This window comes from Nomascus leucogenys, chromosome X, assembly GCF_006542625.1.
Source record: "Nomascus leucogenys isolate Asia chromosome X, Asia_NLE_v1, whole genome shotgun sequence".
Lineage (NCBI taxonomy): Eukaryota > Metazoa > Chordata > Mammalia > Primates > Hylobatidae > Nomascus > Nomascus leucogenys.
Window position 1 is genome coordinate 134669849 of NC_044406.1, and position 136049 is coordinate 134805897.

The window sequence follows — 136049 nt, forward strand, 5'->3', positions numbered from 1 at the left end:
TCGGTGTGGTGTTAAAGTCTCTGACTATTATTGTGTGGGAGTCTAAGTCTCTTTGAAGGTCTCTAAGAACTTGCTTTCTAAATCTGGGTGCTCCTGTATTGGGTGCACATATATTTAGGATAGTTAGCTCTTCTTGTTGAATTGAACCCTTTCTCAGAGGTTTTATTCATTCCTTTTCATTCTTTTTTCTCTATTCTGGTCTGCCTGTCTTATTTCAGAAAGATAGTCTTCAAGATCTGAGACCCTTTCCTCCACTTGGTTTATTCTGCTATCAATACTTGCGATTGCATTGTGAAGTTCTTATACTGTGTTTTTAAGCTCTAACAGGTCAGTTGTGTTCCTCTCTAAACTGGCTATTTTGGCTGTCAGCTCCTGTATTATTTTATCGTGATTCTTAGCTTCTTTGCATTGTGTTACCACATGTTCATTTAGCCTCAGCAAAGTTCATTATTACCTCCCTCCTGAAGCCTATTTCTGTCATTTCAGCCATCTCAGCCTCAACCCAGTCCTGAGCCCTTGCTGGAGAGGTGTTGCAGTCATTTAGAGGAAAAGGGGCATTCTGGCTTTTTGAGTTTTCAGCATTTTCATGTTTATTTTTTCTTATTTTTGTGGGCTTATCTACCTTCAATCTTTGAGGTTGCTGACCTTTGGATGGGGTTTTTTTGGGTTTTTTTTTTTCTTGTTTTCTGTTTGTTTGTTTGTTTGAATAGTCAGGCCACTCTTCCATAGGGCTGCTATAGTTTGCTGGGGATCTGCTCCAGATGCTGGTTGTCTTAATTTTTCCCGTGCCTGGAGGTATCACCAATGAAGATTATGAAACAGCAAAGACGGCAGCCTGCCCCTTCCTCTGGAAACTTCATGCCAGGGGGTATGAAGGAGGTGGCTGGAGACCCTGGTTGGGAGGTCTCAGCCATTCAGGAGAAATGGGATCAGGCATCTGCTTAAAGAAGCAGTCTGGCTGCTTTTTGGTAGAGCAGCTCTGTTGTGTTGGAGATCCCTTCAGCCCTTGAATTGGGCTTTCCAAGGCCCACAGGTTGGAGCAGCTGAGAAGCTCAAATGGTCAAGATAGTGGCCTGCTCTGCCCTCAGCCACTCCGTCCCAGGGAGAACACTAGCCAAGGTAGCCGGTGGCCCCCACTGGGAGGACCCCCCTCCCCGCCTCACCCCGCAAGGAGGAGTGGGATCGGGATCCCGCTTAAAGAAGCAGTCTGGCCATGCCTCCACGAAACGGCTGCGTCATGGTGGGGAACCATCTCTGCCCCTGTTGGCTTGGACTCTCCAAAGCCTGCAGGCTGGAACGGCTGAGTTGTACAGCCAGCCCAGGTGGCAGCCCTCCCCTTCCCCGGGCAGTCCGTTCCATCTATTTAATAAATATTTATCAGATGTCTATTGTGTGATAAGCACTCTGATAGGCTCTAGGGATACATGTTATCTTAGTCTGTTTGTGCTGCTATAACAGAGCACCACAGACAGTAATTTATAAAGAACAGGAATTTTATTTTCTCACAGGCCAGGAAGTCCAAGATCAAGGTGCCAGCATCTGGCACAAGAACACAAAATTCTCTTCATGGTATTTACATTCTGGTGCAGCAGATATATTAGACACATAAATACAAAAATAAATACTGTTTAAAATTACAGACTTGAGTACTTTGAAGAAATATTACAGGTTTACTACTACAGTACAAAATGGGCTATTGATTTGTTGGGAGGGTGAGAGTGATAGGCAGAACATACAGAAAGTATTAAAAGTTATTTTCCAAAATTGTAAAAGTGGTTGTTATTTTAATATAATCATTAATGATTATTAGCAATTCTTCCTTTTTATCATTTTTGCTATATTTTCCAAAATTTTAGCAATTAACATATGCTGTGGTTTAAATGTGTCCCCCAAAATTTATGTGTTAGAAACTTAATCCTCAATGCAACAGTGTCAGAAGACGGGACCTAATGGAAGATATATAAGTCATGAAGGCTCTGCCTTCATGAATAGATCAATGCCATTATTAAAGAGAAAGTTTGGCTCCCTTTGGCCTCTTTGCCCTTTCACCATGTGAGTACACAGTGTTATGGAGCGTACAGCAGGGAGACCCTCAAAAGATGCCAGCACCTTGATCCTGGACTTTCTAGCCTCCAGAACTGTGAGAAAATATGTTTCTATTCTTTATAAATTACGCAGTCTGTGGTACTCTGGCACAAACAGATTAAGACAACATGTATTACTTTTATAATCTTAGAAATAAACAGTAAATGTAAAAGAAAACATAACAAAAATAAACTAGATATTTTAAATATTGCTGAATAGTTTGCCAAGGCCCCAAAAGTCATACTGTCTAACAAGGGCAAGCTGACCTTGGGTCCTTGAGTACACTCACCCTAGTGGCCTGATGAAGTGGCCGCCAACATGAAGGAACACCTAAACAATAGCTTTGTCCAAACTACTCTTCAAGTTCTCTTGTAAAGTTGATGTCAAGACATAAATACCTTCATCATTTATTTACCTCAAATGCAAAAATAAAGTCTATTTTTAATATAATAGGAACCTGTTAAAAACAAAAATTTTAAAACATAATTGAAATTGAAATACTATGACATAGGCCAAAAGGAAAATTCAGTTATACTATCTGAAATCATCTTTGGAGTAACCTCCAATTGGATGAAAAAGATACTGGGATGATTTGTGTACACCAGTATCTTCCTATGTTTATGGAACATAGATTCAAAAGAGAAATGTGACAGATGCTAGATAGAAAGGAGTCTGGTTCAAATAAGGTGTGATTCTTAAGATTAGTTAATGCCGCCAGACAAAAATATATTGTAAAAAAACAAACAAACAAAAAAACAAAAATATATTGTAGCCCAGGCAATGCAAAAGTATGGTGTAGGACCATTTATCATAATCTCAAATTGAAAAACCCACAGTGAACAAAGGACCAGAAATCAGAAGGCTTTTAATCAACTTATCTGGTTGCTGCAGTAACTAAGGGTAGGCCCAAATATTGTGGTTCTCCTGCTGGACGCACATATAGAATTGAAATTTCCTAGCCCATTTAGAAAAATTAACTTTAATCTTCCAATTTGGATTGATCAAGTCCTTGCTTTGGCCAGTGAAATGTGTGAGGAAGTGAGGAGTGGCCAGTGTCATTGTGATCATGGAAGCCTGGGTAGGGATGGAGGCTCCAGCAATGAGTCATCACAATGAGCAGTGTTCCCGTGACCTGAGTCAGGCACGTTGCATGGGCGATAAATATGTTTTGTTTTTTGTTTTTTTCTTTCTTGGCAAGCCATTGAGATTTAGGGGTTATTTGTAACTACAGCAAAACCTAAACCATACTGTTATTAATGCAAACCACCAGCTGTCCTTGATCAAATTTACTTAAACCTTTCTTTCTAGTGATAGGAAGTTTAGTAGCTGGTATCCAGCTAGTTACAAAAGACAGACTGTTCCAAGCTTCACAGGACAGTGAGAAAGAATAGCTCATAAAGAATAGCACAGGCTTTGAAGTCAGAAAAAAAATTTTTAAAAGAAAAGAAAACTGTGTTCAGGTGCTGGCTACTACTACCTCAGCGCAGGGACATGTCATTAACCTCTCTGAGCACCAATTCTTTTTCATCTGTAAACTGTATAGTATTGGCAAGTATTTATCAGGGTCATTGTAAAAATAAAATAAGACAATGCATGTAAAACATTTGGCACGTTAGTTGGAAGATAGTGAGTGGTCAATACATGACTATCAATATCATTATTATTATTATTACTTCCCGGTATGTATTTATAACCTTACTTTTTAAAATACCATAAGGCTAATAACTTGTTAACTTTATGGCTCTCCACATGGTAGGGATACACATTTTTTTGCATACAAATATATATTTCTTGGTTCCTCTGTCCCTCCTCGGTGGAAGAAAATAGTGTTGGTAGAAACAAAGTATCAGCCTCAATTTGTGCATATACTCAAGTTCATGTAAGTCATTACAATGTGTTTTTGAGAGCTGCCACTTCACTGCTCTATAAAAAGCTTCCTGGAAAAAGTATTAACAGATGGCCTCTTACTCTCGGAGACTGTTAGTAGCACACCAGATGGCAACCCAAATGAGAAGATTCAACTTAAATTCTCCAAACTGAAGGAAATGTGACACCAGCTTTTTAATAGGTGTGCAGCATTAGAGGTAGCAAAGAAATTCTCAGTTAAAATAGAAACTCATTTTCTTGCCTTATTTCAATGTGGAATCCAGCCTTCATTGTCTTATCAGTTTGCCAGATAGTTCACGTGAAACACTGGAAATAGTTTTCACAACATAAACAGAAATTTTATTTGAAATGACTGACAGATTTATGAGGTGTAAGGCTAGTCTAAAGAATGAGAATGCAAGGCAGTGCCCCAGGGATGAGTGCTCTATGCTGCGGACACTCCTTTCTCTCCAGGATCAGTCATTAGTTTGCAACATTTTGCTATTATTGTTAGAAATATTAGGTTTCAGCTCAACTGTCAAACTTTTGACAGGGAAGTAATAACTGTTTTAAGATACTTATCATCCTTCCGGAAGTCCAGCTCACCCACTGATGAATAAAAGCCTGGACTGGGTGTGGTTCCCTTCCCAGGCATTGGTACAATACAAATTCTACCAGATGCCTTTGCATTCTGAAATAATGTTGTCCCATTAGGGTTTAAGAGAGGCCAACAGTTTTCATATTAGGGTAGAGATGTGTCCTTCTGCCATATTAGATTATATGAGTCAATGAGGATGTTTTGGCCATCAGAGAACTCCTAAATATAAACATTTTAAGAGGATTATGAACCAACATTGGGGACAAAGTTGACATTCAACTATTCCATTCAACCCCCCTTGGATCTTCAGACATTTACACCAATGGGGGCACATTGTAAAGATAGTTTTTTGGCAAAATGGCTGGAAATATGGTCCAATGAGTGAATACACAACATTAAAATATGCATATATACTCCAAACCAGTCTTTTGGGAAATGTGAATCACAGCCTCCCTGACTACACAAAACTTTAACCGGGAGTTAAACCTGGGAATTTTTCAGCCTGGACCACTGCTGTCTTCTCCCATCCAAGTTCTAGCTCAGGGCTGGGGTAGACACAAACAAAACATGACTGCCACAAACCACATCAAACTTACAGGAACTCCTTCAACTTTTGTTGTGAGTTCCTGAAACAACTACAGTCAATGAAAAGCACAGATTGGGTCCATCTCTGCTCTCATGAATCCTCCATACCTGTGGAGCTAAGATTGCAGCATCTTAGAATTAGAAGAAACACACATGGCTCTAGGGCTTAAGGGAACAGGTACTGTCTAAAGAAAGAACGTATCAATCGAGCAGGCTAACCAGCATGGAAAACTGAATTCAAAGAAGCACAAGTTGTCATGTATATATCCAGCACTGTCTAAGGGAGAGAGATCCTGGATCTGGCGGCCACTGAGGAGAGGATCTTTACTCTAGGACAGGGACAGATCACTGAGTTCCCTCATTGATGGAGTAAAAAGTTCACCCTCAGGCCACTCACCTCTCCAAGTAATATTTGGCTAAATTATTCTATTTCCCATATCTCTGGATATTGAGAAGTGAACACAAAAGCATTCTGGTTATTGGAAAGAGGGAAGCCCTGTTATAAATTATTTTGCCTTATTCATCACTGTCTGGTATTTCAGTTAGCATGAGTCTATCCTCATTTCTGGCACCCCAGGACAGTTTAAGAACCAGGCCCGAGGACTGGAGTTTTTAACCTGGAATCCATGGTCCTTTAGGACAAGTCTTGGGAAGCTCAGTGGACCCCCCCTTAAACTATATGTATAAATGTGTGTAGATGAGCATATAAGCGTGTGGGAGTGTGGGGCAAACCATAGGTTCTCTCAAATTTCCAAATTGGTCCAAGACTCAAGAAAGATTAAACCCACTTCTCTAGAATGCGGTGACCTAACCAAGAAGGTTACTCAAGAAAGGTTAAACCCACATTCTCTAGAATGTGGTGATCTAACCAAGAAGCTGCTCTTAAGAAACCTTTCTTACCATCAACCATAACCCTTAGATGGCACCTATGTGCCTAAATGGCATCATAATTGCATCCCCCAAATTGCAACAATGCAATACCTAAACCAAGCCAGTCATGATAATTTCGATTGTGTCTAAACATTGGCATAAAAGATTTTACCACTTTCCTCAGTTATTCTTCCTTAAAGTCAAATAATTATCCTTTTATGTGCTACCAATTCCTCGCCTTACAGATGAGTTTGTGGTTTTTGTACTGCTAAGTCTTGGTATAATTGGCTGATATTTCAGGAACTGGAAGAGAGGTCTGGTGGCAGGCTAGTTCTGTTCAACCCAAAAATGTCTGAGTTTTATTTGCCATATGATGTATTAGGGCTCAAAAAGAGGTTACATTAATCTCATAAAATTAAATAAAAACACGATTGCCAATTAACAGCATAGGACAATGTATAAACATGCAAACAGATGTCCTCTTAGACAAAGAAAGCATTTCATTAGAGCCAAATATACTGACGGCAACATCACGTGCTTACCACGGTGGTGGATGCAAGCAACATCCCACAGAGACAGCCTTCCTCTTGGCTTCAGCATTGGCTGCCATCCAAAATTCACAGACTATAAACAATTTAAAAAAAAAAAAAAAGCTTTCCATAGAGAAAAGTTAGGGATAGAACTCACTTGGGGTCCCCAACTTTCTGAGGAAGTGCTCATGTCATAAGTCAAGGCAACATTTTCATCAGCCCAAGGTGGCAGGCAGGATAAACGACCTGGCCGTGAATGCACACGTTGAGAGGGAACAGTGAAAAGGGCCCTCAGGAAATACCTGTCGAATGCTGACTCCTACCCCAACAGGGCTGGGCTGGAGAGGAAGGCCCCATTGAAGGTGTTAAACCACAGTGGGAAGCTTAGCTCCTCCAATCCTGTCTCACTCCAGTGAAACACAAGGGCTTCATTGTTGACTTTCTGTTGAAACAACTCTCTGGTTTTACCAGCAGCCTAGTTCGGGGAATGTGCTGGCTGGACTTTTATGTTATATAGAACTAAGAAAGTTGAGGATGGCACTAAGTCAGGTCCTAGGCACTAAAGCCTAATGCTGGTCTAGTCCAGGGGATTACAATTTTCTCTGTGATTACTGCTGCTTTAGGCGAGCAGATGTCCACGTATTTTACACCCTATTTTTCTGAGTTGTTGATATTTTCTAGCTTTTGAAGATGTAAATTTGTGATGTGTGAAATGAAAAGTACAGTACCAGCTTCTTTGAAAACCTGAAAAAAAAATCATTTCAAAAATTCTTTCCTCTTGAGGTCACTGGGTTGAATCCACTTCAGTCTGGTTGTTACCAAAATGCATTACTAAGGTTTAATTTCTAAATACCAAAGTTTCAGGGCATCGAGAGAAGAGGGGAGAAAGTGGTACTGAGGCACTGAATGGAGACAGAGGGGAGAATGGGTTGACCAGAACTCTCAGCGGCTAGGCCAATTGGGTCCTAGATTCCAAAGAAAAAGGTCCATTATTGCTGGGATGCCCAGAATTATTGTCCCAAATCCACTAGAAGCTTGTGGGAATTAACACTCTTTATTCTTTTTTTAAGCTGTGAAATATCTGCAGCGTGTTCTTGGGATAAAGAAGGAGAAAGAGTCACCTCCTCCTACCCAGTGAATCACAGTCACACCCTGCGCAAGAGTCTATTCAGAGGTCTGGTCTCTGGGAGCAGAGTGGAGAGTGGAGAGTTAGAGGTAATGATGGGAACCTATTCGTAACGATAGAATTAGGGATTAAAGAAGGCTATACATAATACAGATCTCCCCATGAAACGAAGTATTTATGGAAAATTTCATGGGCACTTTTGGATCCCAAATTAGAACTTCTTCTGTGGCAGTGATGGATGGAGAAGATCAAAACCACGTGAATCTGCAGATACTGGGTATTGGGCTATAGACTTCTTCCCACACACCAACCTCCAGTGCCTCCATCAGTTACAAATGGCTACGTGTTATTAAACAGTCACTGAAACCACATATTAAATAAATACATATGCAAAGAACAAAGGGCTACTGAATATGTAAAGTGGCTGGCACAGTATAAAGAGTCAACACATGGTTGATTGATATGGCTATTATTGAATAGCCGATTGAAACTGTGAACAAGTTGTAACACTGCACTGCGCCCCCTGAGAGCAGAAACCTCTTGGTATCTCCTACAGTACAGAGCACAGTTCCTGAAAGATCGCATTAATATAGTCACTGTTCAGTGAATGTATTTCAGTGAATACACGGATTGAAAAGAAAGAATAAATAAATGAATAAAAGAAAAAACACTGCATCAGCATAACATGAAAAGAACATTCATCCCCCTTATTGAATCAATGCTGTTGATTTTACCTCCTGAAATTTTAAAAGACATTCTTCCACTTTTCTCTAACATCACTGCCACCATCCTATCATCAAGTCTAGCCTGGCCTCTTCAAAAATTTCTTAACTGGTCTCTCTTCCACCTATCTCAATTCTCCTTCCAATTTATGCTCCACTCTGAAGCTAAAGAGATATATTTAAAATTTATCTGATCATCCTGTCACCCTCATTCTTAAAACACCACAATAAGTCCATTGCACTTGGGACAAATACAAAACTCTTTATCATGGTATGACAGAATATAGATGGATGCAAATTCTTTGCAACCCCACCCCCACCCAACCTCATTGAGAGGTGGAATCTACTTTCCCTCCCCTTTTATCTGGTCTGGACTTATTGACCTGCTGAATTAATAGAATGTGGCAGAAGTGATGTTCTGGGACTTCTGAAGCTATGTCACCGTCTGCCCAGCTTTCTTAGAGAGCTCACTGTGGAGAAAGCCAGCTGTCATATAAAAAGGCCAAATGTCCTGAGATGGCCATACCACAGGGTAAAATGCAGTGTGGAGACAGAGGTCAAAGAATCCTGAAATTTCAGATATGTAAGCAAAGAAGCCAACTGAAAAGTGGTTTCTCCAGCCCTATCCCCCACAAGACGATGCCATGTGGATCACAGGCAAACCAACCAGCCACCCTTCCCAGATTTCCAACTCATAAAATGAGCAAAATAAAATGGCTGCTTTAAGCCAGTAAGTTTGGGGGGTAGTTTGTTATGCAGTAATAGATAACTAGAACAAACGTCTTAAAAGATCACACATGACCCAGCCCCTGTTCTTTTTCCCTAGACTTGTTGCATGCCATTATTCCCTCACTCCACATCCACCCATACTGATTATCCATGATATCTTCTGTCTCAAGGCTTTGCACACACAATGTCTCACTGCCACATAACCACCGTTGTCCTCTACCATTTGTCTGACTTTTTCTTCCAGGTCTTAATATTATTTCAGGGAAGCCCTCCCTAAACCCCAAGACTATGTCAGGCCTCACTGTTCTACCCCCATAATAGCACTTGCCACACTATCTTGTCATCATTTATAGGTCTGCCTTCCTCTCTCAGATGAAAGTCCTTCAAGAACAAAAATTGTCTTCTTCATTAACCCAGCATTGAGCATATTGCTTAATACACATAGCTGCTCAACAAATGTTGATTAGTTAGCTGATTTGAGGAATGAATTAACATATAGATGCATGATGTAATTCCTGGAGAAACGGAGGAACAAATGTCAGAAAATGCCAGGATCTAATCTGAGCTCAGTGATCCCTTTCTGGTGGACCTGGAGGGAATTATCAGCCTCCTCATGTGCACAGCACTTCCATGTTTGTAAGTCACTATTCCATCCATCATTTCGTTTCCTTTAAATTAGCCTCTTTGGCCTGTTTATCTCTCAAATGGAAATAATACTTACAAATTATCTGTCATATGGGAGGAATGTTATAGAATTGGTATGAGAATAAAGTAAGATTATAAAAATGAACATGATTTTCTTTACAATATTTTCTAATGGATGTGGAATATCTCCACAAATATATCCCATAGGCACCTCAAACTCAATGTATCCAAAACATCATCTTCCCACTAAACCTCCTCCTTCTTCTTTTTCCTCTATCTCAGAGATTGGCCCCACCACGTACCTAGTCACCTGAACCGAAAAGATGAGCATAATCTTAGAATCTTCTCCCTATTCTTCAGGATGGGAAAAATCGATAAACTCCATCCATAATTGAAAAACTCCAGCAGATAGCTCTCCATAATGGGATCTGTACAAAGGCATATCATCTAAGGCTGAAGTCTTTGTTGTATTTGAATCCTAAGCAAAATGGACTTTGAAGATTCACCTATCCTAAAAGTTCTCTAGACCAGGCAGAATTTGTAGTGTCTCCATGAGCCAAGTCTGGCTAGCAAGGGTTTTTTTGTTTGTTGGTTTGTTTGTTTGTTTTTGTAAATATCAGGCCAACCCCTAGAACACTAGGACTACAGAGACTTTCCAAGATCAGCCAGTGCAACCCCTTCTCCATTTTACATATGGCAAATGACGGCCAAAGAGGTGGAATGACTTGTTCAGGATCATTGCACAAGTCAGTGGCTGCCAATCCAGTGGCTTTCTTCCCATTGCACTAACATAGAAACAATAGCATTAAGTTACCACTTTAGTCATTTAAAATGGGAGTCTGGCTGAACAAGACAAGGCAAAGGTGTATTTAGCAGAAACAGGATAATAAAACATATTGAATGGGAGGAATGGATCATCTAGAAATATTATTATTCCTTCGTCCTTAAAAAGGGAATCACTGGCCATCTCTTTTAGAGAGTCAGCCACCTGAAGGCAGGCTCTCACTGGATGAGCACTGATATCCGTTCTATCTATGTGATTTTAGTGAAGACTTGGAATAACTGAGTCGTCAGTGCCAAGTCTCCCCTCTCACAAGAAGTAAACTAACTAATGTTTCCAAATGTGTAATACAATTTGGGGTCTGTTTTTCAGGTTCTGTTTCTGTGGTTGTTCTGGAATCTGATATCTGTGTGTGGGGTGGAGGTGGGCCTGAGGGGTGAACAGTTGTATACAGGGCAGGGAACCATCCTCTTCATCTGTGCGATGCTGACGTCATTTACTTAAATAAGGGCTGAGAAGTGTCCATTGTATGTTGTGACAAGGTCATTTGGAGTGGAGCAGAGTGCAGTGATGGGAGTTGATGGCAATGGTCCGAAGGCTGAGTCTCAGCTATGGGGAAGTAAAAGACCAGCATAGCTATATGAGAAACTCATTCAGCTCCTGAGGAATAAGACAACCCAGGCAGTTGCTGCTGAAGAAGGCCACACTCTACCCAGACATTGAGAATCCTTGTGGCTAAGACCGAGCGGAATACAGCATTATAATACATTTTGGACTTTAATTTCTTTGGACATAGAAATTCTAAGCTTTTGACTTTCACTTACAAGGAGAAGATATTTCAGTTTTGAACCTTAACTTCTTTAGGTCTTAACTCTAAAAAATAAGAAGATTTAATTGTGAGCTTTAATTTCCCTCCATGAATTAGATCATGGGGGAGGAGGATTACATCCAAATTCAGGACATCTCAATGTTGCCAGCACTTCATTGTTAGAGAATCTTTACTTTGCCATTTGACACCAATAAAGAATCTCTAAAGAGCTCTCCTAGATAAGATGAATGAACATAATTTGTAATGGAAAATAGGGAGTTAATTTTCATCCTTGACTATCTGGCAGTCTTGAAGTGAAGTTAATTTGCCTATTGTTCTGACCCATTCTAGAGCCTTCTGAAAGCAAAAATCTACATTGCTCCCCAAGAATCCTAGGAGGTTACTCAAAGGACCAATGGTTGGTATTGGGGGAGTGTGAGCTCAGGACTGCTGAGAGACTACTAATCTGCCCCTCCTGACTGAGGAGGACAGCTGCACCTCAGATGACCTCAACAATAACACAAACTTGTTAAGACAGCAAAAGCCAGGAAGGATTAACAGGGAATAAGAAGGAGTAAGAAACGGCGACAAGTAACTCAGTCTGTCAAGGAGATGAAACTGAGGGTTAAGGAATCGTCAAGAGGTGAGAAGGGGCAGTTATTATCCTAGTTTCTCCTGCTTTGCAATGTCTGTAACAGTCCCTCTCTCCTTCCTTCCTCCAGACACCCCATGCACTGGAATACTCTATGTAACAGACTTACTTAAGGCTTGGGGATGGTGGAGGGGAATTACTGCACAGAACAGAAAAGGGAACAATGCAGAATTGAAGATTAGACATCTCAAAGTTCCTTGGTTTCCCTACCACAATATTTGTCTTCGGGTATCTTTCTTCTTAGACTCCAATCTCCTCTGTTGTTGCTTGTGTCTGTTCTCTCTATAGAAATCATTTTCCTACCTCTCCTCTTGTACAAATTTCAGAGCCCCATCTCATCCACTCTCTATGACATTTGTCAGCAAACTTGTTCTGTTAAGGGCAAAAGAGTAAATATTTTATGTTTTGTACACCATAAGATCTTTGTCATCACTGCTGAACTCTGCTTTTATGGAGCAAAAGCAGCCAAAGATAATGCATAAATGAATCGACATGGCTGTGTTCCAATAAAGCCTCATTTACAAAAGCAAGTGGTGGGCTACATTTGGCCCTTGGGCCATAGTTTACCATCCCGTGCTCCAGGAGAAAATTGAAAATTGAAAATTCTCCTCAAGTTCTTCAGTTCCTTTATTACACGTAGTGATTGAACTCTTCTTTATCTCAACTCCTCTCATTATGTTCTTCCTTCTGGGGCCTCCCTGTGCGTACTACAGGGGAGTATAAAAAGCTTTCCCAGACCAAAGATCCTTTTATTTTTCATTGAGGTGCCATCATTCCTTAGTGTGTTGGTCAGCTTTTCTGCAGTAACAAACAACCCCAAAATCTCAGTGGCTTACAAAGCAAACATTTATTTCTCATCTACAGTATAGGTCACTGGTTTGGGTCAATTCTGCTCCATGTGTCTTCTCATTCCAGGACCCAGCCTGAATGATGCAATCTCCCTTTGGGAGATGATGATCTTATTTCTGGCAGAGGGAAAGAGAAGGAATGCTGGCAGAAATCCACAATGGCTCTTAAAGCTTCTACTGGGATGTAGTCGGTTATATCCACTCATTCTTTAGCTAAAGGAATGGACATGGCAGGTTAAACCTCCACGGGACAGGAGTCTATGGTCCTTCCATGTGAGGAGGAGTTTACTGCAGGTAACATGACAATCATAGATGATGTTTCATCCTCTTACAGGTAATTAAGAATAATACTCTGGTAGAGTGTATTATTCTCTCTTCTTAATTACCTGTAAGGGGATGAAATGCAGAAGTTGTTTCACTTGTTCCGTTTATAAAATAGTTTTTTTTTTAACATAATGTGGCACTGAGGAAAAACTCTTGTTGCCCTCATTATACCCAGTGCTTTCTGAAGCCTTTATCAGCAGCACGTTTACAGGTCCTGTGAGAGGATGGGACACTTCTGCAGATGGCTCAGTTCCTCCAACATGCATTGATTCTTATGAGCTCTACTTACAGAAAGAGATCTTATCTCTGATTGGGAGACTCTGATATACTGATGAAATCAGCCAAACCTCATTTGTGTATATTCTATGATTTTGGAACTTGTGATATAAGATACAGCCTAGCCTGGAATTTACCTCTGGAGTCTATGCCATTAAGGCTATTTACTAAATATTTCTGGTACTCCTTCTGGGAACCTGATCTCCAGAAGTTAAGTATGGATAACTGCATGACCATGTCACTCTCTGGCAGAAAATTGAAAAGGCAGCACATAATTCTCCATGTTGCTTGTTCCCACCATGGTGACTGTGAAAGCAAATTTTGACAAGAGGGCCTCTACCAGCCTGAATTCCTGAATGAGTGTGAGGAATGAAGCCCCCTGCTGATCTGCTTTGGAGAAATCATGTGAATAAGAAGTAGAACTTTGTCATGTTACACCACTAAGGTGTGTGGGGTTGTTTGTTACCACAGCATAATGTAACTGATACCGACTAATAGACTATGATGAAAGAGTTTCCCACTGAAATTAGTAGTGTAAACATAATTTCAGGGGTCAATCTACTTAAGAAAGTACTTTTCCTCACATGCTTTAAAAGCACCTATTTACTTATGAATAATTGCCGTATTGATAAAAAATCATTCTTTTCTCTTCATTAAGGCATTTAGGTTCCTAAAGATACTTTCTCATTGTAGTATGAGTCACAGTATGAATTTAGTTTACAGTATCCAGTAATTCATTATGGATTTCAAGAAAGGTTTTCTGCCATATCTCTTCAATTTTTTACTCAAATATTTATTGAGCACCTACTAAGTGTTCTGTATGTTCTAGGTACTCTGCTAGATGTTGGGGAATTATTAATAAACAAGAAATATATGGTCCTTTCCTTCAGGGAGCTGGGAAATGTTCTGAAGGAAAATAAAAGAACAGGGGGCTTTGAGAGTATATAACATAGAACCTGACATGGCTAGAGGTGACAGAGAAAGCTTCCTGGAAAATATGACATCCTCACTAAGATTGGAAAGATGAATAGAAATTAGCCTCACATGGCATTTGTCAGCAAGATCTTGATTAAATGGAATATTCATGAAATAGGGTATTTATGTTAATTTGAAATGATAGCTTTTGAAATAGTCTTTTTATTTAAATGGTTAATATCTCATTTATAAAAACTAAAATTCCAATATTTTCATGTCTGTTTTTCTCATCTTACCGTTAGAAATGAAATACTCAATAAAGAAGTTTGAGAATGCATGTTTTTCTCTATTTTGTAGACACTTTCTGTGTCCCACCCATGTCCTTTAGCCCTTGCCATTTCCATATACATTGGCCCAATTTCTGACTGTCAGTATGTGAGTCTCTGCCTAGACACTGTCTCTGACCACTAGTGTCAGCTTCACCTGCCCACATAGCATCCCTGTAGGATGAGGAATTGACCTCCACACTGTAAGCAGCTCTGGAACATTGACTGATGGAAATTAGTATATTAATGGCCCAATTTTCCTACTGTGGGCAGGGTGACTCTGAGGGATGTATTCTACTCTGGTACTGTATTCGTCCATTTTCATGCTGCTGATAAAGACATACCCGAGACTGGACAACTTACAAAAGAAAGAGGCTTATTGGACTTAGTTCCATGTGGCTGGGGAGGTCTCACAATCATGGCAGAAGGTGAAAGGCATGTCTCACATGATGGCAGACAAGAGAAGAAAAGAGAGCTTGTGCAGGGAAACTCCCCTTTTTAAAACCATCAGATCTCATGAGACTCATTCACTATCATGAGAACAGTGCAGGAAAGACCCTCCCCCGTAATTCAATCACCTCCCACTGGGTTCCTCCCATGACATGTGGGAACTGTGGGAATTATAATTCAGGATGAGATTTGGGTGGAGAAACAGCCAAACTATATCAGGTACCCAGAGGTCTCCACAAGGATTCAGCTCTAGTTGTCCACAGTGGTAACTCACTTGACAACACACCCTTTATTGTCTACTTTCCCTTCCCTTTATCATTTCTTCATTCTTCTACCAGTGTTTCCTGAGGTCACCTCTGTAAGAGTTGTTTTTATGTTTCAACTTGGCTAGGCAAACACCAGTATAGATGCTTTTGGTCAAACACCAGTCTAGATGTTGCTGTGAAAGTTTATTTTGAATGCAATTAACATTTAAATCAGTAGGCTTTCTTTGAGTAAAGCAGATTCCCCTCCATAATATGGGTGAGCCTCATCCAATCAGTCAAAGGCCTTAAGAGAAAAAGACTGAGGTCCCCCAAGAAAGTAGGAATTCTGCCTCCTAGCTGCCTTTGGACTTGAGCTGCAACATCATTCCTTCTCTGGGTTTCCAGCTGACCGGCACTTCAGATTTTTGACTTTCCAGCCCCCAAGGCCTTGCATAAGTTAATTCCTTAAAATAAATCTCACTCTCTCTCTCTCTCTCACATATACACACATGTATATACATATACGTATACATATACACACACATACACACACGTATATATACACATATACGTATGTGTGTATGTGTGTGTATATATATAGTTGTATATATACCATGTGGTGTATATGTTTGTGTGTGCATATATAGATCCACACACACAGTTTACCCTTGAATAACACGGGTTTCGAGTGCACAGGCCCACTTATATAAGGATAAATTGACACCAATAAAATTTACATCAATAAAATTTACACCAAGTGTGCCTGCCTCCCTTTCCACCTCCTCCACCTTTTCTACCTCTTTTACCCCTGAGACAGCAAAGTCAACTCCTCCTCTTCCTCCTCCTTCTCAGCCTACTCAACATGAAGACAATAAGGATGAAAATCTTTATGACAATCCACTTCCACTTAATGAATAGCAAATTAATTTTATCTTCCATATGATTTCCTTAATAACATTTTCTTTTCTCTAGCTTAGTTTGTTGTAAGAATACAGTATATAATACATATATAAAGCATGTGTTAATTGACTGTTAATGTTATCCATAAAGCTTCCAGTCAACAGTAGGCTATTGGTAGTGAAGTTGTTGAGGAGTCAAAAGTTATACATGGATTTCTGACTGTATGCAGGGTCAGTGCCCCTAACTGCATCATTGTTCAAAGGTCAACTATATATACACATATATGTGTATACGTGTATACACATATATATGTGTATACGTGTATACACATATATATGTGTATACGTGTATACACATGTGTATACGTGTATACACATATATATGTGTATATGTGTATACACATATATATGTGTATATGTGTATACACATATATATGTGTATATGTGTATACACATATATATGTGTATATGTGTATACACATATATATGTGTATATGTGTATACACATATATGTGTAATGTGTATGTGTGTATATACATGTGTGTATATGTGTATACACATATATGTGTATATGTGTATATATGTATATGTGTATACACATATATGTGTATATGTGTATATACGTATATGTGTATACACATATATGTGTATATGTGTATATGTGTATATACATATATGTGTATATACATATATGTGTATATGTGTATGTGTGTATATACATATGTGTGTATATGTGTATATACATATATGTGTATATGTATATATGTGTATATGCATATATGTGTATATGTATATATGTGTATATACATATGTGTATACATATATGTGTATGTGTATATACATATATGTGTATATGTGTGTATGCATATATGTGTATATGTGTGTATGCATATATGTGTATATGTGTGTATGCATATATGTGTATATGTGTGTATGCATATATGTGTATATGTGTGTATGCATATATGTGTATATATATACACACATATCTATGTGTGTGTGTGTATATATTTTCCTATTGGTTCTGTTTCTCTGGAGAATCCTGACTAATAAAACCTCCCAAATAAACTACTCGTGTCTGAATCCTTGTCAGGGTCTGCTGCTGGGGGAGCTGAACTAAGACATCATCTTATAGACGAAGATTCAGATTCCACAGCAGAGAACAGGTAGGTGACTTGCTGAGGTCACAAGACTACTTAGATGTAAACCTCAGACTAGAAACCCTATCTCTTGACCTGCACTGCTTCCACCTATGAAGATCAGGCCAACACTTGCCTACTGATCCCCACCCGGGTCCATGACAGCCTTTGTGGGTTGGCCTTTTCCTCTGGGCCCAGTTGCATCCTCTGAATACACTCTCAGCAGTCTTTTGCAGTCAGCAGGGCTTGGCATGCAAGAAGAAATCTATTTGCCATCCCTCTTCTGGACTGTATTCCAGTCCAGACTGAATTCAATTATGCTTTCCAAGCCTGCTCCACCTTATCATACCCCACACATACTTACATGCTGATTGAAGCCTATTCCATTTCCTGATAGAGTTCCCCTCCTTAGCCCCATCAAAAAAAAATAAATAAAACCCACACATACCAAAGGGACTGGAGCTTGAAATTAAGTATCACTCCTAGAGCCCACATCTGATGATCCATTCACAGCTGAGGATCTTGCCCCAGGCTCCTTTGAAGCCTTTCAGCCTAGTGTGTACGTGGCCAAGAGTAGGTGGTACTCTGTGTTGATGGATTAAGAAAATGAGCAAATGAATGAATGTACACCTTTAGGTAAAGTGAATTATTTTGAAGTCTCTTATTCCAGTGGCCTTTAGGGGAACTGGCCAAGAAAAGAACAAAAAAATCACAATACTGGTTATTCCTGAGTCCTCACACGTGAGCTCTGAGCTCATTCAAATATTTGCCAAAGTGCTTACAGATGCTGCAACTTCTCTTGTTACAGAATCTAACTAAAGCCATTGATTTAGGAAAGTGGATTGGCAAGATAAACTTGGCAAAGATGGCAAACCCTAGCAGGTTAGTAGCAGCAAAACTAGCTGGTGCAGGGACCTCTGGCCCAGTTAGGTTTCTTTGGACTGTCTCCTGGGACAAAGCTGTCTAAATTGGTCTGGGCAGCTCCTAGAAGAGAGAGCCTTGGACAGGGTCTGCATTTAGCCTTAGCAAAAGTGGACCCCTATCCCCATGAATGCTGCAGCTCTGCAGCATACACAGCTGCAGCCCATCAAAAGAAGGATGAAAACCAAAGGGGCCTGGGCTGCACGTTAAATGGGAAATGATGACAGAGACAGTGGAAACATTTTAGCAAACGAGTCTTGGCCTCTGCTCCCCCACCCCCACCTTTGACCCATCATCCTGTGAGAAGAGTGGCTCAGGGCCAGCTGGGGAAGCAAGGATGCTGGGAACTAGGAAATCTGAGTCCAGTTTTTCTTCTACATGAGTACAGACAGTTTGCCAAGGTCACTCAGATGGGGTCATTAACTGTGAATCAAAAGTCATCTGGGCCAGGGATGGGGGGACTGGATTCCTAGTGTCAGCATCACCGCTGATCCCTAAGTGTCTCACCCAAGGTCAAGGACTGTCCAGATGCATGACAATATTGCAGTAGCATAACCGTTCTAATACCTTGGGTTTAGTCTGAACAGTTCACATAGTCTGATCATATCCTAACAACAACTCAGTGAGATAGATAGTACTATCATGCCCTTTTATACATGAGGAAACTAATTATGGCTCAGAGAGGTTCATGCACTTACCCAAAGCCACAAAGCCAGTCAGGGATGGAGTCAGAATTCACACTCCAAATTCAGGGCACATTCTCATATGCCACCGTTTCTCTTACAAGCTTTCAAATAAACATTAAAAAGTGATGAAATACATATTTTTCACACATTTGTCAGGACCTATTCTAAGTGTTGAGAATACAGTGGTAAATAAGATGCCACAAGGTCCTTGCTCTCTGGACTTGACATTCTAGCAGGGAAGTGTACAGTGACCCGTTAACAAGAACAGAACTCAAGTTCAGAAAACTGTGGATGCGATGAAGGAAATGAAGCAAGGTAATCAGAAGGAGATGTGGCAGGTCTAAAGACTTGATGGCCAGGGAATGAGGCAGATGGTGCTTTCTACAACCCAGCATCTTTGGAGGAAATCCTTCTCCCCTAGGCTGTGTTTGTGTGAGTGTAAGGGCAGGTCCAGCTGTCCAGATCAAGGTCTGGCCGCTGAAGGTGATAACCTGTGGGGTGATCCCACATCTCCACACCTTCTGCCAGGAAGTGTTCCCCAGGCCTGATCCTCATCACCCTGGAAGTGGCTGTCAAGCTACAGGCTGCCCTGGTACCACATAAGTCTGGGATTCTCTGCCCCTGAGGATATTAGGAAATGTATATGTGTATGAGGTTGGAGGTGGAAGAGCCTTCAAATCCTAGTGTCTACAAAAAGAAGGAAAGTAAATGCATAAGATGTATATTGCCGCTCACAATGAACACAGCTCCTATGTCCAGAACAGCTGGCTTCTTACAGGACTGTAGAGTATGACAGCTGGGAAGGATGGCCCCCAAGATGCGAAGACCCAAGCCCAGAAAGGAGACTTATCCAGGGTCACCCACACGGCAGGGTCAGGATCAGGGTCACTGTCAGGTGGATCCCACCCTTCTCCACGGCTCATGAACAAGGCAAAAGAGGAGAAGGCACCCTCATGGAACAGATGCCAGACACTGCTCAATACCCGCTCACTGAGGGCTCAAAAACCCATTCAAGAGGAGCAGCTACTTTCCCCAAGCCACTGAGCAAACAGGCCCAGAGAAGGGAAGTGGCTTGCACAAGGTTGTCCAGCTCTCAAGTGGCAGAACAGGATCAATCTGGGGCCACGAGGGCTCTTCCCTTGCTGTTGCTCTTGACATCCCCCAACATTTTTTTCTGGGCTGCCTGAATCGCCAAGCAGACCCCCAAAGGGGAGCCAGAGATTGGAGGCTCTTCAGTTGCTCTTGTTTATCCACCAAGCCATAAAATAGAAATTCCAGGGATGCATGTCACCACTGACTCATGGAGATCTCCACCCAGAGGGGAGAGTCTCGTGAGGAGTTGGGGGAGGTGAACAGTAATATGTTGGGACCTCGGGAACTTAAGGAGTCCCAGGTCCGAAATGCTCGATGTGCCACCTATAATACAATGAAAATTCCCCTCTGCTGCCTTCCTCTTCCTTCTCTGGGAAGTCTACCTGCAGACCCAGCTTCACTCTGGGACCTGGGGTGATCACACCAGGGGCAAGGCCTACATCAGCGCAGCGTGTGTGTGCTCGACCTTCCAGAACCAGGCCATGATGGCCCTTGGTTGAACTCAATGGAACTGAACTCTGCCTTTCAGTGAAGCTTGGACTAATGCTACTCGAAGCTCGTGTGCCTATGTAGGTATTGGGGTGAAGGCAATAACCAAAAAGTGAAAAATGGAACATTACCTCCAGTTACTGTACAAATCTCTTCCTCTGAGACCCCTTCCCAACAGGCAGGTCTAAGAGCCTATTTGTTCTCTGTGAGAACATGTGACACATATTACCACCCACATTGGAATAGAACTCTGTGCTCAGCTTCAGTTCTGACCACCTCCCAGCTCTGAGTGCCCTCAGGGCACCAGGGTACCTCCTTGCTACCTCATTGAGTCACCCTTTCTGTGAAGGAAGGCCAGATTTTACCGATAAAAACACAGGACTCCCAATTAAATTTGAATTTGAGATAAACAATGAATAATTATGTCGTATAAATATGATCCATGTACTACGTGGGACATACTTATATTAAGCAATTATTTATTGTTCATCTGAAATTCATATTTAACTGGGCATCCTGCATTTTATCCAGCAGCTGTATTCCTGCGGCCCACGTGGTGGTTGGCACCTGCCGCCAATACAGCTTGATGGAGAAAATAGCATAATATTTTGAAGTAGTGTTTGGAGATGAATACTATAGGCTGCAAGGGTAACATTTGTGCATTTGTGTCATTTTTGGAAGACGTTTCCATCATATATAAAGCCTGTGCCTCGTGGCTTGCAAATGAGACCCAGTTCCAGAGGGGGGTGGGAATGAGAAAGCAGTTAGAAAACAACCCCAGGGGATCTGAGACCCGAGCTTCGTCTGCTGAGTATTTTATTCTCGTTAATTCATAACAGTGTCTTTAAAATCCTGGACTAGAATTTGAGAACAGTCAGTGTGTGCGACAGTCATTACTCCTTGGAGACACCCACTCCGCCAGCCGGGAGCCCTTCTGTGAGTTCTTGGTGCCACAGCGGCCTCCAGTGGTTCTCTGAGGAACCACACGCTGTCTCCACCTCCAGGCTCCAGCTTGTCCCTAAAGCCAGGGCGGAAGGCGGCGGCGCCCTGTGGCTGCCCAGGGGCCTGGGCTGTGTGGCCGGATCAGAGCTGTAAGGCACAAATCCAAGTGCGCGCCGCCGTGGAAACAAAGCCCTTCCCTGTTGCTGTGAAGCTCAGACCAGACAGGGTTCTATTTCATCTTCCACGCCAACATGTAACGTATCTGCTGACCCAATTTTACAGATGTTCTCTTCAAAACGGACTCGGCTTTGTGAATATTTTTCTCTATCAAGCTGTGGTGATAGAAATGTCAAAAAGCGGGTGGGGTGGGGGGGGGCTTGAAATAGAATGAGACACTGTTCTGCTCAGAATTGATTCTTATTCTACCAATCGGTTGGACTGGAATGAATAGTGGGAAAGGTAAAACCACTGGAATTAGGACCCCCTACCCCTGCCCAGTGCCTCTTACCGCCAACCTAGCAACAGCCTCGCTTCATTTCCTAGAAAGGGCGGCACCAGCGATCCATTATTGAAAACACGCGACTCCCATAACCTTGTTCATTTTCATATGTGTAGCTCAGGGCAAGAGGTTCTCTGCTACGGCTTCCCTTTGATTTGAAAGCAATACAAAGAATAAAGGAAAATCAAAACTGTGGCCAAAGCAACGCTGACGCTTGATCCTTCCACACACATGTGTGCCCTCCAGTTACTACAAAGGCAATTTTCCAAACGGGTGGTCACCAGCCTTCTTCCTTTCACAAAGTGATTTTCTGGCGGTTTCATAGCTTTGAGGTTGCTCCTTTGCACATCATTTCAGCTGAAATCTACTCCCTGGATCGGGAGACCCAAGAAGAGAAAGGTTGTGGAAGCAGCAGTCCTTGCAGAGGACTGGCCTTGGAGGTGGGCTGAAAATAGACTTGGTGGACTTGGATCTGAGGCTGCTTCCACTTGGCTAGCTGTGTCTCCTTGGTGGAGCTGCTTGCCTCCTCTGGGCTTTTAGCTCCCACCTCAAAATAAGGAGCTGCAGTGGTGCATGCCTGTAGTCCCAGCTACCTGGGAGGCTGAGGTAGGAGAATCGCTTGAGCCCAGGAAATCGAGGCTAGCCTGGGCAACATAGGGAGATTCTGTCTCTAAAAAAACAAAAGGAAAATAAACAAATAAGGAGGTGGATGAGTGTCCTTCCAACTCCCAGTCTCTGATTCAAGCTACGGTACCTTTGGTCTTTCTCAAACTCTTTAAAGACAATTATTTTCATTCATTCATTTAGCATACATGTAAGTGCCTAAATTTGCCAGGCCCTAGGTTAGAGGCTTTGTCTAGAAAAATGAATAAGAAATGTCCCTAGAAATAGGTCATTGCAAAGCAACGTAAGAAGTACTAGAGGGAAGATAGGAACTCAGGTTCTGTGCACTCTGCTGATGGGAGTGTGAATTTGTGCTACCTCTCTGGAGGAAATTTGGCACTAGCTTCCAGATTTTCAAATGCAGACACTTCATCAGTCAGGAGTCCTGGTTGTTTTACTGACTAATTAATGTAAGCAGAAAAAAGGTTTTTTGTTTTTTGTCTGTTTGTTTTTGAAAGGCTTGAGTAGCTCATAGAATCCCAGGGAAGGCCAAAGTCTCAAACCTAAAAAACAGGTAAGGACAAAGGTGACAAGGCAAGCTGCCATAACCACACAAAAACAGTCCGATAACCATAGAGACACTGCCAGTGCTGGACACTGGTGGTTAACATCACCACAGAGCCTTCCTCTGGGGGAAGATGAATTCACACTGGTTCCTGCTTTACCAACTCAAGGAGGAAAGCAGCTTGCTGAGGTGAGTCAAAGTCATATGCCTGCTCTCTAGCCACAAGGGAGTCATGGGAAAATGAGCTTCTGGCACTTTGCACCTCTGCACTGGCAAGAGGGCTCTCCCTGCCTGCCACTCAAAATAATTGAGTGCAGAATTTCCCAAGTAGAGAAAGGCACTTACGATGCTGGTGTCCAACATCCTGTCAAATGTCCTCTACACATGCTTTTGACCCAAGAATTCTATTTCTACAATTTTATCCTTTAGAGATACATTAATACACAAGTGCACAAAGATGGCTGCATGGTGATGTTCTCCGCATCATAGTTTGGAATAGAAATGACACTGGAAACAACCTAAAGACTCAGCAATAGGAGCTTAGGGAAATGACAGAAAACAATGCGGCCATTATGAACGCTGTACTCATTCATTCCACAAACATTTGTTGTGGGTGTTACTGTGTACTGGGCACCAGGAGGCAATGATGCAAAAATAGACACTCTCTACCCCCATGGAGCTTGCTGAGGAAACAGATACAATTGAAATAATTACACAAACCAGTGTAAAAGTACAACCAAGCTGAGGACTATGAAGAAGTGGTATGTGTGTGATGCAAGCTGCTATGCAACCTAGTCAAAGGCATCAGGAAAGGATGCCCTTGGAAAGGAAGGGTTAAGTTGGCCATGAAGATGGAGTAGGAGTTAAAACAAGGAGGTGTGGCAGGTCAGCAGGGGCCAAACCATGAATGGTCTACACAAAGGGCAGGTTCAGGTGTTTTCTGCTTGTCCTCATAGTAACGGGAAGCCATTGGGAAGGAGGGAGAGCAGGGAGGTACAAGTGGTAGGCAGAGACACAATCAGGTTTGCATTTTGCAAAGATCATATTCAGAACTGTGTGAACTTGTTTGCAGTGTAGCAAGAGTAGGAGACCAGTTAGGAAGTGGTTGCATGTCCAAGTGATAGGAGATGGCTTCAGAATGGTACCTGGTGGAGGTAGAAACCTGGATGGATACACTGATACTCAAAGTATCAGTGGACGCATGTATCAGATGGATACATGGATACACAAAGAGGTAAAATCCACAAGGCCTGGTGATGGATGTCTCTATCCCATAGAGTTTCTGGGCTATCCAGAGCACTCTAAGCAAACAGAGTCGTGAAACTCAAGGCCAGGAAAAGCAGCATCCTCACTATTATCTCTTGTGGAAACACTCACATTTATTAGATGTCATGGGAGAGGAAGGAAATTCAGAGGTTTCTAGTTTTGTCCTCCAGGAAATGGCCTCACATGTTTATATGGACATTCTTCCAATTTGTGTGTCATAGAAATTTGGAATTGGGGAAGCCCTTAGAAATCACGCAGTGTGAAAAGCAGACTAGAGGTGCCATGCCACCACACACCCAGGTTGTAAAACAGGATGTAGAAAAACCAATAGGAGATAGAGTATGAACCATTTTTTATATGTATGTTATTCAGGGGAAGGACTATGCCAAGTAAACATTGGTGTTAGATTATTTTCTTTGCTTTTGTATATTTTTCTAATTTTTCTGCGATGAATATGTAATACTTTTTTGACTCAGGAAAAATGCAATATTATTTTTTAAAAGAAATCACCTATTTAATATCTTTTCTATGGGTGAGGAAACTCAGATGGAAGGGTCTCTCCACTGAACAGGAAGAAAGAGAAATCCAATCTACTACTACTACATGAAATGGTTTGTTTTTAAATCTTTATCTTGATTTGAAAGTTCCTTGCAATCTTTAAAAACGTTTTCAAGGCTATATGCAAAGGGCCAATCACCTGATATAGTCAGCATTCTATTTTAATAATTGAACATGCATTCTCCAATCATAGAAGTCTCAGAGAAAGAAGGGATTTTAGTAGTTTTTCTTTCCGTAGCAAATGTTTGCCTATGTTAGAGTTTCTCGGCCTTGGAACTATTGCCATTTGGGCCAGATAGTTCTTTATTGTTCTGGGGGAGGGGGTGCCGTCTGTGTGTGATTGCTATCATCCCTGGCCTCTACACACTAGATGCTAGTAGCAGCCTTTCCCCAGCTGTGATAACCAAATATGACCCTAGACACTGACAAATGTCCCAAGAGGAGAACTGCTCTCTATTGAGAACCTCTTGCCTACGTGATGCTTACATACCTCAGATGACAGCTCAGCACACCTAGGAGCAGGCTCCTTCAATGGTAAGCTGCTATGTTAGTTCAGCCTCTGTTGTTTTTTTCTTTTTTTCTTTTTTTTTTGTAGGAGTCTCACTCTGTCACCAGGCTGGAGTGCAGTGGCACAATCTCAGCTCACTGCACCCTCCGCCTCCTGGATTCAAGCAATTCTCCTGCCTCAGCCACCCAAGTAGCTGGGGCACACCACCAAGCCTGGCTAATTATTATTATTATTATTATTATTATTTTTGTATTTTAGTGGAGACAGGGTTTCACCATGCTGCCCAGGCTGGTCTCGAACTCCTGAGCTCAGGCAATCCACCAGCCTTGGCCTCCCAAAGTGCTAGGTTACAGGCGTGGGCCACCACGCCCGGCCGAAAGTTCAACCTCTGGATGGCCATCTGTCTCCCTGCAGGGTCCAGTGCTGGATCTTCCCTTGGGGCTCTAGATAGTGTGTTTAATCTCTCTTGCCTCTGATGGTTCTTCAGAAATTTCAAGATAGTGCCATGCTCTCCCCACAACCCCCCACCTTTACCCACCCCAGAGTCTTTTCTCTCCCCATTCGAACACTTCTTCAACTGTTCCTCACATGACATGCTGGGTCTCACCCATCTTAGGGCTGTCCTCTGAACAGCCTCCTGTTTGTCCACATTTCCATGACAGCTCCGTGTTCGCCACTAAACACAATTTTCCAGGTGCTGGCTGACCGTGGCACATAGGCAGAGCAGCTTACCTCCTCCTTCCTCCTGGATATCCGTTTATGTAGCCTGAGGTGCCTTTCACTTCCTGGCAGCCACGTCACACCGCAGCCCCATTCTGAGCTGTTGGCCACAATGTGAAAGGGTTGCATGTGCAATACTGCTCCCCTGGGTCACCCCCCACTAGCACCTTGGTTCTGGGGCCTTCCTGTGAGGTCTCCATTTATCCTTCTCAAACTTCAGCAGTTTCCAAGAACTGGTAACCATGCTTGCCTCTGAGGATAATAGGGTAGCTGGGGAACAGGATGGAAGAGGAAATGACTCTTCATTGTATACATGTTTGTGCCTTTTTTTGTTTGAGACAGGGTCCCGCTCTGTCACTCAGGCCAGAGTGCAGTGACATGATCAGAGCTCACTGCAGTCTTGAACTCCCAGGCTTAAGTGATCCTCCTGCCTCTGCCTCCCGAGTAGCTGGGACTAGAGGTGCCATGCCACCAGAGCCAGCTAATTTTTTAAAAAATTTGTGTAAAGATGGGTGTCTTGTTATGTTGCCCTGGCTAGTCTTGAGCTTCTGGCCTCAAGCAATCCTCCCTCATGTTTGTGCCTTTTAAACTTCGCACCATACATACTAAACGAGCCAGTAAATGAATACATTGAAGTTACTACACCTGCTGAGATTTACTCAATCCTTCCAGCCTGCCTTTATCTATTTGGAAATGTATGTCTTCCAATGTCCTCCCCAATAAAAGAAGCACTGCCTTCCAAATTTTTAGTCAGAACCAATAGGATAGGTAGAAAAAGATAAACTAAGGCTCATGAAGACACTGAGCCAAGACCACTAAACAGGCAAATTTCCAGTTGGGACCCCAAGAGCCTACTAATTTACTTCCTTTACCTTTTTGCTATTGCATATATGGTTTCCCTAAGCCCACCTAATTGGTCAGCCCACTTCCTCTTTCTTTCTGGGGAGTCTCTGTACTGTAACTGCAGGGCAAGCTGAGAGACATACCACTGCCCAGAAAACTGTGTCTATGGTCAAGTGCAACTCACCATCTACCCTCAAGAATTCAACTCCTTAACAAAACCCACGCCACAGCTGCCTTGGCCTCACATGGGAAGGAACAGGTTGGATACTTTAAGGGGGCAAACCTGCACCACGGTACCAAGATCTGTTAAATGGCTCCTTTTATTTTAAGGCAGCACCAAGCAGTCCCAAAACAGCAGCAAGAATTGCACACACGATAATGGCAAATTTAACGTGATTTATTCATATAATAACTCATGCTGCACTTACCACAAATACAAAAGTATGTTTTTCAATAGTGTAGAAGATGTGAATTCATAAAACCTGTTAAGTTAATGAGTACTGAATAAAAATCACCCCAAAAGGTTCTTTCGGAAACACACCCAAAACTACAATAAATTAGGGCAAGGGTTTTGTAAATGGCAGCTTCAGTCCTACTGCAAACCTTCTTACCCACATAAATCATAGTCCCTGACTTTTATAGAGGAAAAACCAAAAGCAGTTAACCCCTGGCCTTTGTTCCTCTCCTTGTCCACGTCCCAACTCCTGTTTCCTAGCATGTGCTGAATACACTACTAGACCTCGAGCTTTTGTTCCTTATTGGCAGCGGGAGCCCTCTTGCCTGGGCCGTCACATTACTCGGAGCCAAGTACCTGAGGGTTGGCTCCCAGCCGCCTCATCTGGAACCAACTTGTCAGGTTTGTTCTCTCCCACCCAAACCCTTCCCCCATCAGAGGATAAGGACTATCACCTAGAATCCAGAATCAAACAAGGGCATCCTTTGGTGATTAGCACCATACATGACAGTGATCTCAGGCAGGGTATGGAGTAATAGCCGGGAAACTCTGATCCCAAAGAAAACCCTTGAGTGTGGGCTCCCCACAACAGACTGTGTTTTATCAGACACTCAGAGGAAGGTGGCATCTGTCCCATCAGGTGAGTTAGTGGACAGGGACACCAACAGGAGCTTTCAGTAACATGTGGAAAGGCAAGGCCCAAGAGCAGTGAGGGCTCTTGGCCATTATGGCCAAACGATGGGTGATGTGAAGGCATCAATTAATGACAGTCCTCTCTGCTTGAAGTTGTCATGTGCAGAAGAGAGAAACTGTCCTGGAGTACCAGGGGACCACTGAGTGCAGTGGGGCTGATGGCAGGTTCCACCACAACGGGCTATCCCTAAGGCCCCAAGGGACACCCCGGCTTCTACTTTAATCCCAGATCCCAGGCCAGAATTCAAGAGATTCCTCTGAAGAGCTATAACCTGCAGGATGGACTTGGGAAAGGAAAAGGGGCTGAGCCTCTATTTGGGAGTTTATACCCAAAGCCCTTCACACAGTGAGGTATGGACAGCTTGGGAACCTGACAGGCGGCAAAAGATTGGGCAGAGAGGGAAGAGTCAGTTTCCCTCTGTAGCTAGGGTGAGGCTGCTCCAGAGTCACTTGGTTACTTCCCAGCACAAACCCCAACATCTTCAGTGATTAAAGATTAATGTAGGTTGGATGTACACCCAAAACAATTAAGAGCAGGGACTCAAACAGATATTTGTACATCCTGGCTGACAGCAACATTATTGCAATAGCCGAAAGGTAGAAATGACCCAAGTGGTCATTGGTGGATGAATGCATAAGCAGAATGTGGTACATACATTTCAGTCCAAAAAAAAAAAAAATGAAGCAGGGCTGTGCAGCCATTACAGCTGTTAACCAAGAACTGTCAATGACATAAAAAACCAAGCTAACATTGTGTTAGATCAAAAAAACAAGATATAGATTATATGTGGTAGACTGCATCTACGTAAAGCTAAATATGTCCACACCTGCATATATGTCTTTAGGCAGGTAAAAGAGTGAAGGGAAATATACAAATGTCAGCAGTGGGTATGTCTCAAATGGTGGGCTTCTTTTCATCTCCAGTTTTCACATGTTCCAGATTTTATGCAATGAGCATATATTACTCTGATAATGGGGTGGAGAGACACAGTAAGCATAAAACCAAACCACGAACAATGCAAAGGAAAGTGAATATTTATTCAATCTCCAGACTGGGGAGGGGTCTGTGTGTTTAACAGGAAAAGATACAGAAAAAAACTATCACACAGGAAAAGATAAATCTGTTTGATTATTTTAAAAGGTGAAACCCATAACCAAAATTTAAAGGCAAATTCACACAAGTGGAAATACAAATGCCCAACTACCGTACAAAGAGAACCATGATCAAGGTCACTAACAAGCAAAGAATTTTAAGGTTTTTTTTTTTTTTTTTTTTTTTTCTTTTGAGACGGAGTCTTGCTCTGTCACCCAAGCTAGAGTGCAGTGGCCGCGATCTTGGCTCACTGCAACCTCCGCCTCCCGGGTTCAAGCAATTCTCTGCCTCAACCTCCCAAGTAGCTGGGATTACAGGCGCCCACCACCACGCCCGGCTAATTTTTGTATTTTTAGTAGAGATGGGATTTCACCATCTTGGCCAGGCTAGTCTTGAACTCCTGACCTCGTGATCCACCCACCTCCGCCTCCCAAAGTGCTGGGATTACAGGCGTGAGCCACCGCGCCCAGCAAGAATTCAAAGTTAAAACAGGTTACCACTTTCACCTATTACCATCAGGTTGCTTATTTTTGTTTTATGTTTTTTATTTGTATGCATGTTTACTTTATGTTTCAGTTTACTACTCCCTAAGGCAGCAAGAGAGCAGGAAGAGAAGCAAAATAGAGATGTTTTTGACAACTCGGCACTGAGAGACTATCCTAAGGGAATAATCTGAAATACATAAAAACATTTTATTCACAAAATTGGTCATCACAGCATTATTTACAATACTGAAAATCTGGAAATAACCTAAATTTCTAACAATTGAAAGAAGGTTAAGTAAATTATAAGACTACACAATAAAATATATTACCAGCAATATAAAGTATCTTTGTGAAAATCTATAATAACCACACATAATACTTAGTAAAAAAGAACATAAATTGCATGATAAAGAACACGATATGATCAGAACAATGCAAAAAATTCACACCCCCAAAAGGACAAGATATTATATGGCAATTTTGTGGTAAAATATTCATGTATTTGTGCATTTCTAATTTTTCCATAACTGACACATCAATTTTATAATTAGGAAAAAAATACCTCTTTAAAGTAAAGCGAACACAAGATTCTAGAGAGTCACAAAAACGTCAGCCTCCTTCAGGAGTGGGGGGAGCTTGGTAGTGAAAAATGGTCATGAATGAATGGGTGGAGAGAGGGAGGGGACAGCCTAGTAGGAGGGAGGTAGGGATAGGCAAGGGAAAGGTGGGGACCAGTAGTCACACTGGTCAGCCAAGGAAAGGGGCATTGTGGAGTCAGGGAAGACTCTGACTGCTCAACAGAGGTCTGTCTAGACCCAGTAGTAGGCACTGACGGTGTTATCAAAGGACAGGATCAAAGAGAGATTTTAGGAAGACACGTGGATTATCTCAGGGACAGGGGAGGAAAGAGGAGGGGTGGGTGATCTACTTGGAAAGAAAGGCAGAAGGACTGAGAAGATGGCAATGGGAGTGGGGAGGAAGGGGCTGATTGCCTTTGTGACCTCACTACCAAACATACTTTGCTCACCTCCAGGTAAGTCTTTGTGGGGCAAATGCAGGATAAAGAAACAGCTCATAAGAGGAACTTGCCAACATCCAACAAATTCAGTCAAAACCACAGAAAATCTAGGAGTCTCCAAAGAAAATCACAATCTCGCTGTGTCGCCGAGGCTGGAGTACAATGGCACGATCTTCGTTCACTGAAACCTCCGTCTCCTGGTTCAAGTGATTCTTGTGCCTTGGCCTCCCAAGAAGCTGGGATTACAGGCATGCACCACCACACCTGGCTAACTTTTATATTTTTAGTAGAGACGGGGTTTCACCACGTTGGCCAGGCTGGTCTTGAACTCCTAACCGCAAGTGACCCACCTGCCTTGGCCTCCCAAAGTGCTGGGATTACAGGCGTGAACCACCACATCCAGCCTCTAACACACTGGGTTTTAACAAGCCCCTCAAGTAGTTCTGATGCTCCCTCATGTTTGTGAGCCACTGAATGAGAGCCATTCAAAATGTCTAGAATCACTAGTTCTGCTGTCAGCTAAACCATATGAAAGAACCCCTGCTCAAGTGAAATAGAGATTTCTACAAATAAAGTGCCTGGAGGACCACTAATAAGTTATGTCCAGCTTAGTGCGGTTGGGGAAGGGTTATATGAAGCAACAAAGATATGGTTTCTCTAAGCCAAGTCAAGGTAAAGAACTGTGGGGTAGGCGATAAAGCCAAATGCACTGAACTAAGTCATAAGGAATTTACAGGCTGTATTGTAAAAGCCACAGTGAACATGATGATAGCAACAACGAGGATGAAGAACAGCGAAGAAAAAGCTGAGGGAAACCATCGATCAAAGAAAGCCGAGGCTCAAAAGAGAGACGAGCTTCAGGATCAGGAGATGAACAGAGCCCTTCAGTCACAAAGAAGTCGTTGTTGCCAGAACAGTCAGTCACTTAACTGCTTAGAAGATCACCGTGTTACCATATATACCTCTATTGTAGGCTAATTAATTTTAAAAATATCCAAAATTTACTGATTTTAATATAATATCTTGTCATTTTTGGTAACAATACACTGCAGTAACTTAATGTAGTTTGCTGTATTTTGTTTCACAAACATTTACCTTGAAACGCTGGAGACTTTGTAAAGAGAAAATTACTAAAAATTACTCCTTCACTACTGGACAGTAGACATTTAATATTTATTTAGAAAGCTATTGACACTTCTGATGACTACTGATAACTGATAAGATTCAACATGTTATAAATATGAGTTGTAAATATTCCATCCCTTTTGAGATTATATACACTAAGCTTTTTACTACCACTGGCCTTTATGGATACTTTCATATTTAGAGAATATAGAACTACATTCTGGGAGATTGACAATGACCTAACATTACACTAATGAAAAGTCTTCACAGTCCTCAAAACAATTTAGAATTTAATGTTTTCTTTAATTAGCAATTAAAATGGAATATTTTCTGCCTTCTGAATAAACATATGTCTGCAACCAACCATCCCCAAAGAAGGATACTAATATATTTTGAGTGATTCAATCCACCCATGGATATAGTTACATCTTTAAATGTTTTCCAGTATGAACAACAGTCTTTTAATAGATGGCCATTGAGTTCAAGGGTCATATTATTTGCTAACAAATTATATTTGGGCCAGAAAGTATCTGAAAAAAGTTTAATCAAATTTCCTACACATCTCATATCTCTAGTTTATTGAGCATTATTTATTATTTGATGTAAAAATTCGACATTAATTACTTCATACATATTTTATCTTGAGATTTTGGAATCCCATGGTCTTAGAAACAAAAATAAAAGATAGACTTTAAGACACTGGTTTCTGCTTTTTTTTTAACTTTAGATTTGAAAAAGAAACATGGATTACATGTTAACATAATATTTTGAATATATAGGGCTACATAAGATATATTATTAAATTATAAACAAAATAATCAGGAACTTAGTGTGGTGCCTAGTTTGATATGTGGTTACTTTTTGAAATGCACTAAATTCCACAAATAACGAAAGTACTCCTTGTGTATAATGTTATGTTTGGTTATTATGTATGGTCTTCGTATCCAAAGGTATGACATAATTTGAGTTTGTTTGCTTTCTATTTATTCAGTAAATAAGCTGTAACTGTTTCAAAAAGAGGGAAATTAAAAAAAAACTGGTCCAATTACCAATTATAAATTAATAAAGACTAAACAAAAGGGTTTGGCTGTTACATATTCTCAGGCCAAATTGTTGATGCATGTTTGGATTAACTAGCCCTCAGGCTGCTTCCAATATTATGGGTAATCACAAAACAACCAGCTCTAACTCCTCCTCTCACCAGCTGGAAGGGAGCACATTACATTTGCCATCCATGGTTGGCAAAACTCAAGGCATCAACAACTGGAAAAGATCTCCACCTTGGGAATCATTATACATATTGTGATCCTGCAATGGGTCAGAATCTACAAAATACAGTTCCCCTGCATGGATGTCAGAAAAGTTAGCCAGAAATTCATCAGGACTGAAGCCAACCCACACAGTATACCTATAGTCTATGGTGCGTATGGAATAGCCCATGATCTTTATATCTTTTAAACTCGGCTTGTCAGAATTCCACTGAGGGATGTCTGCAGGCCGGGGATACTGGCTATAGGCAATCAGTTCACGGGGATTACCAGGGAGGTACGGATCCTCTTCCAAGTCACGGAATCGAAAATGCTTCAGAAGGTTCTTGCCTTCTCTGCACAGCTCAACGTGAAATGAAGGAACGGGGCAGCGAGGTGGAACCTGCAGTCCTGCAAGTCCAGCCAGCGTGGGAAAAAGAGACACAAGTTCCACAAGGTCCATGGATTGCCTGCCTGAAACAGGAAGCGACAGAGCAGAATGGGTTACATTATAAAAGCCTGCCACGGCCAGGCAGGAGCAGTAAAGGAACCTGTCTGGGCTCCATATGTTTTATTTTTTTAATTCACAACATTTATCTTTAGCAACAGACGTTTAGAAACACCACCTCAGCACCTCACCCTGTATTAATTACTCTCCAATCGAATAGCAGGATGCAAAATTAGGGTCCCAAGAGGCTGTTGGCACTTTTTAAAACAACCTGAATTTTGGAACCACCAATGTAATAACTGACTCAGACAAGGATCATCAATTAAGGCTAAAACCACTAGGTAAAAAAGTCCGTTGAGGAACAGGATATTCTGAGTCCCACAGGATCACCCCACACATTACTCCCTTCTAGATGTCTGCATTAGAGTTATCTTTGTATTTTATTATGGTCAAATACACACACCATAACATTTATCATCGTAACCACTTTTTAGTATACAGTTCAGTGGAATTAAGTACATTTACACTGTTGTGCCATTACCACCATCCATCTCCAGAACTCCTCTTAATTTCCACAACTGAAACTCTGTCCCCATTAAGTAACAACTCCCCTTTCTCCGTCTTCACCCAGCAACTGGAAACCACCATTCTACTTTCTATGTCTATGAACTGGACTACTCTAGATACCTCATAGGAGTCGGATCATACAGTATTTGTCCTTTTGTGACTGGCTTATTTCACTTAGCGTAATATCCTCAAGGTTCATCCATGATGTAGCATGTGTCAGTTTCCTTCCTTTTTAAGACTGAATAATATTCCATTGTATGGACAGACCACATTTTGTCTATTCTTCTGTCAAGAGACATCTGAATTGCTTCCACTTTCTGGTTACTGTGAATAGTGCTGCTATGAACATTAATGTACAACCTTTGATTGAATACCTGTTTTCAGCTCTGTGGATATATATACCTAGGAGTGGAACTTCTGGGCCATAGAGTAACTATGTTTAACTCTGAGGATCCACCAAATTATTTTCCACAGTGGCTGCACCATTTTACATTCTTACCAGCAATGCACAAGTGTTCCAATTTTTCCATATAATCACTAACACTCTTAACACTTGTTTCTTTTTTTTTTTTTTTTTTTTTAAGACAGAGTCTAGCTCTGTCTCCAGGATGGAGTTCAGTGGCACAATCTTGGCTCACTGCAACCTCCGTCTCCCAGGTTCAAGTGATTCTCCTGCCTCAGCCTCCCGAGTAGCTGGGATTACAGGCATGCACCGCCACGCCCAGCTAATTTTTGTATTTTTAGTAGAGATGGGGTTTCCCCTTGTTGGCCAGGATGGTCTTGATCTCCTGACCTCGTGATCCGCCCACCTTGGCCTCCCAAAGTGCTCGGATTACTGGCGTGAGCCACCACACCCAGCCTTTCATAGCTTTTTTTGTTGTTGTTTTTTATTAATAGCCATCCTAGTGGGTATGAAGTAGTATTTCATTGTGGTTCATCCATATTTAAAGTCTAAATACTGTACTTTATATTGATTCCTGTTAAAATTGAAATTGGATTTGCACTATCATTCTGGCCCTTCTGGATCTTTAAGACAGTGCTTTATCGTGCTTGATTTCATTTTCTAGACACTTGATTTTTAAGTAAAATAAAAAGAAAACAAGTAAAGAAAGTTGAAAAAGGTACCTTTACAATGGCAAGATCTGGCTGATGCTAGCTCTTTAACCGAGTGATCAAACTTACAATACTAGTAACACTGGCCATGAAGTGCCCCCACCATGTGACACAATGGGAGAATACAACAGCCCATGTAGCACATGTGTCAAAAATGTTACCCTGAATGTAGTCATGTGGAAACAATCCGACAAATCCAGGCTGTGGGACACTGTATAGGACAACTGGCCTGGATACTTATAAAAAGATGAGGTCAGGGAGATAATGGGGCCAGAACATGTAAGGCCACTGTGACGACTTTTACTCAGATCAAGAAGGGTACATAGGAGGCTCCCGTGCCGGGCTGTGACATGACTTGACTTAGGTTTGAATGGAATCACTGTGGCTGCCCTGAGGAGGAAAACCTCCAAGGGATCCAGGGCACAAGCATGGAGACCATTTAGCAAGCTGTTGCAGTTCTTCAGCACAAGACAGCGGCAGTCTGGTCCAAGACAGTGGCAGGCGAAGTGGTGGGAAGTGGTACACAGAGTCTGAATGGAGTGTGACAGGCTTTCTCATAGACTGAATATTGCATATGGAGTAAGAGAAAAACAGGGGTTGAGATTATTCCATGATTTTTTGGCATGAGTGACTATTCTCATTTCTTGAGGACAAGAAGAGTGTTGAAGGAAAAGCTGAAGACGAAAGATGTGAAGTCCAGCTTTGGATATGTTAGGCTGGCTAAGTGGGAAAGACTATTGGAAACAAAAGTCTGAAGTTCAGGGAAAAGACACAGCAAGAGATAAAATCTGGAAATAAACTGAAAGGCAGTGCAGTTACATCAATTTCTAAATTGCTGAACACTTCCCAACAAAAGTTTCAGAAAAGATGCTCAACCAATCAGAAGATCTTTCCCAGCAAACAAAGGGCTAAAATCATGCCTTGAAACTGTTTAACCTTTCTATCAATGACACGAAAGAAAACAGGGCATGCAGTGCACAAAAATCAAATGTGCAAAAAATTAAATTGGGTAGTATAAAGCAAGCTCAGAAAGATCCAGAAAGGCCCGAATGATGGTCCAGAACCAAGACAAATTTAAACAGGAATCAATATACGTACAAGACTTAGATGTTAAGGATGGATTAAACGCTTAAGTCCAGAAAGGGGGCAATCTGGTTTAGCATAGTTCATAGAAGAGGCACTCCAAAAAGAGCAAACATCATACATCATTTCAGAGACAGTGTACAACCTGTCTCTGAAATGCACTGGGCAGATCGAGTCAGGATAGAACTCACAAGAACCCACACAGGTTGCCCACACATCCAGGAGGGGTATCTGGTCCAACTGGTATTCTGGAAGTCCTTTCTCAAACTGAAACTTTTTGGAAGACAGGGACCAGGACAACCACGGGTCTAAACACTATCTTGTGACGAATGGTTGAAGGACTGGGGATTTCAGCCTAGAGAAGAGAAGATATTGATGGAGGGACAGGGTCGGGGGCATCAGTGCTGTTTTCAAAGCTTTGAAGGACTGGCACATGGAAGTCAAAGTAAACTTGCCCTTCACTGCTGGGGAGGGCAGAGTAGAATCACCTGGTAGATTTTACAGATCTAGTGGTTCACTAGATTGATGAGCTGTCAAAATGGAAAATGTACCCCCCACAAAAAAGGCTGAGTCCCTACCAAAAGGGTGCATCGAGGGAAAGGATTCTACTCATCTGTTACGGGGGCAGCCCCTTAGTCTAAGCTCTGGAGCAGGCTCTTGTAGACTGTACCACAGCCCTCCTCATCTTGGGGATGCACCTGTTCCTTTGTCCATCATCATCCCACAAGGCTCCTTGTGGACAGGGGCCATACTTGTCAATTCTGGTTCTGTCACTCTTTTCCCACCCAGAGTATGGGAGATGCTCAGGAAGCGTGTGCTGACCACAAAATGTTGAGAAGAAATTCCAACACAAGGCAGGAAGGGGGGAGTCTGTGGAACCCCCAAAGCCTATGAGTCAATAAAGTGGTTCACGTATAAACTAAAGGTGATCTTACTGTCAAGCAATATCATTTCAGCATATTTTATACCTGGCTCCATCAACTCTGAGGCGGAATCAAAAGGGTCGAGGTAAGGGAAAAGCTTCTCGCCTGCCTCCGGAAGTGAAGCCGTCCTTCCAGGAACATAGAACATCAGGGGAACATGGGTAGCAACATCAAAATTGCTGTATTTGGCCCATTCTCCATGTTCACCTAGAGCCCACCCTAGTTCATAAAAAGCACAGAATGACAGAAAATGAATAATCATCATACCACAGCTTGTTTATTTTAGATACCATTTCATTTCCTGTTGTAAAAACCAGAGGAAGTAGAAACTCATCACCTAGAAGAAAAAATATTCACTTGGAATTACCACAGAAAGGGTTATTTCAACTGAATGCTGCTTTACTCAAAATCAGGTATTTGTCCTCATGAGGAAACCTTTAAGAAAGAAAACATAATTAAATTCCCAAACTCAAATATCTTAACAAACTACTAGCAACATATACCTAACGTAGGGCTCTGTGGTGGTTCCCACACATGCATTCCTCCCCTGCTAAGACACGCTCATTCTCGACAGGGTGGGAACCCTGAAAGCTGTAGTGTTACCACTGCCCTGTCCTGTACCTACCTATCTTCTGACTCATGCTCTACGAGGTCAGGTTTTCAGTTTTGGGGTATGTGCCACCTAAAACTGAGCTGTGGAACTGCAGCACACTCGCCAAATTCAAAAAAGACAAGGACATCTTCATTGATTTTTAAGACATACCATAGATAGGGTAAACCAAAACCTCTCATTTCAGATCCTTAACCTCAATTAAAAACAACCCTTCATGTTGATTTAAAACATCCCTTGCAAAAGATGGTTTGAATATTCCAAGTTGGAAATACCCAGTCTTTTTAAGTTACAGCACCCTTTTTGATATAAAAAATGTGCATGACAGAAATTGTACAGTGAGTAGTGTTATAAAAATAACCAAACACACCAAAAGCTGCCACGGGTAAATTTGAGAAAGTGTTGAAATATACTGCACAACATGAGACCTTGCTGGCTGCGTCTAATAGATGACGCTGGGGCTGCAAATGGTGTCTCAGCCTTCCAGGGCCTGTGGTCTCCAGAACAGGGCTGAAACCTGTTCTGAGTTGACAGTGCTTTCCTAAGAAGACCCCAAGTTGAGAGGACCCTCTTACCCACTCATCAATAATCAAAGCAGACTTGGTGCCCATCAGAGATGCCCAATGATTCTGGTGAGCCCTTCCTCCCTCTGGCTGTCAGTACTGGGGAGTATGGTGGGAACTTTCAGATAGCTCACTGGAGCTCAGAAAGAGAGGGAGTTCCCCCTGACACCCACCCCAGTCAGTAAGCCCCGTGGCCTGAGGGGTATCCCCAATGCTCGACCTCTCTACTCTGTTGGGGAGGACGAGGCAGCCTTGACCCACGAGGGCTGATGAATGGGTAGGTTATCAGCAGGCTCCTAGGCCACCAGCTTAGAAGTCACATTGTCCCTTTTAGATTCAGTGTGGTGGGAATCTAAAAGGTCGAGGATCGAGAAGCCTGCAGGATGGCAAAGTGAGGGACCCCGGCAGTGGGACCTCAGGAATCCACTCCCGCAACTCTGACTGGGCTGCCCATAGAGGCCTTGAAGGTACAGCAGCCAGGCGCTCTGTGGCATTCTGAATACCGGCACACAGCCTTCGGCCTCGGAGAGCCATTGTGAGCTGCCCTGCACCAGGCAGAGGTGGCCCCCAGGCCAGGCACAGGGCCTGGCACATGGCACATGCTACAGAAATAGCTGTGGACCGCCTGACTGCAAGATCGCATTGAACATCTGGTGCCGGGCCTCAGCCTGTGCTGCTGCAGCCAGGAGCAAATACGGGGAAGTCTGGCTAAGGAGAACGCATGCCTGTGTGGGCCCCAAGGATCTATCTCGAGATCAGGAGGAACAAGCCCAATGACCTGGACAGGGAGCTCAGGAGGTTTCTGGCTCCTGCCCCAGAGGCCCAAGATGAGGACGTGGCAACACAGGGAGGCCCAGGGAATGATGAGCCCAGGGAGAAGTGGCCAGACCACCTGAGACACGTGTTAAAGTGCACTTTCCCATGCCCAGAACTGCGAGCTCCTGAGACCAGTTGCAGAAAACCAGCATGTTTTACTAGCTCCCAGGCGGTTCTGATGGAGGATGTCCCAGGAGGGGACTCTGAGATGGGCTATTTGTAATCTACGGCAGCTGCCTCACAACAAAGAGTGTGTTCGTGGAGAAGAGGAAACTGGGCACTGAGGGGTCAGAAGCAGATGGCAGATCATCAGGAATATGTGAAAAATTATGGCACCTCCATATATAATAAAATATTACAGACATTTCTAAGGGAAAAGGTAAGCTTCTGAGAAATGACACAGAGACTGTCTACGACATTAAGTGTACAAAACCAGGGAACGTTAACAGTACACACAGAACAAGCAATCACATCTTGTGACATACATGTTATAAACATACACATGTATAACATATATCCCTGTGTGCATATGTGCACAACTGATGGCTGGCAGATGGATCCCTAATCTGTTGGCACCTGTTAGCCCTGAGCAGGTAGGAGAAAAGGGCAGGATGTTCTGGCCCTGAATTATATGCTCTGTATCCTTTTTTCTTTTTACGATAAGCACATGTTATGATTTACTATTATCCTATTTCATATTTGATGATATGAAAGAATTATTTTCCTTTTTCTAAGTATAACAGTATTATGGTTATACTTCAAAAGAGGCAATATTTTTCAGAGATAGTGATCGGAAAATGGAACCATCTGGGATTTGCTTCAGAACAATTCAGAGATGGGGGAGTGGGTGAGGATGCGAGGAACAAGACTATGTGAGTGGGAAACGGGGGGAGCTGCTGTTTTATTCCCTGCTCTTGGAATGTTGAAGAATTTAAAAAATGCTTTTAAAAAGATAGTTTCATTTTTGGAAAAGTAGGAAACAGCCTTAGGAGGAGATAAAGACTTGAAAAGCCCAGGCTCTCGGCAGAGAAGACAGTGGGGATAGGGGTGGGAGGGCTGGAGCCAGGCATGAAGAGCTTGCTGGGCTCTGCCAGGATTGTTCTGGATCCTCTCCACCCAAACTAAAAGTCCTCCAACCCTCTAGGTTAAAAATGGGGGTTACAAGAGCTCTGCCACACAAATGGAGGGTTCCTGCTGCATTCACCAAGAAAAAAAAAAAACTTGCTACAAGACCCTCCCCGACCCACCCACACCTATCCGTCAAGCATCTAAGATAGAGGCCTCAGGACTAACAAGTTGATCATAAAAATGCCCCAGGATCCCACTTTTCTTGTGAACCACTGGTTCACAAAAGAGAACACACCCATGTTTATGTCAATGGCAATTTTGCAAAGCATGTTTCACAGGAAAGTTCAGATGTTTTGACTCACCAGGGAATTTCAAAATGCTTACCATGATCCGAGGTAAATGCAATGATGGTGCTGTTGGCCAGCTGAAGATCATCCAAAGCACTCAAGAGGCGGCCGACCTGTGTATCCAAATATGACACAGAGGCAAAGTAGCTCTGGCGGATTTTCCGCTGCAAATTAAAAAAAAAAAAATGAGAGTGACTGCAATTTAAATTGCCATGGCATACAGAGATAATGCTTGCCTGAGCATCTCTCCCAATCCCAAACCCTTAGTTGATGCCCTTAATGATTTTCTCAGCCAAAATGTAACACTCCTTTTCCTACCATCTGCATCACTTCACCCACAGAGTCACAGCAAAATCTGTAGGTCTACAAATAAGATACATTTCTAAGCAAATCAGATTTCACTTTAGGGCACAGATCACAGTGGATGAATGTGTCACCTACTGCTCCTTTCTGTCTCCCTCACATATTCTGATGGGTTCCAAGAGATGAACATGTACACAGAAACTGATCCTTCAGTCCCTTGAAACACAGGCCCACACATGCTCTGATAAAGGTCACAAAGATACAATTCAGCTCTGTTAATTTCCTGTGGCTGCCATAACAAAATATCACAAACTGGGTGGCTTAAAACAACAGAAATGTATTGTCTCCTAGCTCTGGAGGCTAAAAGTCCAAGATCAAGGTGTTGGGAGGGCCATTCTCTCCCCGAAGGCTCTAAGTAGAAGAATCTTGCCTCTCCCTAGCTGCTGGTGGTGGCTGTCAGTCCCTGGCATCCCTCAGCTTGCAGCTGTATCACTGTGTCTCCATCTTCATGTGTTCTTCCCGTGTCTCTCTCCCCTCTTCTTAAAGGACACCGATCATATTGGATTAGGGAGGGGCCCACCTTACTCCAATATGACCTGATCTTAACTAATTAAATCTGCAATAAACCTATTTCCAAATATGGTTACATTCTGCGGTACTGGGGGGTTGGGATGTCAACAGCCCTTTTCAAGGAAAAAAAATTCATAATTTAACACAGAACAGCAACCCTGACTGAGCCTTTCCCTCTGATCACTTTCTAACCCAACAGCAGATTACAACTGCATATCTTCATGGACTGTGGCCATTACGTGGAGCTCATTTCTAACAAACTGTCAGCAGGCAGGAGAAGAGCAAAGGAGATACCAGAGAGCAGCACGTCCTTCACAGCCCCTGAACCGAAGAGGGACTTTGGGAACAGCCAGATCATGCCCTGAAGTAAATGAGCCACCGGCCCCTCCTGGGCTGACTCTCATCCCCAACCTGGTTCACAAATGCTAAGGACAAAGATTAATCCTGCACCCCAAAGAGGGGTGAGAAGAGAGCCGTGACTTCTCAGACCAGCCCCTGACTTATCAGCTGGACCCACCAGCTTCTTCTCATCACTGCCAGGGTGAGGACAATCATGAGACTCACCCGTTCTCACTTGCAGTCAAGAGAAAAGATATACATCTAGCCTTCTAGCAGGATTATGCTGAACCCTGGCCTACTTATACTTTCTGGTAGATGAAGTCTTCAGTCTGAAACCTGTGGAACTTTGGTCCTCCTGGGGACGAAAGACACCTGTCAGGAGGGCTGTGTCCTATACAAAGGTATTCCCTCCTTCCTATGCTAGCCCCTGGATGTAAGGCAATAAGCAGACAAGGTCCTCACCCTTGATGAGCCACCCCATCCAGTGAGGACACAATCATGGAGACAAGAAAATGCTTAATTATCAGTGAGGCCTGCTGGGTCTGTCCTGCAGACCCTGGCCTATGGATGAAACGAGTACTCAGACACAGATATGCGGCATAAGAGCAGCTAGGTGACTGCCTGACTCTAGTGGCCAGAGAGCAGCCCCGAGAAGCTGGAGCTGCTGGCTTTTATTCAGTGCAGGCACAATGCCGAAAACCTGGAGCCAACCTGTAGGTAATTAACATTTATTGTTCCCCTTTCAGGGAACCTCACATGCACAGATGATCAAAGGTCAGTTCCTGGTCAACATAAGTAAACACGCCTGTTTAAGATAAATTCTCCCACACTCCCTTGTACCTACTCCTTGCCCTCTGCCTCAGGGTTATAGAACAGCTATTCTCCCCTGGGACTCTGCAGAACCTTCTGACCTTTCAGAAGGTTTGCATCCTTTCCCTGTAGTTTTTCCCACCACTCTGACCAATCCCCCACAGAGGCCCAGGGGTGACACAGGGGAATAAGCCCTCAAATCTGCCTGGGAGATTCAGGGAAGGCTTCACAGAGGAGTTAGAATTTGACAAGAAGCGCCTGCAGTCAGACAAATGGGGCTCAGATGCTCCAAGCAGGGGCTGCAGGGCACGGAACAGTGTGGAGTTGTGACAGAGCAGATTGCATTTCAGGCCAATGAAAGGCCCATGTGACTGGAGAATCAAATGGGAGGGCAGAGGAGTGATTGGAAAGTTAGGTCCGAGCCAGATAATATGGGCCTGGTGGGTCTATCCAGGGAGTGGAGACTCCGAGTTTTAGGCCAACGGAGTCACTGAGGTCTTTCAAGGCGAGAAATTGACATGATCTGGGCTGCAAGTTATTAAGAGTCCTGTTGCAACAGGACACAGACACAGATTCCAGAGGCTTTAGACAAAATGGTACTAGGACACTGCTGGGTACATAAGAGGTGCTCACCACACTTGCTGAATGAACAAAACAAAGCAAGGCCCACTGAAGCGGTCCAGAACAATGTACTGAAGGATCCAGAGGACTATGTGGATGTGAGAGGAATTCAGGGGCATCAAGTAGACATGGGGGCAGGGAGCAGAGGAGGAGGTGTTGAGGAACCCAAGGGTGACTCCGGGTTTCACATTCAGCTGGTGGCATTAATTTGCTGGCATGTGGGGGCAAGGGGCACAAGAGGAGGAGGAGGAAGGAGAAAAGGCAGGGCAGGGGTGGTGGCCTGACCACGTGGAAGCCTAGGGAGCTGAGGTCTCCAGGGTCATCTGCCTAGGAATAGCTCTCGCAGGCAGGTCAACACACATATCTGAAAATCAGGAGAGAGGCCTGGGCTGAAGTAGTTCTGGAGTCATCTGCCAAGGCTCAACTGAGCCCAGCAGGGGAAGAAGAGGCAGAAAGGATATAGTGGGGGGCCTGCGAAGTGGCACCTGAGTGGCAGACACAGAAAGGATTGGGAGGCCAACAGTCCCAGAAGGGGTGGAGCTGGCCAACAGTGAGGAAGTGACACAGAGCTCAAGGACCTACACAGATGGATTTTATTGGCCACCAAGGTCAATGCTGAGGTGAGAGTTTACTGGATTGGGGAGGTGGAAGCCTATGTAGAGGATGGTGAAGAACAAATGGACAATGAGGCCACAGACACAGCCAGAACAGCCCAGTGTGCACTAGCTCTGCCTTGGAGGTCAGGTGAAGGAGTGGAAAGCAGAAACAGGCAGGGGCAAGGGTGCTGGCACTTTTGCAGCTGGGAGGGATGAGAGTGGATGGAGAGACTGCAGGGAAGGTAGGTGAGAAGGAAGATCTTGCTCATTCTGCTTGCAGACATGGGAAGCAGGGACAGTGGTGGGGAGTCGAGGGAAGAGGCCTCGAGCCCAGAACATGCACACACAAAATTCCAGGTCTCAGTGACAGAGATTATTAACAGAGCCCATTCAGCAAGTACTCGCTAGGTGGCATCTGATCCTCTGAATGGCACATTAAGGACTCCAAGACTCAGAAAGGTTAATTAACTTGCCCAGAGTCACACAGCTGATAAGGGGCACAGCCAGGATGCGCACCCACATCCACTCTGTCCAATCCCCTACCTCTGGCTGTCCACCAGCTTCCATTTCTACAAGAGGAAAGGTGCTATCCACTGAGAAATGGGGCACAGGGGTGGCAAAGGCCTGGAGGGGAGCAGTAAAAGGGAGTAGAGAAGAGCTCATGCAAACAGAGCAGCTGCAGAGAACAAGTGAGGTGAGCTGAGCAGAGAGCTTGCCTGGGCTGCTGGGGCTGGAGGCGGGGCATCTGAGGGCCTCCCTGCTTCATGGGGGCGTGGATTTTCTCCAGCAGCTTTCAGGACTTGGACTAGAAAGCAGAGGGTGTGGCTGGACTGTCTGACGATAAAGGTACTGTAGGAGGGGCAAGGATAAATGGACAAGTATGGTGAGCTGAGCGGCTGGGAAGAACAGTAAGTCACCTGCCACCAGGCCTTAGCTATTTAGGGAAGCAACAAAGCCAACATGACCTGGACACAAGGGGGAGATAGAAATCCATACTCTAGCAATCCCCATGAGGTAGAGCAAGGGAGGTGCTAGGAGAAGAGGTTGTGGTCAGTGTGGTGACTCGGAAGGAGCAGGCAACAAACTCCTGAGTGTGGCCCCTGAGGTCACTGGCTCATGTGGAGCTGAGTTAGAGGGCTGGAGCTGAAGAGAGCCCAGAGCTGAGTCTCAAGGGTGCAGTGAGATGGGCTTGGATGCAGGCATCCAAAGCTGCAAGAGGACAGTGAGCAGGCCAGAGTTCAAGGGGAATACAGGGCTGGGACCAGCACGTGCATGCATCAGGGAGGCCCTCTGAGTCATGCTGTCCACTGTGTGTAAGGAGGGGACTAAGAGAACTTGAAGGAGATTGCTCCGTGCAGCCGACACGGTCCTAGACACTTCTATATGCTCTCTTTGGTTCTTGCTGAAAATCTCTAAAGTAGGTGTTATCATGGAAAAACTTTACCTACTTTGTTTCAGTTTTATAGAGAAGAAAACTCAGGGAGGCTCAGGGAGGTAACATGACTTGACAGAGGTTAGGCAGCTGGTATGAGGTAGAACATGAATTCGAACCCACACTGCTGGGAACCAACAGATCCAACCATGGGGCTTTGGAGTTACAGTCCCTGGGGATGAATCAGCTCCACCCAGCACTACTTTTGTGCTGTCAGACAAGTCAGCACACCTCTCATGCCTTGAGTTTCCTCACCTAGACAACAGAGAGCAGGTACCTCACTAAGTCCCCATGACGACTAAAGGCGATACCACACATGAATCAGCGCCCTTCCTGGCACACAGTCCATTTTGAAGGGTCATTTTAAGTGACCATCACTAATAAAGCATCCAGGTGTAGCCTCAGAGCCAGTTCAAGCCACTTCACCATCAGGAGCCCAGAAACACAAAATGAGAAAACAAACAGATGGATGCATTGCTTTCCAAACTCAGTGAAACCGGAATCAGCTAGATCTGAGGAATGTACACCTCTCACCAACCAAACTCTTGTTGTGCAAACTCAGGGGCCAAGAAAGTTTGGATAGCAAGGGATATCTGTATGTGGTGGTTTTGTTCTGTGTTTGTTTTAAACAATACTCTACAGCAGAGGCTCTCAAACTTCTGATGAATCGGAATCACCTGGTGTGCTTTTTTTTAAGAAATGTCGGTTGTCAAGTCAAGTTCCACCTCCAGCTTCCAATTGTGTAAATCTGAGTGGGCCAAGACTTTGCATTTCCAACAAGCCCTCCCAGAAATTCTAAGGCAGGTAGTCCAGGATGCACACTTTGAAAACACTGCCATCTTCCATCTGCTATAGCTTGCCTGCCACAGCATTCATGTGGTAAGAGAAGGGCAGGGTTCTGTGTGGAATATTTCAGAAAGAGCATTAGTCAATGTGTATTCTGCTCTCCAGGGAGAAAGAGTGATTGATGAGTCAGTGTGAGGATTCTAATTCTGTGGCTGCTCTGCCCCTAAATCATGGCAAAGGAATGCCAGACATCACAGCTGGATGGCACTGGCCAAGATGGTGGCCCAGTTCCCTCTGAACCAAGGTCCTGCTCACCAAGCCACCCCCTGAGAGTGAAGCTAGCCAGGATGGGCTTTCCCACAGAGGGAACCTGCAAGTACCAGCAAACCAAGCATTCTGGGCTGCTCAGGAGTTGCTCATCACTCTACAATTAATGAGCTGTCACCTAAATGAAACAGTATCCCCCTGGGTTAGGAATGGTCACCCAGGCTGGTTCCCCACCTCTGTGTCCACACATAACAAGTCACCAACTCTCTGGATATTCCCTTCTTTAGAAGGTAAGGCACTGGTTGGGAGAGTCCTGATCCATGCAACACTGCCTGTGTCCTAAATACCTATAGGACACCTCCACCCCAGCACTTTGCCCAATAACTCACACAAAGAAAGCTCTTAATAAGACATTATAGGTGGAGTTGTGTCTGAGAAAAGTGGTTTCACCTATGACACTATGTCATCAGTGTCCAATACATCCCCAAACTATGTCCTTGATACCTGAAAGTCCACAGGAATTGGGCCATACGGCACACTGATGTTTAAGGCTTGGACGTCTTCCCGTTGCCTGATGTCCATCCAGGGGTTGTAGGCCACAGGGGGTAGGCCATCAGGGACCTCGGGATCGGGGGCCAGGGTGATGTTCTCCAAGGGATACAACTTCTGAAATTCCTTGGGGGAAAACACAAAGCCACAAAGTTGTCACTCTTTTAGCAAAAGCACAAGGTTGTGGCTCTATTACTATCTATACTGCCTTTTCTCTAAGCCTGTGATGCATTTAAGTGATGGCTCACTAGCATTTCCCATGTGCTCGGCCCTGAACTGGAAGTCCAGCCTTAAGTTACTCTCATGAGATGCCAACAGCAATGAAATCACACGACTTCTGTTTCCTACAAACTGAGCAGCAACAGCTCTCTTCCTTCATACAAACAGATGCCCTTCTGTTCCTGTCCCCACCTCCTGCCTGGCTAGAAAAGTGTGGTAAGGTGTTGGGCTCCCAAAACCACCCTCAGGTTCAGTAATTCACTAGGGGAACTCATAGGATTCAGCATTTAGTCTCACTCACAGCTATGACATTACAGTGAAACACACTCAGCAAAGAAAAAAGGCACATGAGGCAAAGTCTAGAGGAAACTAGGCACGAGCTTCAAGTCCTCTTCCAGGGAAGTCACATAGGATACTCACTCCTCCCAGTAACGAGTCATGTGACAATACATGTGAAATGCTGCTAACTAGGGAAGCTCACTAAAGCCTCATTATCCAGTTTGTATTTGGGGCTGGTCAGGTAGGTACTAACTGTCTGGAACATATCAAAATTCAAGGCTCCCAGAAAAAAAAAAAACCCAGGGATTTATCAACCATAATGTTTGTCTAAACAGTTTAAGCATAGTAAGCCAATTCTGGGAATAGTGGGAACACTTCGGAAATCAAAGTTCCCAGATGCCAGCCAAGGGCTAGACTTATAAGCAGGCCTTTCAAAGAATCACAGCCAGGCCAGCTTTGTTAACTGTTTTCTGCAAAGAGGCAGGAGAGGTGAACCTCACAGCCTTCTTCTATCAAGGGGGCTGACAGCTCCTACTAGGAAGGCAAGATCCCCTGGGCCAATCAAAGCAAGGTACCTGCAGCATCAAAGAGCATACTGCTGGTCTCTACTCTCATTACATGTGAGGGGCATTCTCTGCAAAGTCAAAAGGATGGGATGCTCAGGCCCTCGTAAAACATGATAGGGAAAAATGGAAAAGGATTCTAAAACAGAAAAGACTACATGCTCTAAATGACATACAAGCAAGTATAGGATTTGAGGTTCCAAGAAGCAATGCAGTGCTTTGTGTTTAGATGATCTAACCTGACAGGCTCAGGGGGAACAGGCAGTTTTTAAAGAGAGCTTCACATTCCCTGGGGCTGTTTTGGAAGGGCCATCCCTTATTACAGGCTTTGGCAGCCAGCTCTGATTCACTTCTCTTTGGTGATCTCGCCATCCAACCCAACATCTGCTCAATAAGTTCAAGAAAAGGAAATCAAATCCTCCAGTGGAGGGAAGCAGAAAGCCAAGCATTTCTTACAAGATTCTTACATGTTCTTGGCCTTGACCTCCAAATCCCATCTTCACTCCACTGAGGACACTAGTGCCCATCAGGCACCCATGGTGCCTGGGGATGGCAGGATGGGGCCACCTTCCCTGTGCAAATCCCTCCCTCAACAAACAACACAGCTGTGGCAGCTGTGCTGGATCAGCCCTCAACCAGCTCTTCACCTTGGGGTATCTGAAGGGGATGTGTGGCTTATGATACCCAACGGCCAGGAAGAAAGGACTGGCTGACGTTTTCATCTTTTCCAACAACTGTATGGCTTGCTCAGTGCTCTGTTTGTCAGGCAAGGTGCCCTCGGGAACATCCAGCACATCCACAGGGCAAAGCAGGTTGGCATGGAGTTCTCCATCTGGCCCTCGACATGTCTTTCAAAACAAAATATATAACATCAGCTTTTTAAGTGGAGGAAATGGAAGCCATGAAGGCTACACACACAGATTTAATGTTCACATAATCAGCCCTTCATGTGTTAGTCATTCAGACTGAACAGAGACATCAGAAGTAGAACTAAGACAGAAAAGTGTTTCTTGTTTACCAGGCAGGGGCCAGAAATCCACTAGCACTTGGTTTCTTGCTACTAATACTCTTTCTCCAGATCATAACTAATTAAAAGAAACCCCGGTAGACTAATTATAAAAAAATCCATCTCTAATTCAACAATTAAAAAAATGCCAATTAAAAATGGGCAAAGGATTTGGATAGATAGTTCTCCAAAGATGATATACAAATGGCCAATTGAACACGGAAATGTGGCTAACATCATTAGTCATTAGGGAAATGCAAATCAAAACCACTTCACACCCAATAGGATGGTTATAATTTTTTAAGATGGAAAATAACAAGTGTTGACGAGGATGCAGAAAAATTAGAACCCTCTCACATTGCTGGTGGGAATGTAAAATAGTGCAGCCACTTTGAAAGCCAGTCTGGCAATTCCTCAGTTAAACATAGTTATTATACCCCCAAAAATTAAAAATATATGCCCATAAGAACACTTGTACAAAAATGTCGAAGGCAGCATTATTCCTAATAGTCAAAAGTAGAAACAACCCAAATATCCACCAAGTGATGAATTGATAAACAAAATGTGGTACAATAGACAATTATGTAGCCATAAAAAGGAATGAAAGGCTGGGTGCGGCGGCTCACACCTCTAATCCCAGCACTTTGGGAGGTGAGTGGATTGCCTGAGATCAGGAGTTAGAGACCAGTCTGGCCAACATGGTGAAACCCCGTCTCTACTAAAAATACAAACATTAGCTGGGTGTGGTGGTGGGCACCTGTAATCCCAGCTACTCGGAAGGCTGAGGCAGGAGAATCATCGCTTGAACCTGGGAGGTGGAGCCTGCAGTGAGCTGAGATTGCGCCATTGCACTCCAGCCTGGGTGACAAGAGTGAAACTCCATCTCAAAAAAAAAAAAAAAAAAAAAAAGGAATGAAGTACCAATTTATACTGTTATGTGGTTGAACCTCAAAAACATTATTCTAAGTGAAAGAAGCCAGAAACAAATGGCTACATAGTGTATGACTCTATTTATACCAAATGGACAAAATAGGCAAATCCATGGAGACCAAAAATAGTTCAGTTGTTGTCCCAGGCTGGGTGCTGAGACAAAATGAGGAACTACTGGTAATGGGTACAGGGTTTCTTTTGAGAGTGATAAAAATGGTCTAAGATCGATCTGGGTGATGGCTGCACAACTCTATGAGTATACTAAAAACCATTAAATTATATACTTTAAAACGGAGAGTTTTATGGTATATGAACTCTATTTTAATTAAAAAGTTAAAAAGAAAAAAAACCCATTTCAAATTTCAAAGACAGGCTAAGGCTTGTAAGTGACAGGGTCCCAATCAACTTGATAAGGTGACAGTCCATGGAATTTCCAGATCTTCAACTACACTAGGCACAGAATGAAACCTCCTGCTTTGTTTCCTAAAGTAGACACGCTGGCCGTGAGACCAAAGTTAGTTTTGACCATGATTTGTATATCACAAAGACCGAGGGGCTGTGTCAGCTGCTGCTCCATCTCAAAGAGTGTTGCCTTGTCACAGCCCTGCCTTGCTCACCCCACCCTTGGGCAGGACAGCCCAGCACCCGCCTCAGACCACTTGTTCACACGATTTGCAGCACTCGAGGGAGATTTTGTATTGTCAGACCCGCCACTTTGAGAAGAAATGGGTAGGGGGGCAGTTAGGGCAGGGACCTGGCATTCGTAAGTGAGGCCACTAAAAAGGAGCAAGATGGCTTCACGGAATTAAGATGGGATCTTCCCTATTCCAGCCACAAGCCAAAGGCCAGAGCTCCCAGTTTTCACTGTATTCTGAAATGGAAAGCTGTCAAGAATTTAGAACAATACCTTCCACCTCACTTCCAAATCCTCACCCTTCCCAACATGATGTTTACTGAAACCTCAGAGGTACATTTCATGTCTTAGTTCCCCAGCTGGTTTTCTGAGTTTCTTAAATGTGGGTTTTAGTTTCATTTATGCATTTGGGATTCCTCTAAACCAAGATTTTCTTTGTAGGTTGCTTTTTTTCATAATGCTCTAAAAATTTAAAACCCCTATCAGAGGTCTCAGCTGCTGAACGTACACATTAGGGTCTGAGACAGATACATGGCATGCCTTTCTCCCATTCTGGGCTGAGGCTCCCGGAACTCAGCCTCTTTTCTCCCTCCCATGTCTCAGCATCTCCTACAACTCTCAGTCTCATCCAGCGTGAGCACTGGGGAGCTATTCAATGAGTCTGACACGTTAGAGCCCAAGGTTTCAGAACAAGTAGCAGCCACCAGCTTCTAGAATGAAGCCACTGCTCCTGTCGGGCCTAATGCTGAAGATCCCAACACTTACTTGTGTCAAGACATTATCACAAATGAAACCCACAACTTCGTGGTATATAACCAGCTTCACAGAACATGCAGTATACCCAGTAGTTTATGTGACAAAGGAAAAAGTGGTTCCTCTTCAGAAATGTCCCTTTCACAGCCTTACCTTAGTGTTTTCATACTTCTCAGAGGAAGGATGATAAGGTGGAAAAGACCAGCTATATGGAGAATCATCGGTATGGTTAGAAGATATCCCTTGGAAAAAAAAAGGTGGTTAAAACATGATGAGTCTTTCAAAACCCCACTCCCCATAATTAAAACTCTGTCAACAAACGGGCAAGCGGAACCTCCCTTCTTTGGGGCTGTTTCCTCATCTGCAAAAGTCCCCTCTAAAGCCAAACTCTCTAGTTTCTATTTGAGAACTAAGCATCTGACTTCCTGGTCCCTAAGCCCTGATGATTTGTGCTAGGCTCTGTGGAAGGGACCCACAAGGACAAGATCAGTCAGCTCCTTAGAGCCCATGTGGAAACCTATCTCTCACCCTATGAAGGAGGCAGCAGAGGCATCAGCACCACCAGGGAGCCGATGAGGGCAGGAGAGGGAGACTCAGGGAAGGTATGTGCCTTACCTGATGTTAACCAGATATTAGATGAGGGAGCCAGGACTCAAAACCATGTTTTAGAACTCCAAGTTCAAGGGCTCATTCATGAAGCAGAAACCCACCCTTAAGCTTAGCAGTTTATAGTTTATTTGTGAAGACAATATAACAGCAGTGGAAACTAAGGAAGGACTGCCAGCTTTCAAAGCATCGAAGTGCCAAGTGGGGGATCCTCCAAGCACAGAGGTTATTGTGAGTCAGGTGAGGACTGGCAGGGAGGACTTCTAGGAGCCAGTGAGGCCTGTGAGGTATCTGAAGGGAAGTGCTGCCTATAGTGGTTAGCCGGGAGTGGAGGGGATCACAGGCAGAACCTCGTGAGAAAGCATCAGCAGCAGTCACACAGTGGGACTCCAACAGGGAGCACCAGAAGAGGCAGGAATGGAGAGAAAGAGGGCAGCGGGTGGAGGGCCTATGAAGACAGCAAGCACTGTGGAAAGAGCACACAGGAGGCCAACAACCACAGGTCCAAATCCTGATGCTGCCTCTTAGCATCCTTGCAACTTCTGGCAAGCTACTTGACTCCCATGAGCCTCCATGTCTTCCTTGGGAAATGATGATGATGATGATAAAAACCCACCTTGCTTGCTGTTGGGAGGATTAAAGGAGTGGCCAGCATGGTAAACGGTACATACCTGGCACTCAGTGGTGGCTACTGTCATCTTGAAGCAGGCCCAATGCTAACAAAAAAAGATCTTGAGAACAAAGACTCAGCTGAAAAATGTGTTCCCACAAGGGCTGCAGGGAAAGGTTTATTCTCTGGGAAGGACATGGCGCTTAGAGCCTGATGCCAAAATCGAATCATCAGGAGGGAGGAGGTCAAGCAACATCACTCAGTCTTTGCCTGGTTTCCTCTCCCAAAGCACAATCTCCTCCCTCTGCTGTTTCCTCCTCTCTCCAAAATCAGCACTTCCCTCCAGCTGCATTTGGGCAAGGGGTGTGGTAATGAGAACACCAAGCTGGTGTAACCACTGAGCAAAGGGAAAGAGACTGAAAACATTCGTCATTCCCAAATGATAAGCATTATTGTCCCTATGGTGCTCTTGTCTTCCAATACTTCTTTCTCCATTTTTTTCTCAAATACTCATGCATTACTTCTATAAATAAAAAGTTTTAAAGTTTGTTTGCTTTTCACCATCCCCATATTGACATTAAAGAAAGCCAGTTTATCAGGCAGCATTTGAGGTGAGGAATGTCCGTCTCTGGGACCCTGTAGGTCCTGGGTACCAGATTACACTCATCTTTCTGACCTAATTCACAGAGTAGATAGCAGCCCCCACCTAAGCACAGCCCCCTCACTGGGCAATAAGTCCGCAACAGCAATGCTGGCCACATGGGAGGCCCTCAGGTATCCTCACCCCACTCCTAGGTTTACTGACAGGTACCCTGCAGGGAATTGGGGGGGGGCCCAAGCTGGACTCCACCCAACACTGCCACCTCCCCAGCCTATGTCCTCCCTACCACCCGAGGAGCTGAAGGACCCAACAGCACACCCTCAGTGGTTTCTGAAAGGAAGCAAAGCTCTTTCTACCCTTTTTCACTTTGGGTGACAACATGTAGCTGGGTTGACAAGTCGGTTTTTTAGAAAGGAAGCACTGAATAGCAAGGGACTCGCTCAGCCAGAAGAGGGCTCTGCAAAGACAGCCCCATCCCCAGGATGGGAATGCTGGATTCAGACACCACAAACCAAGAGAACCCAGACTCTGGACATGGAGCATTACCAGGGTGAAAGACTTTTCCCACCGACATGGTCACATAGCCATTCTCCTTGAAGTACTGGGGGATGGTGGAGAAGTTTCCAGCATGCACCCTCCAGTAGGAGTTGAAGTCGTACAGGCGGGTGGTGTCAGGTCTCCTGCCAGTGAGGAAAGAAACGCGGCTCGGGGCGCACACTGCCTGCTGTTAGGGAGCAGAAGCAGAGGTAAGCATCGTCACAGTAAAACATGTCTGCCATCTCTTAGGTAACCAAGCAACCGCCCTCCTGAGGCCCCTAGCAAACAGCTGCATGGTAGCTGAGTCATGCAGAGCTCAAACCAGACACTGGGATTTGGGTGTCACCTAGGCAACAGACTGCTTCCGGGAGAGAAAAGGGAAGCAATCAGCCCCTGAAACCAGCAGATGCTTATCTCCTCCTACACAATGGCCTCCCCAGGCACACAGTGCGGCCAGTGTTGCTGGGGGCAGAGCCATGAGGAGGTTCAGGGAGCAGAGCCACCCTGGCTGGCTCTCATCTGAGGCCCAGTCTGCAGACCTGTGGGTGCCCTTCTGCAGCACCCCTTCCTTCTGAGCACCAGGCAAGCCCCCGTTCTGGGAGAAAGCTGGCCAGGGCTGCCGTGAGTACATCAGGGCTGGGGCGCACCTTCCACCCAAGGAGAAGGCCACCCTTGAAGGTCAAGCTTTCCCGTCAGTGGAAAACCAGATTTTCTCCACTACCATTTTCCAGACTATGCTTCCCTCTAACAAGATGTCCCGCACAATCTGCGCCATCTGACAATAGCTGAAGCTCCCCGCCCCCAACCCTCAGTGCACGAAGCACACACCCACAGCTAGAGGTTCCCAGACATACCTGCGCAAAGGCATTCTGGAAGAGGAGGCTGTGGGATGCCAGTTGGTCAATATTTGGGGACCTCACCAGCTTATCCCCATAACAGCCCAGGGAGGGGCGCAGGTCATCCACGATGATGAGAAGAACGTTCAGAGCATCTACAAAGGAGGGAGGCTTTGGTGAGGTAACCTGCACTGACACTGAACCCTCCCTCATGGTAGGTGCTAGGTTACTAAGAGGCCCAAGGCTGGACCCTGCACCTTAACAGCCCAGCCAGGGAGGGGGCTGTGCCTCAGCAAGGGAGGGAGTGGGGCTCGAGGAGGAAGCCTGAGTCCTGGGTGGCAGGGTCTCCAACCTGGGTGAGGAAGCGAGATAGTAAGTGAAAGATGGTGGAAAGGAAAGATGAATTTAGGAAAAAAAGAGAATTATGTATACAGGGAAGGACAGATGGTTGGATGGAGGAAGGTAGGGAGGAAAAGATGAATAGCTGAAGGGAAGAAAGGATGGAGAGAAGGAGGGAAGGAGAGAGAAAAATATGAATGGATAGAAGGTAAAAGGGACGGATGGACTAACGGAGGGAGGAAAGGAGGGGGGAAGATGGATGGATAGAGATGGGAAAGATGGGGAGGAAGAGGAAGGGAAGCAGGGAGGGATAGGAAGAGGATGGATGGATAGATGGAAGGAGGGAAGGGATGAAGGGAGGGTAGGAAGGAGTAAAAAATGGAGGGAAGGAACGAATGATGGATGGATGAAAGAAGGAATGGTAGGAGAGATGGGGGGTAAAAAGAATGGATATAAACAAAGAAGGAAGGGAGGAGAGGAGAGGAGAGGAGAGGAGAGGAGAGGAGAGGAGAGGAGAGGAGAGATGAGATGGCAGGCAGGGTGTGGGCGGCACCTGTGGTCGAGTTGGCCTGCGTTTCGGATCCGAGGGCGACGCAGACGGAGCTCAGAACCACACCGAGCCAGAGAAGGCCTTGGCCGGTCCGGGGCGGCGACATTTCGGCTTCGACGCGGCCGCTCCGGAGCGGCGGGGACAGGCTGCAGCAGGTGGCGCAGTTAGCAGCAGCCGCCGCCGCCGCCGCCACAGAGGCCTCCTGGTCAGAAACCCATGAAGGCTGCGCGACACAGCCACCGCCCGGGCCCGCAGGCCCGGGCGCTGGCCGCAGCGCGAGTGCGTCTGTGCGACTCTTCCCTGCGTCCCTCCCCTCGGGGGCGGGTTCTAGAGGTGCGCGTCATCCTGCGGCAATAGGCGTGGCCGAGAGACAGGCGCAGAGCGGGGGCGGGGCAGCTGCTTTGCAAGCTTCGCAGACCCAGCGGCCCGCAGGCCCCTAGGTGTAGAACTGCTAGGGGTATTGCGATTCAACCACTGCCCGTAACAACTAGCAGTGACCCGTCTTTTTGCCTTTGCTCGTGCTGTGCCTTTCACCTGGAAGCCCTGCCCTTCCTTCTTATCTTTATAAAAGACACACTTCTTGTAATCCAGCCTCAATGCCATTCTCCATCCATGAGGCCTTTTGGGAAAGTCCCTTCCTCCATCTAAAAGGACTCTCTTTCCTATTCATTTCTTCAACTAATTCTTATTAAGTATCGCAAATATGTATACCAGGCGCTGTTGGTGGCACTGGGGCTCTATGTCCCTGCCTTGGTGGAGCTTAAAAAAATAATATATAGAATGTCGGTGGGCATACCCGGTCTGGAGAAAAATAAAGTGTGGGTGCGGGGCATGCTTGTTATTTTCTATGGGGTGGCCAGGCAGGGCCTCACTAGTGAAGTGGCATTTGAACAAAATTTTGAAGGAAGTGAGGGAGCAAGCCGCATTGAGGTCTGCAAGAAGGGTGCGCCAAGCACAGAGAGCAGCAATTGTGGGCAGATGGAATTCTAGCCCTACACTGTACTATACTGAATACTATTATACCGTCCTAATACTGCAAACACAGTTTTTCAACTTTGAGAATCAATCTATAACAAAGCCCAGATGACTTATGACTAAACAACAATGGACAATGGGAAGGTACAAATACAGCTGTGATGGTGCTGTGGTGCACTGCTCAGATCTCCCTTCAAGACCAAAAATTTTATTTCCCTAGCTGGCTTGAGAGCTGTTAGCTGTCGTTAGCCCTCATCAGAAATTGTCTTACAAAAAGATAAGTACCTCAGCCAAGGTCACCCCTGTTCTCAGGGAGCCCACATCAATGATTCAACTTGAAGGTATAAAGGTCCAGCCCCTTACCCCAACTTGGGACATCTCTGAAAGGCCATCTCAGCTTCAGAGCTCCCTGTGGGGTTAACTGAAGCCTTTTTTGAGACTGCCCACTTTCTCTGTCTGTTGAATTTTTATTTCTTCCCTCCCTTCCCCTTCCACAGGTGTTGATCCTAAGAGTACTCCCTAAGAAACTTCCTGCACATTACTCTCCATCTTATTCAGCTTCCTTGGGAACCTGGCCTGCAGCAACAGTTGACAAAAAGCTGGGAGGAGGAAGGGAGATGTCAGGAAATGTAGGCACATTAATTTAGGGTTAGCAATTTAGGATTGTCTCCTTTGCCCCAGCCTATCACAAAAAAAAAAAAAAAATCAATAGTTGTTGTCCCCAGTTCATAGAAAAAGAAATACAGATTTAGGGATATTATTTAAAGATACAAAAGTAAACAACAGAAAACTTAAAAATGGCAATAAATCTATATAGTAAAAGGAGAAGGAAAAATGGTAGGGAGAGATGAAACAAAATTTGTCATGAGTTGATAACCAATGAAGTTCATTGATGAACACCTGGGGTTTATTATACTATTTTCTGTAATCTTGTATAGGTTTGATCAATTTCCAAAATCCAAGGTTAAAAATATGTACATAAAAAGAGGAATGGATAAGTGATCTCATCTATCATAGGAAGAAGTCAGCAATGTCTAAAGTTGAAAACATTAGAAAGTTGATATAGAAATAGCATAGTATTTAGAAAGACAGGGACAATCTACTAGAAGAAATGAAAGTAGAAACATTTAAAATGAGAACAGAAGAAGGAAGGTGCAGGGCAGAGGGCCTTTGCTTTGTATGATATGTCTTTTGGTCCTTTTTGACTTAGGTGTTAGTGTCCTCCCCCAAAAATTGTGTGTTGGAGTCCTAACACCCAGTACCTCAGAATGTGATCTTATTTGGAAACAGAGTCTTTAACAGGGTAATCAAGTTAAAAGGAGGTAATTGGGCTGGGCCCTAATCCAATATGACTGGGGTCCTTATCAAAAGAAAAAATTTGGACACAGACACAAACACATAGAGAGAAGACATCCATGTGAAGACAATGGATTGAAGTGATGCATCTACAAGCCAGTGGATGCCAATGATTGCCAGCAAACCACAAGAAGCTAGGAAGAGGCAAGGAAGCATTCTTCTATAGGTTTCAGGGGGTGCATGGTCCTGCTGGCACCTTGATTTAAGACTTCTAGCCTCCAAAACTGTAAGACAATGCATTTCTTTTGTTCTAAGCCACGTAATTTGTAGTACTTTGTTACAGCAGCCCTAGAAAACTAACACTACGTATAAACAATTCAAAATTTAACAAGACTGATGGGCTCAGCTGGGATAGAAAATTATATATGCCACTTGGCACAATTTTGTGTGTTTGTTTTTGTTGTTTGTTTGCTCTGGTGTATGCTCGAGGTTTTGCTGGGGCTCATAGCAGCAGAAGGACAAGAGTGGGAGCAAGTGGAGAGAGCCAGTAACAGAGCAGTTCAGGTGGCTGACAGTGGTTAAGAAGACTGGTGGACTGGGGACAAACAAAGATCTAGGAGATGGGTGAGGATGTAGAGAGGCAGCAAGGGTGTGAGAGTACTGGTTTTAGTCCCAGAATGAGACCCTGAAATTTAAGATTTCTGAGGTAAAACAGATCCTGGTGATTTAAAGGTCAAGGATGTGGCCTTGAAGCTGGGAGGCTGAGGTGGGAAGGAAGAGATTGCTAGAGGTTAGAGATGAGGAAGAAGTCAAGGGTCTGTGAGTGGCACAGGCTGCTGATGAATACACTGCAGTCCCCCAGAATGATGACAGGACACAGGGTACCAAGGCCACCTATGAGCCTGGTACCTGAGTCTTCAGTGAATGAGGGATAAGGGCCAATCAATGCTATGTAACAGACGACCACAAGCTTAGTGGCTGTAAACACCACTCATTTGTCACCTCCTAGTTTCTGTGGGTCAGAAATCCAGGCACAGCTAAGCTGGCTGGGTCTTAAGTTCAGGATCTCAAAAGGCTGCAGTGAAGGACTGCATTCTCACTTAAAGCTCAGGATTGTGGATAGCACAATCCACAGGTGCTCAAGTCCTTTATATAAGATGGTGCAGTATTTACACATAACATACATACATCCTCCCATATACTTTACATTACCTCTAGATTACTTATAATTCCTAATACAATGTAAGTGCCATGTAAATAGTTATTATACTGCATTATTTATGAAATAATGACAAGGAAAAAAAGTCTGTACATGTTCACTGCAGAGACAACCATCCATCTTTTTCAAATTCCACAGTTGGTTGAATCCACAGATGTGGAACACATGGATAAGGAGGCTGATTGTAGTACATTCTACCCATACACAAGGGGTCACATACACTAAGGGGCAGGAAACTTGGGGGCCATCTAGAATGGCATCTACCACAAAAGAGCCCTATCTTGAGTCTCAATTCCAACAGATAACAGAAAACTTAATCTAGTCAATTCCACATTTTCCAAGTTACTTCAGGATTGTCTTACTAATTACCAATTATTGTTATCAAGCAATTTAGTATTGTCTCCCCTGCCCCAGCCTATCACCTAAATTCTGTGAGACTTAAATTCGGAGAGAGAGAGAGCAAGAGAGAAGAGAATCTGCTTGTTGTCAATGGCAACCTGTCCATGCCAGCATCTACTCCAATGTACAATCCCATCCAGTGCTCAGAGATGGCATACCTTCATGCTGTCTTCCAATGTGGTGTCATCATTCTAACCTGGTTCCTAGCTGCACAGTCCATGACATTTTCTATGTGACATTTTTTGGAGACGTGCTCTCCCTCTCGTGCTCTCTCTCTCTCTCTCCCCCTCTCCCTCTGCCTCCCTCCCTTTTTCTTTTTCCCTCTTTCTCTCTCCCTCCCTCTTTCTCTTTCCCTCTTTCTCTCTCCCTCCCTCTCTTACCTCCTTGGAGGCACACGAAAATTCAACTGCTTTCCCATGCCACTTTAGTGTCACAGGAAGCTCAGGGGACTGCCCCAGACACTTCTGCAGCTAAGATATGTGAATTTGGTGTGAGAGGAGTTCTAGGACTCTGGACCTTCTAGGGTACTATGCAGCAAAGGGAGTCCCCTTGCTCTTGGACTTCTACCCTACCCCCGCCTTTGAGCCTAACTCCAGGAGGAGGGGACAATGCACACTGGCAAATTGGCATATAGTCCCACACAATGGTAGGATGAGGATTCAGGGCAGAATTCAAGATTTGTTTCTCATTCCAGATCCAGGGATCCTTGGATGGGCACTCCTCAAGGGCAGGCTCTGCCCTGTCCATTTACTACTGTATCCCAGGGGCTAGTACCTTCGTGGGGTTTCCAGGGCTCGGGATGAGAACCATGATGAGAACTACCTGGATGAGGAAAGGGAGTGTCCCAGGCTGTCCTCAGCCCAATGCCAGTGAGGGCTCTCTCCCCTGCAGAGTCGTAGGCAGGGCCCTGGACTCTGTAGGCACATGAAATGGTGTTCCAAGGAGGAGCCTAATGTGGGCTGTGAATGTTACCCAAACGCGCTGGGCACGGAGGGCACTGTTCCCAGAAGAGACTATCTCAAGGTGCGTGAGGCAATGTGCTAGAACTCTGCTCTCAATCTGAACTCTGGAGAGTACAGATGGCCATCCATAGGCATCTAGTTCTGTAGCCAGGTCTGTGCTACCCTGAGGACTAAGGTGCAGCAGTAGCAGCCCTAGGCTTCCTGGGGTTCCAGAGGAGTGAAAGTGAATGGCAACACAGCCAGAATCTGATTCTGTTTTACTTCTCAGGAAGAAGTGAAGCCCCATGGAGCATGAGGGGCCAGCCAAGGGGCTGGGCATCACAGAAGCCCTGACATTTGCTGGGCTCCTACCCTGGGTCACATACTATGTCAAGAACTTTAGGAGCTGAGATATTCTCTCACAATGGAAGAGGTTAGTCCCAGTCCTGTTTGCCTGTGGGCATCTTGCATCATCCTCTGAACAATCTCTCCCTTCCTTCCTCTTCTTTCCAGTTCTCGTCCCACCCGCTTCCCTCTCTTCTTTTTTTTTCTCCCCTCAAGCCCAAGACTTTCCTGTCATGCCAGGCAATGATTCAGCCACTTCAGTTCTGGGTGGATGGATAGGCAGGGCTTAGAGCAGGCAACCCTCATGCTGTCAGAGCCAAAAAGTAGAGGAATTATAAAAGCCTCCACCAGAGGTTGCCTAAGCTCTGGTGTTTTGCCCCCACTACTTTAAAGGTGATTCGTTTAAAACAAAACAAAACAAAACAAAAAAAACCCAACTTACTTCATAAAGCATAAGCTTAAAATAAGAAAAACAGAAGTGCCTAATCAGATCTTTGGAAGTATTGCATTGCACTGTCACTGAGTGATGTATGACTGACTGGCTGTCTTTCTGTTTGGACTGCATTCATCTGAATGGAGTGGGTACACTGGCTACCACCTTTTCTCCTGGTTTTCGCTGTTTCTCTTTGATCTAGAAACGATCTATTCTTACTCCCCCAGATCTCTTTATAAAGAGCCACAGGGAAAGGAAACAATGATGGCTGTTTGGGAATAAAGGAGGGCTCTCACAGTTGAAGTTTTCCCCATCTGGGCTTGGGTAAGGAGAAGGGCTTCTGGTCCCTCAGCCCTGTCAGTCATATACCTGGGACCTGTCCCATGGTCATATAGACCAGACCCTGCACACCTGCAGTCTCAGGTTCTGACAAGCAGATATCTTGCAAAGCAGAGCCTGCAGCTGGAATTCAAGGCAGAGCCCATCCCCTCTTGCCAGCAAGGCAGGAGTGTCCCTTTTGAAGTAAAAGCCAGAGGACAAGATGGACTGGGAAACACTGCAAAGACATTGCTCCTCGGCCTTTGGTGACATCCCTCCAAGGTCCCCTCTCACAGGTGTGTTATGAGACATACCTCAGGCATGAGTGGATGCATCAACAAAAGGAATAGCTAAACACAGCCTGAAATAGGACGTCTTCAAGGGGACAAACAGAAGTGTAGGAGGAAGGATCTTCAAAGACATGCCAAATTACCGTGACTCATTACCATGGCCCTCTTAAGATCAGTGCTCGCAAGAAGTCAGTAGTTTATGCCAAACAAGTATAGCAAGAAGAGCAACCTTGCTGGGTGGGTGAGGAAAATCAGTCCTCTTTTCTATGACATGAGACTAATTATTAAAAGAATTTCAATTTTGTCTTTACCAAGACATGAGTTCCTTATGTACTGCATGCTGTCTTCTGCTTTTTATTTGACGAAATGTGGCATTTGGGAAGCAGCAGATGTCACCCCTGTGCAATCAGTGTGAAATGATATTTTTGTAACATCATTAAAAAGTCTATCAAAATGGGAAATTTCTCTAAAACTCTCTAAGGGACCAATAAAAACACTCAGAGGAGGAAGGCTTATCAGCGGAGATTCTTGCTAAAGGGCAAGTGTATTCACATATGAAACAGAGTTTTCAAAGTCCTCAGAGCCCACAGCTGGGATTTCTTTCCATCGAATGTTGGAGCCTAAGCATTGCAGTTAAATCCTGGGCAGGAGCAAAGCCTTGAGGCAGTCTAAAGAGTATAAACTCTGTTGGCACATTGTCTCACACCTGTAATCCCAGCAGGCATGGGAGGGCGAGGCAGGAGGATCACCTGAGGTCAGGAGTTCGAGATCAGCCTGACCAACACGGTGAAACTCCGTCTCTACCAAACACAAAAAAATTAGCATGGCATGGTGGCGGGCGCCCGTAATTCCAGCTACTTAGGAGGCTGAGGCAGGAGAATCGCTTGAACCCAGGAGGCAGAGGTTTCAGTGAACTGAGATTGCACCACTAAACTCCAGCCTGGGCAACAAGAGCGAAACTCTGTCTCAAAGAAAAGAAAAAAAAAAAAAGTATGAACTCTGGAATCCGACAGGCCTGATTTCAACCCTAGCTCCTGTGTGACCCCCTGAGCCACTGCTAAACTTCCCTGGGCCCCATCAGGAAATGTGAATCCCACAAACAGCCAGTGGAGGGACCCACTCCCAGCCTCAAGTACTCAATCAACTGGGCCTTTGTGAAGCAGGTTCTGCCTGCCTGGCCAGAGGCTAGCTTGTGGAGTTCCAGATCCCAGCCTTCTCAGCCTGCTTCAGCTCCAACCCAGGTGGGGCAAAGCTGTAACAATTGCTGGCTCTCCTGAGCCCCACATGGCTCGTATCATGGCTTGTGAACTTCAGAGAGATGCATAAGGGCCAGCGAAATATTTTCAGTTCTGAAGCCACAGCCTGTGCCATGTGGGGGTTTTCAGCCTGCACTGAGGTGATGCATCTGGCTAGGCTCCAGGGCTTTGTGAGCATTTTCCTGAGGGCCCCATCTATGGCTACTATCATGCAGTGTAACTTGTTTTCAACATCGACAATGAGCTGCTTAAAGAATAAGTTCTCTTTTGAGACCAGCCTGGCAACATGGTGAAACCCTGTCTCTACTAAAAATACAAAAATTAGCCAGGCATGGTGGTGCAAGCTTGCAATCCCAGCTACTCAGGAGGCTGAGAAGGAAGAATCGCTTGAACCTGGGAGGCAGAGGTTGCAGTGAGCCGAGATCGCGCCACTGCACTCCAGTCTGGGTTACCAAGTGAGACCCTGTCTCAAAAAAAATAAAAATAAAAATAAAAAAAGATTAAGTTCTCACAACAGCAGGCTGGAGGCAGGGTGACATTAGCACTCTTCATAGCACTGTCAGTCCACAGTGGGGTCCAAAGTCAAACAAAAGACCCCAACACCAAGAGTGTTTTGGTATTCTTTTCCGATAACATGTTTGTGGATCAAATTCATCCCAGACTTTTCAACTCATTGAATCCTCACTGCTGCCCGAGGGACTGTGCACTACTTTTCTCTCCAGAGTACCAATGCAAAAACTGAGGCTTGGAGAGGGTCATCGCTGGCCCAAGGTCTCATAGCCAGCAGAGCTGGAACTTAGCCCCTGGCTTCTTAATCACTATGCAACACTGCCACAGGCCAGGGCTCTGGGCTGGGCTGCTAGGCCCTGTGCTTTAAGGGTAACCATGATCTGCTCTCATAGGCAACCAGGGCACATGGAAGGTCACAAGGCTGAGAGCAGGGGTGGATAGGCAAGAGAGTTTCCAGATCATAGGCTGTCATAAAACCCCAATTTTACATGGGGGAAAAGTACATTTTACAATTCAGGGTCCAGATTAGTTCTAAGTTATTACTGTTGGCTACCAAGTCTGCGTGAGTAAGCCCTGAGCACCACTGTCTAAAGAACTTTATGGCTCCACAATGCTGAGATGTGGGTTCTACCATCCTCATGTTACGTGATGAGAAAGTGGACGTAAGCTGTCTAAGGTCACACAGCTAGTAAGTGACAAAGGCAGGACTCACACCCAGTTTCAGCTAGTGAAAAGCCACCTCACTTATCCCCTGTGCTCTACACAGATTTGGTGAAGAAGGAAATGATAGAACGTGTGACCATAATAAGCACCATGAAGAGACCCTGGGCCATGTACTTGCTACAAGACAGATCCTGCACTATTTCAGCTTTGTGGCCAACTGGTATCACCTAGCCATCTTGCCTCCTTAATGTTCACCCAAGTCAGGTGCTAGTCATGATAAGGTCTCCATTCGGACTCCTGTCAGGGAGAAAAATGGAGACCACAAAAACAAAAGCAAGACTTCCCTTGAAAAGCTGCTTTCAGGCATCTTTCCATCCTGCCAAAAATTAACCAGAAACTTCCTAGGGACAAAGAGAGCTGCCAGCAGAGTAATGTTGAGAAGGCTGCCACACAGCACCCTGTGACTTCATCTCCTGCAATTAATTGTGTCTCCCACTCGGCACCTGTGAGGAACATGCTATGACAGTAGCAACCGGGTGTCATGACCACATTTCAAAATCAGACTCTTAAAGCAAGTGACACCCCAGAATTGTGTGGGTGAACCCAGGCTCTGTGTGATTGCACTGGGAGGCCACAGAGAGTGCAGGATTTCCCGACAGAAGACTCTGCAGGCAGATTTCAGTTATCTGAAATGACTGGTGTACACACATGCTTGCCAAGGGCTCTTCCTATTTTTTTAGCCCTATGTTCAATTTCCTCCAAGGAAAACCATGGATGGAACTAAATGAGATTTCACCCACTTGGTGCAATTTGGTTAGAGGGTGGAATATCCAGCCATCCAGGTTGACCTGGGGCAGGGCCTCAGTCTTACCTGTCCTGGGAAGGGCGTCCTCATGAGGTCAAGGCTGGAGAAAAAGCACATATCCAGGAACTCTAGCCCTCTGTAAGGCCTCAACAAATGGTGGCTCTTACTGGTGTTAGTATCACATATGCACAGATAATTTTCAGAATTCAGAAAGGGGATGAGGTGTACAGATCAGTAGCACCTCTCAGAGTCTAAGAAACACACTGACATTTAAGCAGTGAGATGTATGAATATTAATACAAAATATGATAAATGAGGAAAGTTCAGTATTTTATAAACAGTTTCGTATCATCCATTTTAGGTTTTACTAGCAAGAGAATTTAGAGCAGGCTTATGAAAAATCTTTTGCTTGCCAGAGCTTTATGGATTAGGGTTTTGTGAATAACAGATCATGGGTCTGTATTTCCCTAGGCATCAATTTCCACACAGATCAAAAAAGAGGCTTGCCGCCTTACAGATTCCTGGTACTGAAATAGCCCTCAATTTTCAAACCTGTCAGTTTACCCAAGTCAGTTCTCACTGCCTCCCTATTGGCCCAGAGCCACTACACATATTTGGGTATAATCCATGGATGGAATCTAAGTCCCCAACCAGGCCATATCCTGTAGGACCTTCAGGACCGGAAACCTATGGTCTCATGGCTCTTCTTCCTTCTCCCCAAGCTGGAGGCTTTTCACTATCTGCCCATTTCCCATCTACAGGCTTTGAGGCTCAGGCCAGCATCCCCACACACTTATTCAAAAGGTCATTCCTGGGAAAACAGAAATGTATCTTCACCACTATTAGTAATACTGTGCTTTACAGTTTACAGATCGCTCCCACAGGAATCTCATCCCCCAGGAGATAGACTGAGAAGTTTCATTACTCCTGCAGGTAGGTGGTTAATATTGTACCCATCTTCCAGATGAGGTAATTATAACTCAGAGAGGTATAGTGACTTTCTCAGAGTCACACATCCATTGAGTGATGGAGCCAGGGGTCAATTCCAGGTTTATAACTACAAAGTTTGTGCTTCCTGCCCTGCTTCCCCTGTGGAGGACAGGAGCCTATCTTTATCTGGGTACCTCTCTCTCTCTCTCTCTCTCTCACACACACACACACACACACACACACATACACACACATAAACACACACACACACAAACACACATACACACACACACGACTTTCCTTTACAGGACGAAATCTCATAGTTTACCAAAATCTCTAAAGCTCCCTTGCCAGCAATCCCTCAGTGGACTTGAACTGATGGTGCCAGGTTTGGGTCATGGGGTAGCAGAAAAGCAGGCACCTCCATCAAAGCTGAGCCCCTCTTCCATTTACTTTCCATCATGCGGATGATTTTATCTCATCTGTCAGAGTGACCACTGCCTTTCATGGAGATGGCAGGAGGCAAGTTGCTAAAGAACCTGACAAAGACTTAGAGAAGCCTAGAAACTCAGTCCCAGGGACCATCCCTCCTCTACCTCCACACAGACTCACACACATACACCTATACTCACACACACTCCCAACAGATTGGGAGCCTACATCTCCCAGGCAGCTTCCACAGCAGAGCTGTGCTGAGAGCCCATGTCTTCCAACTCAGGACAGGCTCAGACACAGGAGCCAAATTCTTCTTGCAGCCACATAAAGGCTGTGGATAAAAGAGAGATGTTTGGCGAGACACAGCATGAAGCAAATATATCCTTTAACCAGGTTCTGGCCTTACCCTTTGCAGAAAGATGTGGAAACAAATAATCATTTGACTACAAGAATTGGCCCTGTGGGTTCTAAAGTGGGAAGTGGTGGGAGGAAGCCAAGAACAGGGAAGTGTAACAGTGACACTTGGACCCCTCTTCCTCCCTCATAGGTAAAGTACTCTGCTGATTCTGTTTTGCCCATGTATCCCTCAAACAGGGGGTGATATCTGAGTCCTCCACCATTTTCTTAGGTGGGCTTGTAAGTGTCCAAACAGCAGGTGCCCACAGGGCATGAGACAGCTAGGGACAGGCAGACGTGTTGAAGCTTGTCCTTGGAGTCTATCCCACTTGGCCCCTAATACATGCCATGTCAAGCTCTAGTTCTCCTTCCCATTCCAAGGATTCCTTATCCTTTAGGCCCTTTTCTTTCTCCTGGCCAAGTCACTTCTCTCCCACGTCTCCCTGCTTCCCCGAGGTCCGGGCTTATCTAGTCTCTTGCAGGAGCAGTTTCAAGAGCAGGCATCAGAGACTTTTGGTGTTAGGTCAGCAGTTTCCTTCAATTTTTGTTTTTGTCATAGTCGGGGCTGGATGCATGATATTCAGGATAAAAGTAAGAGCAACATGTTGGGGAAGAATACACAGTAAAACAACTAGATCAAGTCTTCATGTGTGACCCTCCAACAGTCCTCCCAAAAGTACAGCTTTGTAACCTCCAGAAAAAGATAGCCTCTTCTATCTTAGGTGTTTTATCCTAAAAAATAGGGGCTACATAGGCTCAAAGTAAAGGGATGAAGAAAGATCTATCACACAAACAGAAAACAAAAAAACAGCAGGGGTTGTTATTCTAATATTAGATAAAACAGACTTTAAACCAGCAACAGTAAAAAAAGACAAAGAAGGGCATTATATAATGATAAATGGTTCAATTCAGGAAGACTTAACTATCCTAAATACATATGAACCCAACACAGAGCACACAGATTCATAAAACAAGTACTTCCAGACCTACAAAAAGATTTAGACAGCTACACAATAATAGTGGAGGAGTTCGACACCTGACTGACAGCATTGGACAGATCATTGAGGCAGAAAACTAACAAAGAAATTCTGGACTTAAATTTGACACAAACAATTGGATCTAATAGACATCTACAGAATACTCTACGCAACAACCATAGAATATCTATTTTTTCATCTGTACATACTCTAAGATTGATCACATGATCAGCCATAAAGCAAGTCTCAATACATTCAAAAAAACCGAAATCATATGAAGCAGATTCTTGGACCACAGTGAAACAAAAATAGAAATCAACACCAAGAGAAACTCTCAAAACCACACAATTACCTGGAAACCAAACTTGCTCCTGAATGATTTGTGTAAAAAACGAAATTAAAGCAGAAATCAAAAAAATTACTTTAAATAAATGAAAACAGAGATACGACATACCAAAATCTCTGGGCTGCAGCAAAAGCAGTGTTAAGAGGAACGTTTATAGCACTAAATGCTTACATCAAGAAAACAGAAAGATCTCAAATTAACAATCTAATATTGCAGCTAGAGGAACTAGAAAAACAAGAACAAACTAACCCCAAAACCAGAAGAAAAGAAATAACTAAAATCAGAACAGAACTAAATGTAATTGAGGCTCAAAATCCAGACAAAGAATCAATGAAACAAAAAGTTTATTATTTGAAAAGATAAACAAGATTAATAGTCTGCCAGCTAGATTAACAAACAAAAAAAGAAAAGATTCAAATAAGTACAATCAGACATAACAAAGGTGACATTATAACCCACAGAAATACAAAAGATCCTCAGAGACTATTCTTTTTTTTTTTTCAATAGAGACAGGGTCTCACTATGTTGCCCAGGCTGGTCTCAAACTCAAGCAACCCACCTGCCTCAGTGTTGGAAAGTGCTGGGATTACAGGTGTGACCCACCGTGCCCAGCTGTTCAGAGATTATTAAGAACACCTCGATGAACACAAACTAGAAAATCTAGAGAAAATGGATAAATTCCTAGGAACAGATGAAATGGATAAATTCCTAGAAAAACACAACCTCACAAGATTAAATCAGGAAGAAATTAAAAGCCTACACAGACCAATAACAAGTTCTAAAATTGAATTAGTAATGTAAAAAAACCTGCCAACAAGACTGGGCACAATGACTCACGCCTGTAATCTTAGAACTTTGGGAGGCCGAGGCGGGCAGATAACTTGAGCTCAGGAGTTCATGACCAGCCTGGGCAACATAGTGAGACCCTGTCTCTACTAAATAGACAAAAAAAAAAAAAAATAGCCAGGCATTATGGTGTACATCTGTGGTCCCAGCTACTCGGGAGGCTGAAGTGGGAGGATGGCTTGAGCCTGTGGGTCAGAGGTTGCAGTAAGCTGAATTTGCACCACTGTACTCCAGCCTGCGTGACAAAGCAAGACCCTGTCACAAAACAAACAAACCAAACAAAAAAGAAAAACACCTACCAACAAAAAAAGTCCTGGACCAAATGGATTCACAGCAAAATTCTACCAGATATCCATAAAACAGAGCTGGTATTCATCCTACTAAAACTATTCCAAAAAACTGAGATTCCTCTTTAACTCATTCTACAAAACCAGCATCATCCTGATACCAAAATCTGGCAAAGTCATGACAAGAAAAAAAAAGAAGGCCTGGCACAATGGCTCATGCCTGTAATCCCAGCTGAGGCTGAGGCATGATAATCACCTGAAACCAGGATGCAGAGGTTGCAGTGAGCCAAGATTGCACCTTGCGCCACTGCACTCCAGCCTGGGCGACAGAGTGAGACTCTGTCTCAAAAAAAAAAAAGAAAAGAAAAGAAAAAGAAAACTACAAGCCAATATCCCTGATGAACATAGACACAAATATCCTCAAAAAAAAAAAAAATACTAGCAAACTGAATCCAGCAGCACTTCAAAAAGTTAATTGCCCATAATCAAGTAGGCGTTATTCCTGGGATGCAAGATTGGTTCCACATATACGAATCAATAACTGTGATTCACCACATAAACAGAAGTAAAAGCAAAAACCATTATCATCTCACCAGATGCAGAAAAAACTTTTGATAAAAATCTAACATCTCTTCATAATGGGCAAAAGCTGAAAGCATTCTCCTTAAGAACTGGAACAAGACAAGGACGCCCACTCTCACCACTCCTATTCAACATAGTACTGGTAGTCCTAGCCAGCGATCAGGCAAGATAAAGAAATAAAAGGCATCTAATTAGGAAAAGAAGGGCCGGAAGGGCCAGGCACGGTGACTCATGCCTGTAATCCCAGCACTTTGGGAGGCCGAGGTGGGCAGATCACCTGAGACCAGGAGTTTGTGATTACCCCAGCCAACATGGCGAAATCCCATCTCTACTAAAAATACAAAAAATCAGCTGGGCGTGGTGGCAGGCACCTGTAATCCCAGCTACTCTGGAGGCTGAGGCAGGAGAACTGCTTGAACCTGGGAGGCAGAGGTTGCAGTGAGCCAAGATCGCACCACTGCACTCTAGCCTGGGTGAGAGAGCGAGACTCCATCTCAAAAAAAAAAAAAAAAGAGGAAAAGAAGAAGTCAAATTGTCTCTCTTTGTTGATGAGATGATTCTATGCCTAGAAAACCTTAAAGACTCAGCCAAAAGTCATCTAGAACTGAAAATGATTTCAGTAAAGTTTCAGCATACAAAATCAATGTACAAAAATCAGTAGCATTTTTATCCACCAAAAGTGTTCGAGCTGGGAGCCAAATCACGAACACAATCCCATTTATAATAGCCGCAAAAAATTAAAATACCTAGGAACACATCTAACCAAGGAGGTGAAAGATCTCTCCAAGGAGAACTCCAAAACAGTGCTGAAAGAAACTATAGATGACTTAAACAAATGAAAAATCATTCCATGCTCATAGATTGGAAGAACCAGTATTATTAAAATATGCATATATCCACAATCTACCGATTCAAAATTATTCCTATCAAAATACCAATGCCATTTTTCACAGAATTAGATAAAACTAGCCTAAAATTTGTATGGAACCAAAAAAAAAAAAAAAAGTCCAAATAGCCAAAAGAATCCTAAGCAAAAAGAATAAAGCCAGAAGCAACACATTATCCAACTTCACGCTATACTACAAGGCTACAGTAACCAAAACAGCATAGTACTAGTACAAAAACAGACACACACACCAATGGAACAGAATAGAGAGCCCAGGAATAATGAAGCACACCTACAACAAAGTCTTCGACAAAGTCAACAAAAATAAGCAATAGTGAAAGGAATTACTATTCAATAAATGGTTCTGGGAAAACTGGCTAACCATATGCAGAAGAATGAAACTGGATCCTTACCTATCACCATATACAAAAATTAACTCAAGATGGATTAAAGATTTAAATGTAAGACCTAAAACTACAAAAATCCTAGAAGAAAATTCTGGACTTGGCCTAGAATTCATGACTAAGTCCTCAAAAGCAATTGCAACACAAACAAAAATTGACAAGTGGGAACTAGTTAAACTAAAGAGTTTCTGCACAGCAAAAGAAACTATCAACAGAGTAAACAGACAACCTACAGAACAAGAGAAAATACTTACAAACTATGCATCCAAAAATGTCTAATATCCAGAATCTACAAGGAACTAAAATCAACAAGTTAAAAACTACCCCATTAAAACCCAGGAAAAGGACATGAACAGACGCTTCTCAAAAGACGACATACAAGCAGCCAACAAACATGATAAAATGCTCAACATCACATCTGAGAAACGCAGATCAAAACCACAATGAGATACCATCTCACACCAGTTAGAATGGCTATTATTAAAAAGTCAAAAAACAGCACATGCTGGTGAGGCTGTGGAGAAAAGAAAACACTTATATACTGTTGGTGGGAGTGTAAATTAGTTCAGCCACTGTGAAAAGCAGGTTGGAGATTTCTCAAAGAACTTAAAACAGAACTACCATTTAACTCAGCAATCCCATTACTGGATATATACCCAAAAGGAAATAAATTGTTCTACCAAAAAGACACATGGACTGGTGTGTTCATTGTAGCACTATTCACAATAGCAAAGAAATGGAATCAATCTAAGGTTCCATCACCGGTGGACTGGATAAAGAAAATGTGGTGCATCTGTATCACCAGTACTTCACAGCCATAAAAAGATGATATCATGTCCTTTGCAGCAACACGGATGGAGCTGGAGGCCGTTATCCTAAGCAAATTAACGCAGGATCAGATACCACATGTTCTTGCTTGTAAGTGGGAGCTAAACATTGGGTACACATGGACATAAAGACGGGAACAACAGACACTGGGAACCGCAAGAGAGGAGAGGGAGGGAGATGTGGGTTTAAAAACTACCTATTAGGTACTATGCTCACTACCTGGGTGACAGGTTCAATCAAACCCCAAACCTCAGCATCATGCAATACACCCTTATAACAAACCCACACATGTACCTCCTAAATCTAAAATATTAATATAATTTTAACGTTTTTAAAAAGAATAGGGGCTGATGGGGCAATAATTGTACAATTATGTGAAGGTACTGAATGCCACCGAACTGGACACTTAAAAATGGTTAAGATGGTGACTTTTATATGATATATATTTTAACAAAGTTTCAAAAAGAATAGGAGCCCGGGACACTGTCCAAGCTCTGTTTGGCGGTATAACCCCCAGTGCCCCACAGGCACCACAGCTGCACATGGAGCCATGTGTTATCTTTCCTGGATGCTTCCACCAGCTGAGAATATGTCAGTTTTGAGGCAGATGTGTTTGTTGGAGGACTGGGGGTAGAGATCATCTATATGTCTTCTCCCAGCCCTGTCCTGGAGCAGGGGCCCTTTTGCAGAAATTGGGTACTTAGCTCTTCTGGCCCTCCCTGCACCCCATGGCATCCTTGGTGTTCCCCTGGGTCAGGGACTGAGGACCAAGTTATGGATAGGCCTGTTTCTCAGCACTGCAGGTCATTCTGTCCTCTGTTCACTGCCTGTCTCCCTATTCTGACTCACAGCTGGACTCGCACCTTCCATGAAATCAAAGTTACCTGCTGTTACTTTTTGCTTGGGAACATGTCCTTCCTGCCTCTGCCAATCTCTTTGACATCTGGATGCTCAAGGGAAGCTTCCCTTGTAAGCTCTCTGAGGAACCATAGGTTATTTCTGCACAGTCCCTGAACTGCTCCTGTTCCACCCACTCTGGTTCCTTATTTTGTCCCCAACCACGCTAACATGGGCAGTGTCTGGGCCTCCAGCTGTCAGCTTATATGTCCTATCCCTCACTCTCCATCCCACAGCTGTGGCCACCATTGCCTAGCTTAGTTTTGGCAGTTTGTCCCTGAGACTAGCAGTCCCCAAGAAAGGTTCCAATACATGTGTCATCTCTTTCACCCCCAAACTAGAATCAATGGCTGCCAAACATCAAAAGTACGAGGTAAAAATCCAATGGTCTTGTTTCTGGCCCACTGTGGGTATGCAACAGGAAATTCATGTGCACCTTCACTGCTCTTTTTCTCAGGGACATTCTCCTGGCATGTTAGCAAGGCCCAGTTAAATTCCTCAGGGTGAGGGTCCCCTTGGAGAAGGGAGTGAGTTGCTGTGGATTTCTGTACTCAAGGTAGAGCACTTCCAATAACCAGGAGCTCTGGGCATCCCGCCCCTGATCTGGGCAAATCTGGCATGAAGTCTACACACTAAAAATAGCTTTCCCAGTACATGAAAGCAATGGTGGAGGCTTCCTGATCTGGCTTGCACACCACAGGTGAAGTAATTGGTCACTTACCAGTGTCTCCCCACTTAGGTTCTAAAGTCCACTGTATCAATGACATCATGCTAACAACTGGATGAGCAAGACATGGCAGAGATTTTAGAGGACTTTGAAAGACATAAGCCCTTCAGAGAGTGGTAGATTAAGCCTACAAAGATTCAGAGGCCTGCCATATCAATGAAGTATTTAAGGGGCTACTGGTCAGGGGCATGCTAGGACCACCCCTCCAAAGTCAGAGGCAAAAGATTGTATCTCACACCTCCTACCACTAAGAAGGAAGCACAATGCCACGTAGGCCTCTTTGGGTCTGGAAGCAGGGGACCAAGGGGTGGAATGACCCCACTTATTATCTCTCCTAGTGATCCACATGGGAATTTGTGCTTCCTGTCCCCACAATACAGTCACCACTAGCCAAATTCATCTATTTAAATTTAAATTAAAATAAAATTAGTTATTTTATCTGAATTTTAGATTAAAATTCAGTTCTTCAGACACACCAGGTACATTTCAAGTACTCAGTAGGCACATGCAGCTAGTGGCTACCTTATTGAACAGTGGATCCTGGCTATTCAAATGGAAATGCTTCCACCAGTAGACACAGTAGGAGTCCCACTGAATTATGAGCCATGGCTGATAACTGAATTACAAGTCATGGGAACCTTGGGTTCATTCCTCCTGCTATGGCTGTGGGACTAAGCAGGTGTAAAGAAGAGTAGCCATTCTGTCAGGGGTATTGGCTCTGATCATCAGGAGGAGGCAGGGTTGTTCTTACACACTGTGAACAGGGAAGGATATATTTGGCACCCAGGTGATCCATTTGAATGTCTCCTAATAATTCCTTGCCCAATTTTTATGGTAAATGGACACATGCAATTTCCACAGTCTGAGAAGGGCATGGGGACCATGGGCTCAGAACCAATCCTCAGGGATAAAGGTCTGTTACTCGACCAGCCAGGTCACGGAGAACAGCAGACATGGTGGCTGAGACTGAGGGTACTCTAGAATGGATAGTAGATGAGGAAGACCATGAGCATCAGTTGTGGCTTCAAAGCCAGCTGTAGTCATGCGGGCCATACACTGTCCCACTACTTTGCCTCATGTTCACCTCCCTAGGAAAAGGGCCAAGCCAAACCCTGGAGAAGTTATTCCCAAATGAGGGGAGCATCCTGTGTGAAGCAAGCCCATCTGAGGCCTGCAAGGCATGGGCTGTAGTCGATGCTGTGGTCGTTCCACAGCCCAGCCTAATGGCGGAGGTAATCATTCCACTGCCTGCCAAAGGTGTTGCTTGATGATGGCACATAACTAAGTCTCTCTCCAAATATCAGTCAAGGGGTCAATGAAGGGTGGAGAGTACCAACACCTGGACTCCAGCCTCTACTTGCAACATCTCTATAGAATCTTCCCAACCATAGAGCTCCCTCAGGGACTGACTGAGATGTCTGATTCAACTGTCATAGAACAACTCCACTTTCCTCCCAATTCTACTTCCCTCACTCCATTACAGGTGGTTTTTTTCTTTTTTTTTTTTTTTAAACGGAGTTTCACTCTTATTGCCCAGGCTGGAGTGCAATGGCGCAGTCTCGGCTCACCACAACCTCCGCCTCCTGGGTTCAAGTGGTTCTCCTGCCTCAGCCTCCTGAGTAGCTGGGATTACATGCATGCACCACCACACCCAGCTAATTTTGTATTTTTAGTAGAGATGGGGTTTCTCCATGTTGATCAGGCTGGTCTCGAACTCCTGATCTCAAGTGATCCACTTGCCTCAGCCTCCCAAAGTGCTAGGATTACAGGCGTGAGCCACTGTAGCTGGCTACAGGTATTATTTTCTAGAGCACATGTCCTATCCTTTCAAGTTGCAGGGATGAACTAGTGAAGGTCCCACTGACCAACTGGCATCCCACAGCCTCCTCTTCCAGAATGCCTTTGCGCAGGTGGAACCTCTGTGGGTGTGTGCTTCTTCATGCACTGAGGGTTGGGGGCGGGGAGCTTCAGCTATTGTCAGATGGCGCAGATTGTGCGGGACGTCTTGTTAGAGGGAAGCATAGTCTGGAAAATGGTAATGGAGAAAATCTGGTTTTCCACTCACGGGAAAGCTTGACCTTCAAGGGTGGCCTTCTCCTTGGGTGGAAGGTGCGCCCTGGCCCTAATGTGCTCACAGCAGCCCTGGCCAGCTTTCTCCCAGAACAGGGGCTTGCCTGGTGCTCAGAAGGAAGGGGTGCTGCAGAAGGGCACCCACAGGTCTGCAGACTGGGCCTCAGATGAGAGCTGGCCAGGGTGGCTCTGCTCCCTGAACCCCCTCACGGCTCTGCCCCCAGCAACACTGGCCGCTCTGTGTGCCTGGGGAGGCCATTGTGTAGGAGGAGATGAGCATCTGCTGGTTTCAGGGGCTGATTGCTTCCCTTTTCTCTCCCGGAAACAGTCTGTTGCCTAGGTGACACCCCAATCCCAGTGTCTGGTTTGAGCTCTGCATGACTCAGCTACCATGCAGCTGTTTGCTAGGGGCCTCAGGAGGGCGGTTGCTTGGTTACCTAAGAGATGGCAGACATGTTTTGCTGTGACGATGCTTACCTCTGCTTCTGCTCCCTAACAGCAAGCAGTGTGCGCCCCGAGCCGCGTTTCTTTCCTCACTGGCAGGAGACCTGACACCACCCACCTGTACGACTTCAACTCCTACTGGAAGGTGCATGCTGGAAACTTCTCCACCATCCCCCAGTACTTCAAGGAGAATGGCTATGTGACCATGTCGGTGGGAAAAGTCTTTCGCCCTGGTACTGCTCCATGTCCAGAGTCTGGGTTCTCTTGGTTTGTGGTGTCTGAATCCAGCATTCCCATCCTGGGGATGGGGCTGTCTTTGCAGAGCCCTCTTCTGGCTGAGCGAGTCCCTCGCTATTCAGTGCTTCCTTTCTAAAAAACCAACTTGTCAACCCTGCTACATGTTGTCACCCAAAGCGAAAAAGGGTAGAAAGAGCTTTGCTTCCTTTCAGAAACCACTGAGGGTGTGCTGTTGGGTCCTTCAGCTCCTCGGGTGGTAGGGAGGACATAGGCTGGGGAGGTGGCAGTGTTGGGTGGAGTCCAGCTTGGCCCCCCCCCAATTCCCTGCAGGGTACCTGTCAGTAAACCTAGGGGTGGGGTGAGGACACCTGAGGGCCTCCCATGTGGCCAGCATTGCTGTTGCAGGCTTATTGCCCAATGAGGGGGCTGTGCTTAGGTGGGGGCTGCTATCTACTCTGTGAATTAGGTCAGAAAGATGAGTGTAATCTGGTTTCTGCACCTGGTCTCAGGAGCTCGCAGGTCTGGGCATAGGAAAGCGCACTTCAACAGGTGTCTCAGGTGGTCTGGCCACCTCTCCTTGAGTTCATCATTCCCTTGGCCTCCCTGTGCTGCCACATCCTCATCTTGGGCCTCTGGGGCAGGAGCCAGAAACCTCTGGGCATGGGATTTAACAGGCTGCCTGAGCTGCCTGTCAAGGTCACTGGGCTCTTGTTCCTCCTGATCTCGAGATAGATCCTTGGGGCCCACACAGGCATGCGTTCTCCTTAGCCAGACTTCCCCGTATTTGCTCCTGGCTGCAGCAGCACAGGCTGAGGCCCGGCACCAGATGTTCAATACGATCTTGCAGTCAGGCGGTCCACAGCTATTTCTGTAGCATTTGTCATGTGTCAGACCCTGTGCCAGGCCTGGGGCCACCTCTGCCTCGTGCAGGGCAGCTCACAAAAGCTGGCAGAGGCCGAAGGCTGTGTGCCGGTATTCAGAATGCCACAGAGCGCCTGACTGCTGTACCTTCAGGGCCTCTATGGGCAGCCCAGTCAGAGTTGCGGGAGTGGATTCCTGAGGTCCCACTGCCGGGGTCCCTCACTTTGCCATCCTGCAGGCTTCTCGATCCTCAACCTTTTAGATTCCCGCCACACTGAATCTAAAAGGGACAATGTGACCTCTAAGCTGGTGGCCTAGGAGCCTGCCGATAACCTACCCATTCATCAGCCCTCATGGGTCAAGGCTGCCTCGTCCTTCCCGAGAGAGTGGAGAGGTCGAGCAGTGGGGATACCCCTCAGGCCACGGGGCTTACTGACTGGGGTGGGTGTCAGGGGGAACTCCCTCTCTTTCTGAGCTCCAGTGAGCTATCTGAAAGTCCCCACCATACTCCCCAGTACTGACAGCCAGAGGCAGGAAGGGCTCACCAGAATCATTGGGCATCTGTGATGGGCATCAAGTCTGCTTTGATTATTGATGAGTGGGTAAGAGGGTCCTCTCAACTTGGGGTCTTCTTAGGAAAGCACTGTCAACTCAGAACAGGTTTCAGCTCTGTTCTGGAGACCACAGGCCCTGGAAGGCTGAGACACCATTTGCAGCCCCAGCGTCATCTGTTAGACGCAGCCAGCAAGGTCTCATGCTGTGCGGTATATTTCAACACTTTCTCAAATTTACCCGTGGCAGCTTTTGGTGTGTTTGGTTATTTTTATAACACTACTCACTGTACAAGTTCTGTCATGCACATTTTTTGTATCAAAAAGGGTGCTGTAACTTAAAAAGACTGGGTATTTCCAACTTGGAATATTCAAACCATCTTTTGCAAGGGATGTTTTAAATAGGCATGAAGAGTTGTGTTGTTCTTAATCAGGGTTAAGGATCTGGAATCAAAGGTTTTGGTTTACTCCATCTATGGCATATCTTAAAAACTGAGCAAGATGTCCTTGCCTTTTTTGAATTTGATGATTGTGCTGCAGTTCCACAGCTCAGTTTTAGGTGGCACATACCCCAAACTGAAAACCTGAGCTTGGAGGAAATGAGTCAAAAGATAGGTAGGTACAGGACAGGGCAGTGGTGACACTACAGCTTTCAGGGTTCCCAGCCTGTCAAGAATGAGCGTGTCTTAGCAAGGGAGGCGTTTCAACGTCTTCTCAAATCCACCTGTGGCAGTTTTTGGTGTCTTTGGTTATTTTTATAACACTAAATACTTATATACAATTTATATACATGTACAAAAGGGACATGTACATTATATATTTTGATACAAAATATGCACAAGTACATATTTTGTATCAAAAAAAAAAGTTCTGAGAAGAATTCCACTTCCATAAAGCTTGAGTAGACATACTTTTCCCTATTCTTCCAACTAAGTGACCTAAAACCCCTTGATAATATACACAAAACAAACATAAGACTCTGAAAGGTGGAGTGAAGGCAGATCAGACAGGGACCTTGTGACCTGAGGAACAATGGAGTTAATTAGTTCTCTGGTGTGTGTGTGTCTCTTTCTTTCTTTCCCTCTCCTCTCCTTTCCCATTCCTCCCTTCCCCTCTCTTTTTCTCTCTCTTTCCCTCTCTTTCCCCTTCCCTCCCTTCCTCTCTCTCCCTCTCCTCTCCTCTCCTTTCCCCTTCCTCCCTTCCTCTCTCTCTCCCGCTTTCTTCCTCTCTCTCCTCCTCTTTCCCTGTCCTCTCCTCTCCTTTCCCCTTCCTCCCTCCCTCTCTCTCCACCCTCTTTCTTTCCCTCTCCTCTCCTTTCCCCTTCCTCCCTCTCTCTCTCTCTCTCTCTTTCTTTGCCCATATATACCAGACATGGAGCTGAAGGAGCTGGGATCCAGAAATGTCGACACAGAGGAAAGAAGAAAGAAGGAATGAAGGAAAAGAGGGAGGAAAGGGGGACAGGAAGGGAGGGAGGAAAGAAGGACCAAAGCCAGAGGACCAGGAAAGTTGTAACTTAGCAAGATAGAAAACTTTTAGACAGTGAGCTGCTTCACTCTAGTTAAAACACCACAGAAATATAGTTTGATCCCCACTTCCACACATGCCAGCAAAGGCCAACTAGCAGGCTCAGTGTAGCATGCTTGCTAAGCTGTAACATCCCTTCTGTCTACCTTGGTGCTGTCGGAGGTGGCCAATTAGGGAGCTGGCACTTTCATCCCTGCCAGGCAATAGCAAGTCCCCATCGCCTAAGGTGTCTGTGCAGGTGATATTGGATACAGTGCTGAAAAATATCGAACCCTCCCAGCCACAAAGGTATCAGTACAGCCCCAGATCAGATCCAAAAAGTCCACTCCTGCCCAGCAGAAACAAGGAGCCCCTCACCCATTTCAGAGATCAATGGAGGCCATGTGGGGAAGGTAGACTACTGCACTCACCAGGCAGTAATGCAGCGCGATCCTTCCCTTTCTTCTGCTGGAGTGATGTCAGAGGATGCCAGCTAAAACAAAGTTCAAATAACACCTTAAACCTACTAACATAATATGAAAATCTCTAGATTTCAATCAAAAGTTACACATCACACCCAGAACCAGGAAGATCTCCAATGGAATGACAGAATACAATCAAGAGATGTCAACACTGATGACAAAGATGTTAGAATTATCTGTAAAAAAAATTGAAAGCCACCATTATATAAATGCTTCATTAAGCAATTAAGAACACATTTGAAACAAACTAAAAATAGAAAGTCTCAGCCAAAAAATAAATAAATAGAAGACATAAGGAAGAACCAAATGGAAATTTTAGAACTGAAAAATACCATAACTGAAATTTTAAAAACTCTATAAAGGAATCACTGGCAGAATAGACAGAACAGAGGAAGGAACCAGTGAACTTGAAGACAGAACAGAAATTTCCCATTCTGAAAAATGAATAGAAAATACATGGGAAAACAAGATGGACAGAGCTTTAGGGACCTGTGGGACTACGAACAATGATCTCACATCTGTGTCATAAGGGTTCCAGAGGAGATGAGAAAAAGCGTGGGGCTGAAAAATCAAAGAAGTAATGGCTGAAAATTTCCCAAATTTGACAAAAGACATAACTCTGCAGACTTCAGAAGCTGAACAAATCCCAAAGAGAATAAATCCAAAGAAATTCCACACTAAGACACTTGAGTTAAACTTCTGAGAACTATTAAATAAAAACAAAAAAAATTAACTGAGCATGGTAGCTCATATCTGTAGTCCTAGCTACCTGGGAGGCTGAGGCGGGAGGATTGCTTGAGCCCAAAAGTTCAAGGTTACAGTGAGCTATGATTGCAATGCTGCTCTGCAGCCTGGGCAATGAAGTGAGACCCTGTCTTTAAAATAATAATAATAATGATAATAATTTAAAAAAAGAAAAAGAAAAATCTTGGAAGCAATGCGAGAGAAATGACACCTTACCAAACCATGGATAGCAAAAGGAAGTGGCACAACTTTTTTCAAGGGCTTACAGAAAATAGCTTTCACCTGGGTGCAGTGGCTCACACCTGTAATCCCAGCACTTTGGGAGGCCAAGGCGGGCGGACCACCTGAGGTCAGGAGTTCAAGATCAGCCTGCCCAACATGGTGAAACCCTGTCTCTACTAAAAATACAAAAATTAGCCATGCATGGTGGCATGCATGCACCTGTAATCCCAGCTACTTGGGAGGCTGAGGCAGGAGAATTGCTTGAACTCAGGAGGCAAAGGTTGCAGTGAGCAGAGATTGCCCCATTGCACTACAGCCTGGGCCACAGAGTGAGACTCTGTCTCAAAGAAAAAAAACAAAAAACTTTCAACTCAGAATCTTACATCCTGTGAAAGCATCCCTCCAAAATGACATTCCATGGCCACATAGGTTTGAAAATCATGTTCTAGACTAACCAATTCATTTTCTAGGTAGCACAACTGAGATTCTTCAAAGAACATACAGGATTTTTCCAAGATCACATTGCAATCCCTTGAACACTGTTGGAAATCTCTGAAATTTGCAAAGCTGAGAAACCAAAAAAAAAAAAAAATTTCATCAGTGTTGCTGGAATAATCTCCAACCTGTAAATGTAGAAGCAAATCTTGAGAACCTGAGTCCCAGAAAGAGAGAACACAAGGTACAAGGGTATGTCCCAGCAACAGCCCTGTGACATGAGTGGCATTTGTACCTCCTGGTTTATAGGAGAGGAGAAGGAGACACAGAGAGATGAGTAACCAACAAGGTCACACAGGAAGACAAAGAGCTAACATTCAAACCCAGGTCTGCTAGACACCAAAGCTCAGGCTCTGGGCCTCACTGTTACATACCTCATGGCCACATTCTCAGCCTTTCTGTGTGTCTCTATGCATTGCTCCAGCATATGAACTACAAGGACCCAGAGGATGCAAACAATGGGCTCCTATGTCAATGCCTGGGCTGACCCGTACAGGCCATTTGTAAAGAAAATGCAAACGGTGTTGCCATGTTTTCATGGTAACAAGCATTAGGAATTTGGGTTTGTTTTAACATCCATTGTTCTATATCTGAAATCTGATGTAAAATGCCTTGGGAAAGTTAGAAAGATGAAGAAGGCAGGAATGGTTAGAGGAGGGAAAGGATAGAGGACATAGTTTACAATGTATGGACATATTCGTCTTAGCACCTCATACTTACACTCACATCCCCCAAGAACTACACAGAACTTTCTGCCATGGAAGCCACTCACTGATCATGCCTCTCATCACAGCCTACCTTTAATTAAAAGTGAAGTTGCATGAGTCAGCCAGCAGATGGCAAAATGAGGAACCAAGGGAACATATGACTAAGGTCAAACATTAGCTAGTGTCATTTCATAAACGAAGTGGGCCTCTTTCCTAAAGCTTTTTCCAAGTATCATCTGCAAATGTTCCAGTTGGGTGCTACAACATGCCGAGGCCACCCTGTCTGATCGTCTTGTCTTCATCACCCACCCTCCTCTTTCAAAGGCAGTATGATCAGACACAGTAGACAGGGGGCCTACCCTACCAAATCCCACCTGGCCCTGGATGCTGCAACTTAGGGCATCCAAGAGCCCGCTAGGGCAAGCCTGCACTGTACCTTCTTTCTCTGGGTTGTCAGTGGCAGGCCACTCTGCTCAGGCCTGCCGAGTGAGGGTGGTACACTGGGCAAATCAACTTTCTGGTAGAAGCACAGGAACATCTGGCCCCAACACCCTTCTCTTCCTCTGCCCACCCCACAGTAATCCTCAGAACCTAGAGACCTAATGACATCTCTCCACTAATGACATCTCTCCAAACTTCGTTCTAAAGTCAGGAACCAGAAGTGGAAACCTCATCACAAGTCAGAAGATTGAGACATGCTTAAGGTTACTACCCATGTGTTCAGATTAGCAAGGACAGGAGCACACTGTAGGTACCAACCGCTTATCCGTGGAAGACTGCTCCTGAGCGGCAGTGGGCTGCATGTTCTATTTGTGTGCCTGTTGTCTACAAACACTCTTATCCCATCAGAAGTACACAAGGGTTTGTCAGATGACTTACTGGCCACGAGTGAATCAATGAATTCTTCTCAGGAAGAAAACCAGTTTGCCTTTTAAAAATGCTGACAGTGAAACCCAAGTGAGGAAACTCACCTGCTGCACCCAGCGTGCAGCCCACACTCCTTCAGTGGTCCTTTAGGAGTTGGACCCAATCTAGTTTCCCAGCCTCTTCTCCCATGACTTCACTCTACGAATGGGTCTGCTCCAGCCACGAACCTTCTCTGGGCTCCCTGAATGTACCTAACCCTTTTAGGCTGCCCTTCCCCCATTTCCCACCTAACAAAACCCTTTTGACTTTCAAAGCCCAGCTCACACACCCCCTCCTCTACGAAGCCTCCCCCAGCCCCCTGCCCAGAGTGAGCAGTTCCTTCCTCTTCACATTCACCTAACTCCTCTTGCCTGTAAGATGCCCCCTTACAAGTAACAAAGACATGAGTGTGCACCTACCTTCAAGGAGCCTCTTTCAGGAGGGAGCCTGGCTTCGATCTGCTTTTTGACATACTTTGCACTGAGATCTGCCCTCTCCTGCCAGGCTGTGCTCACACCAATACCAAGAGATCAGGAGACGCCCTGCCAGCAAATGCCCTGGAAGCACATCCCCTTCATGCCCCTGGCAATTGTCTAATGCACACACAAGATCAAAGCAGCTCTCAGGTGGCATGTTGCAGGGCACAGCACAGTTCTGCCTATGCCAAGGCAGATGCTGGGCCCTTCCCTATTGTGTTCAGCATGCACCCGTTCTCCAGGGCACCTTTTCTGGGCATTAATTTATCCAGTCAGTTAATATGGATTGCACAGCCTGCTATGTGCCAGGTACCATGTGGACCCCACCACCCGTACCCAATGCAGGCCCCTCTAGTGGGCAACCCTTGCTCCACACCTCCCTGTTGGGCCGCTCAAGACTGTCAGGTCGGGCTCAACCTGCTCTCCAGCCCTGCTTCCTTCCTGTCCCTTTCCTGAGTGTTAGTTAGCCCCAGTAAACCTTTGGCCCTGCCAGCTCCCTCTCACGGTCTGCTTCCTGGAGGACCCAATCTGAGACAGTGGGTTCCAGAGTGGTCTGAGAAAGCAGGTGGTAAAATGGGGGCTTGGTACAGGATTGCCCTGCATCTGCCCAACTGGCAACGAGGTTCCCATCTTCGGGGGTAGGTGGCACGCAGGCGGCTCCAGGCACAAGATGGCAGGCTAGTTGCCAGACCTTTGGTGTTAGAACTTTTGCTGGGATGGCCGGCTCGTGGAGAGGAAGTTCCTGGCAGGTGAGGAGATCCAGGCAGGGCAGATGCCTGGAAATGAAAACTCAGAGAACAGACAGTGGTGAGTATGTTTCCTGGATGACCCACAGGGGATTAATGAGAGGCCAAGAGCAATTAACAAACATCTAAAAATTAAGCAGAAACACTGGAGTCTTCCTGGTGGTTTACAAAGTAGCCCCCGATCCAGGCAATGGGCGAGCAGCAAAGTCTGAAGAACAAACCCAGGACTTGCTAAGGTGGCTGAACTCCAAAGACAGTTGAACGCTCAGCCAAGGCAGGTCTGTCATGCCAATGACACAAGCCCTGTTGGGAAAACCTGCGTCCCCGATACATGGAACAGGCACATCTAGGAGAAGGTCTGGGAATATCTGGTCTCCCCAGATGCCCTTGAAACTTCTAAGCCCGCAGCATCAGCCCACTCCCTGCCATGAAGCGCCACAGGCACCCTATCCCGAAGGAGAAATAAATAACACAAGAATTTTCCCCACAGGTGTCCTCCCTCCCAGGAGTGGCCCTCACCTTATCACTGGCTGCCAGGTAGGGCGACCAACAGTCCCAGTTTGCTGAGTGAATTGCAGTGCTAAAAGCCGGCGAGTCCCAGGGAAGCAGGAGGAATTGGTGAGCCGACTGCCAGACCCGTGACCAGAGTGAAGGTGCAGCACAGCGCCGCAGGCAGGGTGTGCTGGGTCTGGGAAGGGGGAAAGCGATGACACCCCTGAGGAGCTGCAGGATCAGCATGCACCTGCATCCCCAGGGGGTCCCGGCGGGATGGGACCCGGATGCAGCTCAACCAGTGGGGGCTGGAAACGAAGGCTAGATAAGGGACTTGGAGACACTCTGCTGCTCAACACAACTGAATGCCCTGGTAGGGAGCCGAAGGGATGGGGCAAACCTGTTGATGGCATGGGATGGGCAACAGTGATGGTCCAGGCCTGAGTGACGGCGAAAGGCCCGAATTGTCACGGCAGACAGTGAAGGAAGGGATTCAAACGCTAAGCAAAGTGAGCTTGCTGGAACTGGACAGAAGAGGTGAGGCCAGAAGACACCCCGGAGGGTCAGGTTTCAGGAGAGGGCCCAGAGGACACATGTGTCAGCAAGGGCATCAGGAACGTGCTGGAGAGAGGGCACCAGCATCCCTCAGAGATCCAGCGCGGGAATCCTCCGCAGGCCAGGGCTGACCACAGGAGAGTGTCCTGCAGAACGGGGCGCACCGAGAACTGGAACCTGATAAGGGTGCTGCAGCCTCCTCCTCTTCCTCGTTTCCTTCTCCTCCTCTCCTCCCCTCTTCCTCCCCTCCTAATTCTCTCTTCCTCCTCTCCACCTCCTGTCCTTCTTTCTTCCTCCTCATTTCCTCCTCTTACTCTCCTCCTCCTCCCACCTGCTCTCCTTCTCCTCCCCTCCTCCTCATCCTCTCCTCTTTCTCTCCTCTCTTCTTTCTCCTACTTTTCTCCTTCTTATTTCCTTCTTTCTTCCTCTCCTCCTTCTTCTCTTCTCTCTTCCACCTCCTCCAACTCTGTTCCTCCTCCTCTCCTCTCCACTCCTCCCCCACCCCCTCCTCCTTTTCCTCTGCTCCTCTTATTCTACTCCTCCTCTTCCTCCTTTCCTCTTCCTCCTCTCCTCCTGGTCCTCCTTTCTTCGGCCTCCTCCTCTCTGCTTTCTCCTCTTCTCCGCCTCCTCCTTTCTTCCTCCACCTCTCCTCTTCCTCCAAATCTCCTCCGCTTCCTCTCCTTCTCCTCCTCCTCTGCTCCTCCTCTTGTCCTCTCCTCTTCCTCCTGCATCTCTCCTCCTTTCCTCCCTCCTCCTGCTATTTCTCTCCTTCTCCCTTCCTCCCGGTCCTCCCCCTCCTCCTCTCCTTCTCCTCTTTTCTCTCACTCCTCCTCTTCTCCTTCTCCTGTTCTTTTCTCTTCCTCCTCCACCCTCATCCCTCTCCTCTCCTTTTCTCCTCCTCTTTCTCATCCCCTCCTGTCCTCCGCCTCCTCTCCTCCACATCTGCCTCTCCTCCTTCTGTCCTTCTCCTCTCCTCCTACTCCTCCTACTCCCCCCCCTCCTTACTTGCTCTTCTAGTCTTCTTCCTCCCCTTCCTCCTTTGCTGCTCCTCCTCCTCTTCTCCGTCTCCTCCCCTCCTCTTTCTTCTCTTTTCTGTGTCTTCCTCTCTTCCTTCATCTCTTCTCCTTGGTCTCATCTCCTCCTCCTCTCCTTCTCCTCCTCCTTCCCTCCTCCAACCCTCTCCCTCTCCTCCCCCTCCCCCTCCTTTTTTCTTCCCTCCTCCTCTCCAGCTCCTATTCCTCCACTTTACCTCTCTCCTCCTGCTACACCACACGTTCACACAACCCTGTGTGAGTCCAGGGCAGAAAAGGAAAGCTGAAAGGCGGACAAACGAGTGCAAGAGAGCAAAGAAGGGAGCCCTCTGTAATCTAATGGGCAGGGCACTGGACATATGCGAGCACCTCCTCTGTGGGAGAGGGGTCACTGCCTCTAGATGGAGGGGCAGTGGCACACTCCATGACCTCTGGGGTTACTTACAATTTGGAGTGTTTAGGTGAATACTGAGTCCAAAACAGCCCTGCAAAAGACGTAAGAACAAGCCCCTGAGCGGACGAGGTCTCTGAAATAGAAAAAACCAACATGGGGTTAGAGGCAGAATTCAGAAAGAGCTCCTACAACTCCATACCAACAAGGCAAGTGACTCAATAGAAAAATGGGCAAAAGCCATTTCCTAGACGAGGAAGGCGGGCTGAACAAGAAGCATCTGAAGGGAAACCATGAATCAGGGTCAAAGCGGTCCCAGACTGGCCGTGCCCCAGAACACTAGGCAGAATCAAACGTGAACCCTCTCCAGAGGAGGGCAACTTCCTCCTGGGCCTCAGAGACAAAGAAGCACAGCGAGGGGAGGTGGCTGCACTCTGGAAAGTGTCAGTGGGGAGGCAAGGGAAGAGGAAGGGGGTGACAGGCTCAGAAAACAGGAGTCGCACAAAAAGTCGCTGAGCAAAAGAATGCTTCCCTAGGGGAGCATGTGGGCGGAAGAGAGGGAGTGCACAGCCAGGGATGCTGAGCACAGAGAGGGAAGGTGACGGCAAATTCCCAGAGGACAGCTCTAGCCAGGGAGGCTAGCCTGCCACGGAGGGAGAGGACAGAGCAGGAGAAGGCAGGGTGGGGGAGGGGCAGGGGAGGGGAGGAAAGGGGGGAGAAGGGAAGGAAGGGGAGGCAAGGCTCAGAAGGTCACCGGGATGGACAGGGAGCTCTGCAGGGGGCTCCCTGCTGATGAGGAAGGAAGACCTGAGCGGGGGCTGTGGTTTCAGGAAGGAGACAGTATCCTGGGGGAGGCAGGCAGAGGGTACAGTCAGCTGCAAAGCAGGATCTTCGGAAAAGGCAAGGACTTCCTAAAAAAGATATGATGTGTGGCACGATAGGCATGCAAGCAAGGCCTGAAGAAGCAAGCAGAACTTGAGGAGATACACCCCTGGCCCCAGGAGTGGGGGTCAGTTGAGTGTGTACTAGTGGGGTGCAGCCAGGCACAGCGGTTTCATGGGAGCACAGCAAGGAACCCGAGAAGGCCCCGCATGCCTGCAGTTGGCTGACTATTGCCCGGGGCTCCAGAGCATCCACGGACAGCCCCACAGGGGAAGGGAAGAGCAGGACGGGTCTGGGAGGTGAAGGCCGACCTGACCTGCTAAGAGACGAGAAGAGACGGAGGGGAAAGTCTCGTTCCTGCCAGGACATTGTTAATGGGAGGAGTGAGGAGGCAGCAGGTGAAGAGAGTGTGGCGTGGAAGGCAGAAGTCAGAGCGTTTTCGGGTCTGGTGCTGACCTGCTATTGGGAATGAAAATCAAGACTCAGGTACATTCTGGTCCCTTTCTCAGGGGTAGCCGAACACCACCCGCATCCCTACCTGGCCTGGTGATGCCATTCTTCCTAGGCTCACTCACCACTGCAGCTGCTTTACTTGGACTTCCTCTCCTCATCCGACCACAGATCAGACCTCTGCTGCTCGCTGCCGCCCAGGGAGAGTGTGCACCTACGTACGCATTGCACCCCACTGCCCAGCACACCCAGGAGTGAGAGTGAGGAGCAGCTGGGAGAGTTGGAAAAGGGAGCCCTTATGTAGCCACCACTGGCTTCCCTGCTAGCAGCCACATGGTGACTATCCAGCTCATTATGCGAGTTCTAGCTCTTCATACAAGAGGCCACGGGAGGAGCAACGGCAACCCACCATCCTGGGGATCCTCGCTCATGATTTGAAACCACTCCCAGCAGATTCTGGGGTGTTCGGCAGAAGCTGGCAACGATTCTTGGGGGGAAGGAACCCAAGAGGGGATGCTAGCATGCATAGGAATTAGAATTGGTGATCTGAAGGTCCCCTACGGCCTACATCCCATAAAGAGGGACCCTCTCCTCCTCACCTCATCTCCAGCATTCCTGCTTCCTCGAGCTTCTCCAAGGAGAAGTAGGTGCATCTCACTAGAAAAAACAAGAAAGCAGCCCTTTGCTGATTCAACACTTACTAAGCAGATATTGTGCCCTGGGCACCCAGTTTCGGAAATGAGTACAACACCAGCCTTGCCTTCAAGGAACTCAAGAGACCCTGCCGCAGCCACAGACTCTTACAGAGCAATTACTACCCTGGGTTGCAAGAGCCTAACGTGGGGTGGGGACGGGGGAGGTACAAAATGCTATCAGAGCTGGAGACGAAAGTCCCTAATACTTGGGGTGGGGCTGTGAAGGTGACGTTAAAGTTCTGCCTTGAAGGAGGCCAGGAGTGCACCAGGACAAGGCCATGGGAACTGCTGGTGCAAAGCAAAGGAGACCTGGAACAGCAGGCTGGTGGGGACCAGTGACTAAACAGCACAGCGTGAACCCAAAGAGTGTTCGGGTTGAGGGTGGGGAGAGCTGAGCCGACTCCCTCAACTGTTAGGACTTAAACCTGAAAAGGCCCGCAGCGTTTTCACTAGAGGATTGCTGGGGACACATTTGTGACTTAGAAACTAAACCGATGGAATGTGGAGGACAGACCTGAGGGAAGAAAGAGGCCTCCAGGTTGGTCAAGAGGCTCATGGAACAGTGCAGGCTCCAGACCAGGAGGCCTGAATTCTGGAAGTAGCAGCGGGGATGCAGGACGAGGAGCCGTTTTGTCTCAGCGGGCACTCCAGAGGCAGGGACCCAGAACTTGGTTATGAAGTCAATGCGGGAGACTAGATAAGGAGAAGGACAGCGGAGTAAAGCATGGCAGCACCACAGAACCTGAGCCCGTGACCGAGAGAAGACAGTTTGAAAAGCAAGTTTGCCAGGGAAGTTAGGCTGTGTGCTGGGTGACTTACGTTGGAGGAGGCAAGACATTAAGAGTGGGGATGTTTCTCATCACCTGCAAAAGAGGCGTTAAAGAGACGGTCCCTCTGGACCCCACTGGCAGGCACTGACAGAGCGGCTAGGACACAGGAGAGCAGGCCTGGGGGGCTCAGCCCTGCAAGACTCAGCCTAGAGCTGCATGGACCCCAGGCAAGTGTTCCGGCCCTTCTTGCTGCTTCTGTGCCCTCTGGGGGTAGACACTGGAGGTGCAGTTAGGTCGCTGCGGGCAAGTTTGGACTCTTGCCTAAGGGTGCATCACAGAAGGGCCTCAGCTCCCTCCCCCGACTCCACCCACAGCTCCACCCCCGGTTCCGCTCTGCTTCGCCATCATCTCCACCACCAGCTCCTCCTCCGGCAGCTCCGCCCCAGCTGTTCCGCCCCCAGCTCTTCCTCCTCCCAGCACTTAACCAGTTCCACCCACAGCTCTTTCCCACAACTACGCCCTCCACTTGCAGGCGGCTCCTCCAGAAGCTCTAACCCAGTTCCTGCTGCAGCTCCACCCACAGCCCCACCCTGCTCACCCTGCATCTCCACTCCCAGCTCCGCCTCCTCTAGCCCCGTCCCGCTTCTCCTACCCCTCTACCCACCCCAGCACCTTTCAGCTCCTTCCCCCAGCTCTGCACTAGCTCCTCCCCCGCCATTCTCACCCGCCAGCCTTACTCCAGCTTGGCTCCTCCTTCTCCAGCTCTTTCCCGCAGCCCCGCCCCATCTGCTCCCACAGCGCTTTGCCACAGCCCCGCCCTGCTCCTCCTCCAAGAACGCACGGCTTCCCCTCAGCTCCACCCTGCAGCTGAGCTGTGCACCAGGCCCTCCCACAGAGCTTTCTCGTGATTCCACCCTACACCTCCCCAAGCCCCCGCTCCGCTAAGCTGGTTCTCAGGACTCCGCGGAGTCCTCCCGCAGCTGCTCCTCGCTCAGTTCTCCCATTGCCCCGCCCTGCTTCAAGGCCCCGACCTCAGCCAGCGGTTTCTCTCAGCCCCGCCCCTCCCTGCCTCCCTCCCCCTCCCACAGCCCCCCTCCCCCTCCCCCCCTCCCCCAGCCCCCCTCCCCCAGCCCCTCCTCAGCGGTTTCTCTCAGCTCCGCCCCGCCACGGGCCCGCCCTGCTTCTCCTGTGGCTGCTTCCAAAGCCCAGCCCACAACCGCTCCCCCAACCCGCGCTGCTCATCCCGTGGCTGCTTCCAAGGCCCCGCCCCCAGCCCCTCCCAGACGTTTCTCTCAGCCCCACCCCTCCCCAGCCCCGCCCTCCCTCCTCTCCCCCCCAGCCCCGCCCCTCCCTCCTCTCCCCTCCAGCCCCGCCCCTCCCTCCTCTCCCCCCCCAGCCCCGCCCTGCTTCTCCCGCGGCCGCTCCCAAAGCCCCGCCCTCGGGGAGGCCCAGCAGTTTCTCTCAGCCCCGCCCCACCCCGAGCCCCGCCCGCAGCCCCGACCTGCTTCTCCTGTGGCTGCTTCCAAAGCCCCGCCCCCAAACCTTCCCCAGCAGTCTCTCAGCCCCGCCCCTCCCAGAGCACCGCCTCCCTCAGCCCCGCCCTGCTTCTCACGCAGCTGCTTTCAAAACCCCGCCCCGGACCCCTCCCAGTGATTTCTTTCTCCCCCGCCCTCCTCCTCTCAGGGGACACCTGCCTCCCTCCTGCTGGTTCTCAAGAGTCCCCGAGCTCTTCCTGCAGCCTCTCCTCGCTCAGCTCTCCCAGGGCCCTGCCCCCAATGGTTTCTCTCAGCCCCGCCCGGCCCTGCCCCACCGCCTGCCTCTTATCCCAGCCCCGCCCTCAACCCAGCCCCCAATTGTTTCTCTCAGTCCCGCTCGGCCCCTCCCCAAGCTCCGCCCTCCTCCTCTCAGCCCCGCCTCCACCCCTCCCCAGCGGTTTCTCCCAGCTCCTCCCTGCTGGTATAGCAGCTCTGGGCCCAAAACTCCTGCCTGGTGGCCTCGTCCCACCCCCTTACTCTTCCTCCCTCCGGTTCCTTTTCCTCCTTCCGGTTCTTCGTCCAGGCTGCCAGTCTCGAGGTCCCCTGGCCTTGGCCTGGTTGGCTGGCGCGCATCAGGGCCGGATAAAGGGAATAGCGTCTCCTAGCACCCAGGGCGTGCGTACGTGCGCGATGTCAGCAGTGCGTGTCCTCGAGAATGCGAGATTCATGTTTGCTGTCTATATGCATGGCTGAGTACGTGCCTCCTGCGTACGTGCGTGGTGTGCGTACATGCGTGATTGCGCGCCCACGTACGTTCTTCGTGAAAGGGATGATGAAAGGGATGACGGGAGCTGCATGAAAGCGGAAGAGTTATGGGCCGCTAACACCTGTCACTGGCCACCGGTTTCCCGGAGTTAGCGGCAGCGACCTTGCAGCCTCGGCACTAGCCAGGCGCTCCCTCTTCTCACCGCTGCCCACGTTTCCTCGCTTGGGAGCCCATCGTCCTGGCTCCGGTGGCCTCGCTGGGTCTCGGGGAGGCGGAGGACTGTTCTTCCCTGTGGCAAAAAGCCAGAGTCGGCCCTAGGCACCCACGACTCACAGGGTCCGCGGTTCCGGAGGCCGTGAGACCTGCCGGGGCTGACAGGTGCCAGGGCCCATGGTGAGGGAGCCTGTGTGCTCAGCCTTCTTGCGGACGGTACCTGAGGGCTGGGGTTTCCGTGGATGTGGGGCTGGGAACCCGTGCGGGGCGCGACCGAGGCACCTTTTCCTGTCCCGTGCTGTCGGCAGGGTCTCGGCTCCGCTCCTTCTAAGCGCGTGTACCCGCGACGTGCGTCTGCGAGTGGAAAGCCCGTGTGCTGCTCCACACACAGCGGCCGCACCTCAGTCCGGTTTTCCCTGCCTCCCGTTGGCCCTTCTGCTGTGAGCTCGCCTGGACCCGAGGCCGGGCGGTGCACAGCTCTGTGGCCTGTGGCGCCGTGCTCAGGGTGACCTACCCAGAATGAAGCTGAGGACAATAGGATTTAGAGCCCCAAAACCTCGCCCCGTGACAATGGGAGGGGAAGTGTCATTTTTCTCCCTTCGAATGGAGCATGCTCAGCTGCAAGAATGCTGCTCAACATGGTGAAATGATTTTCTGCCCTGCGGGCTGGTGCATCCTGTGGTCCTTGACCCAGACAGCTTCGGAGGGTCCCACTGCTGTGATTAGCAGAACCAAACTGTGATGTGCACGTATGTGTTACTGATAAGACCAGCCCTCCCAGCTCTTCTTGGTTTCCAATGCCTGCTGAGTAGATGACCTTCTTAGGGCCATTAACCAGCTTTGCTGTCTTGCACTTAATGACCTTTTCTCTTTATCTTCCTTATTGTGCAGGTAAAGAAGCTAAGTGGAAGAGTGTTTCCTCCTCTGGCCGTAAAGCAGGCACTCTCTGCAGCACCAGGTAGGAGACTCAGTCCCCTTCTTGCCTTTTCAGTTACATCAGTTCCTACTAGGGATTCCACACGCACACAGTCCGCGTTTGTTCTGATTTTGTGGTGATGATGAGAAAAGGGTTGGCTAAGAAACTGAGCGGCAGAAAAGAGGCAAACATTCACTGTAGCCATGTATCCCGATGGAAGTGGCCAGGCCCTGTGGGGGACATTCAGCCTCCGTCAGAAGTAATCCAGAACCAAGGAACCTGGTGATCTTTTGTCACTCATCAGAAGAATAATGATGCTCAGGGGCCACAAGTGTGTTAGGAAATGGCACCATGGATGGGTTGGCGGAGGGTACACGGGTGAGTCTTTGTGGAAGGTGATTTGCTGGCAGATATCAGCAACTTAGATGGGCGTGCCAGGCGGCCGAGGCATTTCCTTCAGCATGTCTTCACACAGCGAGTGTTAGAGGTAATGTCATTTCTAGTGGCAAAAGTGGGAAGCAACTTGTAACTCTCCATCAGTAGAGGAATGGTCAGGCAAATTATGAGACAACCAACAATGGGATATCACACAGGCAGTGAAAAACAAGGTAGATGAAGATTGTCAGGTGGAAAGAATGGGCTTGATGTGCTGTTAAGTGGAAAACTCATGCCCTATCCTGTGGAGATGTGTTGGGAACAGCAGTTTGCCAAGATGGCTGAAACAAAGGACCATAAAGGGGCCGGCTTAAACAACAGACAATCATTGTCTCGCAGTTCTGGAGGATGGAAGTCTGAAATCAAAGTGTTGGTCAGGTTCGTTTGTTTTGTGGGCTGTGAAAGAGAATCTGGTCTGTCCCTTTCTCTTAGCTGCAGGTGGCTGGCTGGCAATCTTTGGCACTCATTGGCTTGTAGAAGCATCTCCCTTATCTCTGCGTTTATCTTCTCATGGTATTCTCCCTGTGTGCATGACTGTCTCTGCAATCCCCCTTTTCATAAGGACGCCAGCCACATTGGATGTGGGTCCACCCTAATGGCTTCAGTCTCACTTGATTGCCTCTGTAATGACTCTGTCTTTATATATAAGGCCACATTTTGAGGTGCTGGGGTTTAGGACTTCAACATACGTATTTTAAGAGGACACAATGCAACCCATCACAACTGACAAAGGCCCTGAGGTAGAAACAAGCTTGGCATGTTCCCTCAGGGGATGGAAGGCCTGTGTGGCTGCAGGGTGGTGAATAAAGGGGAGAGGAGAGGATGTGGCTGGGGTGGGAAGCCAGATCAGGAGGGACCTTGAGTGCCCCGAGAGGAAGTGTGGATTCTGTGCTAGTTGGGGCAGGGAGCCCTTGAAAGCTTTCAGTAGAGGAGTGATATAATCTCATTGTCCCTGTATCAAGATCATTCCGACGGCAGTGTGGTCACAAGAGTGCAGAGGACAAGTGCTGAGGCGGGGGTGGGGGTGCTATCAGGAGACTTCTTCAGAAGGCAGGGGGTTTTAGGGCATTGGATTGGGATTGTGGCCATAGAGATTATGGAGAGGGATCAGATTCAGTGTTGGTTTTGGACACAGTGCCACGGGATGTGGGCCGCAGATGTGGGAAAGAAAGGGAGGGCAGAGAGCAGCTAGGTCTGGGGCAGGAACACTGTGTAGCTGGTGATGCCACTCACAGAGGTGGAAGGGAGGTGGACTTGGTGGTGATGGCTGGGGTCCTGAGTATGTACGGGCCTGTCCACCTAAGGCTGAGTCTGAAGGGGGGTGGCCTGCACCACGGGATTCAGAGCAGGACGGTGAGCAATGTGGGGGTCCCAGAAGGAGGGAAGGAGTGTGCCCAGCCATGCCGGGGCTGCTGAGTATGGACTAAGATGAAGACAGGACTGGCATGAGGCCGGCCATGGGTGCTTGTGGGGATAGGTCAGTCAGTGGAGTGGGTGGTGGGGGGGTGGGGAATAAAAGGAGAAAGGTGGGGGTGGGGGCAGAAGGTTCAGAGAGGAAGCAGAGACTGCGCATGCAGACAGCTCTTCTGAGGTCTCAGCTGTTCAGGGTTGAAGAGAAGGGAGGCAGAGCGGGAGGCGCGCATGTGCTCAGAGTAGGGATGCTGAGCGAGCATAAATGGTGGCTGGTGGCACCCAGGGCCCGGAGTGAGCCAGAGGAGCAGGGTCTAGAGCACAGCAGGCAACCGGCTCGGCTGGGGCAGCTCACCCCAGAGGCAGGAGAAGAGCAGGAGATCTGGAGCTCAGAAGGCTGCTCTGCGGATTGGGAAAGGAGTGAATACCAGGCAGCTTTGGCCCTATCAGGGCTTTGTCTCATGAGGGTGGGTATATTTTTTTAAAATCATAGAACGTACTAGAGGTTGAGTTTATGTGCTGAAAGGAAGGACAGAGAGATACTAACCAGAGTGGAGTGGGGGCAGCTCAAGGGTGGAGTTCAGGGCCGGGGCCGGGGCCACAGGCCTGAGGGGTGAGGGCAGCCACTATTTCTGACTGTGTCTGTTAGGTGCCAAGTACCGGGCTGGGTGCTCTTGGTGCTTTATCTCCCATCCTCACAGCCATGTGGAAACTGAGGCATCTCAAGAGTCTGCGACTGGGCAGAGGCTCTGGCTTCAAGCCCAGGGCTCCTTCCGAGGCACAGGGCTGTCCTTCATGCAAGAGGAGGGGACCCTCTCCCAAGCCACACGCGCAGGAGGCTGGGCAAGAGTTGTGGGAAGTCAGAGCCCGTGTGACTGTGGGCTGGTGCCTCATTCTCCTCAGCCGTAGAGTGGGTCTTGCAGTACCACTGACCCTGCTGGGTTACTTGAAGATTCAATTTGATGATCCGAGGATCATGCCATCCCAGAGGCTGGCACGTGGGAGGTGTGTGTGGTGTTGCCAGTTGTTCTGATTATCATTCTTGTTTTCTCAGCTCAGATCGGGTCGGGGGCGTCTGCTGACGGTGGAGGGCAGTGGTGGGGAAAGGGGCTTGAGGAAGGTGGCACCCAGAGGGGTGGAGAGGAGATGTCTGGGGGCCATCTGAGGTCACGGTGCATCCTGAGAGCAGAGCTGAGATTGGATATCAATGATGTGGGCTCAGCAGCCCTGGAGTAGGAGCCGGGAAGGTCAGTGCCTTGGTGGCGGCAGGGCCAGGGCACTAAGAGTATTGGCAGGGCACAGCAGGGGAAAAGGAAGAGAAGCAGAGCCTGGGACTGTCCCTCTGTGCTGGAAGAGGGCTAACACCAGCCCCGATTCTCCACTCTGGCTAGGCCAAGGGGGCCCTCTGTCCTCTGTGTTGCCCTAGGGCTCGGTGACCTCTGTCATAGCACTGACCACATGCTATCCTGCCTGTGCCTTCCTCTAGCTGTCCCCGCCCTACTCTGGACCGCCGCAAAGATTCCATGGGATGGGCCTGAGTCAGCGGAATCCCAGCGCGTTCCCTTGAGCCTGCTGTGGCGCTGGACATCAGTGACAGACGGAAGCAGCAGACCATCAAGGTCAGTGCGATTTAGGCCACCTGAGAGACATGGGGGGAAGGTCAGGCCACTGCAGGTGAGCTTGGAGGGCTGGCGTGTGATGCGCTTCTGTGCTTCTGCAGGCCACAGGTGGCCCGGGGCGCTTGCGAAGATGAAGTTTGGCTGCCTCTCCTTCCGGCAGCCTTATGCTGGCTTTGTCTTAAATGGAGTCAAGACTGTGGAGACGCGCTGGCGTCCCCTGCTGAGCAGCCAGAGGAACTGTACCATCGCCATCCACATTGCTCACAGGGACTGGGAAGGCGATGCCTGGCGGGAGCTGCTGGTGGAGAGGTTCGGGATGACTCCTGCTCAGATTCAGGCCTTGCTCAGGGAAGGGGAAAAGTTTGGTCGAGGAGTGATAGCGGGTAAGTGACAATGTACCAAATGCGCAGACAACACCTAGGGCTGCCACCCAAGATCTTGCTTGGGAGTTTGGGGGCTTCTCTTGTCGTCTGAACTGATTGGCGTGTATAACACAGTTCCTTTTGGCAACACACCTTCAAAGGGACGGCAAGGGCCTTGGGCTGGGGGTTGGCACGCCTAGCTTCCGCGAGCTCTGGTAAATCATTTCTCCGCTCTGGGCCTCAGTTCCTGTTTCTGATCTCAGTGAGAAGCCTGGTCAGGTCCATGTGCACATGGTGTTTGTGGTGTTTGGCTGTGTGTGTGTTTGTGTGCATACATGTGTGAGTGCACATGTGTGGCAGAGACCATGAAAAGCAGCCCAGCCCGCCGAATGGGTCAGGTGGCCTCTAGAGTTGGGCTGCCTGCCTGGCTTCATGAGCCTGCCCCAGCCCCACCACTCACAGCACCCTGGGCAAGTCCCCTAACCTCTGGGTGACTGAGGCCAGACATCAGCATCTGTCCCCTGGTGACCTGCTCAGGCATCACCTGTAGCTTCCCAGGCCCTCCCCCTGCCTCTCCCAGCATTTCCTGTATCGGGTTTGGCTCGTTATCAAAGCTGTGGAAGAAGGACTTGACTCCCTTCTTGTCATTCTACTGATGCCATCTTACTGTCTATTGATTGTGACTTTGAGTAACCGTGTTGTCACATGGGCAGGCCTTGGGCTATGGAAGTGAAAGGCATTCATGTGTATCTCTCTTTGTGTACAGGACTCGTTGACATTGGGGAAACTTTGCAATGCCCCGAAGACTTAACTCCTGATGAGGTTGTGGAACTAGAAAATCAAGCTGTACTGACCAACCTGAAGCAGAAGTACCTGACTGTGATTTCAAACCCCAGGTGGTTACTGGAGCCCATACCTAGGAAAGGAGGCAAGGATGTATTCCAGGTAGACATCCCAGAGCACCTGATCCCTTTGGGGCATGAAGTGTGACAAGTGTGGGCTCCTGAAAGGAATGTTCCAGAGAAACCAGCTAAATCATGACACCTTCAATTCGCCAGCATGATGTAGACCTGTATACATTAGGTTAAATCTGAATTTCCACTGCTTTGTAGAGTCCCACCCACTAAGCACTGTGCATGTAAACAGGTTTCTTTGCTCAGATGAAGGAAGTAGGGGGTGGGGCTTTCCTTGTGTGATGCCTCTTTAGGCACACAGGCAATGTCTCAAGTACTTTGACCTTAGGGTAGAAGGAAAAGCTGCCAGTAAATGTCTCAGCATTGCTGCTAATTTTGGCTCTGCTAGTTTCTGGATTGTACAAATAAATGTGTTGTAGATGACTGGTTAGTGTTTGAGGCTTCATTCTATGTTTTCCCCTGATTTGTTCTGGTCAAAACTCATCAAATGTGTAACTAGCATCCAGGCGACATTACAGAAAGTCTGGGACCTGGCACTGAATGTTTGCCTGGTAGTGACTAGCCATTAATCAACCGACTCATCCAGGATGAAGAGGACGTCAGACTTAGAGCAGCTGTCTGTCCTTTCAGGTTACTCTCACTCTGTTGTGAAAGTGTCTGTCAGTTTCTGAAGCATGTGTGTTACCTGCATCACACAGCTACTTCCTATCCTAGCGATACATCCAAAATTACAGCTCTAGTAGAGTGAGGTTAACTTGGAAATGTGATCAGTAGTGTTGTTTTATTTTGTAGTGATTTTTTTTTTTTTTGGTGATTTAGCAAAGTTTCTAGTTGTTATCCATGAGGATGATGGGCATTTCCCCCCAGGCATTGACTGCAGTGGCCCTTCTCTTCTGAGCCAGGATGTTATGGTGGTCATACATCCCATGGCAGATAGGGTGGCCTGCCTTTCAAGTGGGCCTCTTTGGAGGCCCCTGGATGCTAGGCTAGGGATGCTGAGCTGCTGATCAGACACTTCCTGGCAACATTGGGAGGGACCCATGAGGAAACAATCTCCTGTTTGAAGATACAGAAAGATATTGCTGGAATCAGGAGTCTATTCTTTCTCCTGACCAGCAGGCCAATCTCAGGGGACGAGGTCTTCCTGGGCTTGGCCTCGACCCTTCCTAGCAACATCCTTTGCTGAGTGTGTAAAAATGCTGCTTCTCCAAATAAACGAGGACAATGGGGACCAAAGCCTGTCTTGGACAGGATTTCCAGCCTCCCCTGGCTTCTGCCAATGAGATGTGTATAATATAGAAGGTTAAAAAGAACACAGACAACAGTTCTCATTTAAACTGTTTATTATTTATTTTCGTGGAATTTTGTTTTTCTTTATTAAGACCAAAAATGTGTTTCTCATTAGAAAATGGCAACTTTTATGAGCCATTAGTGGCCTGTGAGTTCACGGACTTGCATTGTTTCTGAACTGTTCACAGAGTCTACACTTGTAATCTGAGGAGCCTTCCTGCTCCTCCTCATTGTTAGAGGGCTCATTTGGAGACATGACTGAGAGAGAGGCCAACAGAACGTAGTAACAGGTATGGTACAAAGACATTACACTACCATTATCTGAGTAAACCAGACTACTAGGCACTTGCCCTGTGCCTTCCATCCAGGTAGTAGCCGAAGATGCAAATGTGACATTCCCAGAGGTGCCCTCCCCACTTGGGCCATTTGGTTCCTGAGGGGGCTCATTTCCCAGGGGAAGCCAAGTGGCCCTCTTCTTGAACCACATGCCAGAGCGCCTGAAGGACTGGGTGCCACTGGATCCCTGAACGCTGGGGGCTCCCCGCTGACACATTCTGATTCCTTCTTTCCTGGCATTGATGTGATAGATACGTAGGGAGCGTCTTGTAGCTACCAGCTCCTTTCTCTTTGGAGTTGGGACACGGGTCGCTTGCTGAGCGGTGTTTCTGAGGTTATCATTTCTCTGGATATTCTCCAGGAGCCTGGGCTTGTCTCTCTGAAAACTGGAGTGGCGGTAGATCTGAAACAAAATGAAACATGTTAGTTGTTCTGGGATAAATTATTCCTTTCCCACCTCTCAAAATTATGATTTTGTTTTGCAATGGAGAAAAGAATGCTTTAAGTGGCAGCAAGTGTGGTTATGTTCTACAGCATGACCTGACTAAAGATAAACAATTCATAGATCAAGGCAGTAATATATAAATAGCATGGATTTTGATATTAAACTGCAACCCCGTAGAGGTAATACGCAGGTCTGCATAATATGATGCTTACATTATCTCTAAGGGGGTTGTAGTTTAATATCAAAATCCATACTTTTTAAGTTCTATACTTTTCATCTTTCAATAAACAATATTTCACATTTTAAAATGCTATCTTTGACACTTAAGCTCTTACAGTATATTATTTATATTGGTGTCCTATGAAGATATGTTTGAGAAAGAGAGAAAAGGGATTACAGAAATGCTTTCTACTTTACCATCATTTTCTCGTTTCCTGGAGAGTTGCTTGGGCGTGTTTTGCGGAATCCATAGAGGTTCAGCTGGCGAATGAAACTCTTCAAGCTGTCTGTTTTGAAGATCTTCTCTGCACCTCTCCGTTGAAGAACCTCCCTCTGGAAGAGATCCTTCTCGATGATCACGGCGTCTCCATCATCGTTCCAGCTCACAGACTTGAATGTGTCTTCCTCCACAATCATCCAAAGCTTTCTTGGGAAGGAGAGCCTAAAAAGGTTGGGGTTGTCTTCCACGTTGGCCACGCGTTGGTTTCGGTCTTCTGGTGGTGAGTTATCTTGGGAGCCTGGATCTTGGCTCATGGCTTGGTCCTCGTGCCTGTCCAAAACCTCGCTGGAATCTGGATTTGGGTCAGGTGAAGAACTAGATGGCCCCCCGCTTGTTGGCTGTCCACCAACAGATGGGGCCAGCTTGGCTTCATATTCCTGTTCAGTGTTCTGACTCGCCATGGAGCTACACCAGAATCAGGAGCATTTTGTACCCAAGGCCCTTATCACTGTCCTAGCAAGTCCAAAATGCCTTCAGTCAGAGTAGGCGTGCCCAATAAATACTGTCCACAAAATTCTAGAGTCTTGGTATCAGGGCAACCAGTGGCTTAACTCATCATCTGCTTTATTTGTCACATGATGTCACAAAGGTGGCTCTCAGCCAATCTGGAGAGGGGGCCCTGGCCAGGTGTTGGGGGAGTAGAGAGGTGGCATGGCCTTCAGCTTCTCCCTTTTCTAAAAGTATAAACAGGCGTGGTTCAAGTTCCCAGAAAAGTCTCCCATCTTCTGACAGTCACATTGTGCCATAGGGCCAGGCCCCAGATGAGCTGAGAAACCATGGCTGTATGGCCACTCCCAACCCTGAAGACAGGGGAGGCCATTTGCTGGCCTCTAATTTGCTCAAGAGCCAGCCCCTAGTTAGCCCTAGCTTGGGTTTCACCAAGACTGCCTGAGTCAGATGGACCCCTCGTGGGTGACTGCCTTCTAGGAGATGGTGGTCCCTACCAGGCTGTTTGGCCTGATCTGTGTGGTAGCACCTCTCTTTTCCAATCCCCCCTGATCTCCTTCCTGCTTTGGTCTCTTCCAAGTACTCCTAATGATTGGTTGGATGTGCTCTAGTGGGCTCAGATAAAGTGTTTCTTACTCCCCTTGGTCAAGTTGTCCCCAGAGTGGTGTTATGCCTGAGTATGGTGGGAGCACTCCCCTCACTCCTCTACCACTGTGTTACCCAGAGCACCATTTGTGGTTGGATGGCCACATCCTCAGCTGTGCTTTGGAGTCTCCTGTGGAGCTCTGCTTGCCCCTGCATCTCACCCTCTTGCAGATCACAACAGGAGATTACCTTTAGTTTCATTTTTGCCCATAAATACTGTTTTCATTGCCCAAGACATGTTCATTTCTGAGGCCTGCTTTACACAGACTAGCCTAAGAAAAGTTTCTGCTTGTCTAGTTAGACCTGATTAAAGTAATCCAGCACAAAAGTGCCATGATTATGTATTCGAAAACAGATGAGCATATGAGTGTGTGTTGGGGTGAGTAGGAGGAGGGAGAAAACCCAAATGAAAGCCATGTTCAACCCCAGATGAGAGGATACAACAGTCTTTTTGGTGATACATTTTCTCTAGCCATTAAAGACAACTTTGTTCTTAATATTCACTCTGTATAGGGAGACAGAGTGATACAGTGGAAAGGCCCCAGACTGAAAGGACCCTGGGTCCTTGTCCCACTGAGTAGCACCCTTTGCCCACTCAGGGTCGGCCCTGAGTGCGAAGACGGTTGGAAGAGGCTCTTCCAAGGTGCTTTGCAATCTCAGGGCTCTCTAATCCTTCATGGTGCCCCCAGTGCCTGGATGCAGGCTTGGTTCATGGTCACCAAGCTTTTTAAACAGGTTTACAAAGGTTTTGTTCAAGGACTCAGTGTAACCTGTAGGCACATGCACTCTGAGGCTAAATATTAAAATAGAGGCCATTGGTGACATCTCTAAATGAGGATCCTTGAGTATTCAATTACACAGCTGGCATCTTTCACTTACATACCAAAGTGCTTTTTCATAGGGGAATTCTTAAGACTGAGAATGATATTTTGTTGTGGCTTTTGCGAACTTATAAACTCTACTTATATAAAGGCTTTTGGCCGTTGGGTGGGAGGGGAATGATCATGAAAAAAATTACTAGGGATACTACACGGTGGCATTCAGCAAAGAGCTGGTATTGATTTGATTTAGTCACACTATGTCATGTGGCTCCTATAGGACCATTAGCCACCATTCTTCTTTGTTTTAAGTCACAGAATGTACACTGGGATTACGAGTCTAAGACATCAAGCTCCTCTTGTCCCCTGGAGGGAATATTCAGGGCACTGACTTAAGTCTGGTTAAGAAGAGTCATGGTGGGAAATCCAGCCTCCGGCTAAGCCTGCTCAGTCCCCAAAGATCAGCTCTGCAACCCTCAGCAATCATTCAGACATTCTTTATGAGTCACCTGCCACCTGAAAGCCACTTTGAGGAAAATGGTTGGTCTTCTCTTCCATGCTCCAAAGGCCCCTGAGATGGCCCCTCTGTGTTGCTGCTTTATGAATGAAATCATCATGGTCAGGTGACCCAAGCAGAGCACAGCTGACTATGGTATGAGGACCAGTGGCCCTGTGGAAAGTGGTCTTAGTGCTGACTTGCTGCAGCTTCTTTGTAGCTATGCAGCAATCAAGAATAGTGCTGAGCTCTTGATGGTGGGGCCCCAAGGTATGAGGCCAGCCACAGACCAAGACTCACTGTGTAGGCCTTGCCTGTCACATGATCCCCCAGGCCCTCTTCATCCTCCCCGTGGCCTCTCAGGATCTTCTTCCTTGCTGATCTCTCCCGGGCTCCAGGATGTGTCCCTGCAGTTGGTTCATCCCACCCCAGAGGAGTCTTTCTAAACTGTGGCTCGGAACTTGTCAGTTGCTTAGGCACCAACTCCTCACACCTCCAAGGCCTTCCTTTCCCAGCCTTGTTAGTCACTGGGCTCCTCTTTCTCACACAGTCAGGTATCCGCCATGCCACCTGCCCTTAACCCTCCTTCACTCAGCATTTGCTTGATGCTCGGTCCTGGGTAAGACAACTCTCAACCTATTGCGGGATCTGGCCAGCAGTCTGCAATGCAACGGTGCTCTCTCTTTGTTCCCAGGCAGATCAGCAGGTCGAGAAATAATAGACACACGCAAGATAGCAAAATCTGGGTCCAGGGGGGTCACTGCCTTCTGGCCCCACGGTGCCAACGATGCACTGGATATACCAACGTTTATTATTAAGTTTAGTGAGGGCGGGGGTAGGTTAGTGAGGGATTTAGGGTCATTTGATTATGAGGTGAGATGGTCACATGGGGATGAAGTAATTCTTTAACATAACATCTGTATGCAGAAGTACGGTATACAGGGATAAGAATTTACAATATAGTGTGTGCATCAGTAATTACTAACAGAGCCTTAAAACAGAAACACAGTCTTTCCATGACCTATGATTATCAAGATATTAATCAGCAGTAACAGTTGCAGCAAAAGCTGGTTACAACCAATCCATAGAAACAGGATGTGAAGCTAGACAACTGGTTAGACCAGAAATTCTCAGAAGGGAGTATGCCTTAACCCTAAAGAGGCCTAGAAGAGCCGTGGCAAGATGAGGGCGTTTATAGCCCTATCTTATCCATATGGATAGGCGCTCCTCATGCGTCCATTTATAGGCTCTCCACAAGGGTCACATTCCATTCCCAGAGCTATGAATATCTGCTTTTCTAGGATAGGAATCTTGGTGATGTGAAACCTCCCTGACTGCACGTCCATTCATAGGCTCTCTGCAGGGGAAAGCACATCACGTGCTGTTGGCTCATTCTGGCAGTCCAACCTGGCATTGTCTTTACACGATCCTGCATGCAATTATGTATTTACAATAATCAGGAGCATTTCATCTTTTATTCCATAGCAATAGTTTCAGGGGGTCTCCCTACATCATCGTCTGGTTCCCTCTGGTGCTGTTTTCTGAGCACACTGTGAACTTCCTTGCTGGTAAGGGTGCTTGTGCTGCCTCTCCTATGGGAATGCCCTTTTCAACCCAGAAGTCACTCAGCTTGTCAGGGTCCAGGTCACTCCATGAGGTCAGCTGGCAAGGCTTATTCCCAGGGGCTGGCCCAGCACAGCTCTCCACCATTGGTTGGGTGGATCCTGAACTCCTATGAGGTTGGGCATGTTGATGAGCCATCTCTCCTCTGGACTAAGAGGCGGATGAGGATGGCCGAGACCACAGTGCAAATGTGGCCCTCAATACATGTTGGATGAAGAAAGTTCTATGTCACCAGGAGCTCAGTGGGGTTTAGCATCCTTGGACATGGCTCTACATTAGAACAGTGATAACAGAACAATTATTTTGAGCTCCTATTGAGACAGGAAAATAGGGTCTAGAAACAGGGAACTTAAGGCCACTCTGTGCTAACTTCCTAAAAGAGAAAACACCAGGGTCTGGGGGCAGGAAATCTAAGGTCAATTCACTCTGACTTCCCAAAGCTGGATCAAAAGGAAAATACCTGGGTCTGGGGCAGGAAATCTAAGGCCAATTCACTCTGACTTCCCAAAGCTGGATCAAAAGGAAAATACCTGGGTCTGGGGCAGGAAACCTAAGGCTGATTAACACAAACTTCCTAAAGCTAAATCAAAAGACAAAAAACCCATCTCTCCATGCTGAGTAACAAAGGATCAGAGGCTACTCTCCCTACAACCATCCCTCTTCCACCACATCTCAGATGGAAAGGGAGGGGAGGGTGCTTTGTTGACCGTGGGCCAAGCAGGGACCATCCCTTCATCTGCATAGGGTGCCAATTCACCTCAGCCTTTAATTATCCACAGACCAAATCCTTCATCCAGATAAGGGGTAGTCATTAAGAACTTCAAATGGAGTACTTAAAGCCCAGAAAACTTTGTAACTGGCCCGTTGAGCCACTTGCTCAGACCCACTCCCACCCTGCGGAGGGCTTTCTCACTTTAATAAATTCCTGCTTTCACTGCTTTGTTCCTGCATTTCATTCCTCTGCTACTTTATGCATTTTGTTCAATTCTTTGTTCAAAACGCCAATGACCTGGACAACTCATAGTCAATCCGCTGTGCTAAGTGCTTTGCTAGTCTGTGTCATTTACTGTGCACACCCATCTCTTGGGTGGATATTAGGAATGAGCCCATTTCTCCAATGAGCCAAGCTAGGCCATGGAGGGGTTGAGCCATGGTGCAGGTTCCGCAGTGAGGAAGCAACAGGGCCAGAGTAGGCCCACATGGTCAGACTCTCAGACTTACAACCTTACTCAAGTACAATGAATGTTCCAATGATCTGAGCAGAAGAAGTTGTCTTTGTAAGCAGAAAATGGCTGAAGAAAGCAAAAACAGAAAACAGAACAGATTAGTCATTGATATGGTTTGGCTGTTTTGTCCCTCTAAATCTCATGTTGAAATGTGACCTTCAATGTTGGAGGTGGGTTTAGTGGGAGGTGTTTGGGTCATAGAGGTGGATCTCTCATAAATGGTTTAGTGTTGTCCTTGTAGTAATGAGTGAGTTCTCTGTTAGGTACAAACCACCCCAAAGAGCTTCTTGGTACTGCCAACACTCCCCCCAAACCTCTCCATGCTGCCCACCCTTCCCCCAAACCTTTTTACATTTCCAAGCCCTTATCTAGGCACTGCAGTGAAGCCAGCCTGATAGAAGACTTTACCTATCAGGCCTTGCTGCGATAAAGCAAACCCCAAGTACAAACCATCCGGACTGAACAGGGGGAGGTTGTGGGAAGCATAAACAAACTTTACCTACACCCTCTGGTACCATAAACATCACAAGGTGATATGTGGCAGAATTAACCAGCAAACAACCCCGGGATGCAGCCATACCAAAGGACTCCCTCAAACTCCCTGCCCCAATGTAAACCCCTCATTCTGTAAGCTTGGGGCTGCTTTCCTTGACTGTTAAGGGGGCAGCCGACAGGTTAATAAAGGCTTGCCTGAACTTGGGGCTCTCTCTTTCTCGTCCTTTCTCTCGGCTAACCTTACATTCTCACTCTCTAAGTTCACATGAGATCTGGTTGCTTTAAAAAGCCTGGCAGCTCTTTGTTCTCTCTCGCCATGTGACATGCTGATTACCCTTTTGCCTTCTGCCATGACTGGAAGCTTCCTGAGTCCTTACCAGAAGCAGATGCCACTGCCATGCCTCCTGTACACCCTGCAGAACCATGAGCCAAAATAAACATTTTTCTTTATAAATTACCTAGCCTCAGGTATTCCTTTATAGCAATGCAAAACTGACTAACATATAAAATTAGTACAGGAGTTGGGTGATGCCATAAAGATATCTGAAGATGTGAAAGCAGCTTTGGATCTGGGTAATGGGCAGAGGTTGGAAGAGTTTGGAGATACCAGAAGAAGACAAGAAAATGCAGGAATGTTTCAAACTTATTGGAGATATGTTCAGTGGTTTTGACCAAATTGCTGACAGAAATATGGACAATGAAGGCCAGGCTGATGAGATCTCAGATGGAAATGAGGAATTTACTGGCAAAGGTCACCCTTGTTATATCTTAGCAAAGAACTTGGCTGCACTGGGTCCATGCTCTAGAGATCTGTGGAAGTTTGAACTTAAGGGTGATAAATTATTGTATCTGGCCGAAGGGATTTCTAAGCAGCAAAGTATTCAAGATGTTCCATGGCTGCTTCTAACAACCTATCTCAGATGTAGGAGAAAAGGAAAGACTTAAAGTTGGAATTTATAATTAAAAGAGAAGCAGAGCATAAAAGTTTGGAAAATTTGCAGCCTGACCATGTTGTAGGGAAAGAAAGAGCATTTTCGGAGAAGAAACCAAGCAGGATGCTGAGGAACCACTTGCTAGAGAGATTTGCAGGACTGAAAGGGAGCCAAGTGCTACTATCTAAGACAATGGGAAAAAGCCCTTGAAGGCATTTCAGAAATCTAGTCCCCTCCCATCCCAGGCCCAGAAGCCTGGTGGGTAAGAATGGTTTTGGGGCCCAAGCCTGAGGCCCTGCTGCTCTCTGTAGCCTTTGGACACTGCTACCTGCATCTGGCTGATCCAGCTCCACCCAGGGCTCAAAGTGCCCCAGATACAGTTCAGGCCACTGCCTTGGAGGACACAAGCTATAAGACTTGGTGGCTTCCACATGGTGTTATGTCTGCAGGAGAACAGAATGCAAGAGTGAAAGAGGCTTGACAGCTTCCATCTAGATTTCAGAGGATGTATGTGTTGAAAAGCCTGAGTGCCCAGGGAAAAGCCTGCCACAAGGGTAGAGCTCCTATAGAGAGACTCTACTAGAACAGCGCTCATGGAAAATGTGGGGTTGGAGCCCCTGCACAAAGTCCTCATCATGGTACTGCTGAGTGGGATTGTGGGAAGATGGCTGAGAATGGTAGAGCTACCAGCAGCTTGTACTCTGAACCTGGAAAAGCAACGGGCACTCAACTCCAACCAGTGAGAGCAGCCATGGGAGCTGCACCTGCAAAGCCACAGGGATGGGTATGCACAAGTCCTTGGCATCCCACCTTTTCCATCACTGTGCCCTGGATACAGAATATGGAGACAGGAGATTATTTTGGAGCTCTAAGATTTAATGACAGCCCTGCTGGGTGTCAGACTTGTGTGGTGCCTGTTGCCCCTTTCTTTTGGCTAATTTATCTCTTTTGGATTGGAATATTTACCCAATGCCTGGATCACCATTGTATCTTGGAAGTAAATAACTTGTTTTTTTATCTTACAGGCTCATAGTTGGAAGAAACGTGCCTTGAGTCTCAGATTTTGGAATTTTGAGTTGATGCTGAAATGAGTTGAGACTTTTGGGGAACTATTGGGAAGGGATGCTTGTATTTTGCAGTGCGAAAAGGATGTGAGATTTGTTTGGGGGGCATGGGCAGAATGAAACAGCTTGGGTATTTTGTGCCCTTCAAATATCATGTTGAAATGTGAACTCCAGTGTTGGAGGTGGGCCTAGTGGGAGAGGTGTTTGGGTCATCGGGGTGGGTCCTTTATGAATAACTTGCTGCTGTCCTCACAATAATGAGTGAGTTCTCTCTGTCTGTGGGTTCACATGAGATCTGGTTATTTAAAAGAGCCTGGCAGCTTCTCCTTTTCTTGCTTGCCCTCTCACTTGCCATGTGATATGCCAGCTCCTCTTCTGCCTTCTGCCATGAATGGAAGCTTCCTGAGCCCTCACAAGAAGGCTATGATGACACCATGCTTCCTGTACAGCCTGCAGAAATGCGAGTCAAAATGAACCTCTTTTCTTGACAAATTACCCAGCCTCAGGTATTCCTTTATAGCGGTGCAAAACTGACCAACACAGTCATTTCAAAGTTACTTTCCTTCTAGAGTTAAAGATGAGGGGACACGCTTATAACACTGACTCAGGTTGACTGAATCTTCTGAATATTTTTGTATTTTTTTTAAATTGGCCCCTTTGAAAGTTCAGTATAATTATGTGGCATTCGGCACAAGTGACCCCGTTCTGGTTGGGTCTGGTCAGCCGGGGCTTAGGGAAGGAGGCTAGTCCACAGCAGTGGCATCCCCTGAAGTTTGTTTCACACAGGCCCCTGAGTTAATGAGTCTTTCTAAAGGAGGCTTTGCTTGGTTTGCTTATCAGCCATCTTTCCACTCTTGCTGTAGACACGGACACCTGGATGCTCATAATTTGCTTTTTTTTTTTTTTTTTTTTTTTTTTGAGACAGAGTCTCACTCTGTAGCCAGGCTGGAATGCAGTGGTGTGATCTTGGCTCACTGCAACCTCTGCCTTCCAGGTTCAAGTGATTCTCCTGCCTCAGCCTCCCGAGTAGCTGGGATTCCATGCTGGGATTATGTGCCAGCATGCCCAGCTAATTTTTGTAGTTTTAGTAGAGACGGGGTTTCACCATGTTGGGCAGAATGGTCTCAATCTCTTGACCTCGTGGTCCACCCGCCTCAGCCTCCCAAGATGCTGGGATTACAGACGTGAGCTACCACGCCTGGCCATGCACGTTTTTAAAAATTAATTAATTTATCCTATTGCCCTGCTCAGAGTAAAATACGCTGGTTTTCTTTTCTACGGTATCTTAAAAGCCTTTTGTAACAACGTTTGTGAGCAATTGTGTTAAAATTATTCTGAATTAATATCTAATGCTTGAACACGCACACTGTGTGTGTGTGTGTGTGTGTGTGTGTGTGTGTTAAACTCAAGTATAGGACATAGAGCCTCTGTAGGTGATAATTCTTGCCTCTTGGGATCCCTGGAAAAAGGAAGTCCATATGGAAAAGAGAGGCAGTCTCCAGGTAGAGATACATCTTCAGGGATTTTAAAGGAAGTTTTCAGCTTGTGTTCTATAAAAGCACCAAAGGTGACTTGTGTGTATAGCCCCTAGGTTGGAGGAAAGCCTTGCTGGTCGTTTAGACTTGGGATGTTGATATCAAAGGGCATTGCAGCATTTCAGCTCTCTTGCAACACCACTGACATTTCTCTATTGTTTTTCTCCTCCACACTGAGACCTATTGGCTCAGAAGTCCACCAGCATAAAACTCAGATTTTCATACTTCTAAATTGTTTTCAACATAGCTCAACCAGGAAGATTGTTAGGCATTGGAGGCCTTCCTGGCTTTCATACCCTGGTAAACCTCACCCCACATGTGCTAACCATAGATAAGATGGAGCCTTGTGGTTAGAAGACCCCCAAGACACTGTCTAGCTGCTGAGACACATCGCTTAGACCCATAAGCTCCTTCTCCAATTTCCATCTCCCCCAGCAGTTCTCTTGCCTTCCTCCCCATTTGATGGTGATCCTACACCCATAAACTCTAGACAGTCTTTTGCTCTGAGGATGTCCCCGCTTCTGCTATCCTATCCAAGCACCACCCAATAAAGTTGTTTGTGTGGTACTGCCCCTGGTTGGTCATAGCATTTTTCTTGATCAACCCCCTAATCCTGCACAGTGTGCAATGAACTCTGCTGAACTTGGAGTCTCTCACTTAGAGGTTGATGATTGTCTGAGCTGAGGTGTGTGATTTTAGGGGGTCTGTTTGGACTGTTAAACTGATAAGGCCAGAAGGCCTTAGAAAAGCACACCAGGCAGGCTTCTCACTGGGACATGGAATGCTGCTGTTGTCTGGTCTTGAAGCATCTCAGTTTTCCTGCTGCAGTAGAAAACTCTGTGACTGTTTTGGAACCCAGAAGTCACAAATTACAATAGGCTTGTCTTGACTCTAAGCTAAAACCCAAAAATGTCCACTCTGTGCTGTTTCAGACTCATGTCAAGCTGTGCTGAACAGAAAGCAGGCATAGCTCGATGCACTGGAAGGGTCTTTGACCCTGTGATACTGGTAGGTTTTGAACACCCCTCTCTGGAGTTTGAAACTGTCACAACCTAGATGCTGTCCTGGACTGTCCGCATCTCTTGCAGATGCCCATGATGAGGGGATTGTTCTCTGGTGGGGCCAGCGAGAGTGGAGCTGTTCATGAACACTATTTTTTATGTAGACAGGTTGCATTTTTTACTGGTAATGCTGTCAAAAGCTGCATATTGAGGGAGGGCACACAACAGAAATTGTGATCCCTCTGCCCAATTGTGACAGATCAGTCTTAGACCTTCTCTCTGTGATGTCCACTGCTGGTGACTTGTGTCCAGCGATCCACATTAGTTTCAGTCTGGGAAAGTGGACAGACAGCCTGGCTACTTTCTTTCCTTGCTTCTGGCCTACAAGTCAGGCAGTAGGATTATCAAATGCAGCTGTGCCCGGTGAGGGATTATTATTTTTTAAATTGTTGTTCTACACTGCTCACTGCATAAATGAGCAGGATGAGAAGGGGTAAACCCATTTTGGAATCTTTTGGAAATGCAGGATTTCTTCCTGACTGCTTCCTAAACATGATGGGCCTTTCTGTTCTCATGATGCTATATGACAGTGTTTTTCTGTAAAAACAGTTTCATCTCTCTTTCATTTAGCCCTGCCAGGCAAGAAGGCCAGGGGGAGGGTAAGAGATGACTGAAGCAATGTAAAGCTTTTATTGTTGAGTGGGCCATGCTGATTTTATAAGGATGGAGGAAAAAGAGAATGAGACATCTGTAGAGGTGTGGGAGAAGGCATTGTGATCTTGGTGTTTCAGAACTATTCCTGAAAGCTTTTGCCTCTTGCTGAAGGAAAACACCCCATGCTGCTTTTGAAAGCTTCTGCAAGTTTTGTGTATCCAAAATGATGGCCATGCCTGAGACCACACCTGACCCCACTGACTAGGGGACAGAGGAGGTGGCCCCAGCCTCTCCATGTTCCCCTTAGAGCACCTCCAGGTGTCCTCTGGATCTGTCATGCACAAGCCAAACTGTCTGCAAGGGAAACCAAGGATGGAACTGGATTATATAGCCTGTACTGGAAAACCTGTGACTGGCAGGAGGTGCTACAGTGGGAGGCCACAGTGTGGCACTGTTAACCTGTGCTGCCTGACTTAGGTACACCCTCTTGTGTTGCCCAAACTATAGTACACTCTAAGTTTGCGGGGAGACCATGTGTATGCTTGGGTATTGTACAGCTTATGTGCCCTGCCTGTCATGACACTGCCTCAGCCCTGGATGGCTTCCAGGTCAGCTCAAACTTCCTGTCCAGAGCTGTGTTTTACCTGAATTGATGCCCCAGTTGATTGAATTGGCCAAGTATAAATAAAAAGTACTGAAATTTAAGAGGGAAGCCACGTGACTGTCCAAGATTCACCTCTTTGGTTAATGGGGTTTGTGTCAACTGGTTCAGTACAGGACCCCTAACAGGCACAAGTGACATCTATATGCAGCTTGGTTTCACCCTGTTGTGTCAGGTCCTATGATAATTTTCCTATAATATGCCTTGGCCAATGGGGTGCACTGTGAAGAAAAGAGTTCACACAGCAGGCCTCACTGCTATCTTTGGCAAAGCCTGCTGCTTTCAATGTTATCCATTGGCTGGATTCTCAGGACTTGGATTTGGGAGGGATTCCACCTTTCTCAGAACTGATCAGGGTGGTTCACTATACCCAAGCTGCTTATGCAAACAAAAAGCTGCACACTGCTTTCCTCTTGGGAGTCTGGAATTTTGGTTCATGCCGGGCAGAACTGCTTATGTGACCAGTGCCAAGTTCAACTCATGGGTGATGAGGTTTTACTGGGCTGCACTGGTTGGCAGCATTTTACATGTGTGGTCACACCTTGTTGTGAGGGAATTAAGTGCATTCTGTGTGACCCTACTGGGAGATGAGATGACTCTGGAAACTTGTGTCTGGTCTCCTGCACTTCTCCCTGTGCACCCTTTCCCTTTGCTGATTGTGCTTGGTACCCTTTCACTGTAGTAACTTGTCGTCATGGGTAGGACTATATTATGAGTCCTATGAGTTCTCCTAGTGAGCTACTAGACCTGATTCAGTGGTTTGGGTTCCCCCATTTCATTTTGGGGACCCTGACACACCTATCCATCCCTTCCATCTCCCACTCCAGGGAATTTCAGATTAGGACGCTGCTGAGAAGAATTGTAATGGCCAAGCTTGCTTAAGTGCTTCTTAGGTCTCAAGGACTGTTCTCAATGCTTTGCAAACATCCGTAGATTCTATTGTTCCACCCATTTTGTGAAGGAAACTCCGAGTCCTATCTATGCAGCTTTTCTGTAAATCCAACTCTGTTCTAAAACAAAATGGTTAGGTTTCTAAAAAGTAAATAGTAACAAGAGCATTGGGGAAAGAAACTAGACTTGAAGTAAGATCAATATGGTAGTGAAAATTCCTGTACCATGTTTTCGTGTTGTATCTCTAAGCCTGGAGTTACACTCAGCCCAAATATGAGAACTGCACATGAGGTGTGGACAGGAAGAGATCTATGAGAAAGATTTTCCAGGAATCCATTGATGAATGAATAAGAAAAATGTGATATATACATACAATGTTATATTATTCATCCTTAAAAAGGTAGGTAATTGTGGAATAGTATACAACATGGATGAACCTTGAGGACATTAGGCTAAGCGAAATAATTCAGTCACAAAAAAGGAACTACTGTATGATTCTACTTACATGAAGTACTTAGAATGGTCAAATTCGTACAGACAGAAGAAAGGTAGTTGCCATGGCTTTGGGATAAGAGGGAATGGGGAGCTAATGTTTAGTGGGTAGAGTGTTTCACTTTTGCCACAGGAAACAAGTTCTTGAGATGAACAGTGGTGTTGGTTGCATAAAAATGTGAATGTACTTAATACCACTGAACTATAGCTTTAAAATGGTTAGGAGGGTCAATTTCACATGTATTTTACCAAAATAAAAATGTTTTATTAGAAAAATAAAATGAAACCAGGCCAGGTGCAGTGGCTCACGCCTGTTAATCCTCACACTTTGGGAGGCCAAGGCAGGAGGACTGCTTACATCCAGGAGTTTGAGACCAGTCTGGGTAAAGTTGCAAGACCCTATCTCTACAACAATTCAAAAATTAGCTGGGCAGGATGGCGCATGCTTGTAGTCTCAGCTACTTGGGAGGCTGAGGTGGGAGGATCACTTGAGCCAGTGAGGTCAAGGCTGCAGTAAGCTGTGATTGTGCCACTGCACTCAGCCTGTGTGAAAAAGTGAGACCTTTTCTCAAAAAAAAAAAAAAAAAAAGAACCCCAAAATCCCCACTGTTACAAAAATGAAGAACGACTTTGATTAACTCATCAATAGATAGGACATGGCTAAGGAAACAAGAAGAAAGCCAGAAAAAAATGAAAATAGAAACTTTCAAAACTGATACGAAGACAAAAAGGAAGGCAAAAGAGCAGAACGAGTGTCCCACATGCCCAACTGCCCCACATGCCTTAGTTCTCCAGAATCCCAACTTCCCCACAAGCCCCATTGCCCCACAAGCCAACTGCCCCACAAGCCCAACTGCCCCACAGGCCTGACTGCATCACATGCCAACTTCCCTGAAAGCCTGACTGACCAACAAGCCTGACTGCCCCACAAATGTGACAGCCTGACAAGCCTGAGTGCTCCACAAGCCTTAGTTCCCCACAAGCCTGAGTCCTCCAGAAGCCCAACTACCCCAAAAGCTTGAATGCCCCACAAGCCTGAAAGCCCTACAAACCTCTGTGCTTCATAAGCCTGACTGCCCCACAAGCCCAGGTACCCCACAAACCCTAGTTCTCCCGAATCCCAACTGCCAAACAAGCCCAACTGCCCCATAAGCCCTAGTGCTCCAAAAGCCTGAGTGCTCCACAAGCCTGACTGCCCCACAAGCCCGAGTGTCCCACAAGCCAACTGCTCCACAAGCCTGGCTACCACACAAGGCCTAGTGCACCAGAAACACAACTGCTCCACAAGCCTGACCACCCCAAAAGCCAAAGTATTCCAGAATCCCGACTGCCCCACAAGAACAAGTACCAAACATGCCCGACTTCTATTATTCTATTTATGTGACCTTCTTGAAAGAGAAAACTAAAATGATTGTGTACAAATGAGTGGATACTAGAGTTAGTGGTGGAGAGGTGGGATTAACTATAATAGCAGGTGGAGGGGGGTTTTGGGGGAAGGAATGTGATGAAATTGTTTGTATTATGATAGTCATTTTAGTTCCATGAATTAACACATGGGCTAAAACCCATAGAACTGGACACCAAAAGAAAAGAAAATAATTTTAGTGTTGCAGGAAGTCAGGGACCCTGAATGGAGGGACCGGCTGAAGCCATGGCAGAAGAACATAAATTGTGAAGATTTCATGGACATTTATTAGTTCCCCAAGTTAATACTTTTATAGTTTCTTACGCCTGTCTTTACTGCAGTCTCTGAACATAAATTGTGAAGATTTCATGGACACTCATCACTTCCCCAATCAATACCCTTGTGATTTCCTACGCCTGTCTTTACTTTAATCTCTTAATCCCATCATCTTCGTAAGCTGAGGAGGATGTATGTCGCCTCAGGACCCTGTGATGATTGCATTAACTGCACAAATTGTTTGTAGAGCATGTGTGTTTGAACAATATGAAATATGGGCACCTTGAAAAAAGAACAGGATAACAGCAATGTTCAGGGAACAAGAGAGATTACAGGTGCCTGCCACCACGCCCAGCTAATTTTTGTATTTTTAGTAGTAGTAAACTCTGACTGCCGGTGAGCCGGGCAGAACAGAGACATATTTCTCTTCTTTTGAAAGCAAGTGGGAGAAATATCGCTGAATTCTTTTTCTCAGCAAGGAACATCCCTGAGAAAGAGAATGTGTCCCTGAGGGGAGGCCTCTAAAATGGCCGCTTTGGGAGTGGCTGTCTTTTATGGTCACAGCTGTGGGATGAAATAAACCCTGGTCTCTCATAGCACTCCCAGGCTTATTAGGACGAGGAAATTCCCATCTAATAAATTTTGGTCAGACCAGTTGTCTGCTCTCAAACCCTGTTTCCTGATAAGATGTTATCAATGACAATGCCCGCCTGAAACTTCATTAGCAATTTTAATTTCACTCTGGTCCTGTGGTCCTGTGATCTCACCCTGCCTCCATTTACCTTGTGATATCTTATTACCTTGTGAAGCATGTGATCTCTGTGACCCACACCCTATTCATACACTCCCTCCCCTTTTGAAAATCACTAATAAAAACTTGCTGGTTTTGCGGCTTGGGGGGCATCATGGAACCTGCCGATATGTGATGTCTCCCCCAGACACCCAGTTTTAAAATTTCTCTCTTTTGTACTCTTTCCGTTTATGTCTCAGACCAGCCGACACTTAGGGAAAACAGAAAAGAACCTACGTGAAATATCGGGGGTGAATTTTGCCTGATATTTTAGTATTTGATACTTTAGAGAATAAAATTAAAAATTAAAAAAGTAAGCTATAGTGGCTATATTACTTAATTTTTTACTTTATAAGAAGGAAAATTGCCATGGATAAATAGGGACATTATGCAATAATAAAAAATAGTCACTTAACAAATAAGACATAATAATCCTAACTGTTAATTCACATAAAAGCAGAGCTTCAAAATACGCAAAACATCATCTGATAGAACTGAAAGGACAAATAGTCAAATCTACAATCATATTTTGATACTGCAACACTCCTCTCTGAGTAAATGATAAATGAACTAGACAGAAAGTCCTCAAAGTTATGGAAAGACCTGAACAACAAAATGAACCAACTCGAGCTGATTGGCTTTTGCTGAATGCGCCACAGCAAAGCAGCAGAATATACAGGATTTTCAAGTATATGTGGAAGTTTTACCAAAATAAATCATAAATCAACCCATAACTAATTTAAAATAATTGAATATGTACAAAGTATGTTTTTAAAATCTGTAATGGGATAAAATAAAAAATATAACAAATAAGATACCTGTATTTTTAAAAATAGTTTTAGTGATCCATGTTTCAAAAAATTCTTGAGGAAAGTTAGAAAATATTTCCAAATAAATTAAAACTTAAATGTCATGTTTAAAAATTTGTGGAATTCAGGTAAAGTAGTGCCTATGTCATTAAATGCTTATATTAGAATGTAAGAAAAGATTCAAATAAAAAATCTAAACTTTGATCTTATATAATGAGAAAAGTAAATTAACCTGAGGCCAACAAAAATATATGGATGATACCCAGCACTTTGGGAGGCCAAGGCGGGTGGATCACGAGGCCAGAAGTTCGAGACCAGCCTGGCCAAGGTGGTGAAACCCCATCTCTACTAAAAATATAAAAATTAGCTGGGCATGGTGGCAGGCACCTGTAATCCCAGCTACTCGGGAGACTGAGGCAGGAGAATCAGTTGAACCTAGGAGGCGGAGGTTGCACTGAGCCGAGTTCATGCCACTGCACTCCAGCCTGGGTGACAGAGCAAGACTCCATCTCAAAAAAAGAAATATATGTATATATATATTATATATACGTATATATAATATATGTATACATATATTATATATACGTATATATAATATATATATTACATATATATTTTATACATATATATGGATGATATAGATACGAAAATAAAAAATTTTAGAAATTATACAAAAATAATAAATGAGGTTGATGGAACTAAATTTACTTTTTTAAAAAATTTTTGAGATAGAATCTCATTTTGTTGCCCAGGCTGGAGTGCAGTGGCACGATCTCAGCTCACTGCAACCTCTGCCTCCCAGGTTCAAGCGATTCTCTTGCCTTAGCCTCCCAAGTGGCTGGGATTACAGGTGCCCACCACCACGCCCGGCAAATTTTTTTATTTTTAGTAGAGACAGGGTTTCACCATGTTGGCCAGGCCAGTCTCGAATTCCTTACCTCAGGTGATCTGCCTGCCTTGGCCTCTAAAAGTTACTTCTTTAAATAGATAAGACTAGTTGAAATGTCTGACGTCAATCTGAGAATTTTTTTCTAAAAGTTGTTCAGAAGCAATGACTTTAAACAAAGCTTCAAATAGAGGAAAGTATATGTAAACTGTAATTTTCTTGTGATAACACTCTTCGTTCTTTAGAGAAGATTCTGAGAAGACAAGATTCTCCTTGAAATTTTCTTAATTTTTAAGTGCCTACTATGTGACAGATTTTTTTTTTTTTTTTTGAGACGCAGTGTTGCACTATTGCCCAGGCTGGAGTGCAGTGACATGATCTAGGCTCACCACAACCTCCGCCTCCTGGGTTCAAGTGATTCTCCTGCCTCAGCCTCCTGAATAGCTGGGACTATAGGCGTGTGCCACCATGCCTGGCTAATTTTTTGTATTTTTAGTAAAGATGGGGTTTCAGGCACGTTGTCCAGGCTGGTCTTGAACTCCTGACCTCGTGATCCACCCATCTTGGCCTCCCAAAGTGCTGGGATTACAGGCGTGAGTCACCATGCCTGGCTGTGACAGATGTTTTCAAATGCATTAGCCCATCCGATTTGAAGAGCATCCTGTAAAGGTCAGCAGAAAGAGTTCACCTTCTTCACTCCATAGCATTTACTGCACTTCCTTTTGCAATGCCATCTATCATCTCAGGAGGCTGAAGATTTCCTCCTTCCATCTGATGCAGGGGCAGAATTTTGCTCAGAGTCTTTGATACCTTCCACATAACCATTATTGCCTGAACACCTGTACAGGTACCACTAGTCACACTGAAAGCCAGTATGTTCCTGGGGAGAGATGCCAGACAGGAGGCAGTGGAAGGCTAATTATCTTTTCAAATTCTAGCTGGCATGTCAATCATGGAACCATTTTTCACCTCCTGAGAGAAGCCCAGGGTTTGTAGGAATTCAGACTCAGTTGGTTGCTGTTCCTCTTAGAATTCTTATGAGGGGATGGAAGTTTTGAGCACCTAAAAAAGCCTGTCCCTTTGTTTGCCCGTTCAGTCCCCAGGTTCAGATAAGAAGGTCATTAAAATCATACTGCAAATATGCTAGTGACTGGACAAACTCTCTGTCTGCCTTCAGGCATGTACCCTAAGAACCAGGAAATTATGTTTCAAATCATACTCTACTTGCAGCCCACTGGGAAAACAAACAGTATGCAGAGGATTCCCTGGAGGGAATACCAAGTGTCTAAAGTCGCAGTCCAGGGTGGCTGTGGCTGTGGCTGTAAGACAAGACCAAGGGTGTGCGGTGGCAGAGTCAAGGGACTTTTGCAGGGGATAGGATTACTCCATGTCCCAGGGAGGGGAGGTGATTCTGCACAGCCTCCAGGGGAGGCAGCAGTGAAGACCAGACAGCAGGCCAGTTCCCCTAGTCAGAAGGGAGGGCACATGAGGGTGACTGAGAAAAGGTGCTGTGACACGAGAAACTGTCGGGGCCAGAAACAAATCCTGGGAGTGTACTTGTCCCATGTGCCCAGGAAGGACAGGAATGCAAGATGTGGATGAGCACTTGAAGCCTCTCCCACAACCTAATGAGCACCCATAGTAGGTGCTCAACAGAAAGCATTCAACAATGAGCTCCCAGGGGACTTACCACATGCCACCCCCTAATGGTGTTTGATTCTCGTTGTCACCTTTGTAGACCTGCTTTTAGTACCTTGGTCTCAGGGTTCTTTCTGTCACCTGAGAGACATGGTGCAGTGCTGAGAAGATGCAGTCAGGAGATGGGCCTCAGGCTGGGGGGAGGGAGAGCAGCATAGGCTCTGGAGGAATTCAGACCAGGGGTCTTTCCAGCCCTGTCCTTTAGTAGCCACAGGATCCTGGGAAATACTCAAGCCCTGTGAGCCTCAGGCTCTAAGTCTGTGAAGCAAGTGTGATAAGTCCTTTCCACTAGGACTGTTGGAGTGTGTGCCATGCAAGTGAAGCACCTAGCTCAGGGCCTGGTGTAAATTACAAGTTTAAAGAATGGCGAATGGCTGTTTTTTCCTATATTATTTTACCCCAGGCCTTAACACTCTGGGATTTTGTTGTTGTTGTCATTGTTCTCCAGGACTTATCAGATAATATACAGCTCAGTAAGACATGGAATAATCAGTCAAAGAATGAAGTTTCATCTATAAAATTCAGTCAATATTTCCTCTTAGAGGACATACTTCAAACTTTGGTTGTTGGGGAGTTTTCCCAAGCCAGATGCAGCTCGCAGCTCCTAGAATTTGAGTCAAGGACCAACTCCTTCCTTCTCTGCCCGCTGCTTTTCCATCCAAACCACTATTTTCTTTCATTTCATTGCCACCCAAAATCTAGCCGTTGCTAAAAATTAGCCAAATGGCACTTGAGATGACCTAATTAGAATGTCATTTTAATAGAGTCAGCTTTGGCTCCTAGCCAGGCAGAAGAGACCTGTCCAGTGGCTTCCGGGCCTCACTTCCAGGGATATTCACCCTTATCTCTCAGAAAACACTTGCAGATGATGCGTATCCATCACCTAGCTCTTGTGCTGTGTTCAACCTCACTGGAACAAGAGCACAGGATGCTTTCCACTCCTGCCCCAAATGGAAACTCCTCTCTGCTTTATCCACTATTCAAAAGGAACTGCTGAGCAGTTTTCTATTCCAGGCTTTTCTCTCATGCCTGAGAATCTGGCTCTGGCACCACACAGCTTCATTACAATTAGCTCCCCCAGAAGGAACTACAGTTTCCCAGAGTCCAAAAGGTTTTGGCTCAGGGCATGTACACTCAACTATTAATACTCTCACCTGTTGCCCCACACCCTCACCACTCTCTTATTTTCCCTCCAGATCTTAGAAGACATCTGGCCACTTTAATTATGTGACTGCAGATCCTAGACTCCACCACCCTAAGGTTAGGGGTGGATCTGGCTTACCTTAGCATCTCTACTACTAACCTAAGCCTTCCAAGTAGCAGATGCTTGATGAATGTTTTGAGAAAAAATGAGCCAGTGAGCAGGGGGACCTAATTATTCATATGTAATTCTCTTGCATGATCAAATAAGCCAAGCAAATCTGGTAAGACTTCAGGATAGTGGGTTCCCTCCTGGCCCAGGGCAGGTCTAAAAATGCCGTCCAAAAGCCAAGTTCTGGAATCAAGAACCCCAAAAGACAGCTTGGTTGTCTTCCCCACTGTGGGTTCTAAGGGCCCTCACTGAAACCAGTTATGTGAAACCAGCTGGTAGTTTTCCTGAACCAAATCTTGTGGAAAATAAACTTATTAGGCTGTCCACCAGGCACAAGAATTACCCTGTGAAAGGCATACTGGAAAACCTACCATCAGCTCCCCTCCATCTCCAGTTAGGTCAGCCTTACCAGATATTCTAGTACTAGAACTTCAGTTTGGCTGGGGGCTCTGAAAACAGCCCCTTAGGCAGGCTTCCCATGAGCTAAACCAACTGAAATTGAACAGACCAAAGAATGAGCCAGATGAGGAATCTACCCATTCTAACCAACCAGCCTGTTTGTCTTATTCATCCACGTACAACAGAAAGTGTTAGCAGCTGCACAGAGTCCTTCCTGTTGAGCTAGAAGGTTGCAGTTCCATGATCTAGTATCCCATCATGCGCTAAACTGAGGCAGGGAGTGAGGCCAAGTGGATCTTGAAGTCTGACTATAAAAGGGATCACTAGCAAAGTTTAAACAAACAATTGCATCAAGGATGTTTCTAAATTTAGCCACTGGGTGGATTAAAGAATGTCTTGGGTCATGTAAAGATGTAGGCTTGGCATGGGACATCCAATGTTCTATGGAAGCTGATCATTGTGAAATTCTAACTACATGTCACCCTGGACCCACACAGGTCTGAACTGCATGGTTCCACTTATGCATGGATTTTCTTCTGCCTCTGCCATCCCTGAGACAGCAAGAAAAAGCCCTCCTTTTCTTCCTCCTCCTCAGCCTACTCAATGTGAAGTTGATGAGGATAAAGATTTTTATCATTATCCACTTCTACGTACTGAAAAGTAAATATATTTTCTCCTCTGTATGACTTTCTTAATAACCCTTTCTTACCTCTAGCTTTCTTTATTGTAGAAATATAGTATATAATACACTTAAAACACAAAATATGTGTTCATCCATAAGATTTCCAGTCAACAGTAGGCTAATAGTAGTTATGTTTCTGGGGAGTCAATGTTTATACACAGATTTTTTACTGCATTGGGAGTCAGTCCCCTTAACCCCCACCTCGTTCAAAGGTCTAGCATACAGGTGTTATCTTGCCAAGTGAAAGAGGGAAGCATAAGCAAGAAAAAATTAAGAGGGATAAGGATGTCATTGTGAAAGGGAGTCTTGTTTCAACATCTTCAGAGAAGCTGTCTACAGGATGAAGTCATCGAGTTCTCATTCTGGCTTGTAGCTTGAAAGTCTGGTTATGGCTTCAGGCATTGTGGTGAACTCTCTGAGTGGCTCACACATCACGCAGGAGGGTTGTTTCTTGACATTTACATGAGATGTCGAGCTGCAGCTTACAGAGGACCTGAGCAGTTCTTGTTAGTATGAGACTTGCAGCCAAATAATGGAGAAAATTAGAACAATTTAGAATCATGTATGGCCTGCAATTAGACTCGAAAACAACGAACAGAGCTACAAGCTAATAACAAGTATACCATAGTTTTTTAATTTTCCTGAAACTTAATTTTTCTCTCTTCTATCTGCATTTCTATCAAAGATAACTAGAGTAAGACTATTTTTATAACAAGTTTAGTCTCATCAAACTTAGAATGGTTACTTACGTAAGTGCAGCAAGGATCCATTAGCCACATAGGCTCTTTTAAAGTTTGCTTTGTTGGAACTTTTAGGGAGGATTCTCAGATTTCAGTTTTCAAAGCCTCTTTATGCTAGGAAGCCAAACCAAGGTGGACTTCAGACTTTGTCTGCTGCACCTATAGATTTGGGTGAATTTCTCTCTTCTTGGGGTCCCCCAAATATTTTGAGGTTCCTGGGCTTTCCAGGAAGTGACTTTTTTTCTCACTGTAAATCTGGGAACACTTAAAGCCATGCATTCTATGGACATTCTCAAACATGGTATCACAGTGACAACCTGGGTAGTATAACTAGTATTCCCGATTGCATCCTGTTATAAAGACAGCAGATTGTGATTGAACTTATGCAAACAACTTTGCCATAAAATCCAGAACACCCACAAATTGTCTCTGGGAGGCAAGTTTTACAAAAACCTTTTTAGAAATTTGTGCACATGAATAGGCATCCATGTGGGGGCCTATTTCGGAGGGCCTAATTTTTCAGCACATTGTTGGGATGAACAGTATTGTTCATCTGGAATGTTTCACATGATGGCCATTGTAAGTCTAAATTATCCTTATGAAGATTGCACCTTTTTGTAAAGGTTTGCTGATTCTGCTGTGTAATACTTACACATATAGAAAGCAGGCATAGCCAGAAGGTGGAGTACACAGTTGTCTGGAAAGCAAGGATGCCATTTTTATGTTGACTCAGAGATAAGATCAAAGTCTAAGAAGGAAATGCCATGGGATTGGGTCCTGGTTTGCTTTCCAGTGAACCTTGCTGCATGGATGCTGTCTTGAGGCTGACGGTGACATGGTATTTAACTTATTTGTTTCGTGACCAGCTGATCCTAACACAGACGTCTTATTTTTAGGTGGTGAGTGCTCTAATCGCTCCTAAGTTCCGAAACTGGAGCCACCAGTCAGTCATGGCTATGGCTCTGAGCTTCCCCTGACTAACGTAGCCAGTGAATCTCTCCTACCGAAGCATACAAGCAAAAGAAACTGGAGAACCCACATCCCTGCAGATTTCCAAAAGCCAGAGTCACACACTGCATGTGATAATCTGCTCCTGCCATCAGTTACCTTTAAAACTACATGTATTGTCAGTGACTTGTCAGCCCCCACAAACCCCCAGGTCATGTTCTCTCTCACAGGACAAATGAATCCTGGAATCAAGAGCCAAAAGTATCAGGGGACTCAATGCAAAAATCTGACCCGAGAGGAACTTAGAACCCTTGTGTCTCTGTGAGGGTGAGAGGGGCCTCCAAAGCTGTCAGCGGCATCTCCCCTGCATTTCTCAAGGGGTCTCCAGAGACATCAGCTGTGTCTTTTGGGTCCCTTCATGGGTTGCCAGAAACTGCCAAGAGAATAAATAACATCAAATACGATTTGAAGATCGAGCTGGCTTTTTAAATTTTTTCGCAATACTAGAATTGGGCAACACAACATTCTATAAAATAAAATGAGTGTTCCAATGAACCGAGCAGAGGAGGTTGGCTTCATAGGCAGAACACTGCTAAAGAAAGCAGAAATAGGAAAAAAAAAAAAAAAAAAAAAAAAAAAAAGCAGATTGGTCAAATTTACTTTCCACTTAGAGTTAAAGAAGAGGAGACTTCCTTACTATGCTGACTCAGGTTAATTGGAAGATTCTGCACTTTTTTTTTAATTGGCCCCTTGGAAAGTCCTGGATGCGTATGTGGCACTCAGCACAAGTGACCGTGTTCTGGTTGGGTGTGGTCAGCTGGGGCTTAGGGCAGAAGGCTAGTCCACAGAAATGGCCTCCCCTCCCCTGAAGGTTGTTTCACACAAGTCCCTGAATTAATGAGTCTTGCTAAAGGAGGCTGTGCTAGCTTTCCTAAACAGCCAGCTTTCGTCCCTTGCTGTAGACAGGGACACTTGGATGCTTGCGATTTCCACTGGTTGTCTTTTCTACATCATCTTAAAAGCCTTTTGTGGGAAAGTTTGTCTGTGAGGAAGTATAGTATTAACATCATTCTCAGTCAATAGTGCTTGGATTTGCTTTCTCTCTCTCTCTCTGTGTGTGTGTGTGTGTGTGTGTGTATGTGTGTGTGTGTTAAGCTTTTCAAGTATGGAAACCAGAACATGTCTCTGTAGGTGATAATTCTTGCCTCTTGGGGTCCCTGGAGAAAGGAAGTCCACATGGAAAACAGAGGCAATCTTCAGGTGGAGATACATCCTCAGAGATTTAAAAGCAGTTTTCAGCCTGTGTTATATACACGTACCAAAGATGACCTGTGTGTCATCCCTAGGCTGGATGAAGGCCTTGGTTGTCGTTTAGACATGGGATGTTGCTGTCGATTGGCCTTGAGGCTTCTCGGCTATCCTGCAGTACCGCTCGTGTTTCTCTACTGTTTTTCTTCACAAGACTGAGACCTGTTGGCTCCGAAGCCCACCAGCACAAAACTCAATTTTTCACGTTTGATCATTTGAAACATGGCACTGCCAAGCAGCTGGTTAGGCATTCAGAGCCTACCTGGCTTCCATACCCTGCTAAACTTCATCCCACATCTGCTAACCATAGATAAGATAGAACCTTGTGGTTAGGAGACCTCAAAGCCACTTTGTCCAGCTACTGATACACATCAGCTAGACCTGTAAGGCCCTTATCCAATTCCTACCTCCTCCAGCAGGTCTCCTGCCTTCCTCCATGTCTGATGGTGACCCCTGAACCATAAACTCTGGACAGCCCTCTGCTCTGAGGATATCCCCTCCCCAGCACCCTATCCAATCACCACCCAATAAAGCTGCTTTGTGTGGTACAGCCTCTGTTGGTCCTATCATTTTCCTTGATCAACCCCCCAGGCCCACACAGTGTGAAATGAGCTCTTATGAACTCAGATATCTGACCCTTAGAGGCTGATGATTGAGCTGAGTGGCATGATTTGAGGGGGTCTGTTTGGACAAGACCAAAAGGCCTTAGGAAAGCACACCAGGCAGGCGTCTCATGGGGACATAGAATGCTGCTGTTGTCTGGCCTTGCCGTGTCTCGGCTTTCCTACTGCTAAAGAAAACCTCTTGATTGTTTTGGAATTCTGAATTCACAGATCTCAACAGACTGGGCTTGACTCTAAGCTAAAACCCAAAGTGTCCACCCTGAGCTGTTTCAGACTCACCACAAGCTGTGCTGGACAGAAAGTAGGCATAGCTCAATGCAATAAATTAGTCTTTGACACTGGAATCTTGATTGTTCTGGGCCCTACTCCATGGGTTGTAAAACTGTTGCAACCTGCATGCAGCCCTGGGCCATCCACATCTCTTGCAGATGCCCATGATTTAGGGCTTGTTCTCAGGTGGGACCCACTAGAGTGGGACTGCTCATGGGCACTGTATTTCTGATTCAGGCGGGTTGCACTTCTAACCAGTCATGGTGGCCAAAAGCTGAACATCGGGAGAGGACACCCCACAGAGACTGTGATCCCTCTGCCCACTCATGACAGATCAGTCTTGAACCCCCTCTCTGGGATGTCCACGGCTGCTGACTCGTGTTTGACAACCTACATCAGTTACATGTTGGTATAGCAGATGGACAGCCTGACTTTACTTCCTCTCTCTCCTCCTGGTCCACATGCCAGGCAGTGGGGTTATCAAACGCAGCTATGCCCAGGAAGGGATGAGTTTTTTCTGCTCTGCTCACTGCATAAATAGGTGGGATGGAAAGGGATATGTAAACCCATTTTGAAATCTTTTCAAAACGCAGGATTTTAAACATGATGGGTTTTTCTGTTCACATCTTGTTTTATGACAGTGTTTTTGTCCCTGTTACATACAGCCTTGCTAGGCGAGAAAGCCTGGGAAAAGGTATGAGTGATTGAGGGAATGTAAAGCTTTTATTACTGAGTGAGCCACGTTGATTTTATAAGGGTGGAGAAAAACACAACAAGATATCTGTGGAGGTGAGAGGGAGAGCACTGTGGTCTTAGTGTTGCAGAACTGTTCCTGGAAGCTTTCCTCCCTTGCTGAAGGAAAACTCCCCATGCTGCCTTTGCAAGCTGCTGCAAGCTCTGTGGCCCCAAACTGATGGCTTCACCTGAGCCCATACCTGACGCCATACCTGACCCCACTGACTAGGGGAGAGAGGCGGTGGCTCCAGCCCCTCCATGTTCCCCACGGAGCACCTGCAGTTGTCATCCACACCAGTCATGGACAAGCCAAATTGTCTGCAATGAAACCAGGGACTGAACTGGATTATGTGGCCTGTGCTGGATACCCCGTGGCTGGCAGCAGCTGCCACAGAGGAAGGCCACAATGAGGCCTTGATGTCCTGTGCTTCCTGACTTAGGTACACTCTCTTGGGGTGCCCAAACCATGGTACACTTGGTGTGTGCAGGGACACCATGTGTGCCCTCATGTATTGTACATCCTGTGTACCCTGCCTGTCATGACACTGCCTCAGGCCTGGATGACTTTCAGATCAGCTGCAACTTACTGACCAGAGTTGTGTTCTACCTGAATTGATGCCCTTGGCTAGGTAAAAAGAAATCATTTGTACTAAAATTTAAGGAGGGAGCCATGTGGTTGTCTAAGATAGTCCTGTGTGGTTAATGGGGTTTGTGTTGACTGGTTCAATCCAGGACTCCTAACAGGCATAAGCGATATCTGTATGCAGCTTGATTTCACCCTGCTGTGTCCGGTCCTATTGATAATTTCCTGTAATATGCCTTGACCAATGAGGTGCGCTGTGCAGAAAAGACTGCACACAGCAGGCTTCATTGCTCTACTTAGAACAGCCTATTACTTTCAATGTTGTCCATTGGCTGGATTCTGAGGACTTGGATTTGGGAGGGATTTCACTTTTCTCAGAACTCATTATACCTAAACTATGTATGGAAACAAAAAGCTGCACAGTGCTTTCCTCTTGGGAGTCTGGAATTTTGGTCCATGCCTGGGAGAACTACTTGTGTGACCAGCCCAAGTTCAACTCATGGGTGATGAGGTTTTACTGAACTCCACTGGTTGGCAGCATTTTACATGTGTGGTCACACCTTGTTGTGAGGGAATTAAGTGCATTCTTTGTGACCCTACTGGGAGATGAGATGACTCTGGAAACCTGTGTCTGGTCTCCTGCACTTCTCCCTGTGTACCCTTTCCCTTTGCTGATTGTGCTTGGTATCCTTTCACTGTAATAAGTTGTAGTATGGGTAGGACTATATGGTGAGTCCTGTGAGTTCCCCGTTAGTGAGATACTGGACCAGATTTAGTGGTTTGGGGTCCCCCATTTGGTCCATATGCCCCATATCTGGCACATCCATCCAGCCCCTCCATCTCACACTCCAGGAAGTTCAGATCAGGACACTACTGAGAGGAATCATAATGGACAAGCTTGCTTGAGTGTTTCTTAGATCCCAGGGACTCTTCTCAATGCTTTTTAAAACATCTAATATATATGCCATCACTCCCCGTTGAGATAGATTCTATCGTTCCACCAATTTTGTGAAATAAATCCTTGGTTTTCTCTATGCAACTTTTCTATAAATCCAAATCTCTTCTCATACCAAAAGTTCATGTTTCTATAAAGTAAATGGTACCAGGAGGTTAGGGCAAAGAAACTAGAAGTTGAAGTAAAATCAGTATGGTGGTAAAATTTTTGTGCTTTTTTTTCCTCTTCTATCTCCAAGACTGAACTCAAAGGCTGCCCAAATTTCTAAATTGCACATGAGGTGTGGACAAAAAGAGTTTTATGGAAAAGGTCTCTGTCTATGGTCCAAGAGCTAGGAAGGCAGGCCCATACAGTATACAGGGAATGAGGGAAAGAACATTTTGATCCTGCTGGCCCAGCTCACAGATTAGCTCCAGTCCTGAATCTGTATCCTGTGGCTGCAGCATCAACCACAGCTGGAAAAGCATCTAAAAATCTCAAGGAGGGGAATCCTACTCTCAAACAAGATATTTTGTCCAAAAAAGTGTGAGAAGATTGGAAGGTGGTAATGAGTAGCACTTTTGCAGGTCTCAGCCCAGGGCACAGGCCAATAAAAAGACTGAGACTTACTCATAGGTCTGTGGAACACTTCCTCTTTGCCACATCTTACCAGTATGTCAGTAGGACTCCTGTGTAATAGCAGGGGAATAGCACTGAAACAACTTCATATCTCAGATTTCATTTAAGAATAAATATCTAGGGAAACTCAACACAAGAACAGAAAGTTTAACCTCTGAAACCTATGGCTCCAGGAAACCATAAACACAGTTGTACTCCTAAACAGACAAAAATAAACTGTAACTATAAAGGCTTATTTTCCTCAATTCCGTTTACCTAGTACATTATGTCTGGATTTCAACTGAAAAAGGAGTTACAAAGCATTATTAAAAAAGAAAATACCCAGTTTGAAGAGACTAAATATCAAACAGACTCAGGTATGGAAGAGATGTTGGATTATCAGTCTGACAATTTAATACCAGTATGGTGAATATGCTAAGGGCTCTAATGGAAAAAGTGAATAGCATGCAAAAATAGATTGGTAATATAGGCAGGGAGATGTAAACTCTTTGAAGCAGAGTCAAAAAGGATATGCTAGAAGTTGAAAATGCTATAAAACCATCAGTAAAATAAAATGTATACCTATTGGACTTCATAAAAATTAAAAACTTCTGTGCATGAAAAGATATTAGGAAGAGAATCACAATGCAATCCACAGACCAGAAACAAGTATTTCCAAATCATATATCTGATAAGAGATGCACATGCAGAATATATAGAGAACTCCTAAAATTCAACAACAACAGAAAACAAACCAATTCAAAACTGTGGAAAGTATTTGATTAGAAATTTCTGCTTAAAAGCTATGGAAGTGGGCAGTAGGCATATGAAAAGATACTTAATGAAACTGATTGTTAGGGAAATACAACTCAAAACCATAGTGATATACCACCTCACGCTCACTAAGATGGCTACTATTTTTTTTAAAAAAATGAAACATCAACAAGTCAGGAAATAAGTGTTGGCAAACATGTGGTGATATTGGAACATTTGTGTCTTCTGGAATGTAAAAATGATGACTGTTATGCATAACCCTATGTGATTTCTCAAAAAATTCAAAGTAGAATTACTATATAATTCAACAATTTCACTTCGGAGTATGTGTCCAAAATAAACAAATACACAGACCTAGATTTTTGTGTACTGAAAAATATAGTATCATTACTCACAATAGCTAAAGTGTAGAAGCAACCCAAGTGTCCATTGCTAAATGAATAGAGAAGCAAAATGTGGTATATGCATACAATGGAAACTTACTCAGCCTTACAAAGGAAGGACATTCTAGCATACATTACAACATGCATGAACCTTGAAGATATTATGCTGAATGAAATAAATCAATAACAAAAAGACAAATACTGCATGATTCCATTTACACGAGATACTTAGAGTGGTCAAATTCATAGAGACAGAAACTAGAAAGGTAGTTGCTAGGGGAGTTGGGAAAAGTGAATGGGGAGCTATTGTTTAATGGTTATAGTGTTTGTTGTGCCAGAGAAAAGAGTTCTTGAGATGAATGGTGTAGGTGGTTGCATAATAATATGAATGTACTTAAATATCACTGCTCTGTAAACAAAAACCGGTTGAGAAGGTCAATTTCATGTTATGTATCTTTTACCACAATAAAATGTTTTATTAAGAAAAGAAAGAAACCCCTACTGTAATAAAAATGAATAATGCCTTTGATTGGCTCATCAATAGACAGGACAGGGCTGAGGAAACAAGCACAAGCCTGATGAAATGTCAATATAAATTTTCAAACCTGAAATGCAAAGAGAAAAAAGAAAGGAAAAAGACGGAACAGAATATTCAAGAACTGTGTGACAATTACACATGGTGTAAATATGTATAATTGAAATACCAGAAGGAAAAAAAAGAAAGGAACAGGAGAAATATTTGAATTGGCAATGGCTGAGAATGCCCCCAAATTAATGACAAACATGTATTCACAGGTCTAGGAATCTCATAGAACACCAAGTAGGATAAAAACTAAAACGTATACATCTACACAAATCATAGACAAACTGTAGAAAATCAAAGAGAAAAAAATATTGAAAGAAGCTGGAGGAAAAAACAAGTATCAGAGGAATTCCTACTGTTATTTTACTCTATCTTCCTGCTTCCTAGTTTCCTAACCAAGCCCTTTAAAGGGAAATGCACAATAGTATGAGTAGACAAAAGACCCACCTTCTAGTGAGAAGGTCAGAGGGAATTCCCTGGGATCCAGTGGGCATGGTGAAGATCACTGAGAATAGTTGATGTGGTTTGAATTTGTGTCCCCACCCAAATCTCATGTCAAATTGTGATTCCCCAGTGTTGGAGGGGGGACCTGATGGGAGGTGACTGGATCATGAAGGTGGATTTCCCCCTTGCTGTTCTCATGATAGTGAGTGAGTTATCATGAGATCTGGTTATTTGGACGTGTGTGGCACCTCACCCTGCTCTCTCTTCCTCCTTCTCTGACCGTGTAAAACATTCCTTCTTCCCCTTTGCCTTCTGCCATGATTGTGAGTTTCCTGAGGCCTCCCTAGCCACACTTCTTGTACAGCCTGTTAACTAAACCTTTTTTATTTATAAATTACCAAGTCTCAAGTAGTTCTTTATAGCAATGTGAGAATGGACCAATACAGAAAATTAGTTCTGAGAGTGAGGTATTTCTATAAAGATATCTGAAAATGTGGAAGTGACTTGGAACTAGGTAATAGGCAGAGGTTGGAAGAGTGTGGTGGGCTCAGAAGAAGAAAAGATGAGGGAAAATTTGGAGCTTCCTAAAGACTTAGTTAATTTGTTGTGACCAAAATGCTGATGGTGATATGGTCAATGAGGTTTAGCCTGAGAAGGTCTCAGATGGAAATAAATAACTTACTAAGAACTAGAGCAGGCTGGGTGCTGTGGCTCATGCCTATAATCCCAGCACTTTGGGAGGCTGAGGTGGGCAGATCACCTGAGGTCAGGAGTTCGAGACCAGCATGACCAACATGGAGAAACCCTGTTTCTACTAAAAATACAAAATTAGTCGGGCGCGGTGGTACACGCTGTAATCTCAGCTACTTGGGAGGCTGAAGCAGGAAAGTCACTTTAACCAGGGAGGTGGAGGTTGCAGTGAGCCGAGATCACACCCTTGCACTCCTGCCTGGGCAACAAGAGTGAAACACCGTCTTAAAAAAAAAAAAAAAAAAAAAAAAAAAAAAAAAAAAAACTAGAGCAAAGGTTACTTTTGTCATGTGTTAACAAACAGTTTGGAAGCATTGTGCCCCTGTTCTAGAGATCTATGGAACTTTGAACTTGAGAAGGATAATCTGGAACTGGAACTTATATTTTAAAGAGAAGCAGAGTGTAAAAGTTTGAAAACTTGCAGCCCAGCCATGTGGTAGAAAAGAAAAACCCATTTTCTGGGGAGGAATTCCAGCTGGCTGTAGAAATTTGCATACGTAAAGAGGAGACAAATGTTAATTGTCAAGACGATGGGGAAAATGCCTTGAAGGCATTTCAGAGACCTTCCTGGCAGCCCCTCCAATCACAGGCCCGGAGGCCTAGGAGGGAAGAACAATTTTGCCACCAGGCCCAGGGCCCTTCTACCATGTGCAACCTCAGGACATCGCTCCCTGTGTCCCCAGCCACTCCAGCTTCAGCTGTGGCTGAAAAGGCCCCAGATATGTCTCAGGATTCTGTTCCAAAGGGTGTAAACCATAAGCCATGGCAGCCTCCACATATTGTTAAGCCTTCATAAGCATAAAGGGCAAGAGTTGAGGCTTGGAAGCCTCTACATAGATTTCAGAGGATATATGGAAATGTCTGCTGCAGGGCTGCAGCCCTCATGGAGAACCTCTGCTAGGGCAGTGCAAAGGGGAAATGTGGGGTTGGAGCCCCTACACAGAGTCCCCACTGGTGCACTGCCTAGTGGAGCTGTGAGAAGAGGGCCACCATCCTCCAGACCCCAGAACAGGAGATCCACTGACAGCTTGCAACATGTACCTAGAAAAGCCACAGGCACTCAACACCAGCCCGTGAAAGCAGCCGAGGGGGCTGTACCCTGTAAAGCCACAGAGGCAGAGATGCCCAAGGCCTTGGGAGCCCACCCTTTGCATCAGTGTTGCCTGGAAGTGAGACATAGAGTCAAAAGAAATTATTCTGGAGCTTTAAGATTTAATGACTGCCCTGCTGGATTTCAGACTTGTATGGGGTCTGTAACCCCTTTGTTTTGGCTAATTTCTCCCTTTTGGAACAGGAGTATTTAGTCAATGTCTGTACCCTCATTGTATCTTAGAAGTAACTAACTGGTTTTGGTTTTACAGGCTCATGGGTGGAAGGGACTTACCCTGTCTCAGATGAGACTTTGGACTGTGGACTTTTGAGTTAATGCTGGAATGAGTTAAGACTTTGAGGGACTCTTGGGAAGGCATGATTGTATTTTGTAATGTGAGGAGAACATGTGATTTGGGATGGGCCAGTGGTAGAATGATATGGTTTGGATTTGTGTCTCCACCAAAATCTCATGTCAAATTGTGATCCCCAATGTTGGAGTGGGGCCCTGGTGGGAAGTGATTGGATCATGGGGGTGGATATCCTTCTTGCTGTTCTTGTGATAGTGAGTGAGTTCGCGTGAGATCTGGTTGTTTGGAAGTGTGTGGCACCTCCTGCTGCTCTCTTCCACTTCTCTGACCATGTAAGACATGCCTGCTTCCCCTTCACTTTCCAGCATGATTGTAAGTTTCCTGAGGCCTCCCCAGCCATGCTTCCTGTATAGTCTGCAGAACTGTGAGTTAACCTCTTTTTAAAAATAAATTACCCAGTCTCAGGTGGTTCTTTATAACAACACAAGAACAAACCAATAATGGTAGCAAATGTAAGAAAGAACACTTTAAATTTGGTAGAATTTCCTGCATCAACCCAAGGTGCCCATGTAGGAATCTTTCTATTAATCTAGGACTGGGGAACTGAACTAGAGATAGAGCATTACCCAGTTCTCAACTCTCAGCAGGACCACTCACAACCCATGGATTCAAATATCATGACAGCAGCAACAGCAGAATATATAATACATTTTTTCCAGCACACATGCAACACTCACCAAGCTGGATTATCTTCTGAGTAGTGGAACACACAATAAACTGATCACGAGGTCAGGAGATCGAGACCATCCTCGCTAACACGGTGAAACCCCATCTCTACTAAAAATACAAAAATTATCTGGGCATGGTGGCGGGCACCTGTAATCCCAGCTACTTGGGAGGCTGAGGCAGGAGAATGGCATGAACCCGGGAGGTGGAGCTTGCAGTGAGCCAAGATCACGCCACTGCACTCCAGCCTGGGTGACAGAGCGAGACTGCATCTCAAAAAAAAAAAAAAATTGAAATCACCGAGTATGGTCTCTGGCCTTTCATGACATCAAATTTGCAATCAAACAATAACATTAATACAACAGGAAAATCTGAAACCACTTAGAAACTAAATCACACAATCTTCAACAATTCAAGGATCACACTTAATCTCAACAAAATAAAAAATCCACAGAACTAAGTTAAACTGAAAAAGCAACATATCACAACTTGTAGGATGAAGCTAAAACAGTGTTTAGAGAGAGAATTATAGCAGTTAACACTTAGATTAAGACTTTTTAAAGGTCTCAAATAATCTAAGCTTCTACCTTAACTAACTAGAAAAAGAAGAAAACAAATTAATTCAAAACAAGCAGAAGTAGCAAGTCAATAACTGATATTAAAGAGAGAAAATAAATAGGAAATAAATTAAGAAACCAAAATCTAGTTCTTTGAAAAGATAAAGAAAATGGATGGAACTCTAGTCATCCAGACAAAGTAAAAAGAGAGAAGGCACAAATTATTAAAATCAGGAAGGAAACAGGAGTTATCATTACAGAACCTGCAGACATTAGAAAGGTAAAAATGAAATACTGAAAACAAATATATGCAGAAAAATTCAAGAATTGACATGGAATTGGTGATGAAATTAAATAAATTTCCTCTAAACTCAGAAACTACCAGAACTCACCTTAGCTGAAATGGATAACCTGAATAGTACTCTAGCTAATAAAGTAATTGATTTCATAGTAAAAATATTTCTGAAAATTAAATATGTAGACCCAGATATGTTCACTGGAGATATCTTACAAACATGTAAGGAAAACGTCACACTCATCTGGACACTCATACAGCAAATAAAGGAGAATGGGATGTTTTCTGAATCTTTTTAAAGAAAGAAAATACAGGAGGAAATATTGATGACCTGAAATTAGGCAAAGAGATCTTAAACATGACACCAAAAGCATGATACATAAAGGAAAAAGTGATAAATTGGATTTCCCAAAGTTAAAACTGTTACTTTGAGAAAAACACTGATCAGAGAATAAAATGTCAAATTTGGAGTTACACAAGTATATGCAAATTCTATGCCAAACAAAGGTCCTTTATGTAGAATATATAGAGTCCTAAAGTCTCAGAAATGAGAAAACACATGTCAAAAGACAAAAATTACACCAAATTTGGTTCAAAGAACTAGTTAGCTTTTATATGCAACTCTATGATGGATAACTTTTCATTCTATCAAATAGAATGGGTGCTCCAATGAGCTGAGCAGATGTTGGTTTTACATACAGAAAGTGATTGAAAAATATACAAACAAATCTTCAGCCCAGGCCCTATTCCTAGGTAAGTAGCTGAATTGGGGATTTGTCTTGGAATTTCTCCTTAATGGCTAAAAGTTAAGATTAACAACCAGCTATTCTTAATTTCTCCTTGCCATTAGAATGCACAGTAATCCTACAGACTGTGCTATCATTTGTTTTGTTTAACTGCTTTTTTGTTTAATAGTTTGTTTTTGTGTTGTTGTTTTCATCGTTTCAGTCTTTTTTTCCACTGGATTTGGCCAACTCTACTGGACTTGGTCAAATCCAAAGGAAAGTTCCAAATTATGGGGAACAAGGTCTCTGAATTGGCTAAATTCATGCAGCTGAAAAAAAAGAAAAAAGAAAAAAAAAAAAAAAACAAAGAATTTGATTACCTGTGGTGCTTTATTTACATAAGAAGGCCACCTTTTAGTAGCCAAGCCAAACTGAAACAGCAATGGCTGTAGAACGGTAGCTAAGCTTCTGCCTTTTTTTCACATGACAGCCTGCATTTGTTCCTAAATCAAGTCCTTTCTGGTTTGATATTTTTGTTACTTTTGAAATATCAGCAGTTTGTCCCAGCCAAAATATGGTAATGAGATTTAAAAGGATTTTTTTTTAAAGAGCACAATGGTTAAAAATCAGCTTAATTAAAAGCTAAGATCCAAGATATATATGTTTGTGTGTGCCTGTGTGTGTGTGTGTGTGTGTGTATGTGTTATATATAAAGTTTTGGTGCCACAAAAGGAATAGCACTCAAATATAAAATTTTCTTTTTAATTCTCAGCAAGGCAAGTTACTTCTATAGAAGGGTATACCCTTACAGATGGATCAATGGTGAGTGCACACTTGGACAAGGGAGGAGAAGGGGTTCTTATCCCTGACGCACATGGCACCTTCTGTGTCGTTCCCTTATTGATTAGGGTTAGACTGCAGAGGCTAAACTAATTCCGATTGGCTAATTTAAAGAGAATATCGGGTTGAATGCTTTGGCAGGAGTCAGGACAGAGCAGGTACAGGTAATCTGAATGAGTTAGGGTGGAGCAGGTGATCAGAATGAGTTAGGGTGGAGCAGGTGATCAGAATGAATCAAGGTGGAGTGGGAAATCGAAAAAGGTTGCTTTATGAGGAAGTTAAGTTTAAAAGTAGAAGGCAAAGAATTGAACATACTGACATACTATTTGAAAAGAAATTTAGAACTAATATCTAACAACCCCTCCCCTTGTATTTCCTTACAGCTTTCTTTTCAAACTTTTTTTTTTTTTAACATGTCTTGGCTTAGTTGTTTTGCTTGATTTTCCAAAGAAGAAGCTTCTCTGGATAAAGTGGAGGATAGTTAAGGGAGGTTTTAGTAAGTGCCGTTTTTATGAGCCTCTGCATCAACTTACAGATGCATGGTATGACATAGCACCCGACAAGAATAAGTACACCTATTACGCTGCAAAGGAAATAAGAATTGAGGCTATTATTCCTTTCCATTTACTGAACTACTTTTCTAGCCATCCTGTAAAGGGACCATTTACCCAAGTTGCTGGCTAGCTCATTGGATA

The 136049-nt window shown here is 45.5% G+C and overlaps 3 protein-coding genes and 1 pseudogene across 9 annotated transcripts; 2 read left to right on the forward strand and 2 right to left on the reverse strand.

The window, feature by feature from the left end:
* Positions 1 to 29274: 29274 nt before the first annotated feature.
* On the reverse strand, positions 29275 to 56155 carry IDS (iduronate 2-sulfatase). Of its 6 annotated transcripts, none has more exons than XM_030807505.1 (10): positions 55504 to 56146; positions 54630 to 54766; positions 53785 to 53962; positions 51575 to 51663; positions 48746 to 48946; positions 46993 to 47163; positions 40802 to 40928; positions 37406 to 37579; positions 33518 to 33700; positions 29275 to 30023 (listed from the first exon to the last, which is right to left on the reverse strand). In XM_030807505.1, exons 1-10 carry the CDS (start codon positions 55604 to 55606, stop codon positions 29932 to 29934), a joined length of 1455 nt encoding a protein of 484 aa, XP_030663365.1. In that variant the 5' UTR covers positions 55607 to 56146; the 3' UTR covers positions 29275 to 29931. The 6 variants fall into 6 exon arrangements, with proteins under 6 accessions (XP_030663365.1, XP_030663367.1, XP_030663368.1 ...); XM_030807507.1 differs by having other exon boundaries at positions 29935 to 30023; positions 33518 to 33696; positions 55504 to 56151; XM_030807508.1 differs by lacking the exon at positions 29275 to 30023 and adding an exon at positions 54869 to 54963 and having other exon boundaries at positions 32311 to 33700; positions 55504 to 55591.
* A 4186-nt stretch (positions 56156 to 60341) lies between these two features.
* Positions 60342 to 76391, forward strand: LOC115833233 (annotated as a pseudogene).
* A 14612-nt stretch (positions 76392 to 91003) lies between these two features.
* On the forward strand, positions 91004 to 97734 carry CXHXorf40A (chromosome X CXorf40A homolog). Of its 2 annotated transcripts, none has more exons than XM_030807510.1 (5): positions 91004 to 91429; positions 92547 to 92613; positions 95903 to 96035; positions 96137 to 96418; positions 97164 to 97734. In XM_030807510.1, the coding sequence occupies exons 4-5, from the start codon at positions 96166 to 96168 to the stop codon at positions 97385 to 97387; spliced, it is 477 nt and encodes a 158-aa protein (XP_030663370.1). In that variant the 5' UTR covers positions 91004 to 91429; positions 92547 to 92613; positions 95903 to 96035; positions 96137 to 96165; the 3' UTR covers positions 97388 to 97734. The 2 variants fall into 2 exon arrangements, with proteins under 2 accessions (XP_030663370.1, XP_030663369.1); XM_030807509.1 differs by lacking the exon at positions 91004 to 91429 and adding an exon at positions 91518 to 91835.
* Positions 97735 to 97792: 58 nt separating this feature from the next.
* HSFX3 (heat shock transcription factor family, X-linked member 3) lies at positions 97793 to 101198 on the reverse strand. Its single transcript, XM_003282269.4, has 2 exons — positions 99800 to 101198; positions 97793 to 99340 (listed from the first exon to the last, which is right to left on the reverse strand). Exons 1-2 carry the CDS (start codon positions 100280 to 100282, stop codon positions 98756 to 98758), a joined length of 1068 nt encoding a protein of 355 aa, XP_003282317.2. The 5' UTR covers positions 100283 to 101198; the 3' UTR covers positions 97793 to 98755.
* Positions 101199 to 136049: the final 34851 nt, after the last annotated feature.

Excerpts from the sequence above, each read along its gene's own strand:
- IDS (XM_030807503.1), bottom strand. The coding sequence starts at position 55,606 with ATGTCGCCGCCCCGGACCGGCCAAGGCCTTCTCTGGCTCGGTGTGGTT. Across the intron at positions 53,963-54,629 it reads TCCAGAATGCCTTTGCGCAG|CAGGCAGTGTGCGCCCCGAG; the intron begins GTATGTCTGGGA and ends GCTCCCTAACAG. Across the intron at positions 37,580-40,801 it reads TGCATTTACCTCGGATCATG|GGTGGGCTCTAGGTGAACAT; the intron begins GTAAGCATTTTG and ends TTTATGAACTAG.
- CXHXorf40A (XM_030807509.1), top strand. Across the intron at positions 92,614-95,902 it reads GGCACTCTCTGCAGCACCAG|CTGTCCCCGCCCTACTCTGG; the intron begins GTAGGAGACTCA and ends GCCTTCCTCTAG. Across the intron at positions 96,036-96,136 it reads GGAAGCAGCAGACCATCAAG|GCCACAGGTGGCCCGGGGCG; the intron begins GTCAGTGCGATT and ends GTGCTTCTGCAG.
- HSFX3 (XM_003282269.4), bottom strand. The coding sequence starts at position 100,282 with ATGGCGAGTCAGAACACTGAACAGGAATATGAAGCCAAGCTGGCCCCA. Across the intron at positions 99,341-99,799 it reads CAGGAAACGAGAAAATGATG|ATCTACCGCCACTCCAGTTT; the intron begins GTAAAGTAGAAA and ends ATTTTGTTTCAG.